The sequence below is a fragment of the Pleurodeles waltl genome, chromosome 3_1 (assembly GCF_031143425.1).
Source record: "Pleurodeles waltl isolate 20211129_DDA chromosome 3_1, aPleWal1.hap1.20221129, whole genome shotgun sequence".
Taxonomy (NCBI): Eukaryota; Metazoa; Chordata; class Amphibia; order Caudata; family Salamandridae; genus Pleurodeles; species Pleurodeles waltl.
In genome coordinates this window covers 1,350,750,328-1,350,894,506 of record NC_090440.1, presented here as the reverse complement: position 1 = coordinate 1,350,894,506, position 144,179 = coordinate 1,350,750,328, and the positions used below count along the sequence as shown (strand labels likewise).

Below are 144,179 nucleotides of genomic sequence, written 5' to 3'. Positions count from 1 at the left end.
CAGGGCAGAGGAACGGTACAATGAGGCCCATGGGCGATCTAGGAGGATCATAGAAAGGACCTTCGGCCTCCTGAAGGCCAGGTTTAGGTGCCTGCATATGACAGGGGGATCCCTAATGTACTCACCCAAGAAGGTGTGCCAGATCATCGTGGCCTGCTGTATGCTTCACAATCTTGCATTGCGACGCCAGGTGCCTTTTCTGCAGGAGGATGGTCCAGATGGTGGTGTTGTAGCAGCTGTGGAGCCTGTGGAGAGTGAAGAGGAGGAAGACGACAGGGACGACACGGACAACAGGGACACGGTCATACAACAGTATTTTCATTAGCACCCAGGTAAGAATCCCCCACGGCATTTTACATTTACTTCTGGCCTCCTGCATCTCTACTTTCTGTGTTTCCCCCCAGTTCCTTTCAACTGAATTGTGACTTTCCCTTGGCTTTTCAGAGCTGTATGACCCACTGCGTGACTTCTGGTTTGTTCGGCCATGGAGTAAAGCAAATTGACATTGGTATGTTGTCATCACAATGTAACTGTACATTTTTGAACCGTTATGTGCAATACATTTGTTAAGAATACAAGCAGACTCCTGAGTGTTTTAAGTGCAATAAGTGATTTATTTAAAGTGCTACATATAGGTCCATGATAGTAAAACGGTGATGGGTGGGGGTGGAGTGATGTCCATGGCAGAGTCCAGTTCTCGGTCGCACAGGTGCATTGTCCATATGCCTGTGGAAGGATGGAGCAGGGGCAGTTCAAGGTTGGACAGGGTGACGATGTGGGACAGTGGAATGACATCCGGGGGGATCTTAGGCTGGCGGGGGTCTTGGCATCCTACTCTGTCTTCCTTTGTGATCTCAGGCTCCTCTTGCGGGGTGGTTGATCTTCAGCAGGAGGTGGGGTTCTGGTGGCCCATCGTTGTGTGGGGGCCTCCTGTCCACTAGCGCCGGCGGAGGTGGTAGGCTGTTCCTGGTCCGGGCTGGTGACAGGGGCCCTTTGGGGTGCCACATGGTCCCGCAATGTGGTGACTATTAGGTTCAGGGCCTGGACGATGTTCCTGAGCTCCTCTCTGTACCCCATGTACCGTTCCTCCTGCTGTGCCTGGATCTCCTGGAACCTGGCCATTACCGTCGCCATCGTCTCCTGGGAGCGGTGGTATGCTCCCATGATGGTGGTGAGGGCCTCTTGGAGAGTCGGTTCCCTGGGCCTGTCCTCCCCCCCCTGTCGCACTGCAGCCCTCCCAGTTGCCCTGTTTCCCCGGGCCTCTGTCCCCTGGACGGTGTGCCCACTACCACTGCCCCCAGGTCCCTGTTGTTGTTGGGGTGTTGGGTCAGCCTGGGTGCCCTGTAGTGGCGGACACACCGCTGATTGACCTGTCCTGGAGACAGAGGCATGGGCCCGCTGGGTGGGAGCGGTGCTGATATTCCCAGAGGGGGTTAGGTCTGCTGTGGCCTGTGTCTGTGTGTGGGGAACCGACTGTCCAGAGGTCCCCGATGGTCTGGGCTGGTTATCAGGTTCCAGGTCGACAGAGCTGCTGTCCTCACTGCGGCCTGTTCTGGGGGTGGGATGGACATATCTGGACCCTCCTGGCCGGTGTGTTGGCGTTCGGGCCCTGCAGGGGTGAAAGAGTATGGTTATTGCTTCTGTGTGTTCCATGGTGTGCGATTTGTGGGTGCCCTTGTCCCCCAGTGCTGGCATTCCCTTGTGGCAGGAGTTGTGAGGGTGGTTTGTGGGGGGGATGGGTATGTGCAGTGGTCATGCATAGGTGATGGGTGTCCATGGTTTGTGTTGGCATTCAGGGTTTGGTTTTGGGTTGGGTGGGTTGTGCTGGTGAGACATTGGCAGGGAGGGTGTGTGCTGGGGGGTTGGGGGTGAGGGTGGGGGTGTGGGTTGGCATGCTGGTGGTTGGGGGGGGGAGTAGTTGAGACTAGACTTACCAGAGTCCATTCCTCCGCCTACTCCAGCGAGGCCCGCAGGATGTTAAGGACCTCTTGCTCCCATGCTGTGAATTCGGGAGGGGTGGGTGGTGGTCCGCCGCCAGTCCTCTGCACAGCGATGTGTGTCTGGAGACCATCGACCGTACCTTCCCCCGTAGGTCGTTCCAGCGCTTTCTGATGTCTTCCCGGTTTCTGGGATGCTGTCCCACAGCGTTGACCCTGTCGACAATCCTCTGCCATAGCTCCGCCTTCCTGGCTATTGTGGTGTGTTGCACCTGTGTGCCGAAGAGCTGGGGCTCTACCCTTATGATTTCCTCCACCATGACCCGGAGTTCTTGGTCCGAAAACCTGGGATGTCTTTGGGGTGCCATGGGGTGGTGTGGATGAGGTGTGGTGTGGTGTTTGCGGTGATGTGAGTGGTGGTGTGTGGTGATGTGTGCGTAGATGTGGTGTGGTTGATGATGTTGGGTTCCTGTGTGTGTTGGGGTTTTCAATTGCTGTGCTCGCTCGCTCTCTCTCTCTCGCCTTCTCTCCGATTTCCAACTAGTGGGGGTTTGTGGGTGATGTGGGTGTGTGTTTTATAGTTGCTTGGATGTGTGGGGGTGGTGTTTTTTATGTGTATCAGGTGTGTGTATTTCAAATTGTCCAATGTGGCTGGGTTTTGGAGCTGGGTGTGTATTTTGAGCGCGGCGGTGTGTACCGCCAATGGAATACCGCGGTTGAATGACCGCCGCGTGGATTGGTGGGTCGTAATGGCATGGGCGTGTTTGTGTTGGTGTGGCGATGGAGGTTTGGTCATCTCCAGTTTATCGCTGCCCGCTGATGAGGCAGCCTTCCGTGGATGTCGGGTTTTTGGCGGCTTGGCAGTTGTTGGTCAGAATGACCATGGCGGGTTACCGCGGCGGTAGAATGGCGGTCTTCTGACCGGCGGTAAGAGCCTTTTACCGCTGAGGTCAGAATGACCCCATATGTTTCTAGCAATGTAACAAATCGTGTGGAATGTGTGAGAGATGTACTTTCCCAGGACGCAAACAAAGACGACGCTGACAGGAGATGAAGATGCAACAAAATTGTTACCTGATGAGCAGGATGATGAGGACATCGTAAAGTGGACCAATCAACTTTGTGTGAAGAGCCGTATTAGAATTAATAGATTTGGTATAGAAATATTATTGGGTGGAGTAGAAATGTACGATTAACTGACCAATAGGGAATAAGGGGATATTTTAGGTGACTTTGGTATAAAAACGCGACAGAGGGGAAAGATTTCAAATTTGAGAAATCGAGACTAAAGGGAGAGACCTTACTCAGATTTTGAGATCTAGAGTGTCTTGGGGGAAGGAGAGACTTTAAAGGAGAAATTTGAGATTCTGTCATTTGGCTCATACGCTCTGACTGAGAGCCTGATGCTTTGCTGATCGATTGATGACCTGGGGATGAAGACTGATTCTGTTTGCTGACCCACACCGTGGACAGGTAGATATGACAACGTGACTGTTATACATTTTTATGCCTTTGCTTTCTAGGTACCAACTGCGCTGTTTTGATAGACCCATAGATAGATGTTTTTCTCTAAATCGGCGTTCTAAATTGTTTTGCATGGAGCCCAACATGCTGATGCTAATCTGACATTAGTTGAGGGCACTCAAACTTAACTGACGAATACAGGGACTAATTATTGACGAGTTATCCTGCTGAATTCTTCATATATCTTTATTGCAGCTGATTCTGCTATTGATCTGCACCATAACCTTAGAATGCGTCGTGATTCAAGCTTTGATTAGATTGCGTTTCTTCCACCGCTTTGGACAATCAGTATTGTTCTTATATGTGTTTCATTTGATTTTGAGATTAATCTACACAACTTTAGTATTGTTAATATATGAGAAATAAAAAGTACTAAACTTTTACTAAAGGTGTGGTTATTCATGGCTGAAAGGTCATGGTGTGTGATATTTACTGACTCCATTGATTGTTGATTTATTGATTACTAATGATTGTTGATTATTGTGAATTGATTATCTGTTCATCTACTGGAACGAGTCAAAAGGTTCATCGACCTATTCGCATCTCCTTATAAGTTTACTTATTAAGACCTGACGCGCTAACACAGGTTAATGCTAACCTGACACCGAATGTGGTGCAAAGTAGTTCTAATGTGCAGACTACTCCTGTAGCGCAGATGGAACCGCCACAGATACAGAGACTTTATCCTGATGTGCCTATTTTAGAGACAACTTCGAATTTAGTGGTGCCCACAGAGCAGGTGGTTCAGAGGCCAATGTTGGTCCAGACTGAGCCGACTCCGATTTTGTTGCCTCAAGTGCAGCCGCAGGTATTGCCAACAGCAGTGGTCAGACAATACTTCTAATGACACACAGGTAAAACAGTGTAACTTCACATTTCATTGTGATTATTTTGAATTTCTGTGGCACTGGCATGCTGTCCCACTTCTATGCCCTCATACTTTGGCAATTCATTTTACAGATGTTGGTGCCTCACAATAGCTCCTGGTGTGATCACTGCAGCCAGCTACAGGTCATTAACATATGCTCATTTACTGTACAGTTGAATTGCAATGTTTGAACCTGGTTAAACGAATACATACTTAAAAGATTTGACATACTCCAAACCTCTATTTTTTTCCAAGTGTGTTTATTGAAGTGCTAACATATTGAGGGGTAAGTGCAATGGGATAGGGTGATGATGGAGGAAGATCCAGGGTATTGTTCCAGTCTGTAGCAGAGGTGCATTGTCCAAGGGGACATAGGAAGGGGAGCAATGGCAGTTCAAGGTGGACAGTGTGGCAGAGTGGGACACAAGGGTGAGTCTCATTTCCTGGCGGGGGTCTTGGCAATAGTCTCTGGCTTCTGTTTGGATCGCAGGGAACGTTTGTGGGGTGGTTCACCTTCTGCAGGGGGAGGGGTGCTAGTGGACTGTTTGTCCTGTGGCGGAGCCTCCTATCCACATGCGGCAGTGGAGTTGGAAGGGAGTTCAGATGTCCAGTTAGTGGCAGGGGCCTGCTGTTGTGAGACTGCCTCCCTCATGATATTGACCATGTCTGCCAGCATCCTGGGAATGTTGATAGGCTCCCAGGATCGCTGCAAGTGCCTCCTGGAGAGTCGATTCCCTGGGCCTGTCCTCCCCCTGGTGCCCAGCACTCCTCTCAGTTCCCGGTTGGCCTCTGCCTCTGTCCCCTGAACCGTGTGCCCACTGCCACTGACCCCAGGTCCCTGATTGTCTTGAGTATGAGGTGTGCCCTGGGGACACTGCTGATTGACGTGTCCTGGGGACAGAGGTGTGGGTACGCTGGGTGGGTGCTGTGGTGGTGTTTCCAGATGAGGGAGGCTCTGTGGTGGTGTGTGACTGGGCCTGGAAAACCGACTGTCCAGAGGTCCCTTATGGGCCAGGTTGGTCATCCAGATCCAGGAGACAAGAGTTGCTGTCATCACTGTGGGCCTCTTCAGTTGGGGGACTGGATTAGGCTGGCACCTCCTCTCTGGTGACATTGACTGGGGTACCTGTGGCGATGTAAATGATGTGCTATTGTTTCTGACATATTGTGCATCGGTGGGTTGCCCTCTTTGGTTGTATTTGCCCTGGCAGCTTTCATTTGTGTAAGCTGGTATGTGGTAGGTTAGCTGATTCTCTCTAGAGTACATGCTTTAGTGATAGGTGATCATGCAGGGCTGTGAGTGGTGTCCATGCATTGGTATGGCATGCAGGGCTTGGCATTGGAATCAGTGAGATGTGATGGTGGGGTGTGTGGGAGGCGGTGGAGTGATGGGAGTGTGGGTGAGGGTGGGGGGATATGATGGCATGCAGGTAGGGGGGTGATAGTAGTAAAGAGTTGACTTACCAGTGTCCAGTCCTCCTCCTACTCCAGCCAGGCCCTCAAGATGCATGATTTCCAAGACTTGCTCCTTCCAGGCTGTTAGTTGTGGGGGAGGAGGTGGGGGTCCACCGCCAGTCCTCTGTACAGCGAGTTGGTGTCTAGCTGCAATGTAACGTACCTTCCCTTGTAGGTCGTTCCACCTCTTCCTGATGTTATCCCTAGTTCTGGGTTGCTGTCTCACGGTGTTGACCCTGTCCACGATTCTCCGCCATAGCTCCATCTTCCTAGCTATCGATATCTGCTGCACCTGTGCTCCAAATAGCTGAGGCTCTACCCTAATGATTTCCTCCACCATGACCCTTAGCTCCTCCCCTGTGAATTGGGGGTGTCTTTGTGGTGCCCTGGGTGTTGTATGAGGTGTGTAGGTAAGAGTGTGTTGGGTATTGTGTTGGGGTGTGTCATGTGGGGTATGTGAGTGGTGTATTGGTGTGAATAGTGTGTGGCTCTGGTTGTGTCTGTGGTCTTGCTGTCTCTCTGGTGGCAATTGTTTGTAATGGTAAAGGGTTGTGGGTAATGTGCGTGTGTGTTTTATAGTGGTGTGGGTGTGTGGTTGTGGTGTGTGTATGGGTGTCAGGTGTGTGTTGTTCGAATTGTCCAATGTGGTGTTGTTTTGTTTGTGTGTGTGTATTTTGAGCGCGGCGGTATTACCGCCAATGGTTTATCACCATTGAATGTCCGCCGTGGTGATTCGTGGGTCATAATGTGGTGGGCGTTGTTCTGTTGGCGTAACGGTGTAGGTTTGGATACCGACAGTTTATCACTGACCTTTGGTGTGGCGGAATTGTGGAATTGTGTATGTGGCTGAATAGTGACGGATTGGTGTGCGAGTGTCATAATATGGTGGACAGATATCCTCCGCGGCAGCGGAATGTTGGCGTCAGTCAGCGTGGCTTAAGTGGGATTTACCGCCAATGTTATAATGAGGGCCTCTGTCTTTTACAAATGATTATCCGAAATTGAGAGAGAAGCCAGTAGAGTGGTATCAGCAGACAGACAGGTTCATCAAACTTGCGAAGTGTTTGTGGGAAGGTTTGAACACATTACTGGAGATAGTAGTTCCAGCTGACTTATGGGTCAAGTGTCAGAGGACTGTAGATTGGCCAACAAGTGAACTGAAGAGAGATAAGAATACAAGTGACCCGTCTCCTGAGGTGATGAAGTATTACTATAAGGTGATTGAATTCCTGAAAATGAGAATTTCGCCGCAAAATATTGATTGGCAGAGGATTGACAGGACAGTGCAGGAAGCAAAGGAGTCGATACATGCGTACTATGAGAGATTGTTGAAGGTGTTCAAGGAGTATAGTGGAAGAGAAGCAATTTAGCCGAAAGATATGCTGCATTTTGTGTTCAGATTTGTGGAAGGACTGAGACGTGAAATAGGTCAGATGATTAAGAGTCATTTGATTTGCTGGCAAGCAAAGCAGATTAATGAGGAGTTGCAATATGCGAAATACTGTAGTGATGAGAGTGAGTTGAAACAGAAGAAGTTGAAAGAGAAGGCAATGGTGATGCAGATTAAAACCGCTCAAACAGGAGTGCAGGAAAGTTTTGTGTAGCAGATCCCGCAGCACTAGGAAAATGTCATTTTCCAGCCCCAGATGAGAGGTAGAGGTCATGGAGATAATATGAATCGTTGTCTGGATTTGAGTACTGTAGTGGTTCAGAATGATGTGCAGGGGATGAAGAAGCTATAGCAGTGTCACATTTGAGGAGCCGTGGAACATTGGAAGAGGGAGTGTCCGATGATGGTGCAGGAAGGTGTTGTTCAGCAAGGTAATGACACCAATCCATTTCAAAATTTGAGAGGACCGAGACTAAGGGGTCCCAATGCAAATTTTCTGAATAATGTGAATCAAAGGCAGAATTTTCAGCCTGTGCAACAGGTGCAAATGCCCCATGCACAAGTGTCACAATTGCAGCCGATGCAGCATCAGGTTCCCATGGTTCCTAGACAGCAAATGCAGATACCTCACACCCCGATGGAGCAGCAACCGGTCACAGGTCAGAGACAAGAAAGAAGTAGTAACACAGTACGCCAATTCCAGTTACACAGTGAGAATGAAATAAATGGTGAATGGACGAGCGACAGTTCAGATGAGGAACCATGTGTGCTTCCGACTTTTTTAGAAGTAGGACAGAGAGGACCCTATGTGAGGTGAAAGGTTATGGGTCACAGAGTTTCATTTTTGGTGGATACAGGAGCTACGCGCTCTACAGTGAGAAGCACAGAAGTTCCGAACTTACCCCTTTCAGATAGAACAGTTCAGGTTGTAGGGGTCGCAAACCAATATCTGACAAATCCAATCACAGATCCAGTGCAAGTTGAGATTGGCAATTTTCAGGGACTGCATAAATTTGTAGACTGTAATTCGAGTCTGGTATCCCTACTGGGAAGGGACTTGTTGTATGAGACAAAGGCCCTCATTCTGACCTTGGCGTGCGGCGGAGGCCGCCCGCCAAAGTCCCGCCGTCAGGTTACCGTTCCGCGGTCGAAAGACCGCGGCGGTAATTCTGACTTTCCCGCTGGGCTGGCGGGCGGTCGCCCTCAGACCGCCAGCCAGCCCAGCGGGAAAGAGGCTTCCACGAGGAAGCCGGCTCGGAATCGAGCCGGCGGAGTGGAAGCTGTGCGACGGGTGCAGTTGCACCCGTCGCGTATTTCACTGTCTGCGCAGCAGACAGTGAAATACATGTAGGGGCCCTCTTACGGGGGCCCCTGCAATGCCCATGCCAGTGGCATGGGCACTGCAGGGGCCCCCAGGGGCCCCGCGACCCCCCCCTACCGCCATCCGGATCTCGGCGGTCCGACCGCCGGGATCTGGATGGCGGTAGGGGGGGTCGGAATCCCCGCGGCGGTGCAGCAAGCTGCGCCGCCGCGGAGGATTCAATGGGGCCGCGGTACACTGGCGGGACCCCGCCAGTGGTGCCGGTCCGACCGCGGCTTTACCGCCGCGGTCGGAATCCCCATTGGAGCACCGCCGGCCTGTCGCGGTGCTCCCGCGGTCCTCCGCCCTGGCGGTCAAAGACCGCCAGGGTCAGAATGACCACCAAAGTGTTTGATTACTTGCTCAAATCATGGAGTTGAGATTCAGACAAATAGCGTTGATGAGGAAGACCAAGCCCCAGAAACTGAGGCCAATATTTATACTTTTTTTGTGCCACATTTGTGTTGTTTTTTGATGCAAAAGCGGCACAAACTTACAATATATAATTGTTTTGAAAGTTTGCGCCGCGTTTGCGTAAAAAAATTACGCAAATGCGGTGCTAAAAAAGTATAATTATGGGCCTGAGTGTGAAACCACAAACGAGGAATACCCCTTGATTGAGTTTTTCCCGATGTTCGCAGTGAAGGAGCTCCATTCTGATTTGCAGGGAACAGTACAAGAGAACGTGTGGGATTTGACATGAAAAGAAGTAGTTCTGATTAAAGGAGTGGAGCCAGTCAAGGTTACATTAAAACCGAATGCAGTGCTTCCTCAACTTCCACAATACAACATGACACAAGGGCCCATATTTATACTTTTTTAGCGCCGCATTTGCGCCGTTTTTTTAAGCAAAATCGGCGCAAACTTCCAAAATACAATTGCATTTTGAAAGTTTGAGCCGATTTTGCGTCAAAAAACGACGCAAATGCAGCGCTAAGAAAGTATAAATATGGGCCAAGATGTCTTGATGAAAGTGGTGCAGATAATTGCAGACTTTGTGAAGAAGGGAGTTCTGAAAGAAGTGTTGAGCAGTCCATGTAATTCACTAATAATGGGTTTGAAGAAGCCATGTGGGAAGGTTTGGATTGTGCAGGATTGGAGAAAAATAAATGAAATTGTGGTCAAGTCTTCTCCCGTAGTGCCCAATCCAGCTGTGATAATGTTCCAAATTCCATGTGATGCAGAGTGGTTTACAGTTATTGATTTGTCACAATTCTTCTTTTCTGTGCTCCACTTTTGTTTCAAATTCCTGGATCGAGTTTTTTGCTGGTGTAGATTACCTCAAGGGTACACAGAGTCACCTTCCTTGTTTAACCAGATCTTGAAAAAGAATTTGGAATCATTAGAATTGCCATTCCAATCCACTTTGGTGCAGTACATTGATGACTTATTGATTGCGTCCAAGACAAGGAATGAGTGTAAGTATGACTTGATTGCCCTGTTGAACCATTTGGGAAAGTATGGTTATAAAGTGTCACCACTGAAATTGCAGTACTGCCAGAAGGTAGTGAAGTATTTGGGTCACCAGATTGAGAAAGAGTCGAGGAAAATATCCAGAGAGAGGATTACAATGATACTACAGATAAGTCCCTCGACTGCACAAAGAGATGTCAGGATGTTCCTAGGAATGGTGGGTTATTGTCGTCAATGGACTCTGAACTTTTCAGAAAATTCAAGACCATTGCAGAAGCTGACCCGTGAGGAGGTCACAGATCCCATAGTACTAGATCAGGATGAGATGAGAGCGTTCACTGAGTTGAGAGAGAGTTTGTGCAGAGCTCCAGCATTGGGTATGCCTGATTACACAAAGCCTTTCACATTGTCTTGTCATGAGCGAGATGCATGTTCATTGTCTGTCTTGACTCAGGTCCATGGAGGTGCTCATCGCCCAATAACATATTTTTCAGCTACTTTGGACCCAGTTGCAGCAGCCTTACCAGGTTGTTTGCATGCAGTGGCCGCAGTTGGTCAGAGTGTTTCACAGTGTGAAGGTGTGGTGATGGGATATCCCCTGACTGTAATGGTCCCTCACTCGATTGAGATTTTGCTGACAAGGACGAAAACCCAATACTTGACTGGTGCTAGGTTGACTAGACATGAGACAAGTATTTTGGGAGCACTAAACATGACACTGAAAATATGTACAGTGCTGAACCCGGCAACTTTACTTCCAAGTGAAAATACTGAAATTGAGAAGCAGGAAGATGTTGAACATGATTGTCTTGAAGTAACTGACTTGTGTACAAAAACAAAACCTGACATTAGAGATACCTGACTGGAAGAAAATGACCAAATTATCTTTGTTGATGGTTCATGTTTCAGAGACATTACAGGGACACTGAGAGCAGGATATGCCATGTGCACGATTACAGGTACCTTAGAAGCTTCCTGGCTTTGAGGAGTGTATTTTGCCCAGGTAGCAGAATTGGTCGCTCTTACTGGAGCGTGTCATGTTTCTGCTCAATTGAGAGTTACTATCTATACAGATAGCCAATATGGATTCGGAATAGCTCATGATTTTGGTCAATTGTGGTGACAGAGAGGTTTCCTGACCTCTTCTGGTTCACCAGTGAGAAATGGTGAGAGAATAAAAGAGCTGCTATATGCAATTCAATTGCCTGAAAAGATTGCCGTAGTGAAATGTAGTGCACATCTAAAGTCGCAGGACTATGTGCCACTGGGGAATGGATATGCGGATCAAGTCGCAAGGTTTTGCGCATTGAACTGTATATCGGTCAAGGACAAGTGGGAACTGTTATCTGAGGAAGACACAACATGTACGAGTTATGCCTTGAGAGTAACTGACACTTTGGAAGAATTAAAATCTTTGCAGAGTAATGTTGATAAAGAGGAGAAACGTTCATGGAGGAAAATTAAATGTGTTCAAAGACAAGATGAATTGTGGGTTTCTGAGGAGGGTCAATTGGTTTTACCACATTGCCTGTTGTCCCAAAAGGCAAGGTACTATCATGGTCAGGCACATATTGGGAGGGATGAGATGGTTCGTCTGTTCAAAATTGATTGGTTCAACCCCAAATTTAGACAAGTTGCTGAAGCAGTTTGCCATTGTTGTGTCATTTGTCAGCAGTTAAATGCAGGGAAAGGGACAGGGGTTAACTTGAGCCACATTGGAAGAGCAGGAGGTCCATTCAGCAGAATGCAGATGGATTTTATTGAGATGCCTGTGTGTGGAGGTTTGAGATATGTGCTGGTGATTGTTTGTATCTTTAGCCACTGGATTGAAGCGTACTCTACACGAAGAAATGATAGCCTCACAGTGGTACAGCATTGACCAATGAGCAGAAGTTGCATTGTAGTTACCCCTCTGAAGCATCAGGACTAGTGGAGCAGATGAATGGTACCTTGAAGTCAAGAATTGCCAAAATGTGTGCAGCTATGAATTTGAAATGGCCCGATGCTTTGCCTTTGGTGTTGATGTCAATGAGAAATACACCTGACAGGAAGGCAGGATTGTCGCCCCACGAGATCCTCATGGGTAGAGCAATGAGATTGCCAACAGTACCAGCAAATGCATTTGTCAATATTACAGATGATGTGGTGTTGGATTACTGCAAGGGTCTGGCTAATGTAGTCCGCTCTTTTTCTCAGCAGGTGGAGGCCACCACACTGCCACCGATCCATGACCCAGGGCACAACCTGAGAGCTGGAGATTGGGTTGTCGTCCGAAAGCATGTGAGAAAGACGTGTTTGGAGCCTCGTTGGAAGGGACCGTATCAAGTGGTCCTGACAACTACGACAGCTGTGAAGTGTGCTGGGATTCCGAACTGGATTCACGCAAGTGACATGAAGAAAGTGGCCTGTCCACTGGATCATGAAGAAGCATTGTTGAGAGTACCAACAACTGTGAGACAAATCTCACAGCCGGAAGGAGAACAAAGATGAACTGACACCGGAACTGATCTCGTTGAGGACAGTTCAGTTACTCCTGTGAGAGACGAGGGTGGAGACCACCAGGAGAGTATCAGAGAACCTATCTCAATTGAAGCAACAGGAGAACCTAGTCAAGAGAATGCTCTATCAGAAGCAGACAATTCTGAGAGACAAGCAAAGCAATTGCCAGACCCAGACGGGGAAGGAGTTGAGGTGGATCAAAGTCAAAGTGATCTGAGTCCTCCTGACCTGGTTGCAGGTCTGTCAAGAGAAAACACCACAAAGAAAGAAAAAGGGTCGAGTTTAGTCTTGAAGAGAATACTGACAGAAGGTTCACTGAAAGGAGATAAGTGGCCAAAGTCGCAAGTGAAGAAAAGGAAAGAGGTAGTTGTCAAACCAACTATAGAGGAAGATGAAGGCTACAACGAGAAAAGAAGAATTAAATGAACAAGAGTTGAATGGTGATCGAGAGTTGAAGAGAAAGAGAATAGCAAGTCGAAGATACGCAGGTCCTGAAGGGGCATATGCAACTACAAACAAATGGCAGCAAGAGTTTATGTCTCTTTGTTTTGATAGGGAAATTCCAAGTCAATATTTTGAGGTAACGTGAAGAGAATTGATGAACTGAACTATTGAAACAATCAGAGAGAAATATTTTTGAGACAGAAACTGTTGAAAGTAACCGGAAAAGACATTTGATAACCTGATTTGACTTTTGAAACCTGATTTGACAAAGCTGCTAACTGATTTTGACATGGAAGAATGGTTCCTGAAAGCAAAACTGAAAGAAGAGTTGTCTATTTTTGTTTTTTGCTGCAAGTTTTTCAAAATTCCTTCTGCTTTCTGATTCTTTACAGATCATGGCTGACTTAGATAAGCAGGTTAGAGATGCTAGGAGCTATAAATATATAAGCATTGGGTTGGCAATTATGTGTGGGATATTGTTATAATTGTGGGTTTGTCTGTTCTTGATGCAAAATGAGCCAACTATACTTCTGCTTCTCAAACGACTATTGCATTAACGGCATTAGAGAAGTTTAAGTTACATGAGAAATATTTTCATGATTATACTAAAGTGCAGGGAGAACTTTCTTCTAACGTTTTCTATCGCTTATTGAGTGAGTATGTTGAGACGATGGATGCTAAGAATTGTTTTCTGTGATCGCAGATTCCTTCATCAGTCGAGGAAGGAGTCACATATCATAGCTTGCCGCCAACCTACGGGATAAGTTGTAGTCTGTTACTAACAAGGTTTTATGACCAGGAGTATATTCACTACTTCTACTCGAATCATGATCTCATGTTTTTGCTTGTTCCTATAATTAGATATTTGAGTAAAATAGCTAAGGATAATGACATAGGATTAGTTAGGGGATTCTTTGAACCTACATTAACTTTTGGCACAACCTATGCGCATAAGAATAATCTGATATGCTTGCTTATACCTTTAGAGAAGAGCTTCTTAGATCATACTGACGACAGAAGAAAGGCGCAAAAGAAGAAATTAGAAAAAGGCTTAGAGAAAAGGACTTACAAGAATGATTATGCTTATAGTGTGATTAAAACGCAAGGGAAATTATTTTAGATGCACTACACACAGGGAAGCTTTGTATATATAGGCCTAAATCACGCACTGACACTTTATTTGTGGGTACGAGTGAATGCAGGCATGTGTTTTTTTTCCAGAGTAAATGGACATTTATGTTGAATGAACAGGACCATGTGATTCCAGGGATTTATTATATTTGTGGACCTAGGCCCTCATTAGAAACCTGGCGGTCAGTGATAAAGCGGCAGTAATACTGCCAACAGGCCGGCGGTAATAAATATGAAATTATGACCACGTTGGAAACCGCTCAGACAGACAGCCACTTTAACGCACGGACTGCCAGGGCGAAACCAACAGGCACCACAGTGGTAACCGCCAACAGCCAGGCGGGAGACAATATTCCGCCTACTGTATAATGATAGTCCAATCCGCCACCTTTTCCGGGGTGGTACCAACGACTTAAAAAGCCTGGTGGAAACACTGCACAGAAGGGAAATGACTCACCTTTGGAGACTCAAGGAAGACCTATGCTGCCATGAAGCCCGAGTTGCATGTCTTCCCCATGCTCTTCTACCTTCTGCTCCATTAGGAACACCAACGCTGGCGAAGACGGCCATGGTGAGTACACTCCCCTAGCACACAGGCAAGGGCGGAGGAAAAAGAGAGTGACACACATACGCAACACACAACGCCCCCACCCCCAACGCCACACACACAACCAGATGCAGTAACATAACATTTACACCCCGTACGCCTCAGGAATAATGCAAGGACAACTACTAAAGTGTAAAAAGGCTGTAATAAGATAAATCTAGGTGAAATTTGTGCATTCAAATAAAAAAGTATATACATATTTACAATGCAAGGGACACTGCCCAGTCCTCAATGTCTGCGGGGCACAGGGTCACATCACAAAGTCGAAGGCCCAACCTCACTCCTGCAACAACACAGAGAGAACACTGCAGGGGCATCAGGTCGAAAACAGACAGGCACCTCAGGGGGGTGGGGCATGGGGGGCACCTCAGCCGGAAGATGGAACACCACTGGCCCTGGAGGGGGCAACATGCCCATCACTCTGTCCTGGGGAAGGCCACAGTCTTTCAAGTGGGTGACATGCCCCCTGGTTCTGGAGGGGGCTACATGCCCTGTGCTTGGTCCTGGGGAGTTCAAGGCCACAGTCTCTCAAGTGGGTGACATGCCCACTGGTTCTGGAGGGGGCAACGTGCCCTGTGCCTGGTCCTGGGGAGTGCAAGGCCACAGTCTCTCTAGTGGGTGATTACTTCCACTGGTTCTGGAGGGGGCATTATGCCCAGTGAGCTTCATCCTGGGAAGGATGGGGTGATTGGATGGCTTCTCCACTGGTCCTGGATGGGGCATTGTGCCCAGTGAGCTTCATCCTGTGGAGGATGGGGTGAGTGGATGGCTTCTTCCACTGGTTCTGGAGGGGGCATTGTGCCCAGTGAGCTTCATCCTGTGGAGGATGGGGTGAATGGATGGCCTCTTCCACTGGTTCTGGAGGGGGCATTGTGCCCAGTGAGCTTCATCCTGGGAATGATGGGTTGAGTGGATGGCTTCTCCACTGGTTCTGGAGGGGGCCTTGGGCCCAGTGAGCTTCATCCTGTGGAGGATGGGGTGAGTGGGTGGCTTCTTCCATTGGTTCTAGAGGGGGCATTGTGCCCTGTGATGCAGATCTTGGGGAGTGCAAGGTCACAGTCTCTTACCTGGGTGTCAGACCCACAGGATTTGCAGGGGCCAGGCCACACAACAGCCTATGGACGCAGGACTACACACTGTCCGCCGGCGGTGACGGCTGCTGAGTGGTGGCAGTGGCGGTGCTGGTGTTGGTGCTAGCAGTGGTGGGGGGAGGCTCCAGCCCTTCCCCTGCAGCCTTTGACAGCTGCCCACTGGGGCTGCTGCTGCTGGCGGTGGTGCTGGTGGCAGTGCTGGTGGCGGTTCTGGTGTCGGTGCTAGCAGTGGTGGGGGGAGGCTCCAGCCCTTCCCCTGCGGCCTCGGACAGCTGCCCACTGGGGCTGCTGCTGCTGGCAGTGGTGCTGGTGGCAGTGCTAGCAATGGTGGGGGGAGGCTCCAGCCCAACCCCTGCAGTCTCGGATGGTTGCACCACAATGTTGGTGTTGTGGGCTCTGATTGAGTCCCAGCACCAGGCCTCCTGTCCTTTTTGCCTGCTGGTGCAGGCCCCTTGCCCTTCCTGCTGTCGCGTAGGCTCTCATTATCCTAATGAGACTACTGGATTTTGAGCGGCAAGATCGTTCGCAGTGTGGGGGACTAAGTCTGACCCATGGTGAAGGACCCTTGTCACTCTAAATCCGGGTTTTGCTCCGGCTAACTAGCAGTGCCTCATCTCTCCCAAAGGGCAGAGACAATTGGGCAGCTGAGCGCATGACATCTTAGTACTTCCCAGGGAAGTCGTGGTCACTCAGGTCACAACTGGTTCTCTCATACACAGTACGGTCTCATAAAGAAATGACAAAAGCAGTTTAAGTTTTAAAGATTGGTTTAATAAAATGACTGCATTTTAGATAGCAAAGAGTGAGCTGCAATAACCAGAACTACACAACACAGTAGGATTAAAATAGTAACAATGAGAGTGAAGCACAAGAATAGGGCTATCATAGTGCTACCAGATTATGGGGGTCATTCTGACCTTGGCGGTCTTTTCGCAAGACCGCCGAGTTACCGCCGCGGTGAAGACCGCCGACCGCGGCGGTATGCCGCTGTGCGCATTCTGACCGCTGGGAGCGTTCCGCCGGAAAACCGCCAGCAGCCACACAGGCGGTCGGCGGGAAAGTGGAGACTGGTCAACCTCCACCGCCACGCCAGCAGAACACCGCCCACAGAATTACGACCCACATTTCTGTGTGGCGGTCTTCTGTTGGCGGTCTTCTGTTGGCGGTCACCTCCCCATGGCTCCTGTCACCTCCCGGAGGACCAACGCACAAGGTAAGTTGATCGTCCGTGAGGGGAGGGGGTGGGGGGGTGTTGTGTGATGTGTGCGTTCATGGGGGTGTGCGTGTGAGTGTGTAGAGGGGGTGTGTGAGTGCGTGCATGCGGGCGGGGAGTGCTGCTGTGCCTATGGGCAATGTGTGTAGTTCGGCGGGTGCGCATGTCGGCATGTATGTGTGCGGGTATGTGTCCCCGTTGTGTATGTGTGTGTGTAGGGGGTGTGTATATGTGCATGTTGGGGGTGTGTGCATGTCGGGGGGCGTGTATGTGCATGTCGGGGGGGGGTGGGGAGGGGGTTCGTACCACCTCTGGGGGTGGCAGGGGGGTGGAGGGTGTGGGGGGAGGACTCGGGGGGGCAGTGGGGGGTGGGGGAGACCCCTATCAGTGCCAGGGAAGGAATTCCCTGGCCCCGATAGTGCCTACCGCCATGGTTCGCATGGCGGTTCCCGAACACCAGAAACCGCGGCGGTGAGCAGGGTCATGATACCGTTGGCGGTCTTGGGTCGACCGCCGGACCGGAGTGCGCAGACTCCAGCCCGTCGGTCATGACCGCCGTGGCTGTCGGAGTGGGGAAGTGGCGGTCGGTCGCGGCGGTGACCGCCGCGGTCAGAATGCCATTTTTAATACCGCCGGTCTGTTCGCGGTCCGACCGCCGCCTCTCCGCCGACCGCCAAGGTCAGAATGAGGGCCTATGTTCTTTCTAAGTTATATTCTGAGCACAGCATGTGAAGCTCTAAGCCTGCCTTTCAGGTTCCCCCGTGAGGACATCAACCCTCATACCTGAGCAAAGGCCTGTAATCTGCATCAGCATCTGCAATGGAGCAGTCAGCATCTAGTTGTAGGTTCCTGGCCGGAATCTCCCTCTGACGTGTACTAGGACTAGGAAGTGTTTTATAACTATCACGCAGATGTTCGAAGAAAATGTCCCTACGTAAGGATGTGTATTTTCTACGAATACTGGAGACAAAACTTCTACCACATTTACCGGCAATGTACCAGACTGTAGCCTTGACTGAAGTTCAGGGCGATCAAGAATACATTATTATGAGAACACAGTGCTGAACTAAGCTAAACAGTGTGATAGAAGGAAATTAAAACAAGACCGTAAAACTGGTTATTGTAAAATAACAGTGCGAGGCTGATTAAAATGTATCTAGGGCAAAGTGCACAGCGGCCTAGTATGTTAAACTAAGTGCATGAAGCTATATTAAAAATGGCTACACTACACTGCCAGCAGCTGGGGATGGCTCTTTGCTCCTTTTGGAAGCAGCCGGGGATTGCTCCTTGCCCTTCCTTTTACCAGCCCTTCTTTGCAGCAGCCGGGGGTGCCTCCCTGCCCTTCCTTGCAGCAGCTGGGGGTGCCTCCTTGCCCTTACTTACAGGCGCCCTATCAGTGTGGCTGCCTGGTGCCTAGGATCCTCTCCCACCTGGTGTAGCTGTGGACACTACTGTACCCCTGTGCTGGGTGGCTGAGGTGGTTGGCTGGGTTCTGACCACCCTGGCCTGACGTGAGGGATGGGGGGCGGGCTAGGGAAGAGGTCAAAGGTGGAGAGGAAAAGCTTCTTAGGGACATTGGGGTGGGAAGAGGGAGATGGTTTGGGATTGGAGGTAGAGGGCATGGTTGTAGGAGGTGTCTGTCTGCTGTGTTTGGGTGCAGGTGCATGGGCTGGATGCTGTTGTGAAGTAGATGGCTGTTGGGTGTCTGAGTGCTTGCATTTATGTGCGTTGGGGGGGGGGGGCACAGACACAGTGGAAGATGACACAGGGGACATGTGCATGGAAGTGGGGGTGGTGACTGCCAGTGAGGGGCGTGTGCTGATAGGTGTGCTGGTGATGGATGAGGATGTAGTGAATGCAGGTGTGAGTGTAGACGCAACTAGTAGGGAGGAGGTGGACGAGGAGGAGGGGGCCACAGTGGAGGCCGTGGATGTTGGTATGTCTGCATCTGTATGGTGTTTTTGTGAGTGCCTGTGGGATGTAATGTGGTGCTTGTGTTTGCCATGTCCACTCTTGTGTGTTGTCCTGGGTGCCTAATTGTCTGCCTGTGTGCTTGGGATACCTTGGGGTTGAGGGGAATGGGATTGGGTAGAGGAAGTTGGAGGGGGGAGGTTAGAAACAGGGACAATGTCTGCCATCAGAGAGGAGGCCAGAGCTTGGATTGATCTCTGTTGGGCCGCCATGGCAGTGTGAATGCCCTCCAGGAATGGATGTGTCTACTGCATTTGGTCTGCCAACCCCAGGATGGCATTCACAATGGTTGACTGCCCAACAGAGATGGATCGCAGGAGGTCAATAGCCTCCTCACTCAGGGCAGCAGGGTTCACTGGGGCAGGGCCTGAGGTGCCTGGGGCGAATGAGATGCCCACCCTCCTGGGTGAGCGGGCACGCAAAACATGCTGAGGGGCTGCTAGGAGGGCGGTGCTGGTACGGGGGTGGCGGCTGTACCTGTAGCTGAGGTGGGCACAGAGGTGTCCGCCACGACCAGGGAGCTTCCATCGGAGGAGGAATCCGTGTCAAAACTGTCCCCTCCTGTCTTCGCCGTGGTGCTTCCCTCGCCCTTCGTCCCACTGGTGACCTCACCGTCAATGGATTGGGCCTCCTGGGCCCTGTGGGATGCAGCTCCCTCTGTCGCCGGTGCCTCAGCTCCTCCGCCAGATGATGCTAATGCACATAAGGACAGGGTGACAAGACAAAAAAGGGGGGGAAGAGACAAAGGATACACTTGGTCAATGGCGGCAACAACACCACCGTTGGCATACACCACACACACACACACACACACACACAGGGAACAGCCCTACACACTAGGCAATGTACTACCAGTCACAATTCTAGTCACCAGCCCATGGATTGGGACACCTAATGCCAATAGCAGCATACCTGAGACCCCTGCCCAGTAGTGGATGCCTGCTAGCTTGGTTGGAGGTATTTTACATCAGAACCCTGCCCAACAAGGGACCTACTCTGCAATGTCAGGCCTGATTTACGGGCACCCAGAGGCCCACATCCCCCACCCGGATACCACCCCACCAGGCGCAAGTTCTATATTGGGGCACTGTACTCAATCCCTTGTTGCTGCTGTGATGTTGCTGCTGTGATGCCCCCAAGCTCCCATCCAGCTCCGGATAGGCCACCACCAGTATGCAGGCCATCAGGGGGGTCAGGATTAGACAGGCACCCTTTCCTCGTTGGGAGGCCATCTCCAGCTGGGCCTCCACCGTCTTCTGTGCCCAGCGTCTCAGGTCCTTACACCGTTTGCGACTTTTTCTGCTGGCTGCTGATCTGCAGGGAAACGGACACAGGGAAAGGTATTAGTCCGACTGTCCTGCCTGTTACACTCTTGGCCCACCATGCCCCTTCCCATCCCCATTAGCACAGACATGGCCCACCATACATGCAGCACGCTGCCCAGGGCCCATCCACCAACCCCACCCCCCACATGAGGCCTTCATGCACATCACTCCATGCATTCATGGACCCAAGGGTAGGTCGCTTCCCCTGCCGCTGCAGCTCCTCCAGGTTCCTGAGTTCCTGAGACCCACCTCACAGTAAGTACCCCCCCTCCCAGCCCCTCGCTCTGCCCCGCGCTACTCACCCTCTCTCCTGCTCCTGCTTCTTTTCTTCCTCTCTGTTCTTCTGTTCTTCCTCCTCGCTCCTCGTCTGTAATCTTCTTCTGTACTCTTCTTTCCCCCGTCTTCACTCTTCTTCTCTTCTTCCTCATCTTCTTCTGTGGTCTTCTGCCCTCTGTTCTTCGTTTTTCTGTATCTTCTTCTGTGTTCTTCTGTGTTCTTCTGTGTTCTTCTATGTTCTTCTGTGTTCTTCCGGTCTTCCTTTCTTCTCTCCTTCCGCTCTTCTGATCTTCCTTTCTTCTCTCCTTCCGGTCTTCTGTTCTTCTTGTCTTCTGTTCTTCTTGTCTTCGGCTCTTCTGCCTCCTCCGTCCTCTTCTCCCCGCGCCTGCCCTCCTGCTCCTGCCTCATCCCCCTCCCCCACTCGCATCCCCCTCTCTATCTCTCCTATCTAACCCGTTCACTATCTACCTCCCTCACTCCTCCTATCTACCTATCTCTCTATCTCTCTATCCCACTATCTAACTCCCTCACTCTCCACCTCCTCCTATCTTCCTATCTCTCTATCTATTTCCCTATCTATCGATTTCCCTATCTATTTTCTCTATCTATTTCTCTATCTCTCCCCCCCTCCCTCACCCCCTCTATTACCTATCTTCCTATCCTCTCATTCTACCTCTCACCCTCACCCACCTCTACAACCCCCCCTCCCCTATCTTCTCAACCCTACTCCTATCTTTCTCCCTTATCTCCTAAACCTCCTAACACTCACCCCCCTCCACCCTTAAACCCCCCTCCCCTAGCTCTTCTCACTCTACCTGTCCCCCCCTCCCTCGCGCTTTCCCGCCGCGACCTCCTGCACGCCCCCGCCCCCCAGCTCCCATTCGCCCCCACCTGACCCCTCCCCCCCCCTCCTACCTCATATGGCGGCCGCTGCGCGACAGTGGTAGCGACCCTTGACCCAAGGGTAGGTCGCTCCCCCTGCCGCTGCAGCTCCTCCAGGTTCCTGAGTTCCTGAGACCCACCTCACAGTAAGTACCCCCCCCTCCCAGCCCCTCGCTCTGCCCCGCGCTACTCACCCTCTCTCCTGCTCCTGCTTCTTTTCTTCTTCTCTGTTCTTCTGTTCTTCCTCCTCGCTCCTCGTCTGTAATCTTCTTCTGTACTCTTCTTTCCCCCGTCTTCACTCTTCTTCTCTTCTTCCTCATCTTCTTCTGTGGTCTTCTGCCCTCTGTTCTTCATTTTTCTGTATCTTCTTCTGTGTTCTTCTGTGTTCTTCTGTGTTCTTCTATGTTCTTCTGTGTTCTTCTGGTCTTCCTTTCTTCTCTCCTTCCGGTCTTCTGATCTTCCTTTCTTCTCTCCTTCCGGTCTTCTGTTCTTCTGTTCTTCTTGTCTTCTGTTCTTCTTGTCTTCTGTTCTTCTTGTCTTCGTCTCTTCTGCCTCCTCCGTCCTCTTCTCCCCGCGCCTGCCCTCCTGCTCCTGCCTCATCCCCCTCCCCCACTCGCATCCCCCTCTCTATCTCTCCTATCTAACCCGTTCACTATCTACCTCCCTCACTCCTCCTATCTACCTATCTCTCTATCTCTCTATCCCACTATCTAACTCCCTCACTCTCCACCTCCTCCTATCTTCCTATCTCTCTATCTATTTCCCTATCTATCGATTTCCCTATCTATTTTCTCTATCTATTTCTCTATCTCTCCCCCCCTCCCTCACCCCCTCTATTACCTATCTTCCTATCCTCTCACTCTACCTCTCACCCTCACCCACCTCTACAACCCCCCCTCCCCTATCTTCTCAACCCTACTCCTATCTTTCTCCCTTATCTCCTAAACCTCCTAACACTCACCCCCCTCCACCCTTAAACCCCCCTCCCCCAGCTCTTCTCACTCTACCTGTCCCCCCCTCCCTCGCGCTTTCCCGCCGTGACCTCCTACACGCCCCCGCCCCCCAGCTCCCATTCGCCCCCACCTGACCCCTCCCCCCCTCCTACCTCATATGGCGGCCGCTGCGCGACAGTGGTAGCGAACCTTGACCCAAGGGTAGGTCGCTCCCCCTGCCGCTGCAGCTCCTCCAGGTTCCTGAGTTCCTGAGTTTCTGAGACCCACCTCACAGTAAGTACCCCCCCCTCCCAGCCCCTCGCTCTGCCCCGCGCTACTCACCCTCTCTCCTGCTCCTGCTTCTTTTCTTCTTTTCTTCTTCTCTGTTCTTCTGTTCTTCCTCCTCGCTCCTCGTCTGTAATCTTCTTCTGTACTCTTCTTTCCCCCGTCTTCACTCTTCTTCTCTTCTTCCTCATCTTCTTCTGTGGTCTTCTGCCCTCTGTTCTTCGTTTTTCTGTATCTTCTTCTGTGTTCTTCTGTGTTCTTCTGTGTTCTTCTGTGTTCTTCTATGTTCTTCTGTGTTCTTCCGGTCTTCCTTTCTTCTCTCCTTCCGCTCTTCTGATCTTCCTTTCTTCTCTCCTTCCGGTCTTCTGTTCTTCTGTTCTTCTTGTCTTCTGTTCTTCTTGTCTTCGGCTCTTCTGCCTCCTCCGTCCTCTTCTCCCCGCGCCTGCCCTCCTGCTCCTGCCTCATCCCCCTCCCCCACTCGCATCCCCCTCTCTATCTCTCCTATCTAACCCGTTCACTATCTACCTCCCTCACTCCTCCTATCTACCTATCTCTCTATCTCTCTATCCCACTATCTAACTCCCTCACTCTCCACCTCCTCCTATCTTCCTATCTCTCTATCTATTTCCCTATCTATCGATTTCCCTATCTATTTTCTCTATCTATTTCTCTATCTCTCCCCCCCTCCCTCACCCCCTCTAATACCTATCTTCCTATCCTCTCACTCTACCTCTCACCCACCTCTACAACCCCCCCTCCCCTATCTTCTCAACCCTACTCCTATCTTTCTCCCTTATCTCCTAAACCTCCTAACACTCACCCCCCTCCACCTTTAAACCCCCCTCCCCCAGCTCTTCTCACTCTACCTGTCCCCCCCTCCCTCGCGCTTTCCCGCCGCGACCTCCTGCACGCCCCCGCCCCCCAGCTCCCATTCGCCCCCACCTGACCCCTCCCCCCCCCCTCCTACCTCATATGGCGGCCGCTGCGCGACAGTGGTAGCGACCCTTGACCCAAGGGTAGGTCGCTCCCCCTGCCGCTGCAGCTCCTCCAGGTTCCTGAGTTCCTGAGACCCACCTCACAGTAAGTACCCCCCCCCTCCCAGCCCCTCGCTCTGCCCCGCGCTACTCACCCTCTCTCCTGCTCCTGCTTCTTTTCTTCTTTTCTTCTTCTCTGTTCTTCTGTTCTTCCTCCTCGCTCCTCGTCTGTAATCTTCTTCTGTACTCTTCTTTCCCCCGTCTTCACTCTTCTTCTCTTCTTCCTCATCTTCTTCTGTGGTCTTCTGCCCTCTGTTCTTCGTTTTTCTGTATCTTCTTCTGTGTTCTTCTGTGTTCTTCTGTGTTCTTCTATGTTCTTCTGTGTTCTTCCGGTCTTCCTTTCTTCTCTCCTTCCGGTCTTCTGATCTTCCTTTCTTCTCTCCTTCCGGTCTTCTGTTCTTCTGTTCTTCTTGTCTTCTGTTCTTCTTGTCTTCGGCTCTTCTGCCTCCTCCGTCCTCTTCTCCCCGCACCTGCCCTCCTGCCTCATCACCCTCCCCCACTCGCATCCCCCTCTCTATCTCTCCTATCTAACCCGTTCACTATCTACCTCCCTCACTCCTCCTATCTACCTATCTCTCTATCCCACTATCTAACTCCCTCACTCTCCACCTCCTCCTATCTTCCTATCTCTCTATCTATTTCCCTATCTATCGATTTCCCTATCTATTTTCTCTATCTATTTCTCTATCTCTTCCCCCCTCCCTCACCCCCTCTAATACCTATCTTCCTATCCTCTCACTCTACCTCTCACCCCCACCCACCTCTACAACCCCCCCTCCCCTATCTTCTCAACCCTACTCCTATCTTTCTCCCTTATCTCCTAAACCTCCTAACACTCACCCCCCTCCACCCTTAAACCCACCTCCCCCAGCTCTTCTCACTCTACCTGTCCCCCCCCTCCCTCGCACTTTCCCGCCGCGACCTCCTGCACGCCCCCGCCCCCCAGCTCCCATTCGCCCCCACCTGACCCCTCCCCCCCTCCTACCTCATATGGCGGCCGCTGCGCGACAGTGGTAGCGACCCTTGACCCAAGGGTAGGTCGCTCCCCCTGCCGCTGCAGCTCCTCCAGGTTCCTGAGTTCCTGAGACCCACCTCACAATAAGTACCCCCCCCAGCCCCTCGCTCTGCCCCACGCTACTCACCCTCTCTCCTGCTCCTGCTTCTTTTCTTCTTTTCTTCTTTTCTTCTTCTCTGTTCTTCTGTTCTTCCTCCTCGCTCCTCGTCTGTAATCTTCTTCTGTACTCTTCTTTCCCCCGTCTTCACTCTTCTTCTCTTCTTCCTCATCTTCTTCTGTGGTCTTCTGCCCTCTGTTCTTCGTTTTTCTGTATCTTCTTCTGTGTTCTTCTGTGTTCTTCTGTGTTCTTCTATGTTCTTCTGTGTTCTTCCGGTCTTCCTTTCTTCTCTCCTTCCGGTCTTCTGATCTTCCTTTCTTCTCTCCTTCCGGTCTTCTGTTCTTCTGTTCTTCTTGTCTTCGGCTCTTCTGCCTCCTCCGTCCTCTTCTCCCCGCGCCTGCCCTCCTGCTACTGCCTCATCCCCCTCCCCCACTCGCATCCCCCTCTCTATCTCTCCTATCTAACCTGTTCACTATCTACCTCCCTCACTCCTCCTATCTACCTATCTCTCTATCTCTCTATCCCACTATCTAACTCCCTCACTCTCCACCTCCTCCTATCTTCCTATCTCTCTATCTATTTCCCTATCTATCGATTTCCCTATCTATTTTCTCTATCTATTTCTCTATCTCTCCCCCCTCCCTCACCCCCTCTATTACCTATCTTCCTATCCTCTCACTCTACCTCTCACCCTCACCCACCTCTACAACCCCCCTCCCCTATCTTCTCAACCCTACTCCTATCTTTCTCCCTTATCTCCTAAACCTCCTAACACTCACCCCCCTCCACCCTTAAACCCCCTCCCCCAGCTCTTCTCACTCTACCTGTCCCCCCCTCCCTCGCGATTTCCCGCCGCGACCTCCTGCACGCCCCCGCCCCCAGCTCCCATTCGCCCCCACCTGACCCCTCCCCCCCCCTCCTACCTCATATGGTGGCCGCTGCGCGACTGTGCAGCGGGCGCGCGCAGCGGGCGCGCCAGAGGCAAGCCCGTCTGCGCCCGTCCGCGCCTGGCTCGCGCCCAGCGCCACGACCCCTGGTCCCCAGTTCTCCCAAGCCCCGCTGACCCGCTACGACCCCACCACCCTCCACGCCCTCAACCCAGGACGCTCCAACACCTGCTTCCAAGCTCACCCCAAACGTACCCATGGACCCTTCGCCTGCAACTCCTGCAAACGCACCTTCCACCACGCAACAACCACGACCACAAGCCCACGCGCCATCAACCACCTCAAGTGCATCCTAGTCAACGCTCGCTCCGTCCACAAACACGCCATTGAACTCTGGGACCTCCTGGACTCCATAGCACCGGACGTCGCCTTCATCACGGAGACCTGGATGAACGCCTCCTCGGCCCCTGACATCGCCACTGCCATCCCCGAAGGCTACAAGATCTCCAGAAAAGACCGCACCAACCAGGTAGGAGGAGGTATCGCCATCGTCTTCAAAGACTCCATCAGCGTCACCACCTCCACCGAAGACACCCCTCTCGCCGCTGAACACCTGCATTTTCAGATTCGCACCGATCCGAGGACCACCCTCAGAGGATCCCTCGTCTACCGTCCTCCCGGCCCACGCGCCCCTTTCAGCGACGCCATCGCCGACTTCATCTCCCCGCATGCCCTCGCCTCGCCGGACTACATCCTCCTAGGTGACCTCAACTTCCATCTGGAACAAAACAACGACCCCAACACCACCACCCTGCTCGACAACCTCGACAACCTCGGCCTCAAACAACTGGTGAACACCGCCACCCACATCGCCGGACACACGCTTGACCCCATCTTCTCCGCCAGCAAACACGTCTTCTTCAGCCACGCCTCCGCCCTACACTGGACCGACCACAGCTGAGTCCACTTCACATTCCGACGCGAGACCCGCCACCTCCGCACCCAACCCATCCCTCGTCGACAGTGGAACAAGATCCCCGAAGAGCAACTCTTCTCCGCACTCGCCGCCAACCAACCCACCCTCACCACCGACCCCAACGACGCAGCCCTCAACCTCACAAACTGGATCTCCAACTGCGCAGACATCCTTGCTCCCCTCAAACACACGCATCGACAGACCAACACCAAAAAACCTCTCTGGTTCTCTGACACCCTCAAAGAATCAAAGAAAACTTGTCGCGCACTTGAGAAAGCCTGGCGCAAGGACCGCACCGCTGACAACATGACCGCCCTCAAGAACGCTACCCGCGAACACCACCACCTGATCCGCGCTGCCAAAAGGAACTTTTTCACCGACAGACTGGACAAAAACAGACACAACAGCAGAGAACTCTTCAGCATCGTCAAGGAGTTCTCCAACCCCAGCGCCAACGCCGTCACGCCCTCACAGGATCTGTGCGAATCCCTCGCCACTTTCTTCCATCGCAAGATTAGCGATCTCCACGACAGCTTCGGACACCAGACCCAACCATACACCACCGAACCGGCATCCACGGCCATCACCCTCAACAACTGGTCCCACATCAACACGGAAGAAACCAAATCCATCATGAACTCTATCCACTCCGGCGCCCCTTCGGACCCCTGCCCGCACTTCATCTTTAACAAAGCCGACGACATCATCGCCCCGCACCTCCAGACCATCATCAACTCTTCTTTTTCTTCTGCTACCTTCCCCGAATGCTGGAAACACGCCGAAGTCAACGCCCTACTAAAGAAACCTACGGCTGACCCGAGCGACCTAAAAAACTTCCGCCCCATCTCTCTTCTGCCTTTCCCAGCCAAAGGAATAGAGAAGACCGTCAACAAACAGCTGACCACCTTCCTGGAAGACAACTACCTGCTCGACCCCTCACAAACCGGATTCCGAACCAACCACAGCACTGAAACCGCCCTCATCTCAGTCACTGACGACATCAGAACCCTGATGGACAACGGTGAAACAGTCGCCCTCATTCTGCTCGACCTCTCGGCTGCCTTTGACACCGTCTGTCACCGCACCCTAATCACCCGCCTCCGCTCCACCGGGATCCAAGGCCAGGCCCTGGACTGGATCGCCTCCTTCCTCTCAAACCGTTCCCAAAGAGTTTACCTCCCTCCGTTTCGCTCAGAACCCACCGAGATCATCTGCGGCGTACCCCAAGGCTCATCACTCAGCCCGACACTCTTCAATGTCTACATGAGCCCCCTCGCCAACATCGTACGCAAGCACGACATCATCATCACCTCCTACGCCGACGACACCCAACTTATACTCTGCCTCACCAAGGACCCCGCCAGCGCCAAGACCAACCTACAAGAGGGTATGAAGGACGTCGCAGATTGGATGAGGCTCAGCCGCCTAAAGCTGAACTCTGAAAAAACGGAAGTCCTCATCCTCGGCAACACCCCGTCCGCCTGGGACGACTCCTGGTGGCCCACGGCCCTCGGCACCGCACCGACCCCCACAGACCACGCCCGCAACCTCGGCTTCATCTTGGACCCTCTTCTCACCATGACCAAGCAAGTCAACGCCGTGTCCTCCGCCTGCTTCCTCACCCTCCGCATGCTCCGCAAGATCTTCCGCTGGATCCCCGCCGACACCAGAAAAACCGTGACCCACGCCCTCGTCACGAGCCGCCTGGACTACGGCAACACCCTCTACGCCGGGACCACAGCCAAACTCCAAAATCGCCTGCAACGCATTCAAAACGCCTCGGCCCGCCTCATCCTCGACATACCCTGCAGCAGCCACATCTCCGCACACCTGAGACACCTGCATTGGCTCCCTGTCAGCAAAAGGATCACCTTCTGACTTCTCACCCACGCACACAAAGCCCTCTACGACAAGGGACCGGAATACCTCAACAGACGCCTCAGCTTCTACGTCCCCACCCGCCTCCTCCGCTCCTCTGGCCTCGCACTCGCTGCTGTCCCTCGCATCGGCCGCTCCACGGCGGGTGGGAGATCTTTCTCCTTCCTGGCGGCCAAGACCTGGAACTCCCTCCCCACCAGCCTCAGGACCACCCAGGACCACTCCGCTTTCCGGAGACTCCTAAAGACCTGGCTGTTCGAACAGCGATAACCCCCCCATTTTTCCCCTAGCGCCTTGAGACCCGCACGGGTGAGTAGCGCGCTTTATAAATGTTAATGATTTGATTCACGCCCCACGCATCGTACTCACGGTGTACCCACCTGTTGGTCTGGAGGCCCATACAGCATTTCGTACTATGGTAGGACCCCATCCACCAGTCGTTCCAACTCCGCCAAGGTGAAGGCGGGTGCCCTTTCCCCAGTGACACGAGCCATGGTCAGTTCCAGACACAGGTCACGGCAGCACTTGCAGTGTAGGTCTTCTTCTGTTGAAGGTCAGGTAGCAAGTGAGTGAACAGATAGAAAATGGCAGTGACGTCCATGGCGGTGCATACCGTCACCGCCGGCGTACATCACCATTGGCCACTGTACCCCATTTGGCCCAATATTAACCAATGAGGAGTTGCACGGTGGTTTTTGTACGCCTCTTGCAACCGCGCACAACATCAGGGGAATTACCTCATTTCCACCTATCCCTCGACACAGGACAGGCGGACGCCATTTTAGGGGGGGATGCAGGCCATGGCTCCTAACTGCGTCACAGTACACATATGCACCATTTGGACTTCTCCAACAAAATATTGTTACAATCATGACATGCATTGAATGTAGTGGTTGGAAATAAGGGATACTGACCCGCTGATCATCATTTTGCCCCATAGATTGCAACCACTGCGGATGAATAGGAGATGGAGACATCCACCCGTGTACAGACCCCTGGTGGACTTGGCAACAATGGAGGACAGGCACATTATCCTCACCTATAGACTGGACAGGGCCACAATCACAGAGTTGTGTGCCCAATTGGAGCTTGACCTAATCTTTGCTATCCGTCACCCCACCGGGATCCCCCCTCTTGTGCAAGTGCTATCAGTGCTCCATTTCCTGGCAATTGACTCCTTCCAAGTGAAAGTGGGCTTGGCAGCAGGAATGTCTCAGCCAATGTTCTCAATAGTGCTGACCAGAGTGTTGTATGCCCTGATTAAACACATGCGCAGCTACATCGTTTTTCCCCAGGTGGAGGATTTGGCCACAGTGAAAGATGGTTTATATGCAATGGGACATATCCCTAACAATATTGGGGCAATTGATGGTACACATATAGCATTTGTCCCCGCCGGCGAAATGAACAGGTGTTCAGAAATCAAAAGAGCTTTCACTCTATGAATGTGCAGATGGTGCCTGGCGGAGCAGTACATCTCCCACGTCAGCGCTAAATATCCTGGGTTTGTGCATGAAGCCTTTATCCTGAGGAATAACAGCATCCCATATGTGATGGCTCAACTCCAGAGGCAAAGGGTGTGGCAAATAGGTGAGCCCTGGTTCCCACCCAGGGGATGTTGGTGTATGGGTATGGTGTGGGCCCTAAGGGTTGGTGTGTGGCTAAGAGTTGTCCCGCAATATTTGCAGGTGACTCTGGTTACCCCAACCTCTCATGGCTACTGACTCCTGTGAGGATTCCCAGGACAAGGGCAGAGGACGTTACAATGAGGCACATGGGTGAACAAGAAGAATTATAGAGAGGACCTCTGGCCTCCTGAAGGCCAGGTTTCGTTGCCTCCAACTAACAGGTGGATCCCTGTATGACTCACCCAGGTCTGCCAGATCTGCCAGCTCATCGTGGCATGCTGTATGTTGCACAAACTTGCCTTGAGTCGCCAGGTGCCTATTCTGCAGGAGGATGGGTCCGGAGATGGCAGTGTGGCAGCAGTGGACCCTGTGGACAGTGAAGATGAGGAGGCAGAGGATGAGGATGAGGACAACAGAGGTGCAATAATTCGTCAATACTTCCAATGACACATAGGTAAGACAGTGTAACTTCACATTTAATTGACAGTTTTGTGTTTGACATTGTCACTGGCAGACTGAATTTCCCACTTCTATGGCCACTCACTGTAGCCTTTGGCATCTCTATTTGCAGATATCTGTGCTCCAATATCGCTCCTGGTGTGTTGACTGCAGCCAACTATTAATAGGTCATTCCTATGTATACATTTCTGTACAGTTGATTTTCAATGTTTAAACCTTGTTAAACAAATACATACTTAAATCATTGGACATACTCCATACTTGTATTTTTTCAAAGGGTGTTTATTTCAGTGCTAAGAAATAGAGGAGGATGTGCAATGGGCTGGGGGATGATGAAGAAAAGTCCAGGTTGGAGTCCAGTCTATTAGTATCACAGGTACAGTGTGCAAGGGGGCATAGGAAGGTGAGCAGTGGCAGTACAAGGTGGACAGGGTGACAGAGTAGGACACAAGGATAGTCTTATTTCCTGGTGGGGGTCTTGGCAATAGTCTCTGGCTTCTGCCTGGATCACAGGGAATGTTTGCGGGGTGGTTCACCTTCTTCAGGGGGAAGGGTGCTGGTGGCCTGTTTGTCCTGTGGCGGGCCTCCTGTCCACTAGTGGCAGCGGAGGTGGAGGGCTGTTCATCGGTTTGGCTAGTGGCAGAGGCCCGGTGGGGTGCCACTGCCTCCCTCATAGTGTTGACCATGTCTGCCAGCAACCCTGCAATGGAGACCAGGGTGGTGTTGATGTCCTCCAAGTCCTCCCTGATCCCCAGATACTGTCCCCGAATGTTCTCCTGCAACTTGTCCAGTATCTGGCCCGTCATATCCTGGGAATGGTGGTATGCTCCCAGGATCGCTGTGAGTCCCTGGGCCTGTCCTCCGCCTGTCGCACAGCAGTCCTCCCAGCTTCCCTGTTGTCCTGTGCCTCTGTCCCCTGAACCGTGTGCCCATTGCCACTGACCCCAGGTCCCTGATCGTCCTGTGTTTGTGGGGTGGCCTGGGGTCCCTGTAGTGGTGGACACACTGCTGATTGACGTATCCTGAGGACAGAGGTATGTGCCTGCTGGGTGGGTGCTGTGGTGGTATTTCTTGAGGGGGGAGGCTCTGTGGTGGTGTGAGAGTGTGCCTGGGTAACTGACTGTCTGGAGATCCCTGATAAGCCAGGTTGGTCATCAAGATCCAGGCGAGCAGAGTTGTTGTCATCACATGTGGGCCTCTTCTGGTGGGGGGGGGACTGGATGTTGCTGGCACCTCTTCTCCGGTGACATTGGCTGGGGGACCTGTGGGGATGTAAATGCAGTGTTATTGTTTCTGCCTTTGACTGAGTAGCTATTTGTTGGGCTAGGTGATTCTCTCCAGTGTGCATGCAGTGGTGATAGGTGTCCAGGCAGGTTTGTGAGGGGTGTCCATGCATTGGTGTTACATGCAGGGATTGGTATTGGGATGAGTGGGTTGTGATGGTGGGGTATGTGGGAGGTGGTGAAGTGATGGGAGTGGAGGAACGGGTGGGTGTTTGTGCTGGCATGAAGGTGGGGGGGTGATAGTAATAGAGATTTGACTTACCAGAGTCCAGTCCTCCTCCTGCTCCTGCCAGGCCCTTGGGATGCATGATTGCCAACACTTGCTCCTCCCATGTTGTTAGTTGTGGGGGAGGAGGTGGGGGTCCACCGCCAGTCCTCTGTACAGCTAGTTGGTGTCTTGCTGCTGTGGAATGTACCTTCCCCCGTAGGTAGTTCCACCTCTTCCTGATGTCGTCCCTTGTTCTGTGGTGCTGTCCCACGGCATTGACCCTGTCCAAGATTCTCTACCATAGCTCCATCTTCCTAGCAATGGATGTCTGCTGCACCTGTGATCCAAATAGCTGTGGCTCTACCCGGATGATTTCCTCCACCATGACTCTCAGCTCCTCCTCAGAGAATCTGGGGTGGCGCTGTGGTGCCATGAGTGAAGTGTGAGTGATGTGGGTGAGGGTGTGTGGGATGATGTGTTGGGGTGTGTGATGTAAGGTGTGTGGATGGTGTATAGGTGATGATGTTATGTGGCTCTGGTTGTGTGTGTGCTCTTGTTGTCTCTCTCCGGTGGCAATACTTTCTAGTCGTAAAGGGTTGTGGGTAGTGTGGCTGTGTGGGTGTGGTGTGTTTATGTGTGTCAGGTGTGTGTAGTTTGAATTGACCAATGTAGTGTTGTATTGTTAGTGTGTGTGTATTTTTCCTAATGCTGTAGGCGTAGTTCCGTTGGCATAACTGTGTGGGTTTTGCTACCGCCAGTTTATCGCTGACCTTTGGTGTGCCAGACTTGTGTGTGTGGCTGTATAGTGACGGATTGATTTCTGTGTGTCATAACATGCTAGGTGGTTATCTGCTGTGGCGGGGTTATGTTGGCGGCAGTCGGCATGTTGGTAAGCGTGATTTACCTCCAATGTCATAATGAGGGCCTTAATGCTTATTACTGTCTCCGAAGAGGATGGTATGGGACATGTTATTTGGGGGTAGTTTTCCCAAAGATTTACCACATGGAGGATTTGAAAAAGTTTCCAAAATTGACTGAATTACATCATAAGAGACAGAAGAGGGAGTCCTCTTCTGCAATAGTGGGAGATATATTTGGTGCAGTGATTCCTTCAGCGGGAGTCATCCTGAATTCGATCAAGATTCAAAAGTTGTCTACTATTGTAGATAACATGCTGACAAATTTTTCAGGGGCTATACTCCTGATACTGAATTAGCTGCGGATAGAGCTATGAGTCTTCAAAATCGTCTTGCTTTAGACATTCTTTTAGCGAAGGACGGCGGAGTCTTTAGAGTGATTAACTCTAGGCATTGTTGCTCGTATATTCCTGACAATAGTAAAGAAATAAGAGACTTACTTACTAATCTGACTAATGCAAGTGCTGATTTGAAAGAATTGAAAGAACCAGGTGTTTGGGAAAAAGTTGGCAAGGGTTTGCTTCAGTGGGAAATTGTGGGAAGTGGGAAAGTGGTCGAAACCGCCAGGAACAGGATGGCGGTGAGGGGGTCGGAATCCCCCATGGCGGCGCAGCAAGCTGCGCCGCCATGGGGGATTCCTCTGGGCAGCGGAAAACCGGCGGGACACCGCCGGTTTTCCGGTTCTGACCGCGGCCATACCGCCGCGGTCAGAATGCCCTCAGGAGCACTGCCAGCCTGTTGGCGGTGCTCCCGCCGGCCCCGGCGGTCAAGGACCGCCGGGGTCGGAATGACCCCCAAAATTTTGAAGAAATCGAATTATAAAAGTTCTGGGTAGAAATTACTGTGATGACACATTTAGGCCCTCATTATAACCCTGGCGGTCGGTGTTAAATCGGTGGTAATACCGCCAACAGGCCGGCGGTAAGAAAAATTGAATCACGACCACGCCGGAAACCGCCAGCACAGACAACCACTTTAACACTCTGACCACCACAGCGGTAGCAACAAACACCGTGGCAGTAACCGCCAACAGACAGGCGGAAGACAATGTACCGCCACCTCATTACAACCCGCCCATCCGCCAGCTTTTCCGGGGCAGTACCAACGCCATCAAAAGCACAGCAGAAACAGTACACAGAAGGGAAACCACTCACCTCTCGACACTCAACGAAGAACCAGGACGCCATGGAGCCCGAACTACAGGGGTTACTAATGTTGGCGTATCTTCTCATCTACCAGGAGTACGAACGGCGGCGGTGACGACCATGATGAGTACTGCACCAAGCACACAGTGTAGGGGGGAGGAAAAAGAGAGTGACACACTCACACAACACTCAACACCCCCACCCCCACCCTCACCCCCAACACCATACACACAAACACATGCATCAACATTACATCTACACCCCGTAACCCTCTGGAATAACGCAAGGACAAAAGGAATGGAGTCAAATGAATGTCATATTAGAAATAGTCATATATATGTTACAAATTCAAAAACAGTATTTACAATATATACAATATATAGCGCCTTGAGACCCGCACGGGTGAGTAGCGCGCTTTATAAATGCTAATGATTTGATTTGATACATAAGGCAGTACATTGTCCACTCAAAATGTCCGTGGGCCACTGGGCCAAAACTCACAGCCCAGGCCCACATTTGACTCCTGCCTCAATACGGAGAGAACACTGCAGGGGCATCAGGTCGAAAACACACAGGCACCTCAGGGGGACGGGGAAGGGGGGGCACCTCAGTCGGAAGATGGGACAACGCCACTGCTCCTGGAAGGGGCTCCATGCCCACAGCGATGTCCTGGGGAGTGCAAAGCCACAGTCTCTCAAGTGGGTGGTTTTCCCACTGCTTGGTCCTGGGGAGTGCAAAGCCACAGTCTCTCAAGTGGGTGGTTTACCCACTGCTTGGTCCTGGGGAGTGAAAGGCCACAGTGTCTCAAGTGGGTGGTTTGCCCACTGCTTGGTCCTGGGGAGTGCAAAGCCGCAGTCTCTCAAGTGGGTGACATCTTCCACTGGTTATGGAGGAGGCTTAGTGCCCAGTGTGCTTCATCCTGCCAAGGATAAGGTGAGTGGATGCCTTTCTCCACTGGTTCTGGAGGAGTTTAGTGCCCAGTCTGCTTCATCCTGCCAAGGATAGGGTGAGTGGATGCCTTTCTCCACTGGTTCTGGACGGGGCTTAGTGCCCAGTCTGCTTCATCCTGCCAAGGATAGGGTGAGTGGATGCCTTTCTCCACTGGTTCTGGAGGGGCTTTGTGCCCAGTCTGCTTCATCCTGCCAAGGATAGGGTGAGTGGATACAGTCTGCTTCATCCTACCAAGGATAGGGTGAGTGGATGCCTTTCTCCACTGGTTCGTGAGTGGGCTTTGTGCCCAGTGATACAACACTTGGGGGGTGGCAGTTCACAGTCCCTCACCTGGGTGCCTGAGCCACAAGATTTGCAGTGACCAGGATGCATGATAGTCCATGGAGGCAGGGCTAGAGTCCATCCGGCAGCGATTGCAGTTGCACAGTGGTGGTAGTGCCGGTGTTGGTGGGGCTGCTGCCAGTGGTGGGGGAAGGCTCCAGCCCTTCTCCTGCAGCCTCGGACGGCTGCCACTGGGGCTGCTGCTGCTGTCAGTGGTGCTACTTTCAGTGTTGCAGGTGGCGGTACTTGCAGCGGGGCTTGCGGAGGTGCTTGTGGCGGTGCAGGTGGCGGTGCTGGCGGTTGTGCTGGTAGCCACCAGCCCTTCTCCTGCAGCCTCGGACGGCTGAAGTGCCTTGCCTGTTGTTCTGTGCCCCTTCCTGACCGTGGCAGATGGTGGTGTCACCTTGGATCTGGCAGCTGGAGTCTTTGAGGTGGGCTTGCTGGGTGGTTGTGGCTCCTTCCCCTTGCTGGATGCTGTCCCCTTCTTCATCTTGACAGGTAGTGGAATGGTTTTTGCTTTGGCAGGGGTCGGTGTCACACTGGCTGGACTGACGGGTGCCCCCTTTGAGCCTCTGACAACTGCAGGAACCACAGCGGACGTGGACTTGGTGGCTGAGGTGCTGGGCAGGATTTTGCCCACCCTGGCCCGAGGGGTAGGATGGGGAGGAGGGGTAGGGAGCAGGTCAATGTTTGTCAGGAATAGCTTCTCAGGGCCACTGGAGCGGGAAGAGGAAGGTTTGGGAGTGGAGGAAGAGGGAGTGGTTGTAGGAGGTGTCTGTCTGCTGAGTTTGGGTGCAGGTGCATGGGCTGGATGCTGTTGTGAGGTGGATGGCTGTTCGGTGGGTGGATGCTTACGTTTGTGTACTTTGAGAGGAGGGGTCACAGACACAGTGGGAGAGGACACAAGGGACGTATGCATGGATGTGAGGGTGGTAACTGCCAGTGAGGGGTGTGTAGTGATGGGCGTGCTGGTGATGGAGGTACTTGCTGAGGATGTACTGCACGCAGGTGTGAGTGGAAGGGAGGTGGACGACGAAGAGGAGGGGGACACAGTGGAGGCAGTGGATGTTGGTGTGTCTGCATGGGGATGGTGCTTGTGTCAGTGCCTGAGCCACTTCTGTGTGTTGATTTGGGTGAATTCTGGTCTGAAGGTGTGCTTGGGATAGGCTGGGGTTGAGGAGATTGGGACTGGGTAGAAGAAGTTGGAGGGGGGAGGCTAGAGACAGGGACAATGGCTGCCATCAGTGCGGAGGCCAGAGCCTGAAATGTTCTCTGTTGGGCCGCCACGCCAGAGTGAATGCCCTCCAGGTATGCATTTGTTTGTTGCAAATGCCTCTCGACACCCTGGATGGCATTCAGAATGGTTGACTGCCAAACAGTGAAGGGATCTCAGGAGGTCAATAGCCTCCTCACTGAGGGCAGCAGGGCTGACTGGGCAGGGCCTGAGGTGCCTGGGGTGAAGGAGATGCCCCCCTCTTGGATGAGCGGGCATGGAAAACACACTGAGGGGCTGCTGGGAGGGCGGTGCTGTTAGGGGGTGGCGGCTGTACCTGTTGTTAGGGTGGGCACAGAGGTGTCCGCCACAGCCAGGGCGATTCCATCGGAGGAGGAGTCGCTGTTTGTGGTGTCCCCTCCTGTCCCTGTTGTGGTGCTCCCCTCATCCTCCGTCCCACTGGTGCCCTCACCATCGGTGGATTCGGCCTCCAGGCCCATGTGGGATGCAGCTCCCTCCATCGCTGGTGCCTCTGCCTCTCCGCCAGATTATGCTAATGCACACAAGGACAGGGTGACAAACCAAAAAGGGTGGGAGAGACAGAGGATACACTTGGTCAATGCCAGCAACAACACTACCGTTGGCGTACACAACTCACGGGGAACAGCCCTATGCACTATTCCACGCACTACCAGTTACAATGCAAGTCACCAGCCCATGAGGTACAATGCCGAAAGCCATCAGCTGCACACCTGAAACCAACAGGTCCCTGCCCAGTAGTAGATGCCCACTAACACCATTGGGGTCGGAGTGCTTCAGAGCCTGCCCAACAAGGGACCTACCCTGCCATGTTTGCCCTGGCCTAGGGGCACCCACAGTTCACATCCCCACCGAGGTAAAACCTTAACGCGTGCAAAGTAATGAATCTGAATTTGTACTCAAACCCTTGTGGCTGCTGTGATGCCCTCAAGTGCCCATCCAACTCCGGATAGGCCACCGCCAGGATGCGGAACATCAGGGGGGCCAGGGTACGATAGGTACCCCTTCCTCATTGGAAGGCCAGCCCCAGTAGGGCCTCCGCTGTCTTCCTTGCCAACGGCACAGGTCCTCTCACCGTTTGCGGCAATGGGTGCTCCTCCTGTCAAAGATCCCTATGGTCTGCACCTCCTTGGCGATGGCACGCCAAATACCCTTTTTCTGGTGAGCGCTGACCTGCAGGAAAAAGACAGCAGAAGAGGGAATTAGCTAACCGTCCGGACCGTCACACTCATGGCCCACCATATCCCTCCCATCCCCTGACGCACATACATTGACCACTATACATGCAGCACTCTGGCCTGGACGCCTCAGCACCCCCCTACATGTGGCTTACACACACAGCACTCCATACATTCATGGCCCACGCAGCATGCTTACAGTGTACTCACCTGTTTGTCTAGAGGACCGTAGAGTAAAGTGTACTGGGGTAGGACCCCATCCAGAGTCTGTCCAACTCCTCCGCAGTGAAGGCAGAGGCCCTTTCCCAAGACACATGAGCCATTGTCGCTTCCAGACACAGGTCACAGTAGCACTTTCAGTGTAGGTCCTCTCCTGTTGAAGGTCAGGTAGCAAGTGAGTGAATAGATAGAAAATGACAGTCACGTCCGCGGCAGTGGGTACCGTCACCGCCGGTGTACATCACCATTGGAACCCATAGGGTCCAATGATAACCAATGCAAAGTTACGCGGCAGTCATCGAGGCCTACCGCAACAGCGCACAACGCCAGTGGATTTACCTCATTTCCACTTGTCCCTCCGCCCACAGGTCAGGCAGCCGCCATTTCAGGCGGGCACAGGCCATGGCACCTAACTGTGTCACAGCAGACATTGGCACAGAAACTGACTCTCTGATTCACATACTGGTTCTGTAAGTGTAGAAATGCATCATTATTGCAATAGATGTGATTATGACCCTCTGCTCACCGTTTTCCTCCATAGGCTTCGACCGCTGAGGATGAATATGAGATGGAGACATCCTCCAGTGTACAGAGCCCTGGTGGACCTTGCAACAATGGAGGACAGACACATTATCCTAACCTACAGACTTGATCGGGCAACTATCCAAAAACTGTGTGCCCAATTGAAGCCAGACCTGATTTCAGCTATCTGCCAGCCCACAGGTATCCCCCCTCTAGTGCAGGTCCTGTCAGTGCTCCATTTGCTGGCAAATGGTTCCTTCCAAACAACAGTGGCCACGGTATCAGGGATATCTCAGCCAATGTCCTCCAACGTGTTGACCAGAGTGTTGTCTGCCCTGCTGAAACACAGGCGCAGCTACATTGTATTCCCACAGGTGGAGGATTTGACCACAGTGAAAGCTAACTTCTATGCCCTGGGACATATCCCCAACATCATTGGTGCCACTGATGGTACACATGTAGCATTTGTCCCCCCCCCCCGGAGAAATGAACAAGTGTTCAGGAATAGAAAAAGCTATCACTCTATGAATCTGCAGATGGTGTGTTTGGCGGACCAGTACATCTCCCATGTGAATGCCAAGTATCCTCGCTCTGTGCTTGACGCTTTTATCTTGAGAAATAGCAGCATCCCATATGTGATGCCTCAACTCCAGAAGCACTGGGAGTGGCTAATAGGTGAGCCCAAGGTCCCCACCCAGTATATGTTGGTGCCTGGGTATGGGTTTTCCCTAAGGGTAAGTGTGTGTGTAACAGTTGTCCCTCAATGTTTTTGGGTGACTCTGGTTACCCCATCCTCTCATGGCTACTGACCCCAGTGAGGAATGCCAGGACAAGGGCAGAGGTACGTTACAATGAGGCACATGGGCGAACAAGGAGGATAATTGAGCGGGCCTTCGGCCTCCTGAAGGCCAGGTTCCGGTGCCTCCATCTGACAGGTGGATCCCTGTACTACTCACCCAAGAAGGTGTGCCAGATCATCGTTGCATGTTGCACAACCTGGCCTTGAGACGCCAGGTGCCTTTTCTGCAGGAGGATGAGCCTGGAAATGGTCTTGTGGCAGCGGTGGAGCCTGTGGACAGTGAGGAAGAGGAGGAAGAGGAAGAAGATGTGGACAACAGAAGTAATATCATACAGCAGTGCTTCCAGTGACACACAGGTAAGACACTGTAACTTCCCCTGACTTTTCAGTTTTCTGTTGGACATTGCACATGGCAGCCTGATTTCCCTATGTCTATGGCCACTTACTGTACCCTTTGGCATCTCTATTTTCAGATCTCTGTGGCCCACTCTGGCTCCTGGTATGTTTGCTGCTCCCACTAAAGGTCATACCAATGTATATATAACTGTACATATGACTTGCAATGTTTTCAGAATGTTGTACTAATACATATTTAAATCAGACTCCAGATTTGTATTTGTGCTGAGGGTGTTTATTTAAGTGCTAATAAGTAGAGGGGGTGTGCAATGGGCTGGGGTGATGGTGGAGGAATGTCCAGTTAGAGTCCAGTCTCTTGGTATCACAGGTGCATTGTCCAATGGGGCATAGGAAGGGGAGCAATGGCAGTTCAAGGTGGACAGGTGGACAGGGTGACAGAGTGGGACAGAAGGGTGACAATCAGGAGAGTCTTATTTCCTGGTGGGGGTCTCTGCAATGTTCTTTGGCTTCTGCCTGGATCGCAGGGACCGTTCGTGGGGTGGTTTCCTTCTGCAGGGGGTGGGGTGCTGGTGGCCTGTTGGTCCTGTGACGGGGCCTCCTGTCCACTAGCGCCGGCGGAGGTAGAGGGCTGTTCTTCGGTGTGGCTAGTGTCAGGAGCCCATTGGTGTGCCACTGCCTCCCTCATGGTGTTGGCCATGTCACCCAGCACCCCTGCAATGGTGACCAGGTTGGTGTAGATGTGTTTGAGGTCCTCCCTGATCTCCAAGTACTGTCCCTCCTGCAGCCGCTGGGTCTCCTGCAACTTGGCCAGTATCTGGCCCATGGTCTCCTGGGAATGGTGGTATGCTCCCAGGATGTTGGTGAATGCCTCCTGTAGAGTGGGTTCCCTGGGCCTGTCCTCCCCCTGTCGCACAGCAGTCCTCCCAGCTTTGTCCTGTGCCTCTGTCCCCTGAACTGTGTGCCCACTGCCATTGACCCCAGGTCGCTGATCGTCCTGTGTTTGTGGGTTTGCCTGGGGTCCCTGTAGTGGTGGACACACTGCTGATTGACTTGTCCTGGGGACAGTGGCATGGGCCCGCTGGGTGGATGCTGTGGTGGTGTTTCCTGAGGGGGAAGGCTCTGTGGTGATATGGGACTGTGGCAGGGTAACCGACTGTCCAGAGGTCCCTGATGGGCCAGGTTGGTCATCGTGATCCAGGCATGCAGAGCTGCTGTCATCACTGTGGGCCTCCTCTTGGGGGGGACTGGATGTTGGTGGCAACTCCTCTCCAGTGACGTTGAGTAGGGGTCCAGTGGGGATGCAAATGCAGTGTTATTGTATCTGCGTGTGCCATCTTGTGCATGGGTGTGATTGCCCTGTCAGCTTTGCCTTGTGTGCGTGTTGATTTTGTGGGCTGGGTGATATTCTCTAATGGGCATGCTGTGGTGATGGGTGTCCATGCAGGTCTGCGATGGGGGTCCATGGATTGGTGTGGCATGCAGGGCTTGGTATTGGGATGGGTGGGTTGTGATAGTGGGGTATATGTGAGGTAGTGGAGTGATGGGGTGAGAGTAGGGGTAGGAGTTTGTGATGGAATGCAGGTAGGGTGGGGGATATAGTAGTAAAGATTTGACATACCAGTGTCCAGTCCTCCTGCTACTCCTGCGAGGCCCTCAGGATGCATGATCGCCAAGACTTGCTCCTCCCATGTTGTTAGTTTTGGGGGAGGAGGTGGGGGTCCACCGCCAGTCCTCTGTACTGCTACCTGGTGTCTTCCAACCACGGAATGCACCTTCCCCCGTAGGTCGTTCCATCTCTTCCTAATGTCATCCCTTGTTCTGGGGTGCTGTCCCACGGCCTTGACCCTGTCCACGATTCTCCGCCATAGCTCCATCTTCCTAGCAATGGATGTCTGCTGCACCTGTGGTCCGAATAGTTGTGGCTCTACCCGGATGATTTCCTCCACCATGACCCTTAGCTCCTCCTCTGAAAACCTGGGGTGTCTTTGGAGTGCCTTGGATGTGGTGGGAGTGATATGTGTGAGGATGTGTGGGGTGATGTGTTGGGTTCTATGTTGGTGTGTGTGCTGTGAAGTGCATGGATGGTATATGGGTGATGGTGTTCTGTGGCTCAGATTGAGTGGGTGCTCCTGGCTTGTATCCTTCTCTGTTGGCAATCTTTTTTTTCTCGTAAAGGGTTGTGGGTAATGGGGGTGTGTGTTTTATAGTGGTCTGAGTGTGTGGGTGTGGTGTGTGTATGTGTGTCAGGTGTGTGTGGTTTGAATTGTGCAATGTGGTGGTGTTTTGTAAGTGTATGTGTATTTTGAGCACGCAGTGTGTACCGCCAATGGTTTACCGCGGTTGAAAGACCGCTGTGGTGATTCGTGGGTCCTGATACTGTGGGCGAATTCCTGTTGGCGTAATGGAGTGGGTTTTGCTATCGCCAGTTTATCACTGACCATTGGTGTGGCGGACTAGTGACTTGTGAGGGTGTCAGTATAGTGGCGGATTTCTCTGTGTGGGTCATAATACCGCTACCGCTATGGTCACGATATGTTGCCAGCCATCAACACGGCGGTATGCGGCATTTACCGCCAGGGTTGTAATGAGGGCCTTAGTCATCAGAGGAGGGAATGCTGAAGCAGGTGTTTTAATTAGAAATTAATAATGAGTGTTTATGTAATTTGAATAATGAATTTATGTAGAAACTGAATAACTTAGAAGAATAATGCACACATTTGAAAATGTGACCTTGGAGAATGGCCACCAGTGTTCAAGAAATGTACTAATTGATGATTAGTACTTTTAAAATATTGAAAATGTAGTAGACTAATGTAGTAATATGTCATATTAAGGGTTACAAAGTATGCTTTAGCTTATTAATTGTAGACCTTAACTTAGCGAGTGTCTTGGCCTAGTCTTCCAAGGCCTCATGCAGAAGCTGTATTTCCTAGAGTTTAATAAAAAAGCTGACAGAATGAACTAAACTGTGAAATGTCCATTGTCTTGTTACAAGTGCTCAGTAAAAGCTTTTCGTGAGAACAAACTAACAGGAGATGATGTTCCAGCTTGAGTAATAAATTATGTGTAATGTGTGTGAAAAGTACTTTCCCAGGACGCAAACAACGAAGACACTGACTGGAGCTGAAGATTCAACAATATTGTTACCTGATGAGCAGTACGATGAGGTCATCGTAAAGTGGACCAATCAACTTCATCAGAAGAGCGAAATATTAGAATTCTCAGATTTGGTACTATTGGGTAGAGTATAAACGCACAATTAACTGACAAATAGGGAATTAGAGGATAGTTTAGGTGACTTTGATATAACAACGCAACAAAGGAGAATTAGGCAGATCTAGAGTGACTTTGGGAGAAGAAGAGACTTAGAGGAGAGATTTGAGATTCTGTCATTGGGCTCATACTCTCTGACTGAGAGTCTGATGCTTTGCTGATCGATTGATGACCTGAGGACGAAGTCTGGTTCTGATTGCTGACCCATACCGTGGATAGGTAGATATGACAATGTGACTGCTATGCATTTTATGCCTTTTCTTTCTAGGTGCCAACTGCGCTGTTTTGATAGATCCATAGCTAGATTTGTTTTCTAAATTTGTGTTTCTAAATTGTTTTGCATGAAGCCCAACATGCTGATGCTAATCTGAGGTTAGATGAGGGCACTCACGTAATGACTGACGAATTACAGGGACTAATGTTTGATGAATTATCTTGCTGAATTGTATGTACGTTATTACTTCATTGCAGCTGACTCTGCTATTGATATGCACTGTAACCTTAGAATGTGTTGTAATTCAAGCTTTGATTAGATTGCGTTTCTTCCGTCGCTTTGGACACCCAGTTATGTTCTTATATGTGTTTCATTTGATTTTTAGATTAATCTACATGACTTTGGCATTGTTATCATAAGGGAAATAAACTTACTAAACTTTACAAAAAGGTGTGGTTATTCATGACTAAATGAATGAATTGTTGGGATTCAAGCTGCTGGATGATTTGATTCAATAAATCACGTTGATTGGACTACACGTTACAGAACTGCTTCGAACTTTGATTGAAAAGTTTTCTATAATATATTTCACCATAACGGCGTAGACATATACTTTGACTGTATAATTGTTGGAGTGCCTCACATTGTTTTTCTACAATTTGTGGTTTTCTTTGTGAAAACTTTTAAGGGATGGGTGTTTTTCCCTTGTGAGGGCACCTCATTGTTTAATTTTGGCTGGTTCTTGCCCTGAGTGCCTTTTTCTTCCCTTATCAATACACCCCATTAGTGATGAGAGGCAAAGAAGTCAATGAAAGGGACAGACACATTCAGATGGGGCTTCATTGAAAAAAAAACTGGTGTGTCAGAATCGATGTGCCAGTTTTCTTACGCCAGCCCTGGACCCCCTAATGATGCCATGGTAGCACTGTATTTATGATACAGCACTCCATGGTGCACGTTTCCACAGATGCGTCAGAAATTCTGATGCATCTGTGGTGCTAAACTGAAGAATTGCTGGACTAGTGTAAAAAATAAATATGTTACTCCAGCAGTGCAAGGGGGTTCCAATGTCAAAAACCCAACCTCACTTTAACACCTGCTCTGAGCAGGCTTTAAAACATTTATGTTGTGAAGGCGCAGAATGGCGCAGTGAATTCACTGCTCAAGTTTTGCGTGGCTTTTTTGGGGGGAACACCTTTCTTGCATACATTATACCAAGCACAGGTATAATGTGGCGCAAGACTTTACGAACGAGCGCACTAGTCCCATTGGGCCAGTTTGTAAATGTGGCGCACTGTGGGGGACTGCTTAGCATCACAACAGTATCTTCTCTACCTGTCCCTTGTTCCGTGCAAGAGAGCACCCTTGTCCCTCTTTTTCATCTCTGCAGTCCTCCCTGAGTGCTTTACGGTGGTTTTAATTTATGGGGACATAAAGCAGTACACGAAACGTGTTCAGTACACGAAACCTGTTAGTGAAAAACGGGTAGTTTCATTTCAGGACTCCTGTAGCTACTGGGAGCAAAGTATAGACAGATGAAGGGTCTGTGAAACAGTAACTCATACAGTGAGGGTTTGATTCCTGCTTTATCCTCCTCTCCTATTTGCTCTCACATTCGCTTATCCCCACTGTCTTACACTGTTCTGGCTCTTTCTTCTTTATTCAGTGCCCCTCTTCCTTACCTTCTCTCCTCTCTCTACTTTTTCCCAAAACCTGATTTTTAGATGGAAGCCTACCACACAGCACAGTGGTCTGGTTTGCTGAAGAAATTTGTGGCACATTAGGAAAGCTTCCCTGGAAATGCATCCCTCCCATTGCTTATCATTGGATTTGTGGTTTGTAACTCACATTGGCTCGCTTTCTATTTGCTGGCTTTATTTGTCTTAGGTTGTCTGTCATGTCATTGTTCATCCTATGGTGCATCATCTGTTCACCATTGCTCTTTATATTCTTCCACAAGTGCTCCTTTCTGTAACAGGTATTTAAATCTTGTTTTTATCTTGTCATATTTGTTGTTCATTCAAAGACAGAGGTCAAAAGTCAAGCTCTGCATTCAGAGGTTGCTTGGTGTTTATGTTATTTCTCTGATTTCAAAGTGACAGGATGTATATGACAATCTTGCTGCAAAAGCATATGTGACAAACTTGCTGTGAAAGGAAAAGCTTTTTTCTAGCACACAACAGAATTTAAATTCCTGTAAATAAACTGTGCATATATTTCAGAATATATCAGAATTAGGAAAACAAAAATTAAGCAATTTTTGTGTAATTCTAAAGTGTGTTTTTTTTTTTTAATATAAGCAAAATAAATTGTTACAATAGGTAATGACATTACCACACATTATCATTTGTGTGGTGTGTACTTTTAACATTATAACGTGTATGTCTGTGCAAATGTAATGGTCATTTCAATTAAGCATGTGTTCTCTGTAATGGCAGCGTGCTACCACACCATGAATTTAAATTTTTGCCCCTCTACTCTACTCTGCACCACTCCACGCCACTGCCCTGTACTCTGCATCACGCCACTCTATGCCACTCCATTCTGTGTCAGTGCTCACTACTCTGCTCTGCACCACTCCACTCTATGTTACTGCACTCTAAGCCACGCCACTCAACGCATCTCTAATCTAATTTGCACAAGTCTACATTATGCAATGTACTCTAGGCCACTCTACTCTTCGCCACTGCACTCTACACCCCTCCAGTCTAGGTCACCCCAATCTACTCTGCACTACTCTATTCTACGCCACTCTACTCTCAACACTGCACCCTATGCCATTGCACTCTATGGCAATGAACTCTACTTTGTACCATTTCACTCTACACCACTCTAATCTACTCTGAACTACAGCACTATATGCCTCTGCACTCTGCTCTGCACCCCATGCTGCGCCACTCCATTCTACGCCACTCTGCATCACTGCATGTAACTCTCCATTCTATAATACTGCACTCAATGCCACTTCACTCTATGTCTCTCTACTCTACTTTGCACCACTCTAATTTAAGCCAAAGCACTCTACGATCTTCAACACACCACTCCATTCTAGGCCACTCCACTCTACGCCACTGCACTCTACGCCACTCTACGGTGCAACGCTGCACTCTATGTCATTGTATTGTATGGCAATGCACCCTACGCCAATGCACTCTACTATGTGCCACTTCGCTTTATACCACTTTAATCTACTCTGCATCACTGCACTCTATGCCAGTCTGCTCTATGCCACTACAATCTATGTCACTCTACTGTGGCACTACCCTCTGCGCCACTCCATTCTACCCTGCACCTCTCCACTTTATGCCAGTTCCCTCGTCTCTGAAAACAATCTACTCTTCGACACAGAACTCTACACCACTCTACTCCACTATGGCCACTTCATTCAGCAACACTCCACTCTGTGCCACTCCACTCTGCGCCACTCCACTCTATGCTGCAAGACTCCACTCTACTCCACTGCACTCCATGTCATTCTAATCTACTCTGCACCACTGCACTCTACGCCACTCTACTCTAAGCCACTTCACTCCACACCACTCTGCTGTATGACACTGCACTCTGTTCTCAGTGCTTAATTTGTCCTTGTTGTTTCCGGTGCTGAGCACCGGCACCTAGTTTTGAGGGCGGGCTCTTACTCTTCTGCCTCAAGCATTTGGTGCGAGCAAAAGACACATATGGGAAAGACGGAGAAGGGGAAAAATGAAAAAGCGTCACAAAGGGAGAAAGTAGAGAACTGCAAGAGTGAGCTGAACGGGTAGGGAATGGCTTTAAATGGATTGAAAAGGCCCAAGGTAGCTTCAGGATTACGCTGCCTCAGTATTCCGTGTTCCTACATTTAATTGCAGCATCCCTGTGTTTAAGAGGAGGGCTTTGGGCCCCAGCATGTTTTTATTTACAAATTAAGCACTGTCTGCTCTGAAGCACTATACTCTACCCCACTGCACTCTATGCCACTCTAATCCAGTCTGTGCTACTCCACTCTAGGCCACTGCACTCTATGTCACTCTACTCTGAAGCACTCTGGTCTATGCCACTGCACTCTACTCTACTCTATGCCATTACACACTGCACCACTCTGCACTACTCTACCCGACACCACTGCACTCATGCCACTGCACTCTACTCCATGCTGCTGTACACCACTCTACACCAATGCACATAATGCCACTCCATGCCACTCTACTCTGCACCACTGCACTCTGCACCAGTGCACTACACACCACTGCACTACACACCACTGCACTGTATGCCAGTGTACCATACACTAATGCACTCTGTGCCATTCTATGCTACTCTGCACCACTCTAATCTATGACACAGCATTCTACAATGCAGCACTGTATGCAGCTGCATAGGACACGGCTGGATTTGACGCTGATGCATTGGACACTGTTGCACGCTATGTCACTCCACTTCAGTGTAAACCACTCTACATGACTCAACTCTACGCCACTGGACAACACTCTACGCCACTTTACTCTTCCACTCTGCAACACTCCATTTTACTCCATTCTACACCACTCCACTTTTTGAACACTACACCACTCTACTCCACTACTCCTCTCTACACCACTCCATTGTATTCCATCTATGCCACTCCCCAACACTCTATGCCACTCCAGTCTTTGACACTTTATACCACTCCAGTCTACGACACGCCATTCTAGTACATGACACTCCTATCATGAAACTACACAACACTATACTCCACTCTTCGCCATTCCACTCCAAGCCACTCTCCTCTACGCCACTTTTAGTCATGCTGAACAGCACCCACGCTGGCTAAAACACATTGGCAAAGCCAAAAGCTCTTGCATAGGCGACGCCTATTGACTTTGCCAGTGCTTACTCTCTCATGCTCTCTGTTTCTTACAATATTTCTCTCATTCTCTTCTCTCCTATCTACCTCTGTTCGGAAGAATCTCCCTCTCATTCGCTATCACTTTCTCTCTCAGTCTCTGGCTCGCTCCCTCCGTCTCTCTCTGACTTTTTGAGCACCCCCCTTTATTTCCTTCTCTCCCTCTCAGAGTCTCTCTTTCACTCTCTTTTTCTTTGCGCCACCCCTTGCCCCCCTCTTTCTCTCTTTTGTCTCTTCCTCCGCATCTCTCTCTCCTCCTGCAACTTTTGCCCGAGACTGCCTTTCTCTTTCATCTTCTCGCTTGACTACGTCTCTCTTCCACTCTCGCTCTCTCTCTTTCTCTATCCTCAATGTCTGCCTCTTTCTATTTTTTTCTCTAAATCGCTCTCTCAGTCTCATTCGTTCTTTCTCCATTTCTCTCGGCCTTTTTCAACCTGTCTCGCCCCTTTCTATCTCTCTTTCTTCGACCTTCCTCTTATTCTCTCTCTCTTCCCATGGGTGAGTCTGTTTTTCTCTGGCTGTTTTCCATGCTTGTGGCTAGAATATTCCTGACACCATCAGATTTTTTCCTACTTCGTAGTGTTTTTTTGGCACATTTGCTTTGCATTCGTCAGAGCGCCGCTGTTGTCGAGCAGACATTCCCATCAGGTCAGAGGAAACATACGGTCAGAAGGAGATGAGGGGCAAGCAGGAACCCTCCAGATCGCAGTGAGTGGCCGAGTTGGGGATGAGAGGTTTGGGTCCCACGCAGGTTGGAGGGGAAACTGGGAGGGTCGCTCACCTGATTGAAGTCCAGATTCAAAATCCAAGACATTGCCCTCTTCTGTCTGCAGAAAGGAGAGGTATTTTGACTCCGTCTCACTACTGTAAGCCCCGCCTCATTTCCCCTCCCCACCCAGAAATAACATAAAATAAACTCAAGGAAGTGCGCGAGTCAGTGCGGCAGAGACGGAATGGAGAGTCATGGGGGGAGAGAGGAAGAGAGAGGGGGCAGAATCAGAGCGAGAGAGGGTGAGAAAAACACAGAACGAGCTGAGTGAGAGGGCCAGAGACAAAAAGACAGACTGGCCGAGAGAAAGAGATTGAAGCAGACTATCCATACATACATGCCAGTATTTCAGAACGGGAAAGTGGGAGATTTTGAAAAACAACATCGGGGAAATGTATTTTCTCCATTGACTTCTACTGAAGGGTAGGCAATTTCAAGCAAGAGACTGCTAAAATAAAACCACTTTAACTTAAAAAATGCGGGAGTTTCTCGCTTTAATCGGGTTTGTTGGCATGTATCCGGGAGAGGTAAATCGAGAGGATGAGTGGTTGAAAGAGGAAGACAGTGAAGAGCGCAACAGCTTAAGAAAGGCTGATGGAAGGGGTGGGGTGGCGGGCGAGGGGTTAAACACGAGGGAATACAAGCATTAGCAAATCCAGTAGGCCTCGCCAATGAAAGAGCTACTGGCGTTGCCAATGTGCTTTAGCCATGTTGTACACCAGCGTGGCTGCTGTTCAGCATGGCTACAAGTTAGTGGCGTAGAGGAGAGTGGCATGAATTTTTGTAGAGTGGGATAACAAGAGATTGTAGCAAAGTGTCGTAGAGTGGCGTGGCACAGAGTGTTGTGGATTGGAGTGGCATAGAGTGGAGGCACTTAGAGTGGCGTACAGTCGAGTGTCGTAGAGTAGAGTGAACTGGTGTAGAGTGCATTGGCGTAGGGTGTTGCAGAGCATAGTGAAGCAGACTAGAGTGGTTCAGGGTAGAGCAGAGAGGCTCAGAGTGAAGTGGGACAGAGTGCAGTGATCTGAAGTGGTGTAAACTAAAGTGGTACAGAGTACAGTAGAGTGCAATAGTGCAGAGGAGTGGTGCAGAGTAGAATGGAGTGGCGTAGAGTGGACATGCATGATGGTGTAGAATGAAGTGGCATAGAGTGCAGTGGCACAGAGCAGATTTGAGTGACAGAGTAAAGTGACATAGGGCCAGATGTATCAAGCAATTTTGCATTCGCAAATGGTGCAAATCGCAAAATTCAGCCATTTGCGAATGCAAAAATGCCTTTCAAGATGTATGAAAGGCATTTGCTGTGCAATTTTAAGGAATCGCTAAAATAGCGATTCTTTAAAATTGCGACCCCATTTAGAGAATGGCAAATTGCGATTCTCTAAATAGGAAGTCGCAAATAGGGAATTCCTATTTGCAATTTCCAAAGCACATGTTTCAAGCATTTGCGAATTCGGCATCTATGAAATGCAATTACCTCCAAATCCTGTTTGGTGTTAAGCATGTGCAATTTTTAAAAATGCAAAAATGCATTATAAATGCATTTTTAAAAATGATATGTAGCGCACACATGCCCCTAGGGCATTTGTGTGCTTCACATGTCCTCAAATATTTTTTGGGGGTGTATCAGAGGGTGCCTTAGGCCCCCAGCACCCTGGGGTTTTCATTACCTAATGTGCAAATTCCTAACTGGAATTCCCAAATTGGGAAATGTAAAACCATTCGCACTTATGGGCCTACAGGCCCATAGGGATGAATGGAGTCGCATTCTCTAATTGTGATTTGGTAATAGCAATTGCGAATTTAAAGAAATCGCTATTACAGAAGCACAAATTCCATACTTCCTATTTATCATTTCTTAAATAGCAATTTCTTAAAATTAGCTATTTAAGAAATGCGAAAAGGTTCTTTGATACGTCTGGCCCATAGAGTGCAGTGGCATAGAGTGGAGTGCTACAGAGTGGAGTAAAGTGCAGTGGGGTGGGGTGGTGCCGATTAGAGCAGGGTGGTGTAGAGTGGAGTGTGCATGGTGGTGTAGAGTGCAGTGGCATAGAGTGCAGTGGTGCAGAGTAGATTAGAGTGGCATACAATGGATTAGCGTAGAGTGTAGGGGCATACAGTGGAGTGGTACCGAGCATAGTGCATTGGCGTCGAGTGCATTAGCATAGAGGGCAGTGTTGCAGAGTGGTGTAGAGTGAAGTGGGATAGACTGGAGTTGTGCAGAGTACAGTGGAATGGCCTAGACAGGAGTGATGTAGAGTGCAGTAGTGACTAGTGTAGTGGTGTAGAATAGAGTGCATTGGCATAGAGTAGAGTGGTGCAGAATAGAGAGGCATAGAGTGAAGTGGCATAGAGTACTGTGGTGTAGAGTGGAGTGGTGCGGAGTGGAGTAGAGTAAAGTGACGCATAGTGGAGTGGTGTAAAGTGGAGTGGTGACTAGAGTGCAGTGGGAAGTGTGGTACAGAGTGGAGTAGAGTGCAGTTGCACGGAGTGCAGTAGAGTGCTGTAGAGTAGGGCAGAGTAGAGTGCAGTGGCATGGAAAGGTGTTGAGTAGAATGGAGTGGCGTAGAGTAGACTATGCACGGTGTGGTAGCACACTGCCATTAAAGACAACACATTTTTAAGTAAAATAACCTTTTGATTATATTGAAATATTTGTTTCCAACTGACTTCAGAAATAACAAAATATGTTCTTGCATTGTACTTTCACAATTCTGATATATTCTGAAATACTTGTGCAGTTCATTTAAATGTTGTTGTGTGCTAGAAATAAAATAATTTCCTACCCCCAGTATCCTGCAAGATTGTGATATGAATCCACTCACTTTGTAGTTGGGGAAAGAAAAGTAAATACCAAGGTCCCTTAGAAGACAGACAAAACTGAAACACAATCCTCCTTCAGAAATGGGTTCCTAACATACGGAATCCAAATAGCTAACAAGCTTAGAAGACAGAGCCTGACATTTGACCTTTGTCTTTGAATACAAACACAAAAACATTTGTACAGTGCACGGCTGCCCCCCTAAAAGTGTCCCATCGATGAATGCATAGCAAATGTGACAAGATAAGAACACGATTTACAGGCTTCTTTACAGAAAGGAGCACTCGTAGAATGCAAGGAAAGGAAGAATGAAAAGGCTTTGCTCCTTGGGAGGGACCAACTGAGGCTGCACAGCTCAAAACAAAGGCAGCAAATCGAAAACCAAAAAAGTAAGTTACAAATCACAAAGCCAATGGTAAGCAACAGGTGGAATGCATTCCCAGGAAAGCTTTCCAAAAGTCCCCAAGATATCTTTAGCTAACCAGACATCTGTGCTGTCTGATAGGCTTCGACCTAAATACCAATATAGAGGCAGAGAGAGTAAAAGTGAGAGAATGAGAGAGGCTACAGGGAGGAGACAGAGTCTGACACCACTAAAGAGTGTAGAAGGATACAGGTGCCCAGGGGCAGCCAGAGAAGCAGAGAGAAGGTACCCTGGGAGATAACTAAGACAGACTAAGGGCCTAATTTCGGGTTTGGCGGATGGAAAAGCCCGTCCGCCAAACTCCCGTCAGGGTGGCCGCCGCCTTCGTGGTGACCACTCTGACAGATCTATTAGGAGTTTCCCGCTAGGCCGGCAGGCAAAAACTGAGGTTTCCGCCAGCCGGCCTAGCATGAAACAGGCTACAGCTTCGTCTCTGGCTCGTAATCGTGCCGGCGGTAATGCTGTAGCACGCAGGATGCACCAGCACCCTTGTTATGTTCACTGCCTGCACCTGTTCTCTGCCAGCCTTTTAATGGCTGTGTTACCGCCATGAAAATGCTGGCATAGAACAAAGTCGTAATATGCAGGGCAGCGCTGCCCTGGCAGATTGCAAACTCTGCTGCTGCCAGGCCGTCGGGATCATGGATCCTGGAGGTGCAGGCGGAATCCTGGCAGTCTGAACACCAGGGTCTTTATGTGGCAGTTGGATCCCCACAACAGCAGTGGCCTTGACCACCTCTGCGGGGCTGGCATTTTGAAGACTGCCAGACTTGTAATCAGGCCCTAAGTGTCCTGCTTTTTTAACTGTCTACCTGAAGTTTATCTCAACTGTGGTACTTCCTAAAAAGGATATAAATACCCCCGTCCTGTATGATAAATAAGAAGGCCAACATTTCCTCATCCTTACCTCCCATCTCCGCACAAAACTAATAATTTACTAATAATTTTGTAAAAGCCCTGCAACTATCTACTGACAGTGAGAGAGGCTATCTAGGCAAATCAGCTAAGACTATATACCAACCCCTGTGTGGCCCTCCCAGCATGGACAACATACGCTGCCACCCACACTGCCACCTGCTGTCTTGTCAGTAGGTGAACTCTTTGGGGACTGAAAGGAAATAGGTAGTGCAAAAATTGGCCCCTGCCTAGAGCTCCAGATAGTTTGAAATGGCCCTTGAGAGGGCCTACTCTCCCCTGCACACTGTCTGTAAGTTTCTGTCACGGGCTACTCGTCGTTTATGTCTCTGGTCAACTGGAACTGCAGAGTGGTCTTGATCCTTGTAGGTTCTGCCTTGACCAAGGTAAGGGCGGCCCTTTCTGGTAGCCATGGTGCTGCTGATGAAGGAACGTCAAAAGGCAGTCTGTGCCCTCCAGAAGGAGTCCCAGAGAAAAAAAAACCAAAGGGAAAAACCTCTATAGCAGGAACTCCCTGGAGCAAAAAAGAAGCAGAAAGTTAAGTCTTCCAACAAGAAAACAATACTGGAAGAAACTGGAACACGCGAGGGAAAAAACTGGAGAAAAAATACCAGGAGCGAAGATCACCACCAAATGAAGTGTTGCAGCACAAGGAGAACAAGAATCACACTCCTTGTATACCCTAAAACAGAAAATGACCAACAGGACGAAGAAAGACACCATATTGGATTGGGAAAGAATCATAGGAGAATATAGAGAAAAGGTGCCATTTTGGAAGAGGGTCTTAAGGCATGCAGGGAAAAAGAAAGGCATTCTGGGAGAAAAAAGAACATGGCTGTGCTAAGTGTACAAAGAAGGAAAAGAGGAAAAGGAGAAAGAAGAGAAAAAAAGAAGAAAGGAACAGGCTGCATCAGGTAAGTGAGGGGCTGGGGTGAAGGTGCTCATGTCTAATATCGAGGGCACGCTGCACCTAAAATTCGCTGAGGCCCCAAGCCCACTTTGGGGCCTCGAGTGAGGAAATAGAGAACAGAAGGGGCGCAGCACGCCCGGCCGCCAGCAACCGTGGCCGTGTCACGAGCCGAACGCTCACCTCGCCCCGTGGTCCACCGCAACCGTTTCAGTCTCTTGTCCTTTTAAGGATATTTCCCCAGCCTGGATTCCCTAAGGTAAGTCTTCTAAACTTGGCCCCATAGCAGCTGAATACTGGAGTATGAGGAAAAATAAAAGGACACAGGTGAGCCAAAGACATATTTTCACATTCCCACCCCCGCAAGATAAAGAAAATGCTACATGGAAAGCTTCCTTCCAGCAAAGGGGATTTCTTCATGATAAAATAGTCATGCAAGTTTTATCAGTGTGATGCACCATTTGCCGCTGACTGATTTCAATTTGACTGACATTCGGGGCATCACTCTTCCCCACCAAGTTCCGGTCAAGAAGGAAAAGGTACCACTGGAAAGGGGACAATGGGCTACTTTTGGGGGAGGAAGGGAGAGGCTCCCCAGGGCAAACACAAGTGTTTCCTCTCCCAAAAAATGAACAGTCTTTCTGCACCCCAGGAGATATGTGGAACATTTTGTGGATCCCCACAGATTGCAGACCTTTCCCTCACAGAAATGTTAGTAAACTGTGTGATTTTAGTCAAAGTTTGAGATTGATAGGCCAGGATTCTGGATACGAACACCTACTGCGATTAACATGAGTCACACTACTTGGGACTTCCCTGGTAGTCTAGTTTTCAGAAATGTCTGTGTGAGGAAAGTGATGTATTATATTGTGTGGTTGTGTGACCTCACCCTGTATTACACTCAATACTGTCTTGTGTCCCTTCAGCTTGTTTGTTCAATCTTACCTTAATGCTAGTTAGGTTTGGCTTCGAGCAATCAGGCTTAAACAAAGAAATACGTGTAAAGCATTAGGACAAAACAACAAAATAAGGAAGTCATTTTTATTAGGTTTTGTAGATCATAACAAAAGGGGCGTGTGTAGATGCCCATTACAATCAAAAATACCAAATCGAAAGGATAGTAGTACATCAAAGGTTTCCACAGTAGTGAACAAGGACAGTGCATGAAAAAACATCTGCTTTTCAACAAATTGGCGGGCATAGCAAAGCAAAGTATCCACATCAGTGATTTGGAGATAAAGGAGTAGCATCAGCATCCTCTTGGAGTCCCAGTCCATAGTGATCAATACCACAACCCCATATTTTGAGAAACGTGCACGGGCACCCTCTGCTCTTATATGTTACTCTTTCTGCTGCCATATAGTGGTCCATTCCCCTTTTCCATTCTGCCTTTGTAGGTGTATGAGGGGCTCCCCAGTGTGTAGCCAGATCTCTCTGTGCTACCACTAGGCCAAAGTTACATAACATTAGTTACCTCCGTGGGAGGGATAGCTCTGCCTAAATTCACGTACTAAAGGACATATTTATGAAAGTGGCACTGTACCTAGTGCAGCACCACTTTTCTTGCGCCCCCTAACACCACCATGTGTGCACCATATTTCATTTATGGCGCACCATGGCGGTAGTTAGGGAACTAGCTTCAGAAGTTTTGACGCTAGTTCGGCGCTTTGCAGGATTAGCATGAAGAATGTTGACGCTAATCCTGCAATGCACCCAGCGGCCCATTGTAACCAATGGGAGCCTCCTTTTAAAGCCTGCTTACAGCAGGCGTTAAAAGTTACAAAAAAAATGATGCAAAGATATCTGGCACAGGCATAATGTAGCTCAAAGGGTTACAAAGTGGTGCAATGCATGCATTGCGCCACTTTGTAAATATGGTGCAGTGTTTGTAGCCATTTAACGCCACATAAGTGTAAAAAAAATAACGCTAATGTGTCATTAGAATGGCGCTAGGCCTTAGAGTCCTCAGCAGGGCTCGAAAACTCTACTCACCACTCAGTATGGTGAGTTTTATTTTTAGAAGTCGAGATATTTTTAGATTCCACTGGATCCTTCTGGGAGTGGACAAAGAATGGGCGTTCTGTTCAGTAAGAAACTGAATTAGTAATTAAGATGCCTTTAAATCTTACTCTTGTCACATTAGCTGTCTGTTCAGAGACGGAGGTCAAAAGTCAGCTTGTATTCTTGCAGTGCAAATACTTTTCCTTGAGACTGCAGAGTTCCAGGATTTTGTATGGTGAACTGTCTGACCTATATGAAATGAAAGGCTTTTTATATCAGTATTTCCTAACACACAACATGTATATAACTAAGTCAACTTTACAAACATTTCAAAATATATTTCAGTAGCTGTGAAAGACCATTATTTTCTACTTCTGTGTGATGAAAAATATATTTTAACAGAATGAAAAAAAGTCAGAACACTTTACTTGGTGGTGTGCAAATAAATGTGTTCTGAAACCCAGTTTTCACAGATTATTGTTAATACACTATATAGTTTTATCAGCAAAGCTGCAAGTTAGTGGGAAGGTTTTTGGATATTTCTTGGACGTAACAGTGTGCTACCTCATCATGATTTAGTAATATATTTATAAAAAGTGAGTCTTTAAACATAAATTGAGAAACACTCCTGCCCTGAAGGCAAAGCTATTAGTAAATCAAAAGGCAAGTCATGCATGGATCATGTGTACCCTATATGGGGGCTAGAATTATTAAACATTGGGCAAACGTTTAGTGTATTTAATCAAACAAAAGAGGATTTTTTTACAGCAGAAATGCTGAACTCACATATTTGAAGGTACACTCATATGTGAGAATGAAGAAAAAGGTGACTGTAAAATACAATATTTGCCTAGGATCACACAATTTGAAAACTGTTTCCAGATCAAGTACATTACAGTTAGGTCGTGTAGATTATTCATGGTAGTCGACCTGCAGGTCTATTAACACTTTTATCATTTTTTGAGGACTGCTCAGGTATTGATGGCCCTAGTATTGTGCTCAGTGCCAGGTGTACATTTTGACAGAACAATTGAATGGCTGGACATGTCCATAATATGTGAATGAGATCCCCTCGGTGCCCCTGCATTTCAGACAGTCTGGAAAAGCTGCCTTACCAATTTCATAATAGGTTCTATGCAGGGTTTTGAGCCGAATAATTCTGAGTCTAGATTTGATCGCTAGGTCCTGTGCGAACATTAATGCTGCTTCCCAATCTAAATCTTCTAATTCACCAACATCTATTTCCCATTTGTTCCTTAGTTTCAATAGGGCATCAGGCGTATATTTGTTAATAGTTTTATATATGTAAGAGACTGCTTTCTCTTGTATCTCTCCCATCAAAAGCCTAACCTCTAACCGTGCATACTACGGGAGATATGCAGGGATATTTTCTGCTTTCAGTGAATGGGTGAGTTGTAAATATTTATATTGTTGCCTATTGTGGTTTTGAAACTCCCTCTGGAGAGACGAGAAGGGCTTCAGGGCACCCTCTTCAATTATGTCACCCACGTTAAACATACCAATATGGTCCCAGGCTGTAAATCTCTTCTATTTCCTAATTTCTTTAAAATATCGTCCCACCCATAGTGGAGTTTCCTGAGTAACCTTTGACACCTATCCCAGGCATTTACTAGCCTTGCACCACGCTTCAAGAGTCACCTAAGTGTCTGGTAGGAGGCTTCTCGTTCCTTTCCCCCGTAGAGATAGTGGTGATAGTGGTGTGCTTGGAATTGCATCCTTTCTAGTGCATAGGTAGAGTGTTCATCATCTACATGGCACCAGTCATTGATTACTATCAAATGAGATGCCCAGTAAGAAGCCCGGATGTCCGGAAGGGCTATCCCCCAATTGTACGGGTTGCGTGGAGTGCTATTCTAGGGTGTCGATTGTTCGGTAATAAGTTCCTAGGTTCACCATCGATTTTGTCAAAAATATCATCAGGGATTTTGTAGCATGTATTTTGTAGAGTGTACAGAAATTTAGGGAGAGTAATCATTGTAAACATTGCTGCCCTGCCAAGTATCATTAGGGGGAGTTTCTTCCAACGGTCAGCATCTGCATGAAAGTCAGCCAGCACCATCCTTAAGTTGTGTTCTATGCACCTCTTTAGCACAGTTGTGGCATAGATCCCTAAATATCGCAGTCCCTCCCGATTCACTCTGAGTCTCCCAGGAACATTTGTCATATCTAGATTTCCTCCAGCTGGGTAAATAATGGATTACCTCAATTCATTATGCACCCAGAATGGGCCCCATGGTGCTCAAAAGTCTGAAGGACTGCAGGTTTTCATTCTGCTGGTTGGGACAGATATAGCATGATATCATCTGCGTGTAATGAAACCTTTTCTTCTGGAATAGGGGAACCATTTTGAAACCCCTGATGGTTAGATGTGCGCAATCCATACATGCCAGCAGTTCCATAGTCAGTGCAAAGAGTACGGGGTATAGGGGACATCCCTGACGAGTCCCTCTCTTGATAGGAAATTCTGCCGACATGATGGCTGCTGTGGGCTCCCTATATAATAGGCCAACCCAGTCGACAAATTGCCATCCAAACACCATTCTTCTCAGAGTTTGTGTCATAAAAGGCCAGTGTATGACATCAAAGGCCTTTTCAGCATCCAGAGAGACAAACATGTGAGGGTCCCACCTAGACAAGACTTCCATCCTGTAGTTGTGGAGCCTTCAGATATTTCTTCTAGTCGAGCACTTGGGCATAAAGCTGGACTGATCATTGTGAATTAGAGGGGAAATAACCCTTATAAGTCTAGTGGCCAGGATAGTAGCTAGAATCTTGGGCCCTGATTTATACTTTTTTTGCGCTGCATTAGTGTCATTTTTTTACGCAAAAGCAGTGCAAACTTACAAGATACAATTGTATTTTGTAAGTTTGCTCCGTTTTTGCGTCAAAAAATGACGCAAATGTGGCGCTAGATAAGTATAAATATGGGCCTTGGTTTCTATGTTAATCAGTGAGATCGACCAGCAGGAGTTGCGGGCGGTAGGTGGTGTCCAGGTCTTATGTATAACCACAATCGTGGCCTTACGCATATCAGATGGGAAGATGCCATCCTTTCTTGTGAGGTATAGTTGGAGCAATGGGAAGCCAAGATGTCTACTTGCTTCTGTAAGAATTCAGTCGGAAGACCATTGGGTCCCAGGGTTTTGCCTGAGTTTGTGTGAGCTATAGCAGCCTGGACTTCAGCAAGGGTAATATCTTCTTCCAAGGCCACCAGAGAGGGTGGGTACATGTATATCGCTTAGGTAGCTTTCTATCTGGGCAGAATCTGCTAGGTGACTGTCTTTATAAAGGGTCTCGTAAAATGTTGCAAATTCCTCAGCTATTTCCTTATTATACTTAGCACCTTCTACACCCTGTAGCTGATAGGCCCAACAAGTCTCCATTTCCTGGTGGCTGAGCCAGGCCAGCAATTTCCCAGCTTTGTCACCGACATCTTAAAGGAAATGTTGCTCAGCTAGCATTTGATTGCGTGCTTCATCAGTGGTTAGTGCTATATATTCAGCAGGGCTTCAACCCGTCTCACTGGTATGGGGGTTGGCGAGTGTAGGCTTATCGCCTCTGCCTTTAGGAGTCATGTCTCAAGCTCCTTTATATCTCTAAGAACCACCTTTTTCTTGAAGCAGTAAATAATATTCTGTACCCTATCTCACTTTACTGCCTTAAATGCCTTCCGAGTATGGTGGCCGATTCAACAGTCTTTTTTCTCTAGGAAGTAGAGTTCAGACTCTGTACGGATTTCTCGTGAAGTAGCTCCATCCCTCAGTGCCCAAGCTTTTAGTCTACACTCCCTATTGGTCTCCTATTGGTTTCTGCTGCCCTTTTGTGATCCATAGCGGAGAATGGTCAGATAAGTCTCTAGCTAGATATTCATCTCAGTGGATCGTGTCCACCTCACCTGGTGGTGTGAAGACATAGTACAGCCTGGAGAATACTTTGTGTGTCTCTGAGTAGTATGAGTAGTCTCTTTAATGTGGGTGATGCCGCCACCATAGGTCTGTGAGCCCCTGTTCATCCACAAAATGTGCCAGGAATGTGGTTCTTCCCAAGACCAACGTTATCCCTCATCTATCTAGTTCAGGATTGACCACATCCTTAAAATGTCTCCCGACGATGTGTAGAGAAGATTCAGTTTCTAAGAGCATTTCAGAGGGTTTGTATAGAGTATATTGTTGAAGGCAAGGGGGTGGCATAGACACTAACAATGGTGACATTCAATCTTCCCCAAATGCCCAGGACTGTGGCGTATTTCCAATAAGAATGTAACCATGATTTTTGTAGTTGAAAAGGGGGGTCATTTTCTGGTGAGGATTGCCACTCCCCTGGATACTGACATATATCCTGCATGTGGCAACATAGTATATGACCCCCAGGCCAGGAAGTGACATTGGGTTCCCCTAAGATGTGTCTATTGTAGTAGGACAACATCTGGTTTCAGACACTTAGGCCCATATTTATAATTTTTTAGCGCCGCATTTGCGTCATTTTGTGACGCAAAATCGGCGCAAACTTACAAAATACAGTTGTATTTTGTAAGTTTGCACTGATTTTGCGTAAAAAAACTACGCAAATGCTAAAAAAGTATAAATATGGGCCTTAATATAGCAGTTTCTAGGCCTCTCTTAATGTTTTCCAGCCCATTTACATTCCATATTTGAATCGACCGGTGTGTGTAAGCTAAATCATGGACATGCATTACGCCTGATAGATTGTAGTTTGAATCTCCTGATAACAGTGGTAAATGCATTCTGTGTGTCAGGCATGTCCTCCCGTCGATGCAAACATAACAAACCAACTTCGATCACCATTCCTCCTCCACACCCCCGTACATTTTCACCCCCTCTAAAACACAAGGGAACCAGGTTGCAGGTCCGGCTTGAGGAATCTGTAGCCCTCCCTATCACAAACTACTTATATGTAGTCAAAAGTGCAAGTAAAATTTTAAGGAGCAAACAAAAATCACTCTTGCAGTCTCATTTAGCTCGTCTTCAGGACACAGAGGTAATCACCCATCCGGTGTTGGACAACCACTTCACCAGTAAATCCCATTCACTCCCAAAGGTGAGCACTAACAGGCCTTCCGCAATCGTCACCCCGTCACTCTCATTTGGGGCTGTATCCAGTGTTAAATAGTAAAAAGACAATGGTCACAGACTTATTCAACCATACATACAGATGGCAAATCATAGTAGAAAAAGACATTGGTGAACCCACCATGGATCCAAGGATCAATCCTCACATATAGTTAACTAAGTCAATGCGCGGAATCATATCAGTAAGTCCAATCATCTTTTTATTTCAAAATCTTCTGAGACAACAGCCTTGTAAGACCAGCGGTCTTTTATTACAAAAGTTTTCAAAGGAAACAGCCGACACATGTTTCACCCCTTAAGCGGTTTGTGTACCTGGGGCTTTCTCAATGCTATTGATAAGTTTGAGAATATGTAGTTTGTTTCTGAATAGGTAAAAAATGTAGATATCTGATCAAGAGCATATTTGTGTAGACAGACTTTCTGTAATTCTTTCAGTCCCCGGTTGAATCCTGAGCTTCAAATACCTGGTGCGTGTATCTCGGCATATTAGTCCTACTCTGTATTGGAGTAGGACAAATCATACATACATCTATCTCACTCCAGACACTGCACTGCTAGTACTGTCCAAGTTACAGGGCAAAGTGTAAACCCACCTCCATTGGTGGCCGGCAGCTTTAGGAGGGAGGGGGGTGGGCGAGAAGCACACTGACACATACACACACACACTCATTCTTTCACACACAGACACGCACGCACATCCATTAACAACACTTATACCATTCAAACATTCACGCACGCACCAAACATTCATTTCAAAACATCACACACACTCATTCTTTCACACACGCACTCATGCACATCCATTAACACTTATAACATTCAAACATGCATGCATGCACCAAACATTCATTTTAAAAGATCACACACACTCATTCTTTCACACACAGACACGCACCACGAACAACCATTAACAACACTCATAACACTCAAACATGCACGCGCGCACCAAACATTCAATTTAAAACATCACACACACACACACTTACCTTCAGCCTCCAGGTCCCAGGAGGGTTGGGACTGCTGCCTTCCCTCATTGGCTGGCCTTAGGTCAGCCAATGATGGAAGGCCGCAGTCCCAGCCTTGTCACAGAGTGGGATGGGGTCAGTGAGACTGCTGACCACACCCCACTCTGTGACAAAGTGTCAATGATTGACACTCACCCTGGGCGCTTCAGGGCTTAAACCTGAAGCACCCAGGTCGAAGTCAATGGGTAACGCTTGCCTCGTCACCCAGGGGAGGGCCTCGAGGCACCTTTGCTGAGCAGAGGAGGTCACTCCCATAAAAGCTGTGACCTCCTCAGCCCAGCAAAGTTCAGCTCAGGCAGCCAGGAGTCTGCACAAATCACGCATGTCTAATTCCTGGCTGTCTGAGCTGAAAATGAAGAGTGTCTGTCAGGCTGTCCTTTGTTCAGCCTGACAGACACTCTTCATGAGGGGGAAAAGGATGGGGGGGTGGCCCTCTGCCCTAAAGGATGGGCCGCCACTGCCCACCTCTCTAGAGACACTCTTGCATTGCAATAGCAATTCGCCCGGGGTATTGGCCCGTATCATCCTGTGACTATACAAATCAGCGTCTCTTTCATAAGAGTCCACCAGTATATCATTGTCTTCCTGCAGCATTACTGGATTCTGAGTTCGCTCGATCTCATCACTTTAAGTAGTTCGGTGGACAGTCTCCTCTTCTACCCCAAGCAAGGAGAGCTGGCTTCCCCTCTACACCCTGTTGCATTCTGAGTCTGACAGTGATTGCTTCTGGGTTGTGTCCTCTCCCTGTTCTGCATTCAACCTGTTTGCGGGCCTGCCTGTTTGTTCTCTACATTTCCACGTGGTGGACCATTGTTCTGGCTGAGCCCAGGGAGCATTCTTTTTAGCCATATTTTCTGTGACTGACGGTCTGCTTCGGAGGAAGCTAGGGCCCCTCCTCCAGCCAGGTCCAGGCCTCCTCCGTTGTAGTAAAGAAGTAGGATTTTCCCTTATAAAGCAACTTTAGCTTGGCGGGGAGGAGTAACATATACTGCATTTGTAGGGTGTGGAGCTTCATCTTTACTGTGTCAAAAGATCTGCGCTGTTTCTGAACTGTGCAGGAATAGTCAGGGAATATTCAGATTGGGGAAGATTCAAACGTAATGTTGCCCAACGTCATGCTTTCCAGAGTACTGATTCCCAGTATTGGAAATTCAGGATTCAAGCTATTATTGCATGAAGTGAAGTGCCTGGCAGTAGCCTGGATGCCAGCACTCTATGGGCCCCTTCTATGACAAAGCAGGCAGAGAAGGTGGCTGCATGGAAGGTGGTCGAAAACCAGTTGCTCAAAATGTCGGACATGTTCGGTCCCTCACTCCCTTCTGGAAACCCCACCAGTCTTAGGTTGTTATGCGTTGCCCGATTTTCAGCGTAATCGACTCTCCATAGCAGGTCTTTGGTGACAGCCTTAATGTCCATCAGGTCTACGGTCATAGCTTGGGTAGCGTCCTCCACTTCAGTTATTTTTTCTTCCGCCAATGTGACGTGTTCTGCCACAGTGTGAAGATCTTGTCTTAGGTGCGAGACTTCCAAGTGGACCTTCCTAATTCTTGATTCCAGTGCAGTCCTTGAGTGGTTGATGGCATGTAGCAGTGCCGTATTGTCTGGCGCCGGGGAAGCCGCACCATTATTCATGGTGGGATCAGCCACATTGGCATATTAATCAATCTTACCCTGGTGGGATGATTTTGCTTCCTTGACTTTAGCCATAATGCTGGGGTACTAAGGGATATATTTATACTCTGTTTGCACTGAATTTGCGTAATTTGTTTTACGCAAATTCAGCGCAAACTTAACTCCATATTTATATTTTGACACTAGACCCGTCTAGCGCCAAAATATAGGAGTTAACTTCATTTGTGGGTGCTTGAAATCTCCTTGCTTCAATGAGATGCAAGGTAGGCGTTTCCATCCAAAAAATTACTCTAAGCCCCTGGCGCCTTATTTATCCTCCCATGCAAAATTGGTGCACGGGGGAGGCAGTCCTAAATAATGGCGCTAAGCTTGCTTAGCGCCATTATTTAATGCCTGGGTCAGGGCAGGCGTTAGGGGACCTTTGGACTCATTTCCCTGGTCAAATACCTTGGAAAGAGCACACAGGTGCCCACCCAAGCCCCAGGAACACACCCACACACACCAGAGGATGGGGGGGACCTCATCCCAGGTAAGTAGGGTAAGTAGAGGTAAGTACTTTTTTAAGTGCCATTGGGGGCCCTGAAATTCCCCCCTACATGGCACTGGGTGTAGTGGCCATGCCCAGGGAACCCTTGTCCCCTGTGCTGGCCCTTGGGGTGGTGGGCAGGACTCCTGTCTTTTATACCTCAGGAGTCATGTGGTATGGATGGTTTTGCGTCAGGAAATTATGCTAGGCTGGTTAGAGGCATTTTTTGCCTCTAACCAGCCTAGCATAATTTTTTGGAGTAAAACCCCTTTCCCACAAACCGCCACCCCCACCCTTCTAACATCATTTTCCCAGACGTTAGCCCACCTTTGCACCAGCTTGCGGGGTTCCATAAATTTGGCACCCGACTGGTGCTTTGGAATGACACAAGCTGGCACAATACGTTTTGACGCAAAACTGCATTTCTGGAACCAACAACATCAGAAGCCATGTGGAAACACTGCACAGAAGGGAAACGACTCACCTGTGGAGACTCAGGAAACAACCATGCCACATGGAGCCGAAGTTGCATGTCTTCCCAATGCTCTTCTACGTGCTGCTCTACCACAACCACCAACAACGGCAAATACGACCACGGTGAGTACAGCCACCTAGCACACAGGGGAGGGAGGAAAAAGAGAGTGACACACACACACACGCAACACCCCACTGCCAACACCATACACACAAGCAGATGCAGCAACATAACATATTTACCCCGTACCTCTCAGGAATAATGCAAGGACAACTACAATAGACTAAAAAGAGTGTAATAAGATAAAATAGTAGAAATACGTGCCCAGTCCTCAGTGTTCGTGGGCCACAGTGCCACATTACAAAGTCCAAGACCCCACTTTACTCCTGCAACAACACGGAGAGAATACTGCAGGGGGATCAGGTCGAAAATAGGCAGGCACCTCAGGGGGATGGGGAACGTGGGGCACCTTAGCTGGCAGATGGTACAATGCCACTGTCCTGGAGGGGGCAACATGCCCATTACTCTGTCCTGGGGAGTGCAAGGCCACAGTCTCTTGAGTGGGTGACTTGCCCACATGCTCTGGAGGGAGCAACATGCCCTGTGCTTGGTCCTGGGGAGTGCAAGGCCACAGTCTCTCGAGTGGGTGACTTGCCCACATGCTCTGGATGGGGCAACATGCCCTGTGCTTGGTCCTGGAGAGTGCAAGGCCACAGTCTCTTGGGTGGGTGACTTGCCCACATGCTCTGGAGGGGGCAACATGCCCTGTGCTTGTTCCTGGGGAGTGCAAGGCCACAGTCTCTCAGGTGAGTGACACACCCACGTGCTCTGGAGGGGGCAGCATGCCCTGTGCATGATGCTGGGGAGGATGGGGTGAGTGGATGGCATCTCCACTGGTTCTGGAGGGGGCATTGTGCCCTGTGATCTTCATCCTGGGGAGGATGTGGTGAGTGGAAGGCAACTCCACTGGTTCTGGAGGGGGCAGTGTGCCCTGTGATGCAGATCTTGGGGAGTGCAAAGTCACAGTCTCTCAGGTGGGTGTCATACCCACTGGATTTGCAGGGGGCAGGCCGCACAACAGCCCATGGACGCAGTTCTACAGAATGTGCTCCGGCGGTGACAGCGTTCAGTGGTGGCAGTGGGGCTGCTGCTGCTGGTAGTGGTGGGGGGAAGCTCCAGCCCATCCCCTGCAGCCTCGGACTGCTGGCCACTGGTGCTGGTGGTGGTGCTGCTGCTGGTAGTGGTCAGGGGAGGCTCCAGCCCATCCCCTGCAGCCTCGGACAGAAGCCCAATGGTGCTGGTGGTGGTACTGGTGGCAGTGCTGCTGGCGGAGCTGGTGGCGGAGTCTCCGACTGAGTCCCAGCACCAGGCCCCTTGACCTTACTGTCTGCTGGTGCTGGCCCCTTGCCCTTCCTTCCTGCAGCACTTGGGGCTGGCTCCTTGCCCTTCCTTCCTGCAGCACTTGGGGCTTGCTCCTTGCCCTTCCTTCCTGCAGCACTTGGGGCTTGCTCCTTGCCCTTCTTTCCTGCAGCACTTGGGGCTGGCTCCTTGCCCTTCCTTCCTGCAGCACTTGAGGCTGGCGCCTTGCCCTTCCTTCCTGCATTACTTGGGGCAGGCTCCTTGCCCTTCCTTTCTGCAGCACTTGGGCCAGGCTCCTTGCCCTTCCTTCCTGCAGCACTTGGGGCAGGCTCCTTGCACTTCCTTCTTGCAGCACTTGGGGCACGCACCCTTTCTGTATGGCTGGCTTGTGGCTGGGATCCTTTCTCACCTGGAGGATACTACTGTGCCCATGGACTGGGTGGCTGAGGTGCTTGCCTGAGCTTTGACCACCCTTGCCTGACGTGAAGGGGTGGGTAGGGAAGAGGTCAATGTTGGAGAGGAAAAGCTTCTTAGGGACATTGGGGTGGGAAGAGGGAGAAGGTTTGGGAGTGGAGGAAGAGGGAGTGGTTGTAGGAGGTATCAGTCTGCTGTGTTTGTGTGCAGGTGCATGGGCTGGATGCTGTTGTGAGGTGGATGGCTGTTGGGTGTCTGAGTGCTTGCATTTGTGTACTTTGGGAGAAGGGGCACAGACACAGTGGGAGAGGACACAGGGGACGTGTGCATGGATGTGGGGGTGGTGACTGCCAGTGAGGTGTGTGATCTGATAGGTGTGCTGGTGATCGGGGTAGTAGATGATGATGTAGTGCATGCAGGTGTGAGTGTCGACGCAACTGGGAAGGAGGTGGAGGAGGAGGAGGGGGCCACAGTGGAGGCAGTGGATGTTGGTATGTCTGCATCTGGATGGTGTTTGTGTGAGTGCCTGTGGGGTGAAGTGTGGTGCTTGTGTTTGCCATGTCCACTCTTGGGTGTTGTCCTGTGTGCATGCTCGTCTGCCTGTGTGCTTGGGATAGGTTGGGGTTGAGGGGAATGGGATTGGGTAGAGGAAGTTGGAGGGTGGAAACAGGGACAATGGCTGCCATCAGAGAGGAGGCCAGAGCGTGGATTGATCTTTGTTGGGCCGCCAAGCAAGTGTGAATGCCCTCCAGAAATGCATTGGGCTGTTGAATTTGGGCTGCCAGCCCCTGGATGGTGTTCACAATGGTTGCCTGCCCAACAGAGATGGATCGCAGGAGGTCAATAGCCTCCTCACTCAGGGCAGCAGGGCTAACTGGGGCAGGGCCTGAGGTGCCTGGGGCGAAGGAGATGCCCACCCTCATTAGGAGACCATCCCCAGCTGGGCCTCCGCCGTCTTCCGTGCCCAGTGTCTCAGGTCATCCCACCATTTCTGACAGTGGGTGCTCCACCTGCCGTAGACCTCCAGGGTCCCCACGTCCTTGGCGATGGCACGCCATATACCCTTCTTTTGATGCGCGCTGACCTGCAGAGAAATACACACAGGGAAAGGTATTAGTCAAACTGTACTGCCTGTTACACTCATGGCCCACCATGGCCCTTCCCATCCCCATTAGCACAGACATGGCCCTGCATACATGCTGCACGCTGCCCAGGGGACATCCACCCCCACCCACACGAGCCCTGCACACACAGCACTTTACAAATTCATTCCCCATGCATCGTGCTCACAGTGTACTCACCTGTTGGTCTGGAGGCCCATACAGCAGTCGGTACTGGGGTAGAACCCCATCCACCAATCGCTCCAACTCTTCTGAGGTGAAGGCTAGGGCCCTTTCCCCAGTCACACTAGCCCTGGTAGGTTCCAGACACAGGTCACAGCAGCACATGCAATGTGAACAGATAGAAAATGGTGGTCACGTCCGTGGCGGTGCGTACTGTCACCACCGGCGTACATCACCATTGGCCACTGTAACCCATAGGGCCCAATGATAACCAATGAGGAGTTGCACAGCGGTTCTCGACCACCTCCCGCAACGGCGCACAACGTCAGCAGAATTACCTCACTTCCACCTGTCCCTCCACACTGGACAGGCAGACGCCATTTCACTGGGGGGGCAGGCCATGGATCCTAACTGCGTCACAGTTCACATTTTCACATTCTGGACATATGCCACCATAACATTGTACAAATCACAATATGCATTGAACTGTAGTGGTTACAATGTACAGATAATGACCAGCTGCTCACTTTTTTCCCCATAGAATGCAACCGCAGAGGCTGAATAGGAGATGGGGACATCCCCCGTGGACAGACCCCCGGTGGACTTTGCAACAATGGAGTACAGGCACATTATCCTCACCTATAGACTTGACAGGGCCACAATCACAGAGCTGTGTGCCCAATTGGAGCCTGACCTGATATCTGCTATCCGTCACCCCAGTGGGATCCCCCCTCTTGTGCAAGTTCTATCTGTGCTCCATTTCTTGGCAACTGGTTCTTTCCAAGTGACAGTGGGCTTGGCAGCAGCAATGTCACAGCCAATGTTCTCAATAGTGCTGACCAGAGTGTTGTCTGCCCTCATCAAACACACGTGCAGCTACATCGTTTTCCCCCAGGTGGAGGATTTGGCCACAGTGAAGGCTGACCTCTATGCAATGGGACATATCCCCAACATCATTGGTGCGGTTGATGATTGATGGGACACATATTGCATTTGTCCCCCCCCCGCCGGCGAAATGCACAGGTTTTCAGAAATCAAAAAAGTTATCACTCTATGAATGTGCAGATGGTGTGTTTGGCGGACCAGTACATCTCCCATGTCAATGCTAAGTATCCAGGATCAGTGCATGATGCTTTTATCCTGCTGAATAGCAGCATCCCAAATGTGATGGGCCAACTCCAGAGGACAGAGTGTGACTAATAGGTGAGCCCGAGTTCCCACTCAGTGCATGTTGGTGTATGTGTGGGCCATATAGGATAGTGTAAGGCTTACAGTTGTCCCTCGATATTTGCAGGTGACTCTGGTTACCCCAACCTCTCATGGCTACTGACCCCTGTGAAGAATCCCAGGACAAGGGCAGAAGAACGTTACAATGAGGCTGATGGGCGAACAAGAAAGATAATAGAAAGGACCTTTGGCCTCTTGAAGGCCAGGTTTCGTTGCCTCCATCTAACAGGTGGATCCCTCTGCTGCTCACCCAAGAAGGTCTGCCAGATCATCGTGGCATGCTGTATGTTGCACAACCTTGCCTTGCGATGCCATGTGCATTTTCTGCAAGAGGAGGAGGCTAGAGATGGCCGTGTGGCAGCAGTGGACCCTGTGGACAGTGAAGATGAGGAGGCAGAGGATGAGGATAAGGACAACAGAAGTGCAGTCATTCGTCAATACTTCCAATGAACCACAGGTAAGACAGTGTTATTTCACTTTTCATTGACAGTTTGGTGTGTGACATTGTCACAGCCAGGCTGTAAATTCCTACTTCTATGCCCACTCACTGTACCCATTGGCATCTCTTTTTGCAGATGTTGATTCCCCACTATTGCTCCTGGTGTGTTCAGTGCAGCCAACTACAGGTATTTCCTATGTAAACATTACTGTACAGTTGAATTGCAATGTTTGAACCTTGTTAGCCATACATTTTTAAATCATTTGACATACTCCATACTTGTATTTTTTCAAAGTGGGTTTATTGCAGTGCTCTGACGAAAAGGGGGAAGTGCAATGGGATGGGGGTCGATGGAGGAAATTCCAAGTTAGAGTCCAGTCTATTGGTAGCACAGGTGCACTGTCCAAGGGGGCATAGGAAGGGGAGCAATTGCAGTTCATGGTGGACATGGTGACAGAGAGGGACATAAGAGTGACAATCAGGAGAGTCTTATTTTCTGGCGGGGGTCTTAGCAATAGTCTCTGGCTTCTGCCTGGATTACAGGGAACGTTTGCGGGGTGGTTCTCCTTCTGCAGGGGGAGGGGTGTTGGTGGCCTGTTGGTCCTTTGTCAGGCCCTCCTGTCCGCTAGCGGCAGCGGAGGTGGAAGGCTGTTCAGTAGTCTGAGTCCGCTGTTGTGCCACTGCCTCCCTCTTACTGTTGGCCATGTCTGCCAGCACCCCTGCAATGGCGACCAGGGTGGTGTTAATGGCCTTCAAGTCATCCATGATCCCCAGGTACTGTCCCTCCTGCAGCCGCATGTTCTCCTGCATCTTGTCTAGGACCTGGCCAGCGTATCCCAAGGAATGTTGGTATGCTCCCAGGATCACAGTGAGTGCCTCCTAGAGAGTCAGTTCCCTGGGCCTGTCCTCCCCCTGGCACACAGCAGTCCTCCCAGCTTCCCTGTTGTCCTGTGCCTCTGACCCCTGATCCGTGTGCCCACTGCCACTGACCCTAGGTCCCTGATTGTCCTGTGTTTGTGGTGTGCCCTGGGGTCCCTGTAGTGGTGGACACACTGCTGATTGACGTGTCCTGGGGACAGAGGTATGGGCCTGCTGGGTGGGTGCTGTGGTGGTGTTTCCTGAGGGGGAGGCTCTGTGGTGGTGTGTGACTGTGCCTGGGTAATTGACTGTCCAGTGGTCCCTGATGGGCCAGGTTGGTCATCCAGATCCAGGCAACCAGAGCTGCTGTCATCACTGTGGGCCTCTTCTGGGGGGGGGGGACTGGATGTTGCTTGCACCTCTTCTCCGGTGACATTGGCTGGGGTACCTATGGGGATGAAATGCAGTGTTATTGTTTCTGTGTGTGACATATTGTGCATGGATGGGTCGCCCTCTATTGTTGTTATTGCCCAGGCAGCTTTGCCTTGTGTGAGTTGTTATTTGGTGGGCTAGGTGATTGTCTCTGGTGTGCATGCTGTAGTGATAGGTGCACATGCAGGTCTGTGAATGGTGTCCATGCATTGGTAAGGCTTTGCATTGGGATGAGTGGGTTGTGATGGTGGGGTGTGTGTGAGGTGGTGTGGAGATGGGAGTGAGGGTGGGGGTATGTGATGGCATGCAGGTAGGGGGGTGATAGTAATAGAGAGTTGACTTACCAGAGTCCAGTCCTCCTACTACTCCTGCCAGGCCCTCAGGATGCATGATTGCCAAGACTTGCTCCTCCCATGTTATTAGTTGTGGGGGAGGAGGTGGTGGTCCACAGCCAGTCCTCTGTACAGCGAGTTGGTGTCTTGCTGTAATGGAATGTACCTTTCCCCCGTAGGCCGTTCCACCTCTTCCTGATGTCATCCCTTGTTCTTGGGTGCTGTCCTACGGCGTTGACCCTCTCCACGATTCTCCGCCATAGCTCCATCTTCCTAGCAATGAATATCTGCTGCACCTGTGATGCAAATAGCTGTGGCTCTACCTGAATGATTTCCTCCACCTTGACCCTTAGGTCCTCCTCAGACAATCTGGGGTGTCGTTGTGGTACCATGGGTGTAGTGTGAGTGGTGTGGGTGAGGATGTGTAGGGTGATGTGTTTGGGTGTGTGATGTAAGGTGCGTTGGTGATGTATAGGTGATGGTGGTATGTGGCTCTGGTTGTGTGGGTGCTCTCACTGTCTCTCTCTGCTGGCAATTATTTGTTGTCGTACAGGATTGTGGGTAATGTGGGTGGGTGTTTTATAGTGGTGTGGGTGTGTGGGTGTGGTGTGTGTATGAGTGTCAGGTGTGTGTTATTTAAATTGTCCAGTGCGGTGCTGTTTTAGTTTTTGTGTGTGTATTTTGAGCACAGCGGTATGTACTGCCAATGGTTTACAGCCATTGAATGTCCGCTGTGGTAATTTGTGGGTCATAATGTTGTGGGTGTTGTTCTGTTGGCGTAACAGTGTGGGTTTTGCTACTGCCAGTTTAACACTGACCTTTGGGCTGGCGCATTTGTGTGTGTTTCTGAATAGTGACGGATTGGTGTGTGTGTGTCATAATATGGTTAGCAGACATCCACTGCCGCCGCGGTATGTTGGCGGCAGTCAGCATGGAGGTAAGTGGGATTTACCACCAATGTCATAATGAGGGCCATAGTCTTCAATGTAGTGGTCCTTGTGCAAAGAATACTGGATGCTAAGGATGACAAGTGCCTTTCTGGGGCTACTCCTTGGTCCACTTTGTTGGAGGGGCAACTTTGGCCACAGGGATCAATGTCCCTTAAAGTCCTGGTGAGTTCAGTGAAAGTCCAGTTGCCACTGAACTACTGTCTCCCGTCACAATAAAACCAGTGTTTCAGTTTGGTGGGGTCTAGTGTCCTCCTTGAGTGACCAAACTGCACCCCGATAATTCTCCTGTGTCCAACAGACTCTGATGCTAATTTTGGGCATCAGGACTCGGTCTCTCAGGCTGCACATAAGCAGTCACTGGAAATCAAGCAATGTGGCTACATACTTTCTAGGGTGGTCTTCTTTAGCTTTTGTGGCCTGGTGCTGTAACTGGAAGAAGTTAAATGACTCTTGGAGCTCACTTTTTCTGTCTGGGGCTCAGGAGTGACTTTTCCTTGAGCCAGCTCCATAGGCACAGTCTTCCTTTTGTTAGCCCAAAGATCAGCAGGTGCAGTCCAGCCTTTGGTGCAGCCTCTCTTGTAAAGTCCAGGAAACAGCATGATTGTCTTTCTGTGGTTCTCTTTCCAGTACAGCCATGATCTGAGGTCTGGTTATCAGGGGTGCCATATTTGGGCACAGAAAGTGCCCTCGGGTGATTTGGTGGTTACTAGTCAATGGACTACCAGGTCCTCTTCCGCTGGATGATGTCCTCCTGCAATGTGTGGCATCTAGCTATCCCAGAATTCAACAGATTGCCCACTCCCAAGATGGCAGGACCACTCTCTCGGTATGTGAAACTTGGTAGCCCAACTCTAGAGGTGTTGCTACCTGAAGGCCACACAACCATGCAAAAACTGTTTGGCAACAGTTTTCCCCTCTCTTCCCCCGATGCCAATCTGTCTATGAGGACAAAAGAGTAGCCCTCCTGGTGTGTGTCACCATTTGCCCTTCAAAGGTGGCTTCCCTTTTGAAGTTTGCTTTCAGGGTTCACACTGTGTGGCTTTCTGCCATGGACAGGGAGAGGTAACACATCCTTCAATAGCAGGCCTGTATGGGTCCATTTCCTGGGACTCATTCCCACTGTAAGGCTGTCTTGTGGCTAACATCTGCGAATGGCCTCTGGAAAATGTGGGCAACTTTTCTAAAGTTGCCTTTTACTTAAAAGTTACATTAAACTCAGCTTGGTTATCAAGTAGTGTTTAATGTAATGATTATTGTGATACCTTGAAGTACCAACTTTAGTGTCTCATTCAGAAGTTAGCACAGCTGAGTTGTCAGTGTGTAACCCTGTACTTATCAATGGGACTAGGAGCCTTTCCACAACAAAAACGACAATTGGGGTTTTGGATGCTGGGACATATAAAAATACATGTCCTGCTTTTTAATGCACAGCATCTTGCCTTAGAACTCAATAGGTCTGCTGTAGGGGTGACATATATATTGAAGAGGGAGGTCTGTACTTTATCTTTAATTCAAATGCCAAAGTAAAGTTAGTTGTTTAGAACTGCCCTACCTGTCTGTATTAGCAATAAGTGCTGCAGCCCCTGGGGACACTTTAACTTACAGGGTCCTATAAGCAAGTTATCCTATGCCAATTGGCTAAAAGCCAACCCAACATTAGAACACCAGGGTTAGAACACTGTGTCTGGTTAGCAGGCCTCAGTGCATTCTCAGAGTAAAAAAAACAGAGGCACCATTCCAAAACTTCGGGATCATCATGCAAAAAGAGGCATTTCCTTACACTTTGGTTTTAGTAGGGTTCCTGGGTGAGAGATGAGCTCAGGCTCGAATAACACTCCTTCTCTCAACGTCGAAATAGGTACTTTTTCATGCAAAACTTCCACTGGCCGATCCACAAAAGAGGGGTACCACTTTTTTAAAGGGAGAAATGTGGGCACAAAGAATATTATAACATTTGTTATTATTATTGATTGAATTTCTGTCTATTATTGGCTTCTAAATGCAAGCCAGTGTGCAAGAAGGAATCCATTTGCAAAAAGATATCTGAATCACATGAAAGCATGGGTACCACCAAATTCGGAGTTGCACAGCTATCTGTTAAGCCTAATAGCAGTCTCTTGAGCACTTTTAAAATCAGATAGGTTTCTTTAATGCAACGTTTGATTCATTAGATTTTATCATATGAATTGAATCACAGTCGGAACACAATGTCGCTCATTTATTAGATCTAGATATCGCATGTTTTTGGACAACTAACAAACACTTGCACCCACAATATTCTGAGAGACATAATGGTGTGTTTTACTTTTCTAAATCAGTCACTAAGGGAAAAATTACAAATAAAAATGTGTAACCTATTTCAATTTTTCTGACTTATTTTCATGATTTTCTATTTCAATTATCAGTTTTTGTGGAAAAACCATGAGCTATCTACACAAGTTACCAATTCTAAATTCAGAATTTTGCCTAATTTTCAGAAATATATAGCTTTTTGTGTTGATCCATAGGATTTATACCCATTTCCAACACAAACGTCCAGTAGGTAGAAACCACAAAATTAGGAAAAATAGCCACCCACTGATAAAAAATGCAAACACTGTGATAAATATGGTTTTCTACAACTCTGCTGGTTTCCGAAAGCTGAGATGGTGATGTTAGCATAGCAAACCTTTTTTTTGATGCAATGAAAATACACTTTCTTGCAGTGCACTTTTTCCAGTTTTTTTCCAGAAAGCAAAATTGCTATATTTCAGTTCTTTTCTCATTTCTCTCCTGGAAACTCCTCTAAGTTTGGGTTCTGTTACAATCCTCAATATGCGGTGGGAAGAGGATGCAAATTTAGCATGGAAACATTTTGTGAAAAAATAAGTTATGAAGACTTAAGTGTGAAGTACCTCAAATAATAAGAAAATAGGCTCAGAACTCAGCAATTAGAGGATCATAGCCAGGACCAATGGTTTAAAGTAGAAGGGGAGGGCCAAATTATGTGGCAGGGGTGACCTAATTAGGTGGCAAGAAGAGACAAATGATGTGGCACAATGCGGCACATTTTGTGATAGCATTAATTCATTATTTTGACATTTTCCAGTTGTTACCACTGTCTTGGCATAGGTTGCACCTCATTGGTACCGGTATAATATACATAAATATTGCAATAAGAACCAAAAAGGTGACCAGTCAACCTTTGTAAAGGACTTATCACTGCACAGCAACACACGTTGCTGCATTTTGATTAATGTTTGAACCGCTCTAGCTCGAAAAAAATTTTTTGTTAAAATTAAAAAATCATTCAGCAGATGGTGGATTATGTGACAAATGTAGCAAATCCATAATTACATGAAAGACAAAGCAGCTGTGCTATCTTATTATTGTGGTGGCCCTGGTCTAGCATATTGGTACACCCAAAGTTCACTCCATGTGCATCAGCAATGTACCCCATCTGCACCCCATATTCACAACTCTTGCACAGTACTTCTACCTTACCTGTGCAACACATTCATTCTACCTTCACCAGACATTCATGCAACCTGTACATTATATTTACTACACGGTAACACTCTATTCATTCCATTTGCACACTACATTTACTCTACATCCACCCCCTATTCACTCTGCTTGTTTGTAACTTAAATTCTACTTGTACGCCATGGAAGCAGAGGCCCCTCACTACATAACAACTCCAGGTATGTAGAATCCCTTCTGAACCTCATGCTGACCTCTGACCTTTCTTCTCCGCAGACCAGCTGGGATAAGAATGAATCTGCTCACCATCCTCCTCTTGGTAGTGTTGACCCCATGCAGCCTTCCGGTAGAAGACAATAAGATCTCGGTTCCCTGCTCTGGGCAGCCAGGTTTTCCCGGAATCCCAGGTTCTCATGGCAGTCCAGGGCTCCCAGGAAGAGATGGACGAGATGGACGTGATGCTGCACCTGGGCTCCAAGGGGCTAAGGGCGATGTCGGGGAGCCAGGTAAGCACAGGTCTCCACTTTTTTCAGTGTCAGGAAATGTTCAGCATGAGGTTGAAGAAGGTATATTATATATCTAGAGTGGCAGATCATGCCTAGCGTGGAGACCTCTCTGTACTCCTTGTGCAAGAGTGAACCATGGTTGTTATGGTACTTTCCCATGAACAAACTGTCAACCCAGATTTAGCATATGAACATGGCATGTAACCACCAGCATGTCCTCAACTTGGAGGCATCGCGTGCTCTCTGTCCTGAACTTAGCTCTGCATGGAGCTGGAGGTGTCTGAAGGTGTAGGATAGGGGTGTCAAACAACAGGTCCAGGGGAGCTGGATTGAATCCATATTTTCAGGATATTGACAGAAATTGCATTTGTATATAAAGCATATGAATGGTATTCATGTATATAGTAAGAGGAAAACCTTCAAAATATAGCATTTTTCACCCTTGTCGGACCTACCCTGATCTAGACGTACTTTTCCCTGCTCAGATCTAAGCCTCCAAAAGATGTGTCCTGCTGGAGAGTGTACAACATGAGACCACTCTAAAAGGAAAGTTGAACCTTTTAGAGACATGATCCTTGAAATACTATTTCACCTCGTGGGTAAATGCACAGTCTGCGGCCTTTAAGCTTTTATTGCCCTTACTTAATGCCCACTTGCACTTACTGAGTTATAAATGACCTAATAATGTAAGAGCCTCTCTGTGAAAAGCTTACATTTTCTTACTTAGGAGACAAAGAAAGCAACTACCAATGAAAAAACCTAACTGATAGACACCAGACAAGCCAATTGAGTAATGGAACCCAAAGATATGCATTTCTGAGCATTCAAAAGTTTACACTAAAGACAGATAGGATGGAAATCAAATTGATTTATAAAGGAAGAACTTTCCATGGTTTAAAAGGTGTTTGAAGTTGCTGCAAAGCATCCTGGTTAAAACAGTGAATGTTTGAATTGTTAACATGACCACACTTGGCTGCTTTGGTACTTGAGTTCAGGCCACTTCTGATTTGATGAGTGTTTAGCAAAGCTAGCAAGAACAGCATACTGCTTCTTTCTACTTGTAAATCCAATTACCGTGTTGCTGCTTTTTGAAACTTTTTGTTGTAAACTAAGCGCCATTGGTCTAGACTTTTGTTTTCATGTAATAGAAGTGGGTTTAACAGAGAGCAGAGGAGGTTGTTGGGTACCAGGAGGCCACATCTCTTGATGGAACAATGCCTACTGGTTAATTCAACCCTTTTTCATAGCTGGGAAGTTTGGAGTCTGCCATAACATTGACAACATTCCACAGCTGCATTTGTCGCCTCAGTCTAGATAAGATGTCTTCTCCAGCACTCCCCAGTGCACTTCTCAACAGTCACTGTAATTTAGTTGATGGCTTATCAGAGGAGTGTGTCAACCTGATCAAGAGGCGAGCCCAGTGTGAAGGTAATCAGGTCAGAGGGAGAAAGGTCTAATGGCACTTGTTGTCCTGCTGACGAAGGCATTTACACTCAGAAGAAGGGCAAACAAATTTCTAGAATTTTAACAACTGTAGTCAAGAGTCAATAACAGATCTCAACACGTTCATCCTGTCTACTATGGGCAGGACCGTTCAACAGAGTGTCTGCATGCCCAGCACAGAGGTGATTTTTCAAATGGCAAGAGTAATAGCGCAAGCCTAATGCATTCAATGCTCTATGGATGATTAAATGCCCTTTGTCACAGAGACATGATCTTAGCACATCAACAAGGAGTTAGTTCCTATTATATGGTCCCAATTAACATGGCCCCAATAAAAATGAAAATTCAGGACAATTTCAAAACAACCCTACCATACGGATGCCCACATAACCAATAATTATGGAGCTAAGGTTCCATGATATTTATCTTAATGTAAGAATCTGCACCATTCAAATTACTGTTTTTAAGATAACCAGAGACTATGAACATTTTTCCCACTTATATGAATTTACACCAGGTGGGTTTCCTGAAAATATACTGTGGATCCGATCCTTGTGGATCAATGACAGATACCAGAAACCCTTTTGGTGTACAGGTATTGATGTGTATGCTTACCTAAGTCTTTGGGAGAGGCTCCATGGATGGAGAAAAACAACCTCACCTGAGCCTATTAGAGCCTCTATACATGATCTTGATTTGAAAGTGTGAGTCAATGTTTGTGTCAAAGGCTGTAGGTAATATCACTCTCCATTTTGTGCTCAAGGAGACCTCTTGTTTTGCGCATCAACACCCACTCATGCTGAGAAATCTTTTTTTAGGTCTAGCCCTTTGGTTGCAAAAGATCTATTGTGTGGCTTACCAAGCATTTACAGCGGGCTTAGAGCCTGTAATTTGCTTACAATTGATTGGCATTATTGTCACTCTCATTTGCTTGGTTCTTACTCAATTGCTTTCTTGTCCGAGCTTGTCCATCTTGTTTTTGCCACCCCTAGAAGCAAAGCAACATTTCCCATCTCCTAACTGGTTGTCTACTGTTCCTCCACAGCTAACTTTTATGGGATTACCTTTATCTTTTTTTTACATGATCTTGATTTACATGATGCATATGTTTCCCAGAACTCTCCCTTGAGTACTGTTCCCCTGCCAAATATGCACTGCCAGTGGTCTGTATTGTTATCTCCCTCATGATTACAAGCTCATTCTCGTTTGCTTGTTCCCCTACTAAACTCCTACCCTTACTGAGGTGATCTACCCCCCCAACCCTCTGTTGCTGTCCAATGTATAGTGTACAAAGTAATTTTTTTATTTTTTTATTTTTTCTTAGGTGGACGATGCAGCAACTTGCAGCTCGCCCCTCTGACTTAAAAAATGCTTTCACACTAATTTGTTTTCCTATTTTCTTATTTACTGATTCGAAATGGCACCTGCACCATGTTATAGACGCACATGTATAATGATGCAAACAAGCGCATACAAATTGATATAGACGCATTATCATTCTTTTTTTTCTGTTTTTTTCATTTTTGGCCATGTTGAACAGCATCGCCGAAAAGGCATTGACAAAGCCAAAAAGTCACAAAGGCAAGATGTGTTGCCTTTACCATCCCTTGTTTAAATTGTATCCTTCACAATCTCGATTAAGCATCCCTTCTTGCCCTATTTGTTCTTCCTTCCTACCTCTGTCCCCTCCTTCCTTCTCTTCCTTTCTCCTTCCTTCCTTTACTTAAGCATTCCTTCCTTTCTCCCCCTTCCATCCACTCACTCTTGTTTCCCAGCTCTTGTTGCATTTTAACACTGCCAAGGTGCTCCGGTGGAAGTTCCTATTTCATTGTTAAGAGATCAAGAGATGTCTTTCTATTAGGTTGTCAGCCGATGTTTTCGTATGAGACCCGCACAGATGCCTCGTGGTGTAACTCTACATGCCATGCTCATGTTCAAGACTCTAAAAGTCCTGTCTTGATGGATTCAGCAAGCCCTTACTCATGTCTTACAGTCTAGGGGATGTCTCTTTGTGTAAATGTGCCTGCCCCTCAGCAGTTGAAAGGCTTGTAAAGAATGTCAGCCTCTAAGACTCAGTATCAATCTTTGCTCAGTTCTCAGGCAATAGGTGGTGTTAGAATACCTGTCACATGTGCTCAGACTAGCGACTGTGGAAGATATCACTTAGCAGTGAAGTGCCTTTGTGTGTCTTTGTGACAGAGACAATATGTGATTTACACAGTCAATTCAGAATCTTCAATTCTGTATTGTCTTATTGTTAGAACCACATGCTTCACATACATTTTAGCTGCTTTCCTTGTCCTGGCATATCTGAACTACTTCAGCATTCAATCATCCCCACAGTGTAGTGACCCATTCATGTGACTCACACTATACTCAATCTAACTTATTTCCAGTGCCTTACAACCACAGTCTTGGATATTTCTATGTAAGTATAATTTCAAAAGTGGGAGAAGTCCTTCGTAAATTGTGCAGGGTCAACTTCAATGAATATAAACACTCCTTGATCACACTGCCTGCTGCCCTCTACATTGTGAAGCCTTTATACTTTAATGACCAGATGTACATACATTGGATTTGCAAAAAGTTGTTGCAAGTTACGAACCGACTTTTAGCGAATCGAACAGTACTTTACTAACCAACCTATGTACTAATAGGTCAGTTCACAAAATACCGAATCACAGTGGGTCACTCATTAAAGAGGTTGGTTGCAAATTGCACCCCACTACGATGTGCTGTCACCACAGGCATGGTTGCCAGCTCAGGGCCGCAGACCACCATGTCTGTGTATAACTCATTTTTTTAATATGTAGCCCGTTTTTCTTAAAGGAAAATGGAATGTATTTACAAAAAAAGAGAAAAGTATGTAGAACTATTTCTTAAGTGTGGGCAGTGGGCAGGAACACTGCCTACTATCAAAACATGCTTCTTGGACCATTCCTGGGAGCAGGGTCCCCTGCAACCCATTTCTGTTCGCAAATGGGTTACCACTTACTAGAAAGTGTATGTAAAATATTAATGTTTTGCTACTGCATTTCGGTTGCAAAACATGAATACATACCATAAGGAATTACTGTTTGGAAGGGAAGCTGTAAACACACCCCTTCCAAATAGTGATGCCTTATGATTTCCTAAACCCATTTAGCAATTCGATGAAATGTTATTGAATCACTAAATGGATACAGCCATTGTAAAACCACACTTAGTTGTTGTAAAACCTGCATCTTTATACCCGCTTATAAACAAGGCATCCATAGATGCAGATAGCTTAAACTCAATAGTAACTGCCCCATTAACCCTATATTCACATCACCATACCCCAACTCCATTTACTACACTGTCACGAGTTGTCACATTGGAGCATTTGGCCCACCCTCCACACCATAAGATCCTTGCAGTCCACAGATAATCAAACTTTGTGCCATCAAATCCAGCATTCTTCTCTATCAAATTCCTCTTTTTTACTACTCTTTATCATCTGACACATACCCAACTTCCTTCAAATCTACAGTAGTTCCCTTGTTCCCCAACATTATTGAGGTCACACCCAATACATTTATTCAAAACTGCAACACTTTTGAAGAAAAGGAAAAGTTGTGGGTTTCTCTCATGCCTTTTGCAGAGTTATGCTCTTATGGGGAGGAGTTTTAGAAGTCACAGAGACTTTTCAGATATTTCTCGTCTGCTGGTGATTTTGCCTAGCCCACCCCAAATCCTGAAATAAGTGAACAGATGCAAAAGTATTGATATTTTATATATATATATATATATATATATATATATATATATATATATATAACATTTGTTATGTGCTATATTCTCCTACAATAAATGTGTGTAAGAATTATTGTCATACTTATTAACAACTCACAGAATAAACTAAATAAAAGTATGAACCCTAAATACACTCCAATTGTATTTCTCTGCACATCCCTAACCAATTAGTCCAGTCCCTTGTCAACTGATTTACAGTGTAGTTTATTTTATAATATTTATATTGAGACATGTTTACGCCAAACTTAACTTCTCTGCATTGCAATGTCCAAATTATCTGTATCTTTTATTACTTTTTCACACGTGGTGGCTTATGGAAGGAGCAGGGGTTTGCTCATGCTTGGCTTCAGTTTGTGTTACCCAGGATTGTAAATAATGCTTTTGTTCAGATTTCAAGAAGTAAGCAGAAGGTGCTGCTAATGTACCTCTTCAGCTACTCTGATACCATCTGTAGGCGAGCACGGCTGTTTGACTATCCCCTGACAAACTAGAGGGCATGAAATTGAAGGCAATACTTTTCTTCATTGAGATTACTATATCATTCTTATTTGCCTGGCCCCTCTCACTACTTGCCATGCAGATGCTAATGTAGCCTTATGGAAATGACAATTGCCACGTCAGTGTATACTGTGCTATATTGAAATGTTTGCACTAATAAAAGAGGTGCATCTCAGGCTTCTATGCTTAAGTGTCCTGATGATGATCCTTATATTTAGAATGGATTGAAACATCATCGACTTTGCACGCAGACCCTTTTCTGTGTGTTTAATTTGCTAAGGCTGTCCTGTGGTTATTTGAATTGTGACTTAAACAGATTTCTATTTTGGTCACGTTTTTGCCTGAGCACATCAGTATTTCTGTTCTTTTGGCATTACCTACTACTAAGATTGTTAATAAACATTGTGTTTTTAATTTTAGATATTAACGCATCGTGGCACAACAAAATTCATGGCTGTTATTCAAGACTATTCGTTTTCCTGTAAGGACCTTGGTTCCTTTAAAAAAAATACATCTGCTTTTAGGCACCAAGGGCCACATGTACGAAATACAGGTTTTGTGACTCGCAAACCCTTATGTACAACAGTGTCAATGACACTGTTTGCGATTCGCAAGGGGGTCGCAAATGACCTACCTCATGAATATTCATGAGGTAGGTTGCAATTTGCGACCCCATTGGGAATGGCCGCCCTCACAGGGATGGTGGCCTGCTGGAGTCAGCAGGCCACCATGTCTCTGACTGCTTTTAAATAAAGCAGTTTTGTATTTTTTAAATGCAGCCCGTTTTCCTTAAAGGAAAACGAGATGTATTTAAAAAAAAAAAAATGAAAATGTTTTTGCTGCCATTTGCGAATGGGTTTGCACCAGTTTGAAACTGATGTTAACTGCGATTGTTTGACACCGCATTCGCAGTCACAAAACAATCATACATGTGACTGCGACTCACAATTAGGAAGGGAACACCCCTTTCTAATTGCGACTCGCAAACTCTTTTTGCAATTCGGTAAATAGAATACCGAATCGCAAAAATGAGTCTGTACATCCCAAATTGCATTTTGCATGTCGCAAATGACTCGATTCGCCATTTATGATATGCAAAATGCTTCGTACATGTGACCCCAAATGAGTAATACACTCCAGTGCATTCTATGCACAAACATTGGCCTTGTTAACAAGCAGCAAGCCCTGTGTTGTATGTAACATCAAATAAACATGTAATAATAGCCATGAAACACACACATTAACCTACTGCTGACCCATTGTCTCCCTCCAACTATTGTGAAGGATCTGAACTTCTACGCCTCGCCAAGGCTCTGGAATGCTCGGTCTTTAATCACCTTGCACTTTATTTTGCTTCCACGAATCTGCTTGCTTAACTCTCCCCAACACATTTTTCGTACCCCTCTCTCCATGGATTAGCACGGTCTTATGGATCCTACCCTATCCCAAATACCTATCACAAACAACTTTCGCCCACCCTCATAATTTTCGATCTATATTCTGTTTTTAACTGTGTCGATTGCCTACCTCTGCTCTCTTTTCTACAGTTACTTGATTCTACTTTTCTACCATAACAAAGGCTGAACACACTCAACCTGCAAAACCATTCATTCTCAGTCACTTGGGACTCGACAACATCTAGCTCTCTCAGTGGCCGCTGAATTCGTTTTCCACTTTAGGCCCTCTCCATTTTATGCTTTTTACCATGTACACCTCTTCCATTAGTGGCCCTATCTTCTCATTTGAGTTATCTTGTAATCTTTACACATGGCACACATCTTTTTCTCTAGCATCCTTGTACAGAATTATGTATCACACACTTTCTCACAGTTATCAGACGTTGGATGGGTCACTAATTATGGACTTCTCCAAATATGATGTCACATACTTCTACTCATCTCTAGCATAAATATCTCTTAGCAATATTCTCTACTTTCCTGTGATTCTCTGAAACTCAACTCCTCAGCCACAAACATTTATGTTCTCTCCACTCCATCATGAAATGGATGTCATCATTATCAACATAGCTATAGCAATATGATTTCAGTTATTTAACATAAATACAATTCATTCACATGTACTTGTCAACACTGCCAAAACACTTTCACTCATTAGTATTCAGATTCCTGGACTACTTTAATAGTGTTTTACTCTCCGCTCCTCCAAACTACAGGCAGGGTCATAACTGTACCTCTTTATGATTTACTCAAGCAAATGCTGCGGGCAATAAGGGGCGGCCCCTACGGGCTCCCCAGCTAGCATCCATCCTAAGAACGGCTGGAGCTGGCTCCATTGTTTTGCTCCTTCCTGGCGGTGGCGGCTCCTCCTCCAGCAGCAGCAGCTGCAAATTGAAAAATAAAAAGGATTATAATCAGTGTTTATTATAGTTTTTATTTTCCAGGTGGTGGGGCCACAGGCGATGACTGAGATAGAGGGGGAGTGCATAGCACAGCACTCCCCTCAGTGCCCATGTGTGTTTGACTGGCTGTCTTGGGCCGTCCAAACACACATGCACACTGGGCTCTACCCAACCCGGCACTGTGTTGCCAAGTTTGAGAGAACAGGCAGAGGCTCCCAGTCTGAATGCTGCTTTCATGCTGCCAGTAGTATGAGAGCCGCGTTCGGATTGGCTGCAGGGTAGGCTGGGAGCCTGCGCCTGCAGTGGAGGCAGAAGAGTCGAGTGGTGGTGAGGAATCGGGCAATTGTTTTATTTTCTTTTTTTTTATGTTTCTGTTTGACGTCATCCCCCGATCCTTCCCCGGCACGCGCCGTCTTGCCCCTTTTCTGCGCAGCAAGCCACTCCTGCTGCCTGGGCTAGAGCAGCTTACTCTTCTGCTCCAGCCAGGAGGTTGCAAAGTTGTGGTCCGTGCTTGAGAGAATGCGGGCAGGGAATCAAATTATTATTCCCTACCCACACTCTCCTGAGCAGTGAACAGCATTTTCCCATGTGATGGGATCCTGGGACAGTATTTGGACAAAATATTGGATTTTAAATATCAAGCTACAGAAATATGGAGTTTTTAATATTGTTGCACATAAATATCGTGATGCAAAAATATTGTTGACAAAAATGTTGATTTTTTTAGGTAAGTAATATCGTTTTCAAGAATATCTGTGTTAATATTGCTTTCAGTAAATATTGTTTTTAATTATATTTCTGTGTTTTAGTACAAATTTTAATCATATGTTATATATTGTTTGTAGAATTGTTGATAATTATTTTAAATATAGTTTATAATTTTAAATTATTTATAATTCTTAATTTAATTGTTAATAGTACTTTATAGTGTTGCAGTGGGTTGGGAGGTTTGTATCGGTACAGAGCGGGAAGTTAATTAAGTATAATTAATTAATCATTAACTTTAATGTATTATTAATTATTTCATTGATAATTATGTAAATTGTGTAATTATTATTATATTTTAAGTCATACTTTAGGTGCGGGTTGTTAGGACTGTAGGGATGTAGGGAAGTTAATTAAGGAGTAATTGATTAATAATTAATTATTAATGTACTGGTAATTATTTAATTGAAAAGTGTATAATATATGTTATTATATGTTTTAAGTTATATTTTAGGTGCGGGTTGTTGGGTTTTTATGGGTATAGGGTGGGAAGTTAACTAAGTAATACTTAATTACCAATCAATTATTAATTTTATTAAATTATTTTGTTGAGTTATAATTATGTAAATTGTTTAATAATTATATGTTTATGTTATATATTAGGTAAGGGTTGTTGTGTTAGAGGAATAAGGTGGGACGTTATTTAAGTAATTAATTAGCAGTGAATTATTCATTTATTAATAATTATTTTATTGATTACTTAATATGTTGAATGTGTTCTACTTTTTTATTTTAATTATATAAAATAAATTATGGGTTGCAAGGTTCATGGGAATATAGAGTGAGAAGTTAATTAAATAATCAATTTATGACGTGTTGTATTTAATATAAATTATTAAAATAATTAATTATATATAATTCTTATATTAAGGGTTTTATATTTTTCGGCAATGAATAGAGTTACTAAGGTATGTTATGTGTTTGAAGAGAAATGCTTTCTCTACTGCTGCACAGAGTGGAGCGGTAATAGTAAATATTATCCCTCTGGAGTCCAACACTTTTCCTACTGATGCACAGACTGGAGTGGGAATATTTAATTGAACCCGGAGAATAGTACCCCCTGCAAACGCCAACCCTTTCCCTACTGTTGCAGAGTCTGAAATTGGAATAATAACTGTTACCCCTCCAAAGTCCAATACTTCCCCTACTGTTGCACACACTGGAGTTGGAATAGTAAATGTTACCTCTCCAAAGTCCAGCGCTTTCCATACTGTAGTGCAGAACGAGTGGAAATAGTAAATGTTTCCACTCCGTAGTCCAATACTTTCCCTACTGTTGTGGGGACTGGCATGGGAATAGTAAATTTAACACCTCCGAAGTCCAAAGGTTTATCTACTGTTGAGCAGACTGATGTGGGAATAGTAAATGTAACCCCTCCTAAATCCAATACTTTCCCTACTGTTCCAATCACTGGGGTGGTAATAGTGTATTTTTTATGTTTTTGTTTAAATATTGATTTTTAATATCTGGGGATAGAGTGTCCCTTCCTCTAATAAACAAAACATCCTCTGCAGATCTGCAGTACAAAAGTTGTTTTGACCCCAGGTGGCCTAGGAGGGCAGGGTATCCCTAAATGTGTTTTTTAACTTCTTACAGGGCAGAGGACTGCCAGCCAGTTTATATCTTGGCAGTTAGGATATTCTGTTGCAATAAAGTATCCTTACCACCAAGCTAATGGTCCACCCACCTGATCTATATACGTGCTGACCAATGGTGTAACCATGGCAGAAGCTACTCCATCTTCTCCATGATTAGACCACTTCCAAAGGAGTACGGTCTGTCGCAGAATTGGCTGTGTGCCCAACCGCCCAATTAGAATGAGTGAACGAGTGAACATATAGCCATTTTTTACTGTCCGTCAGTGCCAGGCAACCCCTGGAAGTGAGGGACAGTAAAAAAGAAATAATGGCACCCTAGCAATGAGAGATGACTCCTGTGGCAAGGGGGGCTTTATCTTTTTTATTTTCAAAAAGAAGATCCCTTTTCAGGGCACCCACATATCTAAAATACACTGTGGCTGGGGGGAAGCACTGGAACCCTCCCGGCCCCTGCTGGCTCCCCAACCAGCACCCACTGTGAGTGCCGGCAAAAGGCCTGACACTTTTTATTGTTGTGGAGTGCCACCAGGGATACCCACATCTTTATGTAATGTTGGTGGCTAGGAGAAGGGGAACCCCACGCCACCCTCTCCAAAATAAAAAGTTATTGGTCCCATGGGGCTTCAAAATGGCTCTGGTAGGTGGGCAATGCCCCCGCCACGTTAACAAGCAATTGACCTCGGGAAATAGGGTCCCTGGTCCCTACCACCATCTTAGGGTGGGTGTCCACATGCCCCTTTTCATTTACAAATCAGCCCCGAGGATGGGGTGCTTAAGGCCCAAAAATGACTTGGGACTGGGGTCTGCGCACCTCACTAATGAATTTGTCCCTGGGGATGGCAACCTTGGGCCCTAAACCTGACTTGGGAAGCCAGGGCCATTCACCGGTCAAATTAATTAGGCTCTGAGGCATGGAATCTAGGGGCCTGAAAATGGCTCAGGGAGAGGTTTCTGCCCCTGCCCTCTATTCTCATGAACGTGTCCCTGCCCCCTCTCGCTAGCCCTCCATGATTCACTGAACTGCCCCTGCTGGCCTGCACTCCATGGTCAGCTTGCTGCACCTGCTCCTGTCCCCTTCCCTCTGCCCTTCATTCGGCAGGTGCATGCTCCGCCTCTCCCTCCTCCCCTGCCTGGTCCATGAGGCTGATCCTGTCCATGCCATCCTGCTCATCATTTTAAAACTGCTGCCCCTACCCTCCTCCTGCTAGCCCTCTGTTCACCATCTGTGTGCCCATATCCCATCCTGCAAGTCTACTGTGGTCAGGTTACAGCCCCTGCCCATGCGTCAACTTAATGTCCCTGCTCCTGCCACCCTGCGCTTCATTCTCTGTGTGCGTGCTCCTCCCACCCTCCTGCCCTCCATGTTCTCTTGTGCTGCCCCTGCAGGCTTTTAATCTGTGGTCAGCTTGTTTCCCCTGCCACATTCCGCCCAGACCTTCATTGTCTGAGTCTGTGCGGTGCCCCCACCCTCTTTTCCTGTGCGGTCTTCAATGCTGCCACTGACCTTCAGCTTTCCATCTATGGTTAGCTTGCTGCCCCTACCCAGTGCCTCCCTGCCTGTTTTTGTCAGAGTCCAATCCGCTGTCCCATTCTTCCTGCCTTGCATGGTCCAATACGCTGGCACAGCACCCTGCTGACCCTTGGTCCTTAGCTTGTTGTCCCAGTCCATGCCCCTGCCTTCACTCTCCAGCCCATCGTGGTCCATTGTGTTGCCACTGCTCCTACCACCTGCCCTGCATGAATAGCTTGCTGCCCTTGCCCTGCTCCCTCGTGTTTTTTACTGTTTGCATGTTTGCCACTCCTCCCCTTACTCCTGCCCTCCATGGTTAATTGAGTTGCCACTGCCTGTTCTTAGAGGTCTGTTGTGCTGCATTTGTCCCTCCCACCTGCCCAGCATGGTCAACTTGCTGCACTTGTTTCTGTCCCCACCTTCCATAGTACTAATCGGTGCCTCTGCCCAACCCCTCCTGTCCTCAATGGTCCGTTGTGCTGCCTTTGCCTCTTCTGTCTGTTCTACATGGACTGTTTTGCTGCCACTGTCCGTCCTGCCCATCTTGCTTGGTGAGCTTGTTGCCCCTGCCCCTCTTCCCTGTAATTCATTGTCCCTGTCAGTGCCCCTACTCCCTCACTCCTGCCTTCCATGATTCGCTGTGCTGTCACTCACACTCCTGCTTGCCCTGCATGGTCCATTTTGCTTTCCCTTTTCCTCCACCTTCTCTGCCTGTCACCTCAAATCCACTGTACCCACGACCCTTCCTCTACCCTCCGTTGCCTGAGCCTGTGCCCTTATTCCCTCCTTCAAGCCCTGCATGGTCCACTGACATGCCCCTGCGGCCTCTCTCGTACACTCCATTGTCTGCTGTGCTGCCACTGCTCCCCCGCCTTCCCAGTGTGGCCTATTGTGCTACCTCTACCTCTACCTCTGCCACCTGTCCTATGTGGTCAGTTTTCTGCCCCTGCCACCTTCCTCTTGCCCTCCATAGTCTGTGTCCATGCTCTACCCTATTCCTCGTGCCGTACACGGTCTATTGTGCTGTCACTCCCCCTCACTCCTGCCCTCCATGGATCTTTGTGCGGCCACAACTTCTCTTGGTTGTCCTGCGTGGTTGGCTTGCTAACACTGGCCTCCTGTTCCCTGCTCCCCATGATCCTTTGTTTTGCTGTTGCGCTCACGCCTGCCTTGTTTGGTCCATGGTACTGCCCATGCCCTCATGCCCTGTGTGGACAGTTTTTGCCTTTGACCGTACTCCTTCCCCTTCCTCTCCCTTTGTTTGTGTCAATGCCCCTGTCCACTCCCTCCCTACTGTATTCTAAAGACCAGTGAGAGCACTTACATTCTGTATTTATGACAAAATTGTGGCAAAACCATAAAACCCAAAGCATTTTTTTGACAAATGAACACAGAAATGATAGTGCTCTAGAAAGTTAAAAGGAGGACACAATTTCTGAGTTCTTAAATAGCTACAAAGGGCTTTTAAAATGGTTTCTATTTTTATGGGTTTTTTACAATCCAATTGATCACTTGGTTAAATCTTGCACAAGTTACTTAAACCTTTTGCAGGCTTTTATCGTTGTGCCACATTGGACTGCATTTGTTTGATATTTGGCCTATATTTGAACTCTTTTTTCACAAACAGCCACCTTGGGAGATTTTTTTATTATCAGGGTCCCTGATTTCTTCATTTACTGGACTATCCTCTGTAGGAAATACTTTCGGTTTTACAGCTTTGGTTCCTCCAAGATGGTGTTCAGGTGTGCCACAATTTTGTCATAAACACAGAGGGGCATATTTACAAGAAAGTGGTGCATCAGTCCCAATGCGCAACTTTTCTTGTGTCGCCACTACCACACCTAACGAATCCATGGTTGCAGCGTATTTACAATACTGTGCACCATGGCTGTCATTAGGACAATAGCATCAACATTTTTGACACTATTGTGGTGCTTTGCTACACTAGGGTCAAACATTTTGACACTAGTCCAGCAAAGCACATGGATGACCTTTGAACAAAATAGGTGTGTCACTTTAACGCCTGAAATGGTGCAGTGAAATGTTGTAAATTTCACTGCGCCATTTTTTTGGGCCTCCCTGAGTCGGAACGCCCCCTTGCATAAATTATGCCTGGTGCAGGCATAATGTAGAGCAAGGTTTTACAAAGTGGCACAATGCAAGCATTGCACCATTTTGTGAATACTGCACAGGAGAAAGGCCTTGTTAACACCGCTTTAGCGTAAAAAAAGAAGAAGCTAGGGCAGCGCAACGTGGTGCTAGCGTTTTGTAAATATGCCCAAGAATGTTGACACTCTAGGTCTTCACTGGAACACTGAGGTAAAACTGCAGATAATCACTAGGGAGTTACGTGGCATGCTGCTGCTGGTGTTGAAAGTATGTGTGCCAGTCTGCATGTCAGAATGTTTTACTGAAATGGATGAGGAAAATGTGTCCTAATTTTGCTTTCTACAACACTAACCATAATTTCCATCACAAAATGAACCCTCTAATTTTGTTAATTTTTAAAGGAATTGTTTTAGGTGTTTACAGCTTTGATTCAATCAAAATGGCTTAAGGTGCCAGACGTTCGTCATAAATAAGAATATTAGTGCTTTAGTTGTTCCTTAGAACACTGTGGGAGGCTGCAGTAAAACACTAGGGAACAAACTGACAGGCTGGGCCGTCTCTTGAAGGTACATGTTTTACTCAGTATGTCAGACTTTATTCTCACATGTCTGAGGAAGATAGTGTGACTTTGAAAAAAATATGCAGTCATTTTAGCTTCTGCATCACTTTCCATAACCTCTATGAGAAGCAATAGTTTTATCTCAGACATGATTCAACAAATCAGGCACGTGATAAGCATTTTACACAGGGTAATATCACCCTAGAATACCCCTTGATTCCTATAGTGAATATATTACCACCAACCATTGATTTATATTCTGATTTAAATCTGTTATCACTATTTATATGTGTTCCTTTTTGTGACCTTCGAAATCAGGCCTTTTCTACAATGCATTTCAACTGGGACTATGCCCAGAGTCCTGTAATGGCTGCCACAACATGTTTCCATGTTTCTTTGGGACCTCCTCTACCCCCACATGTCCTTAGGGGTCTGGGTTGTTCATTCTGAAATATTTGGTTGAAAGTTTATGGTTCTGAACAGGCATAGGTTGGAGAGAGAAAAGGAGGAGAGATCTGCTAGGACATACTTTTTGGTATCATCCCATATCTGATTGCCATTGTGAGATGTTAAAAAAACAGTTGTAGCTTATAGGTCATTAAGAAAGGCAGTGATGAACTAAATTAAAATTTTCCATTGGCCAACGATATGTGGTAGGTTCTTCAGGTATTCCGTGCATGTTCACTTAGTGATGGGTGGTTAATTTAATTGCTGTGGACTGATACAGTACTAGGTGATGGGCATGACCCAAAACACTTTTATCTTATGTGAATGTAAGTGTGTCAAGCAATGTATAGGAACAGCAATTCTCCAATTAACATAAAAAGAAAATCTTGATTTAATTGAAGACAACAGAGGCTAACATTGTGCAGTAACCTTTGCGGCCCCAACATGCAGCCCTTTAAAGAACAACAAATACATCATAAAGCATTAGAATATCCAGACAAGATATATATATATATATATATATATATATATATATATATATATATATATATATATATATATATATATATATATATATTTTCAAGGCACGCAGTCATCATCCTCTTTTAGCTGCGATGAAACAGGATAAATTCTTCATTTTCTGCTAAACTTTAATATAACTTGTCTGCAAATAAAAACAAAAATGAATCCACAAGAACTTGATGATATACCTTTACCCATTGTAATGATACTAATAAACTTATATTTATTATTTATTTATTTATTATTCTTTATTTTATTTTTTCTCCTCATAGGTTGAGGAGGGTGGGGTAATGTTAGCCTCCGTTGTCTTTAATGAAATCAAGATTCTCTTTCCATGTTAATTGAAGAATCACCATTTCTTTACAAGTCTGGAGGATACCATTATGCCTGTTTAAAGTCACCCAGCAATACACAACACACAAGCTCCACAAGTCTTAATTAAAGTTTGCAAAAGTATTCAAGTTAGACCAATCTGCTGCTTTTAAAATGTCTGTTAGCGAACCACCTGCCCAGAAAAACTTGCTAGCCATTGCACCAAATCTAGAAAGATCTACTCTTGCTTCATTCATTACAACTCTCACCCATCTAGCTAAAGTAGCTGTTGAGACTGCTTTGTAAGGTTTGACATAAGACAGTAATACCTGTTCCTCTCCATCTGCCGTAAACTCCAGCTACTGTCTCTCATATGATTTCATACATTTTTCCAAGCATAACTTCTCACACTCATGAAAAAGAGGGATAAACAATAGTCTCCGTTATGGTTATAATCCTTTTCTGAATGTTAAAATGTACCCCTTCAGGAGAATAAACCTATCCAAAATTCCCAACACCTTAACATCAGAAACCCTTCTAAAAGAAACAAAGTAAAGGCACTAACTTCAAAGAGATCTGTCTAAGCAAAAGGTAGTTATTACTTGGCTATAAAGTAAAAACTTGAAAATTAGACTAATGTCCCATAATGATTTGTAATGAGCCCTAATGGGCCTCCTTAATCTTACTCCCTTTATAATGCTCCTGATCCAAGGGTCACTCACTACTGCAACATTATTAACTAAAGCACATCCGGCAGAGATAGCTGAACTGTAACAGTTAATAGTCCTACGTAAGAGACCAAACCTGTGACGTCCAAAGGGGTATCACTAGAATGATTCTGCATCCTTCTGAACTGACCTTCGTCAGCACTTTCTGGATCATCGAGAAGGTGGGAGAGGCATAGCCTCCCTCTCTTTCCCAATCCTGGAGAAAGGCATCCACCGGCATTGCCCCAGGGTCTGTTTGTCAACCGAAGGTCCTGGGAATCATATGTCAACCATCTTTGAAATAAGTCCACCTAAACTGGACCCCATAATCTATGAATCAGACCGAATACCTGTGGATTCAACTTCCAGTCTCTGAAGTTCCTGAGGTACCAGGAGTTCCAATCTGCCCTTACATTTTACTGATCCAGAATGTATTCTGCTCTTAAAAGTATCTTGTGATTCCAACAGACATACCATATTTGCTTCGCTAGGTCTGCCAAAACTTTGGATCTCGACCTACCAAAACAGTTTATATAAGAAACAGCTGTAAAGTTGTTTAAACAAATCAGTCATACTGTTCACTGATCTCTTTGAATGTACTCCCCAGTGCAAATTGCTGGCATACAATTCTAAAATCAATTCGGGAACATTCCCAAAGATAGTTTTGCCATTCTAAGACTCTATATTTTTCAAACACCATTCCAGATCCTCTTGAGCATCCACTGACAAGGAAATTGGTTCTCCATACCATAAACCTTTCCTCAGAACCACAGCCTTCAGCCTCTGAAGGGCTCTGTAATGTAAGGGTCCTGGGGAAATGGCCTGAATTGAAGATGACAGTAGTCCCAAGACTCTTCGTCCCTTAAGGTGATTGCATTCCCTGGTACGACCGTCCTTATCTCCTTCCTTATATTTATTACCTTCTCCTGCAGAAGAGTCAGTTGGGATAAGAAATTATCCACCAGACCCCAGGAAATCTATGTTCTGTGTTGGGACCATAACAGACTTTTCTACATTTATTATGAATCCCAAACTCTGTAGGCGATCGTTTGTCCAAGCCGGATGTTTCAATTATTCTAACCTGTCCTGGGACATTAGCAAAATGTTGTCCAAATAAATTATTAGTCAGACGTCTCTCTCTCGGGAAGGCTAATACTGGGGACATTGCCTTTGTGAAACATCATGGAGCTGAAGACAGCCTGAAGAGTAGGCAAAGTAACTGATATAGGACACCTCTCCACATAAATCATAGATACTTCTGACCGTTCTTTGCCATAGGTATCGTGAAATCTGCATCCTTTAAATCTAATTTCATTAACCAATCTTTTTCCTGCAAAATGTCCCACAGCAGATGGATTTCTTCCATATTAAAATGTCTGTAAACCAGGAACTTATTTAACTCCCAGGAAGCTAACCTTTGCCCTTCTTTACGAGAAAAACCATACTCACAAAACCTTCCACCTTCTCTGACTCTACTACTTGAAGAAAAGCCCCTTTCTCTAACATCTGGGCACCTCTGCGTCTATCAGTTCCATCTTTTCTGCATCCAAGGCCAACTCTATTGGCTGTTTGTGTTGTACAGGTGTCCCACCCAGAACTCTATCCTGAAACTAGCTACGGTCTCTAACACCCAACCGTTTCCTGTTATTTTCTCTCAATTGCAGTGGAGAAATATAGGCCCTCATTACAACATTGGCGGTAAAAGCCGATTACCGCCATGCAGAAGACCGCCAACACACCGCCGCAGCCGCTTAATTCCGCCACAGCTCTTATAACCCACATCTCGGAACCCGTCTAAATTCAGACACCCACACAAGTCACCCACACCAAAGGTCAGTGATAAACTATCAAAAACAAAACCTCCACCGTCACGCCAACAGAAATACGCCCACACTATCACGACACATGAATCCAAGCGGCGGTCTTTCAACCGCGGTATTCCATTGGCGGTACATACCGCTGCGCTCAAAATACACACACATCTACAAAACATCCCCACATTGGCCGATTCAAAATACACACACCTGAGACACATACACACACCACTCCCACACACCCATTACAATATAAAACACACTCCCACATCACCCACAACCCCCCACAACAAAAAATCCAGAAAAAAGGCTAGAGAGAGACACCACCAGCAAGTACAACAGCATCCACAGGCACATAAAACCATCACCCACACAACTTCCACGCACCTCACACAACACACCACTACATATCACCACACTTATCACCACACACTCCACCCCACACATCACCTACAACACCCCATGGCACGTCAAAGACACCCCAGGTTCTCTGAGGAGGAGCTCAGGGCCATGGTGGAGGAAATCATCCTGGTAGAGCCACAGCTATTTGGATCACAGGGGCAGCACACCTCAATTGCAAGGAAGATGGAGCTATGGCGCAGAATAGTGGACAGGGTCAACGCAGTGGGACAACACCCAAGAAATCGGCAGGACATCAGGAAAAGGTGGAACGACCTACGGGGGAAGGTGCGTTCCGTGGTCTCAAGACACCACCTGGCGGTTCAGCAGACTGGCGGCGGACCCCACCTCCTCCCCCACAACTTACAACATGGGAGGAGCAGGTCTTGGCGATTCTGCATCCTGAGGGCCTCGCAGGAGTAAATGGAGGAATGGACTCTGGTAAGACAAATCTTAATTATTACACCCCCCACCCTACCTGCATGCCATCACATACCCCCACCCTCACCCCGGCACCCCAACTCCTCACATATGTCCCAACATCACAAACCACCCATCCCAACACCAAGCCCTGCATGCAACAACAAAGCATGGACACCCAGCACCAAAGAATTCCCACTGCACATACCCATACACCCCCCTAAACCATCATCACACAAGGTCCCAAACCGGAATGCAAGCACTGGGGTACACGGTCACCCTCCCATTGCACACCATGCCACACACAGATGCAATAATCATGCCTTTCCACCCCTGCAGGACCCCTACCCAACGTCACCAGACAGGAGGGTCCAGACATGTCCACTCCACCCACAGAAGAGGCCCACAGTGATGACTGCAGCTCTGTCCAACTGGATCCAGATTACCAGCCCGGACCATCGGGGACCTCTGGACAATCGGTTCCCCTCACACAGGCCACCACAGACCTTACCCTCTCTGGATACACCAGCACAGCACCCACCCAGCGGGCCTATACCTCCGTGCCCAGGACACATCAATCAGCTGTGTGTCCACCACTACAGGGAACCCAGGATAACCCACCACCCCAACAACAACAGGGACCTGGGGGCAGTGGCAGTGGGCACACGGTCCAGGGGATGGAGGCCCAGGAGCACAGGGGAACTGGGAGGGCTGCCGTGCAACAGGGGGCGGACAGGCCAAGGGAACCCACTCTCCACGAGGCCCTCTCCTACATCATGGGAGCATACCACCACTCCCAGGAGACGATGGCAACGGTACTGGCCAAGTTTCAGGAGACCCAGTGCATGCAGGAGGAACAGTATTTGGGCTCCAGGGAGGAACTCAGAACCATCAGCTCCACCCTGGGCACCATCGTAGGGGTGCTGAAGGAAGTACTCAACACCAGGAGGGACACTGTGGCACTACAAGGGGCCCCTGACACTAGCATGGACGATGAACTGCCTACCACCTCTGCCGGGGCTTGTGGACAGGACGCCCCGCCACAGGTCTGTGATTTCGAAATAGTATATTTGCAATTACAGTGACAAAATGTTTTTGAAATAGTAATGTCAACATACCTATGTCACACAGCTCTAGTCTGTGAGGAATTTAAGCAGATGTCACACAGTGGGACCCACATCTGTGAAACCGGAAGGGAAAGTGACAACTCAGTGACCATAGACTGGGTGGAAACGACAGACAGGATAGAGGTAGTAGTGTAAAAGTAGATGTAGTAGGCAGGATTGTATTCTTACCTGTGTTTCACTGGAAATATTGCTGGATCACTGAGTCCCTGTTCTGCATGTCTTCTTCCTCTGCTTCATCCTCATCACTGTCCACAGGCTCCACAGCTGCCACAACACCGCCATCTGGACCATCCTCCTGCAGAAAAGGCACCTGTCGTCGCAAAGCCAAGTTGTGAAGCATACAGCAGGCCACGATGATCTGGCACACCTTCTTTGGTGAGTAGAATAGGGATTCACCTGTCATGTGGAGGCACCTGAACCTGGCCTTCAGGAGGCCGAAGGTCCGCTCGATCACCCTCCTAGTTCTCCCATGGGCCTCATTGTAGCGTTCCTCTGCCCTGGTCCTGGGATTCCTCACTGGGGTCAGTAGCCATGACAGGTTGGGGTAACCAGAGTCACCTGCAAATGGCGATGGACGACTGTTAGACACACACTGGCCTGTAGGGAGATACCCAGACAACCATTCCCACTGTCTTGCTTCCAGGTGCTCACCTAATAGCCACACACAGTGCCTCTGGAGTTGGCCCATCATATAAGGGATGCTGCTATTCTGCAGGATGTAGGCGTCATGCACGGAGCCAGGGAACATGGCATTCACATGGGAGATGTACTGGTCTGCCACACATACCATCTGTACATTCACAGAATTATAACTCTTCCGGTTTCTGTACACCTGTTCACTCCTGTGGGGGGGAAACCAAACCCACATGGGTCCCATCAGTGGCACCTATGATGTTGGGGATATGTCCCAGGGCATAGAAATCACCTTTCACTGTAGGCAAATCCTCCACCTGAGGGAAAACGATGTAGCTCCGCACGTGTTTCAGCAGGGCAGACAACACTCTGGACAATACGTTGGAAAACATAGGCTGGGACATCCCTGATGCCATGGCCACAGTTGTTTGAAAAGACCCACTTGCAAGGAAATGGAGCACTGACAGCACCTGCACTTGAGGGAGGATTCCTGTGGGATGGCGGATTGCTGACATCAGGTCTGGCTCCAACTGGGTACACAGTTCCTGGATTGTGGCACTGTCAAACCTGTAGGTGATTATCAAATGTCGCTCCTCCATATTCGACAGGTCCACCAATGGTCGGTACGCCGGAGGATGCCGCCATCTCCTCACATGTCCCAGCGGACGGTGCCTATGAAGGACAACAGCGAGCACAGAGTCAAACAACTCAGAGGAACGTACCCACAGTTTACACAGAACAGCAATCATACACAAAAGGTGGCCTGTATGTGTGTTGAGACTAGGCCTTGGTATGTGTGACGCAGTTGAAAATGAGGCCATGTGGGCCCCTGAAATGGCGGCAGCCTGACCTCTAAAGTGGGACAATGGGATGTGAGGTAACTGCGCTGGCGTTGTACACCGTCGCGGTAGGCGGTCAGAGACCGCAGCGCAATGCTGCATTGGTTAACATTGGACCCTATGGGTCCCAGGAGCCAATGACGATGTACGCCGGCGGTGATGATACGAACCGCCGCGGACGTGACCGCCGCGGACGTGACCGTCATTTTCTATCACTTCAATCACTCGATACCTGATTTTCGACAGGAGAGGACCTACACTGCAAGTGCTGCTGTGACCTCAGTCTGGAAGAGACAATGGCTCGTGCGTCTGGGGAAATGGCCCCTGTCTTCACATCGGAGTAGTTGGAGAAGCTCATTGATGGGGTCCTCCCCCAGTACACTTACTCTACGGTCCTCCAGACTAACAGGTAAGTACACCGGGAGCATGTTGTATGGGCTATGCTTGTGTGGAGAGGGCTGGATGTAAGAAGGAAGGGGGCAGAGTGCTGGTGCATGAAAGACGGTGAGTGCATGTGCCACATGGCAAGGGTAGGGATGGGGGCCACTCACTTTGACGGTGCAGTTGGTAATGACTTCTCTTTTTCCCCTGTACATTTCATGTAGGTCAGCGCCCACCAGAAGAAAGATATTTGGCGTGCCATCGCCAAGGACGTCCGGACCCTGGGGTCTACCACAGACGGAGCACCCACTGCCGGAAAAGATGAGAGGACATTCGCCGCTTGAGCAAGAAGACTGCGGAGGCTCAGCTGGGGATGGCCTCCCAACGTGGGAGGGGTGCCCGTCGAACCATGACCCCCCTGATGTTCAGGATCCTGGCGGTGGCCTACCCGGAGTTGGATGGGCGCTTGAGGGCATCACAGCAGATACAAGGGGGTGAGTACACTCTCATTCTGCTGACTTTGCGCACAGTGGAGGTGTCTGGGTGGGGAGGAGGGCTGTGGGTTTCCCTAGGCCAGGGCGAGTTCCGAAGGCTAGGCCCCTCCGTAAGGCATGGCCCTGTGGCCTCCCACCCTACCTCTGTAGAGTGCCAAGTACAGCTAGTCATGCCCCTGTGTCATCTATGTGTTCAGATGTCGGTCATTGCCTTGTAGGCCATTTCCCAGGAATTGCACTGTGGAGCCCAAGAGCGCGGCATAGTGCAGGGGGCCTCTGTGTCTGTCTTGTCCACCAACGGTAGCGGTAATGCATGCACTCAACATGTCTTTCTTCTGTCTCCCCCCCCCCTTTTTGTGGTCTTCCTGTTCTTGTGTGTATTAGCATCATCAGGTGGAGGAGCAATGGCACCGGAGCACGAGGGAGCTGCATCCCATATGGCCCTGGAGAGCGAGACTACGGACTCGGAATTCACCAGTGGGACGGAGGGCAAGGGGAGCTCCACGGCGGGGACAGGGGCTGAGACCAGCGACACAGACTCGTCCTCTGATGGGAGCTCCCTTGTGGTGGCGGCAACATCTGTGCCCCCTGCATCTACAGGTACAGCCGCCACCCCCCCTACCAGCACTGCCCTCCCAGCAGCCCCACAGCCTTCGCCCGTGCCTGCTCACCCAGGAGGGTGGGCATCACCTTCACCCCAGGCACCTCAGGCCCTGCCCCAGTCACCACTGCTGCCCTCAGTGAGTAGTCCATTGACCTCCTCAGGTCCCTCACTGTTGGGCAGTCTACAATTTTGAAAGCCATCCAGGGTGTAGAAAGGCAGTTGCAACAAACAAATTAATTCATAGAGGGCATTCATTCTGGTCAGACGGCCCTTCACCGATCTTTTCAAACTCTGGCCTCAGCACTGATGGCAGCCATTGTCCCCGTCTCTAGCCTCCCCCCTCCAACTTCCTCCACCCAGACCCAATCTCCTGTACCTCTGCCTATCCCAAGCACACCATCAGACCAGCCTGCACACAGCTCACCACACAAGGGGAGCTCAGGCAAACATAAGCACCACACATCCCACAGGCACTCACGCAAGCAACACACACATGCAGACACAGCAACATCCACTGCCTCCACTGTGTCCCCCTCCTCTACACTCACACCTGCATGCACTACCTCTACAGCCACTACGTCCCTCACCAGCACACCCACCAGCACACCCGCTCATGTGCAGTCACCACCCCCACTACCATTCACACGTCCCCTGTGTCCTCTCCCAGTGTGTCTGTGACACCCCCTCCCAAGATACACAAACGCAGGCACACACCCACCCAACAGCCATCCACCTCACGACAGCCTCCAGCGCATGCACCTGCACCCAAAGTCACCAAACATACACCTCCTACTACCACCACCTCTTCCTCCACTCCCAAACCCCCTCCAGCTACCTGTCCCAGTGTGTCCAAAATAATTTTCCTGTCCAGCCTTGACCTTTTTCCCCCACCTCCCCCACCCCGTCCATCTCATAGGTCCCGAAGTAGCACCTCAGCCACAACATCTCCGGGACCAGTGGTGCCTGTAGTCAGAGGTATGTGGAGTGCACCGGCCACCAGGAGAGCCAGTGTGGCACGGAGCCACAGCACAGCCAGTCCCCCCCTGTGAAGCATCAGAAGTTGGCCAGTGCCCGGCGGGAGAGGGGGAAGACTCCAGCCACCAAAGCCGCTCCCAGGGGTCCCAGTGGGAGTGGGGAGTCAGCTGTGACACCTCCCAAGGTGGGGAAGGGCCACAAGAAACCCGGCAAGTCAGGGAAGAGCTGCACAGCGGAGAAGACCGCCATCATCCCCGCTGACCAGGAGTGCCCAGCCCAGCTGCCCAGGAGTGCCCCGCCAGCCCCAGCCCAGCTGCCCAGGAGGACCCCGCCAGGCCCAGCCCAGCTGCCCAGGAGGGCCCCGCCAGCCTCAACCCAGCTGCCCAGGAGGGCCCCACCAGCACCAGCCCAGCTGCCCAGGAGGGCCCTGCCAGCACAAGCCCCGCTGGGCCATGAAGGACCGCCAGCACAAGCCCCGCTGGGCCATGAAGGACGGCCAGCACAAGCCCCGCTGGGCCATGAAGGACCGTCAGCACAAGCCCCGCTGGGCCATGAAGGACCGCCAGCACAAGCCCCGCTGGGCCATGAGGACCACCAACTCAAGCACCGCTGAACAGGGCACCGCCAACTCAAGCACCGCTGAACAGGGCACCGCCAACTCAAACACCGCTGAACAGGGCATTGCCAACTCAAGCACCGCTGAACAGGGCACCGCCAACTCAAGCACCGCTGAACAGGGCACCGCCAACTCAAGCACCACTAGCCCATGAGCGGCAGGGGCACTGACGCAACTGGGTCCGTCACGGGGTGAGTGATGCACTCTGGGCACCAGCCCCTCTCCAGAACCAATGGAGAGATCCATCCACGACCTCTGTCCTTTACAGGATGATGCACTCTGGGCACAATGCCCCCTCCAGAACCAGTGGAGACTGTTATCCACTTGAGAGACTGTGGTTTTGCACTCCTCAGGATGTTACAGAGGGCAACCCACCCGCTGTAGAGACTTGAGAGACTGTGGCTTTGCACTCCCCAGGATGCAGCAGTGGGCAACCCACCCACAGTAGAGACTTGAAAGACTGTGGCTTTGCACTCCCCAGGATGCAGGCAGTGGGCAAACCACCCACTGGAGAGACTTGAGAGACTGTGGCTTTGCACTCCCCAAGATGCAGCAGTGGGCAAACCACCCACTGGAGAGACTTGAGAGACTGTGGCTTTGCACTCCCCAGGATTGAACAGTGGGCATTGAGCCCCCTCGTGGATCTGGCTATGGGCACTCATCCGGCTGAGGTGCCCCCCTTCCCTTCCCCCTGAGGCGCCTGTTGTATTTCTAACTGATGCCCCTGAGGTGTTCTCTCTGTTTTGATCGGGTATCGAGTGTGGGCCTCGCCCATGCATTTTGGGCCCAGTGGTCCACGGACTATAAATGGTACAGTAGCTGGACTTGTATTATTGGTGTATATATTTGTTTATAGTGTGTATATATATTTTTTAGTACTGGATTTTAATAGATTACAATTGTTACAATCATTTCCTTTTGTCTTTGCATTCTTCCGGGGGCTTAGGGGGTGTAAATGTAATGTATCAGCATGTATTAGTGTGTGTGTTGTAGTGGGTGAGGGTGGGGGTGGGGGTGTTGCATGTGTGTGTCCCTGTTTTTTGCCTCCCCCCTCCCCTGTGTCGTAGGTGCAGTATTCACCGTGGTCTTCGCCGGCAGCGGTCATGCTCCTAGTAGAGGAGCAGGAAGACTATTGCAGGTAGAATTTGGAGTTCCAGTTCCATGGTGTCCTCGTTCCTCGTGGGGTGTGTAGAGGTGAGCGTTTTCCCTTCGAAATGCCTGTTTCCGCCGTGTTTTTATCCGCGGTGAATCCACCCCGGAAAAGGTGCCGGATTGGCCTATCATAATAGAGTGGGCGGTACATTGTCTCCCGCCTGCCTGTTGGCGGTGACCGCCGCGTTGTTTGTTTGTACCGCTGTGGCGGTCTGAGTGTTAAAGTGGTTGTCTTTGTTGGCGGTTTCCGCCACGGTCGTAATTGCAATTTTTTTACCGCCGGCCTGTTGGCGGTCTTACCGCCACTTTAACACCGTCCGCCAGGGTTGTAATGACCACCATAACCTTCCCCTAAATTTCACATGGGAAGAATCAACCGTGGAGTTTAATCTCACCCTGAGATCATGTACCTTGAGGTCTTGATCTTCCTTTACGGGATCTTGAAATTCTTTCTCTCTCTCTGAGAGTAGAAATTTTAGTTTGGGCGGTAGCCCCTACCATAATTCCCATAATTTTGTGGCTCTTGGGAGTAGTGTTGGGACCTTGGGGATCTGCGGCTGACAGTCAGAACCCTCCGGTAAGCCCTTCCAAAACAGCCCTTGAGCCAAACACAAGTCTCATATTGGTCTGAGCCTTAATAAAGGCTGTAATGGTCGCAACATACTTCCCCAGAAATTTAACAAAGCTCTCCCCACAGAGAATTCACTTTGGGTCCCCCATGTCCTTTCTGTTGGACAAATCAGCTAATTTGGGGTACATTCTCATTAGGACTGCTTTTCTTCTCTCTATAACCCCGATCCACATTTCCGTTCCCCAGCATGCAAATGGCATGCTGGGCCAGCCTCTCAAAAGTTGCACTTTGACCTAGGTATTCTTGCTTTTGGCCTCCCTAGCAATATCAAGAATGGAAGTCAAAGAATCCAGCATATCAAGGACCTTGTCCTGACATTGCTTCAGAAACTTTTCAGTCCCCTTCCTGGGGTCCTTTCCAAATTTGAATAAGGTTATGAGTTCAAGGTCTAACTTGGGTGTAGTACAGGTCTTATTTCCATTGGATGGCCTGGGGCACTCAACCCTTAACAAACTGTGGGTATCTTTATCCAAACATTTCCTGGCCTATAGTTTAAAAAATGTTGTCATGTGGTCCATTGGCCACCACTTCACACTCTGCATGTGTTTTACCATATTAGGGTTAAAAATACCACCCCCCCAACAAAGGGGTTCTTCACACCCAGAGAGGTTGATGCCTGGTCCAAGTCATCATCTAAGCTCTTGAAGAGGTCTGAGCTCTCTTGAGGGTCAAAGATGTATTCGTCCCACTCTAAATTGCCCTACTCAATAGCTTCCTCCTCTACTGAGGAACTCCCCCATCCGCAACTCTTTTGTGCCATCAAGGTCCCTCTTTCTCAGCATGTCGCTATGAACAACCTATCCCAATGCCCTGGCAAGAATGGCCTTTTCTTCTTGAGCTGCTACTGAAAGCACTTTTATCTATTGTAGTGCTCATGCTACCACAATCATAGGCATTGGTTTCCACCTTCACAAGATACTTCATCTACCCCTTTTACAGGTATTAGAGGTAGAAGGGGAGCCCCCCTCAGACAAGGAAAAATAGTTTTCAACCGAAGGGGTGTCACTCTTCCTCTTTGCAAGTATGGCGTCCACCACCTCTCTAACCGAATATCTTAACTCCTCAAAAAAATTCTTGATAGAGTCCCCAACCAGAACTTGGGGATTGGTCACCCCCATTATGACCACTAAAAAGTGATATAAAAAAATGAAAGATAGAGGTAGAGAGGTATTGTTATATTTATTTATATATATAATACAAAATAAGTTTTAAGATTTAAAAAGGGTCAGACTAGGGTTAAGTGAAAACCTCTATAAAGCAAGCTGTAAGTAGGGTTAGAAACCTCAATTCATTCAGCCTCAGCTGTAAAATATACTTTAACAATGGCATCAGGGAGAAGTCAGGCTCTGCTGTAAGCTCCAGAAATGCGAGCTTTCTTAAATGCTCTGCTCTGACTCAGTCTAAAAAAGGCTGCACAGGGAAGGCCAAACGCTGCCAAAGGATTGTTGTTAGCTAGAAAGATTGTTTCAGTGATACTAATCAAAATGCCTGCTGTGTTGCCTGGTGACACGCTCTTATTCATGCTGGCTTCCAAGCAACTTTAATTAAAAAAAACATTGGGGAGAGTTGTTTTCAAAGATTCTTTCCTGGCAATTAGGGGTCATGTGGCTAGTTCACGTAGCATAGAGTTTGTATATTTATTTCAAAGGTTACATAATGTTACACAATAAGTTAGAAGTTACTTAATAAGGAAACCCCACCAGGAGGAGCATCCTCTCTGCTCAGCCCACTCTCTCTGTCACACTCCTCCAGTCACTCACCAACATTCCATGACATCATCCCCTGGCTGAGCAGAGCAGAGGAAAATGGAGGTTTGCACCGAATGCACTACAAGCATAGAAGATTATAACACATCTCCCTCCTTTAGAAAATAAAAAAAAGGCATACAGGAAAGGTAAGATAGAAAATATTAATACACAAACAGAAAACATAAGAGACTGTAGCTTCAACAGGTCCTTGAAATTATTCAGACCCTATAAATTATTCACATAGTGGTCACATTCGACCCCATCCATACAAAACCAAAGGCACACCCATACACAGGTCCCACTGAACCCATAACACACCACCTATTCTTCGACCAGGCAGAAACAATCAAATAAAACATGAAACTGCAAAAATTGTTATCTTTAAACCCTCATTTAACCGAGAACAGGGCAAATTGTGCATAACACAATGTGTGTCTTTCAAACCTCAAAATAGCAGTAGGCAAAGATGTCTTTCAACCCTCATTCTAGAAATTCACAATGGGTATCTTTCAACCCTCATCTAATCTGTGGCAACAGAGAACCTAATGAATTTACCAATGGGTCTCTTTCAACTCACACTCATCCCAAAGCAACAGGGCATCTTGTGAATTTAGTAACCGGTCTCTTTCACCCACACTCATCCCAAAACAACAGGACATCTGGTGACTTTAGCAGGTGGTCTCTTTCAACTCACAGTCATCCCAAAACAACAGGGCAGCTCGTGAATTTAGCAACAGGACTAGCACTACATGTTCACCCTATACTGCCTACTCTTGTAGGCTTAGGAACATTCACCCTCTACTGCAAACTCCCACAGGGCCAAGGACTTGAATGACACAATACATCTATCATGAGCATGCAAAATATGGACACACTCTACTGCACACTCTTGCAGGACCGGGGACTCAAATGACACAATACATTACATACAACAAATATAAACCCACTTTGCTGACTACTCCTCCCAGAATTGGAACAGAATGAGCAAAAATGTACAATACAATTTGAAGTCCTCCTCTCTGGTGAGCAACATCTCACCTGAACATCTGTGTAGAACAATGCTTGTAGATCCAAAACCACACAGTGCAGCACATCCTATTGAAACAGTTCATTATTCCCAAATACCATGTAAGGATCAACTGTTGCCCACTTCTAGAAATATAGGCCCTCATTACAACCCTGGCGGACGGCGCTAAAATGGAGAAAAGTATTGCCAACAGGCTGGCGGTACGTTTCCCCATATTATGACATAGGCGGTTTGGCTGAAGCCAAACTGCCAATGTACCACACCGTCCGCCACGGTGGTAATGACCGCCGGGCTGGAGACTGCAGTCTCCAGCTAGGCGGCCGTCTCTAGCGGATTATGACCCCGCCTACCGCCATGGCTTTCATGGCTTCCTTGCCGCCACGAAAACCATGGCAGTAGGCACTATCAGTGACAGGGGTCTTCCCCGCCCCCTCCACCTGCCCCGGTGTCCTCTCCACAACCTCTCCCACGCACCTTCACACACCATCTAACACGCAAATACACACTCATACCCACATTCATCCACGTATACATTCATTCACACACACATCCGCACACACAGATATACATACATGCACACATGTGTGCACACAACACAACATACATGCACTCACACATCCATACACGCACACACGGACAACATGCATCTCACACCCGCATACACGCATGCACAGACACACGCCCCCCACACACACGCACACAACATCCCCCACCCCCTCCCCTGTCGGAGCACCCCACTTACCTGATTGCAGGGGGTCCTCTGGCAGGCAACAGGATGTGGCGCTGATGCCAGCAGCAGCCTCCGCCAGCAGAACACCGCCAGGCCGTATCATGTGTCATGATACTTTCTGCGGCGGTCTACTGGCATGGCGCTGCTGCTGGCAGCAGCGGCTCCTTACTGCCATCCGCCACCATGGCCACAGTCGGAATTCCGCCATCCTTCTGGCGGAATCTGGCTACGGTCATAATTTGGTGGATGACTGGTAGCCGCGGCGAAGGTCTTTTGGTGCCGTCGCCACGGCGGTAGGCGGTATATACTGCCAGTGTTGTAATGAGGGCCATCATTTTCCACAACATAGATAGTGCCCAAAAACACTGGATGCACATCCTAAATGCAGTTTGCTTTGTTGAGGAATGGCACGTTACTCTACTGCTGTTTTTTGTCTCCAAACGCAGCTCAAATGTCCTAGAGAGCACCACTCAAGTGTATATAGCTGCTCCATATACTTTTCCTCACATAAAACAGCACCAGTCTACACATCAGCTTTGTATAATTCTCCTCACATAAATAGCTTCAGTTTACTTTTCATCACATAAAAAAATGGAATGCTCCGTCCGTGGCACTGTCAAGCACTTCCTGGTTAAAAATGCTTTTAAGCACTTCCTGGTTTTTTCGCCAGCCACTGCATCAACAAAGCAGTTCATGTACCAGACTCCCAGTTGTAACATCACCATGTCAGTTGCACACATGTACCTCACATGTGCTTGATAATACGTTCTGCACTTATCCCCACAGAATGTTCTGGAGCAGCACATGGCAGCCTCGTGGTTACTTTCAAATGACTCATTTGATCATCATACTCGGAATTCCTGGTAGCAGCAGCTCCTAACAACATGCACAATGGGGTAGGAGCTTCTCTTTGTAAGGCATTGATGGTCCTGGCAATGCATGGGACGGGCCCCATGTGCTCTCTTGAGGCTCAAAAATACCTCAGAAAACAGAGCTGTGAATAGACATGTGGGAGCACGCGTTCCGTTCAAACCATAATAGTGGGGCTCACCTGTCTCACACTGCACAACGCCTGCACTCTAGTACCACTGCAAAATTTGACTCACCCTTTATCCCCAGATATACTTCTCCACCACACTTCTCCGCAGGCAGGGGTTAATTTAAGGTAAAATTGCTGACAATGCCCTCATTTAATGCAGTGCTTGTTCACTCACCACCGGTATGTTTTCATTCAGTGCTGGTTCACTCAGGACTGGTATGTCTTGCAAAAGTGATGAAATGCTGTATCAAAGTCAACTCGACACAATGTTGGCACTGGTTACACAACCATCTTTGTACATCTGCGTGCTTTTAAAGTTCAGTCAGTCCAACGCCCTTACGTTTCCGATGTCCGCAGGCTCTCTGATAGAAAAGACACTGGTGGGGTTTCCAGGCATCTTTTTTTCCTTCTTAAGTCTTCAATCTTCAATTGATCTTCACTTATTTGTTTTCATTGGTTTTCCTCATGCATGTTTGTTTTCCAGTCATCGCCAGTGTTTTAATCAAAAACTCCTTCTTGGCAAATAGCAGTCAGGTAGCCGGTTCACATAGCCTAGAGGTTGTAGACTTATTTAAAAGGTTACAGTATACATTATAAGTTACTTAATAAGGAAACCCCACCAGGAGCAGCATCCTCTCTGCTCAGCTCACTCTGTCTAACTGTCACTTTCCTCCAGTCACTCACCAACATTCCATGACATCACACCCTGGCTGATCAAGGCAGAGAACAATGGAGGTGTGCACAGAAAGCATCACAGGCATAGCAGATTATAATAGGGACGCTTAGGCCCTCATTACAACAAGTTGTATCTGCTCCCGCAGCGGCCATTTCAACATCCCCACTGGGCTGGTGGGCAGAAAGCAAGTTTCAGCCCGCTGGCCCAGCGGGGATGTGTGCCGCAACACGGGAGCCGGCTTCAAATGGAGCCGACGGTGTTGCGGCGGTGTGACGGGTTGCACCTGTCGCGCTTTTCACTGTCTGCTATGCCAAAGGCATGGGCAGTGCAGGAGCCCCCAGGGGCCCTGCGACTCCCCTTTCCGCCAGCCTTTTTCCAGTTTATATAACCTGTTGGGAGTGCGCTTTAGCATGAGGACAACTTCGTTTTTGATATATATATATATATATATATATATAAACACTTCATGTCAGCGTACCGGTCCTGCTTCTGACCGTCAGCGGTGCTCGTCAAATGGCACGCTACCTCGCCTAATTCTCCACACTTTTTTCCTGTTTGAAGGAAAGACGGCACTCCATGGGCATCTTGATTTAACAGGATTTATTTGCACAAGAAATCGTTTCGGCGTTACCGCCTTCGTCAACTTTTCTAAGATACAAGCCAGTCCCTTGGCTCGGCACTCCTTGTAAATTTGTTGGCTCACCCACCTCTAACAGATACAGCATCTAAGCATCGATTTCCTTTCTCATGGTGACATTAGATAGCACCATGTGATAGGCACATACAGGGCCAGTTCTAGGGCGGTGCGACCGGTGACACAGCACCAGGTGCTGAGTTATAGTGGAGGTGCTGCGTTTGCAGGTATATTATGGTTTTAAAAGCACCTGCTCCGGCGTTCCTTGCCTCCAGCATTTTTCAGGCAACAATAAATATGTCAAGATAACTCTGGTGATCATTGTTCTGCCAGGACAGAGTTCGGAGTTTTCTTTAATGGACGTTTTAAGGTAACACAGAGGGTTAATATACCTGCTGCATGGAACGTGTACTAAGCGGATCACAAACTGCAAATAATACAACTGGGTCAGTGGGTTACTACTTTTGTCAGAGAGGTCCTTTTATAAGTTAAAATCCTAATAAGGAACAGTAAGCTACTATCATCAAGGAACTGCATGCATACAGAAAGGTATAGATTGAAGCATTATGATGTTTCCCCTGTCTTTCATCATTCTAATTTTGAAAGAAGGGTTCTTTTGGGTAGAAATCAATTATTGTTATTAAAGAGAACCCCCAACCAGGGTGTTACACTTTAAATTCTGAGTTTTTGCTTCTCCATACCAAGCGCGTTTTAAACTATCCAGCCTACCAGTATGGGTGATATGTGACGCTTACTCATTGTACTCCTCTGTCTTATGTACCATTTTTTATACGTGTGTGGAATGTAAAGTGCTCTGACACTTTACACTGGTTTGAGTGGCGCTAAAAACTAATTAAATGCTTCTGAGAGAGAGTGGTTATGGAGAATGGAGCGGCACTGTGAAACGGTGGTAGTGAGGGGATCCAGCGCTGAGGTGGTCACTGGGGGAACGCAACAAACATTGTCGCACAGGGTGCCGCCACCTCTAAGACCGGCCCCGCGCACATATATACAGAAAAAAGGGGAATACCACTATATGATTCGGGTAGCATTTAAAAAATGTGCCCCAGAATATGAACCCAAAGCTACTCGTTACATAATGTTTGAAAATACTTCACGTTCAATCGTGCTGTTCATTATTGTTGTGCGTGCGCCACCATGTGCTTCATCTGTAGAATGCACTTCTTGGTTCAATGAAGAATAAGGCTGTGTGGAAATTGTCCTGCTCGTTTCTGAGCTATTTGTTTTTTCCCGCCCTCTCACGTACCTTGGGTAACTACAATAATAGCAGTGATGCATTACAGGCTTATGGCTCCAGTGGATCAATGCTGTGATTGTAAGAAGTCTGTAGGCGAAACGGCCGGGTCACTGATTTGAATTCTGGACGGTGCACTGTGGAATAGAGATATATTTATTTTCAGTGCTAAGAGTTCCTAGGTTGTGACAGAAAGGATTGGATCATGTAAGCATTTAGTTTAAACATGTATTACACACAGTATAAGCAGGGTCACTGGAATTATGCGGCAGGGAAGGGCCAAATTATGTGGCAGGGTTTAGTAAATTAATGCACAATAAAAGGCAAATTATGCAGCATAATGCAGCACATTTAGTGATGGTATTCATTATTCTGTCACATTTTTGTACTTCTAACACTGTTATAGCATTGGCTGCACCTCATTAGTACCAGTTTAAAATCAAAATATATAAATAAGCAACAGAAAGGTGACCATTCAGACTTTGCAAAGGGCCATCTAATGAGCAGCACCACACATCACTGCATTCTTAGTAACTTTTGAACCAGATGATGAATTATGTGCAAATGCGCAAATCTACTATTATGCAAAAAAAAAGTGGCTGCAAAATCTCATAATTCCAGTGGCCATGAGTATAAGACAAGCTGTAGACTGTATAAATACACTTCCTCAAAATGCACAAAAAGCTTAAGTGTCTATGTACTTGCATTTCTTTCAAAAGTTATGTCTTTAGTAAATCGCAGATGGTACCTAGGGCCAGATTTATGGAAAAGCGGTGTTAAAATTGGCAGCGCCACGCAGCATCACTTTAGAAATGCAGGGATGCGCCATATTTAAGTTAATACGGCGCATCCCTGTGTTGTCCCCTGCGCTGGCGCTAAATTCAGCTGCCAGCGCCAACGCAAGCAGGATGTCTGCATTGAGGGATGTGATTGTTTATGTGTGGGAAGGTGTCCCGTCCTGCACATAAGGAATCACTAATGGCGCTTTGACACTTTTGTGTGTGCTGCATGGTGCAGCACACACAGAAGTGCCAAAAGGTAATTTTCAAATGATGGTTTATGTGCAGGAAGGGACACCTTCCTGCACATAAATAATCATTTGTGGCATTTTGCTCTTTCTATGTGTGCTGCTGAATGCAGCACACATACAAAAAGCAAAAAACGAGGAGGAATAAAAGTATTCCTCCTCATTGCGCCCTGCTAATGCCACCCCTAGTGGTGGCGTTAGATTTTGGCACTGCCTCAGGGTTACAAAATTTCATAAATCTGAGGCAGCATCAAAATGCAATGGGTGTTACTGTGGCACGCCCACAGCAACATCCTTTGCACGCCCCTTCCACGCACAGTGCTGCGTGGGAAGGGACCGTATTTACAAGGTGACGTTAAGCCACAAAAAACCACCTTGTAAATACGGTGCAGTGCTTAGCGCCAAAGGAGCTTCACAAAAAGTGAAGCTCTTGTGGGGCTCCGGGCCTTTAAATACGCCCCTAGTGCACACATTTTCTATTGGTTTCCATTAAGAGGACACACTGCAAATTTTTATTTGCTGATTAAACAACCACACACACATTTAGATTTTCTTTTTCTTTCAGGCAGCAAGGATGGAGAGAAGGCAGGTTACTTCTTTAGCTGTCTGCACCTTCTGTTACTTCACAGTAAAAAAGACCCGCCCCCTGCCATCCTCCCTTTCCCTTTCAGTCAGCCCAGGGCAGCTCAACCACTCAGGAATGTTATTATTTTATAATAGACAGTAGGAAAACTGTTTTGTTAAAAGACCCAGGAATATTATTCCCCTGCCCACTTCGACATTTAACATTATATCACTGATTTGCTTTCTTTTTAAAATGATAGTTTTTAAATATTTTTTTTGTTTCCCCACAACCCTGACAACACTGTCATAAATTAGCCAAGTCATGTACATTGTATATATGGCCTATATTGTTGTATGTCGATCAACAGTATTGTCTAGTTATTCATAGATACGTGAGTTTTTTTGTATAAAGTACATCATGAACTCAGCGCTGAGCCCAGGGCCTGTAAATCAAATGCTACTGGTGGGGCTGCAGTACTAAATGTGGTACCCACATGAGTAGCCCTGTAAACATGTCTCATACCTGCCATTGCAGTGTCTGTGTGTGCCACTTTAAACTGCCATTTTGACCTGGCAAGTGCACCCACTTGCCAGGCACAAACGTTCCTATTTACTACATGTATGTCACCCCTAAGGTAGGCCCAAGGCAGTCCGATGGGCAGGGTGCAGTATATTTAAAAGGTAGGACATGTACTGATGTGTTTTACATGTCCTGATAGTGAAATACTGCTAAATTCGTTTTTCACTATTACAAGGACTATCTCTTTCAAAAGTTAACATATTGACTGCCTTGAAATATCTTTTACGTATAATTTCCTGTTGGGAGCCGATAGAGATTTGGAGTTTGGGGTCTCAGAACTCACAATTTTAAAATACATCTTTTCGTGAAGTTGGTTTTTAAATTTTAAGTTTGGAAAATGCCACTTTTAGAAAGTGGGCATTTTCTTGCTTAACCATTCTGTGCATCTGCATGTCTGTGGAATGCAGGTCTGGGTCACGGTGACAGTTGAGCTGTTTGTGAATTCACTCTAGACAATCACACAAAGGAAGCTGAGGTGTGCCCTGTATATCCTGATGGGTCTTCCTGAGCTAAAGTGGTGGGAGGAGCTGACACTTGCACCTGAATACGGCTGTGCCTGTCCTTACACAAAGCAGTCTTCAAACCACTGGAGTGTGTCTGGGGACAGGGCAGGAAAGGCAGGGTTTTGTGCACTACAAAGACTTTTCTTTGAAGTTTGCCTACTTCAACTGCAGAAATGGGTATTAGTACTGGACCTTGGACCACACAAAGTTAAACTCCTTCTGGACTTAGGGCATTCTGCCAGGAAGAACAACTGGGTGCTGTAGAAGGGACTGCCACTCTGCCTTTTGCTTTGCTGTGCTGGCCTGCTGCTTGCTGCTCCTGTCCTGGAAGTGAAAGGTATGGACTTTGCTTTCAACATCGTGCTTCTAAAGGATCCCAAAAGGGCTTGGACTGCACTTGCCTTCTGTTAAGAAGTCTCAGGGACATCATAGACTTCATCTGCAGGCAACTGGGTTCTCCTGCCGAGAGCCTTGCTGCTAAATCCTGTTCCTGGGCCTTTGGGAGTGAGTTCTGGTTTAACCAAGAAGAAACAAGCAGATCGACTCCAGAGCAACTTCGTAGTGGCGCCGCTATCCGACTTTGCACTGCTGCCTGCACCGGAGCCACGGTCCCCGCTGAGTGCAGCGACCACAACCGATGCCGCAGGCCCGACACCACCACAGTGCCTCCGAAGTCTCGCCACAGCTTGAGTCCTGAGTGCTCTGTCACTGACGTTTGTGACACCTGATTCTGCCGCAGCACATGTGGCCCCATAGTGTGATCGCAACATCGCAAAGTCAATGCCTCACAACTTGACCTGCTGGTTTCATCAACCTGTGTCATAAGGAATCAACGCCTCACCACCGACGCCACATCACTTCTCCTGCAACTGTAAGTAATTGATGCCTCACCTCCCCTGCCTAGCAGTAAGGAGCCAACACCTCACCTCCCAGGTAGCAGTACGGAACCGATGCCGCGCTGGCTCCAGCGACACCTCACCTCCCCACCTCCATGCAGCATCTTTGTTTAATCGTTTTCCAAGGTACTGTAACTGGGGTCCATTATATCCTATGGAACTTGTAATATGGCAGATGGGATAGCCGTCACATCTGTGAAGAAGTAATTCCCTCTGCCAAGGTCGTAATCAGGCCCTTAATCTTTGAAAATGTGTAACTTTACTTGTGTATGTTGGATTTTTGTTGTTTTAGTCTTGTTTCACTCAGATAAATATTGGCTATTTTACTAAACTGGTGTGGAGTACTTTTGTGATGTTTTCACCGTATTAGTGTATGTGTGTGTGTGTGTGTGTGTGCATGTGTGCAAATACTTCACACATTGCCTCTGAGATAAGCCTGACCTCTCATGCCCAGCTACCATGTGGGTGAGCAGGGTTATCTTAGCTGTGTGACTCCCTTACCCTGACTAGAGTGAGGGTCCCCACTTGGACAGGGTGCAAAGCACTGCCAACTAGAGACCTCATTTCTCACACTCTTCCTAATGTATCAAACAGTAAACAGGGAGAGGTGCGTGGACCCGAATAACAAATATCATAGTATCTCAATATTGTGGACAAAATATTGAGGACCAAAACATGAAAAGGTAAATACTGACTCTACATATATGTACCTTGATTATATATATCTTAAATGAATGTATATGTGAAGTTAAGAATAGGCTGGTACGTCAGTTTGGTTAGTAATCCTACACTTCAAAAAGGCACTCTTTAATAATAATGTATATGATGTTTATGCAAAACCTTATCACGGGCTTCCAACTCAAACCCAAGTTCCTCCGTGTATAACAAACCTTCATTATTTCCTTTAAGCTATTGGCTGTTCCGTCTATTTGATGTAGAATTCTTCACTTCGAAAAAGCACTATCAAATAATAATCATTATTTTCACCCATTCCAGATGCCCAAGCACAAAAAGTGCACACTGAGTGCCCTGGGTGGGGCCAGAGCACCCAGCAACAAGTGGCCGGGCCCCAAGGGGTGAGGTCCCCGGGGGCAAAATCAGCCCAGGGCGGAGGGGGGCACGTGGCCCTCTCTCCTTTAATTAATTGTTCAGGCCCCGGGTATAGGGTCCCCTGGGGCCAAAATAGGCACAAGGAGGGGTGCTACATGGCCCTCTCCTCTTCAACTAATTCACCGGGCCTTTGGGATGGGGTCCAGGGCCAAAATAGACCCAGGGAGGGGGCCACACAGCCTCCCTCCCCTTCAACTGAATGCCCGGGCCATGGGGGATGGGGTCCTCGGGCCGAAAGCGGCACGGGAGGGGGCCACTTGGCCCCCTCCATTTTTAGTAATGGGGCGGGCCCTGTGGCCAACTCTCGCTGAGTGGCACAGGTTGGGTGTCTACAGGGGGGTTGGTCATAGGACCTGGCCGCAGGCTGTGCACGGCAGGGGTTGAATTAATGTAAGGTAAATAAATATTAAATATAAAAAATAGACATTTATTGAAAAAAACAAAGGCTACAGGGATGTTATAGTTAGGAAATAAAATTTAAAAAAGCCTTGAAATTCACTGAAAAAAACAAAGGTTACAGGGACGTTCTAGTTAGGTTCAGACTTTCAGACTTTACACAAACAAAACCATAGAAATTCAACAGTTATAGTTATACTCATCTGAAGAAACTATAATGTGTGCCCTAAGGTAACTATAACTGGCACTTTCACCATGCACTGCTAATTACTCCACATATTATTTCAGTCATGACATCTTCTATGACATCACTGATAATATCACCACAAAATTTGCAATAAAATTATTGATGAGAAAAATGTGCGGGGCATGAGTTATGTTTGTGCATGTAAAATCTGAACCTAACAATATCGTCCCTGTAACTTTAGTTTTTTCAGTAAATATATATATATTCATAAATAGTTATGTTGATACATTTGCGTAAACAAAAATCAATAACCTACTTACCACATACTCACCAGTACAAACATATGTGTTGTAAAGGCTTGTGTGGTAAAGACTTGTGTGGTAAAGGCTTGTGTGGTAAATACTTGCGTGGTGAAAGTAATTGCGATGTAAAAAATGTTTTGTAATTGCAGTGCTGATAATATTTTTTATTCAGTAGTCTTGCCAGATATGTGTCAATGCTCTTGTTAGATGGAGATTTAAGAAAGTACTTGTCAGATAAACCATTTATTAACCATATTAGAAGACCCTCACCTTGAAAACTAGTCTGGGACCTACTGATACCATTAGGTTTAATAATGTGAAAAACAAGATAGTGTGTGGCTTCCAAGTACTCGAAAAGGTTACTATTAATGTGGGCAATGTAACTGTTGTCAATATGTCTTGAATGGATTTTGCGGATGGACATAACGGCAGGAAATATAGATCAGCTCATTTATTAACTGCAATTCTAAAATATGTATCTATTTTATTATTTGCACTTGTAGGTTACAATATGTTGGGCTCACACTCAGGAAATTGAAGGGGAGAGATGAAGGGTGCAACCTTCAAGAGTGGAGATAAGTAAGGTCCTCTAGTTGTACACTCACAGGAAAAACATGGTTATGTGATGCAGGTACCACCTGTTAACTTATTAGGCATTGAACACATTCAAATAAATAGATTTGGTGGAAATGTGGATTTTTTCTTACGATCTAGAGAAACGTTCTATATAGAGAGGCTACAAATTGTGACTACGGGTCTTAATAAAGATTTTGAACTGTATACTGTCCTATAGGTGCTAAATACCTGTCCTAGCTTGAAGGTAACAATGAGGTAACGATGGGGATATGATCATAGATGAAAGTACATACATTTTAAGGAAGATAGTTGCTGCATATTGATGGTGTGCGCACTAGAATCTTTGTGGTTCTCGTGGATTCTGAACAGAAAGTATGTAATTTTTGAGGAGGTATTAAAGTGTGTTTAACAGAAAGTATGATGTAATGAACAGTGCACGAGTGCATGCTGGGGAATAAAGTAATATTTAACCGCAGCTTCTGTGTGGCATAACTCATTAATATGGTTCCATGCTCCGTAGACACTACATCTGGCAACGAGTAGGGGACACATGCCCGAAAAAGAGAAGACTGCTCTCCCTGCGAGTTTGCAACAATATGGCAAACTACTCAGGCATGCTGCCTTTGCCCAGAATTGACACAGAGTGGTTTACAACTGGCACTTGTAGTGTCAAAACCCTGTTCTAGCCCGTACACAGTTGAATAAGAGATTAAAAGCACTACAGAGGAGCAGATATAAAATCCCCACCGAAACCTTAAACCAGGTGGTCGACAAAGAAGCTGCGATTAGAAACAAAAATCCCCAGGCAACTGTATATCTTGTAGCATTTCCCCAGTGGATTTTGCTATTCAAACCTTTTGTGTGGGTCTCTTTCCTCCGCAGTGAGACACCACATATGTTTCATTCAAATGTATTTGTTGCCCAGTGTTTGGATTTTTTTTGTACAAATGGCCTCTAGTCCAACTTGCTGAGAGTAAGTATCTGCATATACAGAAGGAGAGTAACTGGTTTGTACTGGATGGCACCCAGATTAAAGAATTGAGTTGAGTAGAAGATTAGAACTTGAGATATAAATAAAGAAATTTAAAAAAGAACGGCGTGGCCTATAATTGAGGAATGTGTGGTCTCTAGGACATATAAGGATGGTTATCAAGTGGATATGTTTTTAATCAAAAATTGTAATAATGAGAAATGACTTGGAAATTTTGGTTGTTGTTTGTTCAATCAAATTTTGTATTTTGTGAAGTATATCAGGAAACTTTATAACAAATTGAGAATGAAGTGATGTAGCAATATTCTGTGGGCTGTATATGTACGTATGGAAGAACCGACTTCAGAACTAAGGGATGTTAAAATAGGTTGCTGGGGATTTAAGTTTCTAATAATAGTGTTGGCGCTGCCCCAGGAACAGTAAAGTGAAGCATGGAGTCCTAGTTGAATGATTTATTGACAAAGAAACTGCACCATACCCCAAATACAGAACGATCATTTATATGAAGCAAGAAATAACAATCACGTCAGCAAGGTATGAAAAAAATAAAGAACGTACTCACCAGCAAGGGTGATTAAAGTATACAGCAGTGCAGGCTACAGCAGCAAGCTATGCTTGCAGAATTTGTTAGGGCCACCCTGCGCAGCAAAAGCTGTCTGAACTGCACGTACTGTCAGTGGTGGCAGAAGGGAGTGCAAAATACAATGTAGCCATGTTCCTAAAGCCACCACCACCTTTTGACACTTCTAAGAACCAAAACATTGGTGCCAGGTGAGCTGCATGGATCGAAACATTCAATGAATTCGTAGAGACACTAGTGGAAGAAGATGGCAAGAAGATCATCAAATATTTAAAAAAGCTTGCAGGTGATGGAGTAAAAGAAGTGCTAAAGAAAATATCACAGACTGATGCAAAATCATACCAAAAGGTAAAAGAAGCATTAGAGGCCAAGTTCAATCCAATGCCTAATGTTGACTAGGAATGGTACAGCATCAACCAAGAGCTATAACAGGTTCGTGAAACTCTGGATGAGTTTGTTGAAAGACTTGATGAACTCATTAAACATTGCAAGTTCTGCAACTTTACTGGCAAAAATGCCATGTGCCTCAGAATCATTGTGGCTGCCTTTCAGACTTGTTTAGAAGGCGCATGCTATGAGAACCACAGTCTTGAAAAGATTTTAATGGCTGTGAGAGCAAAAGTACAAGCAGATCGACTGGCTGCTGACATGGAAGCAGAACAGCACACCATAAATCAGCATTGACCATAAAGAGCAAGCATAAACAAGATACATGGAGATCGACGTCTTCAAAGAAATAAAAGCTGTGCTTCGGAAATGGATTTTCATTTGCCCATGTAGGTAAATATCCAGCTAGCGGACAAGCTTGCAAATGTTGTAGGAAAGAGAACTATTCAAAACTGTGTGCCGAACCAAAGAGAATTTAAATGTGTCACGATGGCAAGAGAAAATGGCAGTGAGAAAGTTTCAGAAACATTCACGTCACACCCCTAGAGCCAAAAAGCAACATTGGCTACAACAAACAGAAAGCAGGCAGGATCAATCATCGTCAAGCTCATTGTACAAAGGTTCTTCAACATCATTATTGAGTACCAGAGAAGAAAATGGATGTGCACTGATGATGTCCATAAAAAAATGGCGTACACATGTGGGGTTGGCTACCTGAAAAGGTGATCACAGTTCAAAGAAAGCTCACCAGAAGAGGCGACAAATACGATTTGGACACTGTCCAAAAATCAAGTTGAATGTGAACGATCAACTGATAACTTTCATTATTGACAGTGGTCGTGAATTAGCATCATGCCCATAGAAAAGTATAACAACCTGTCCCCTGCACCTCGCCTCACTCCACCAGGCATGAAGGTGTATACCTGAGCTGAGCCATTGCGAAGTCAAGGGTCGTTCATAGGTACAATATAACACAAAAAGACATTGGTGCAAGTCACTACTCATGTTCTTCAAGGGACCTCGTTGAGAGCCTGATTACTCAGTTTTGCCACTGTTGCTGATAAGGGAATGATATCTCTTAACTGCAAACTCTGTGCTCAGTCCGAAATCATGAGCCAATTCCCGTCATTATTCCATGGCCTGGGAAAGCTCAAGAAAATGAAAGTACTGCTTCATATCAATTAGGACATTCGCCCTGTTGCTCAGTGACACCTCAGAGTTGTTTTTCATCTATAAGCAGTTGTAGAAAAAGAGTTGGAAGCCCTTTTAAAACATGACATCATTGAACGCTCCAGAGGCTCCACATCATGGGTTTCACGCATTCTAGTAGTTCCAAAAAAGGACAGTAGTGGGTGGTGCAAATTTGTGTTGATGCGCACCAAGTGAACAAAGCTATTGAAAGGGAGAGACACCCTGGTCTTCACATAGTGGACATGATCATGCAATTGAACGGAGCCGAAGTGTTTTCTCATACTGACCTGAACAAAGGATACCATCAGCTCGAATAAGAGGAGAATTGCAAGTACATTACTACTTTTTCAACACATGCTTTCAGTTACAGTGATGAAATATTGTTTTTAGGGGGACGCGAAAGGAAACGACAAAGCCCTTACACAAGTGTCCCAGCTACTCGCTGATGCAGGTCTCACTATGAATGCTGACAAATGTGAGTTTCATAAGTCCAAACTCAAGTTTTTTGAGCACATGTTCTCTGATGGGGGAATGACTTCAGACCCATGCAAGGTGCAAGTACTGTCATCCCCCTGCTGCCACCCCTGCCCTCCCACCCCCTGCCCCCCAAGATGTCACCATGCTGCCATCCTTTCTAGGCCCGGTCAGTTACTACCCAAGATACAATCACGATTATGCTACAGTGAGTGCCCAGTTGAGAGACGTGACAAAGCAAAATGTACCATTCCAGTGGTCTCAAGAATGCTACCAGAAATTGAAAGACATTAAACATGCGATTGAGAAGGCAAAGGATATGGCCTACTTTGGCCCCAAGTTACTTACTGAAATAACAATTGATGCAAGCCCAGTGGGGCTAAGGGCAATCCTTGCCCAACACACTAGCCAGCCGAAAGCTCAGAGACATATTGTGGATTATACCAGTCGAAGTCTGTCTGATAAAGAACGTGCTTACTCTCAGCCGCAAAAAGAAAGTCTGGCTGTGGTCGAGCCCGTGAACACTTCCATGTATTCCTCTACTGAAAGAGATTCAGCGTTGTCATGGATCACAAGATGCTGCTTACAATTTTTGGAAACCCAAAGTCTAAGATGCCCCGTCGCATCAAGAGGTAGGTGTTAAGACTACAAGAATGACTATGAAATTGTGCAAAAACCAGGGGAGGGTCAAAACGCAGCAGATTCCTTTTCATGAATGCTGCTGCATCATCATGGTTCAACATCCAAGACAGCTGAAGGATATCTCAACTTTATTGTGAAATCCGCACTCCAGCGGCTCTGTCTGTGGAACAAATCATTTCTGCCACCAATGTGGATAAAGATATGAGAATATTCAAAGAACTGATTACCACGCAATCATGAAGAAGAAGTACCTGGCGCTTTGCTGATGATCTTGAATTTCTTCAAGTTCAAAAATGTACAGGATAAGCTAGCAGTCATCCAAAAAGGCATAATACTACGAGGCTCAACAATCCTCATACCAAGTCATCGATCTGGCCCATGAAGGACACTACGGTGTTGTAGCCACCAAAAGAGCATTAAGTGGTTGAGTGTGGTTCTCTCAGCTAGATGAGCGAGTCGAGAGGCAGCGGAAGGCATGCCACTTCTGCAGTTGTTTGTCCCCCACAGTGATGCAGCACCCAGTGACAATGTCTGATCTTCCTACCCATGCCTGAGAGAGTTGGACTTGACATTTTTGGGGCACTAGGGAATGTACACCATCTCATTTTAGTCATAGACAAATACTCACACTTCCCTTTGGCGGAAGACCTATCTTTGACAACCAATGACAAAGTCATAGAATGGCTTGATGACATCTTTGCAATATGGGGCTTGCCCAAAGTTCTCAAATCTAACTATGGCCTGCCCTTTAACAGCAAAGAGTTGAAAGAATTTCTTGTCCAACTCAACATCAAACATCAAAAGAGTACACACCTCTGACCACAAGTCAATGATGTAGTGAAAAGATTTATGGGTGCCCTCTAGAGGGTCAATCAACGAGCAACCATAGATGGAATTGATCTAACAAAGTCATGTGTCAGGCCCTCCAAGCCCATTGATCAACTCCTCACTCCACAGCTGGTGACAGTCCAACCACCTTGCTATTTGGGAGAGCCATCAAAACCAAACTACCTCATTGGACTGTGGAACGATCAGTGAATACTGACAAGATTTGAGACACTGCTCAGAACAGGAAAAGGAAAATACATGCAGATCAGAGTCCCCAAGCCCAGGAGACAGTTTTTAGCAAGGAAGACTAGGTATTGGTTATACAGAAACACAGACGGACAATGGACATTCCTTTTGCCGCTGATCCGTTACAGGTTGTGGGGTGCAAAGAGCCCCTCACCGACTTATTGAGGAAATGTGATTTGGTAGTGTCTGCCACCTTTGTATTTAACAGAGGGGGAGATGTAGCATATTGATGGTATGCGTGCTAGATTACTTGTTCTAAGCGGACTTCGAACAGGAAGTACGTTATGTGCAGGGAGGTGTTAAGGTGTGGTTAACAGAAAGTATGATTTAATGAACAGTGCATGAGTGTGTGCTCTGGAATAAAGTAACATTTGGCCACAGTTGCTGTGTGGTGTAATTCATTTATGTACTCCTGGGCTGGGAAGATGCTACAGTAGTCAAATGGCTAAGGGTCATGGTTGTCACTTGGGAATTAGAAATGAGTAAAGCTAATGACTATTGTTACCCAATAATGCAATTTTGAAGTAAAAAATGATTTAGCAAGCAAATGGCTAGAGGCAGTGGTGAGGGTATGTTCATATAAAGAGGAAGGAGAGTTCGAACCTGCAGCCTGCCATTGCATTTTAATAACATTTGTATCTGGTGTAATAATAGACTGTAGGTGCCTGTGGGCTAATTGGAACTGAAGGTCTTGAAGAAGATAGCCAAATGTCTAAAAGTTAGGGTTGTTGCTTGGGAAGCCGGAATGGGTGAAATCAATGATAACTGTTATTTGATAATGCCTTTTTGAAGTGAAGACTTATCCACCAAATAGATGGAGCATCCAATAGGTTAGAAGCCATGATGAAGGTTTATGGGAGAACGTTCGTGCGACGCCGGAGCCATTTTGGGTAAACATCACATGCATTATTATTAGAAGTACTTTAGAAGTTCGTGGGTAAAATAAATGGATGGTTTACTGGAAATGTTTTAAGGGCCTTGATTTTGCAGCTTCCTTAAAGTAATTTAATTTAATGCATTGCTACGATTAGTACTTACTTTAGGAAAGATTTATGGTGAGGGACTAGATGATTATGGAAAGGGCATTTTTAAAAATTTTGACTTTCTCTTCTGGGGTGTAATGTTTTAAGAATGAATGACGGGTTTGTTTGGAAGCTGTATTTAAAGGGTCGACAATTCAGCAGTTGTTTTCAAGCTTCCCACTGTGAGAGCCCATCGGGCTGAAGAATGCATGTAGAATGCTCTTGGTGAGAAGAAATGATGTTGGACTTTGTACGAGTGATTATGAAGGATATTTAAATCGAATGAATCTTCAAATGCCCTATTTTGATTTCAGATGCTATATGAATTTGTTTTCCGGATTTTAACATTGATAATGGAATTGGTTTTGGGTGAGTGATTGCACACTAAGGAATGGAGTAACTGAAAGGGAAATGTCTAATTGACGCCAACGATTTTTGAAACAGAATGACTTAATTCAAGTAATTTGATATTTGCAGGAATTCCAAATGTGACACAAGTTACCAGTGCGAATATTACAATGCGTAGTCTGCGCGCACAGTGAATTTCACATACTAAAGCACAGATGTATATGCAAACATTGCACAACTGCTAAAAATATTAAATAATTTTCAAGTAGAGTCCTCGGTTGTGCAAGGAATTAGTGGAGGTGCAGAAATGCAGAGATTAATTCAATGAATATAGAAATGTCTCAAACGAGTGAATGTATTGGGGCTTTCATGTAAACTATTAGTGTATGTTTATGTGGACAGGTAATGAGAATATGTTTTTTTGGGACCACCATTGTTATTGTTCGTTTGATCCTTATTTCTTAGTTCTGTTGTTAAAACATCGAATCATTTATGAAGAATCCACGTGTGAACATCGACATTGTCTAATTCTGTTAAAATTGTGTCATAATACAACCATGCATATATGTTATTAAATATTTAATTCATTCCTGTACTTCTGTGTTTATAACAGCCTCGAAAAAGAGGTGGTGTCTCAAAACACGTGTTGGCTGTGTGGCAGTATTGTGATTCAAGATTGATTTTAAACTGAAAAAGAAATAAATAAAACCGAAATACGAGGACAATCATGCACATCGTGATTGAGAACTGTTTTTGGTCATAATTGATGAGTATCCTCCTAGTAGAATAAAATTAACTTAAACAATAGCTCTTCCGTCAAAATACGAATCTGTGCAACCTGGTAGATAGGGTTGCAGTCTGGGTCGTGATCGATGTAGCTGACAGATAACTCGTCTGTCTCAGTCCTGGTCTACTTAGCACCGACAGTACTGATCTGCATAATTCCAGAGCTGTTAAGTCGTATCATTATAACCTTAGAGAGAACTGTTGCCTGAGTCATGATCTGTTTAACAAGAGAGACAGCTCGGCCGTCTTAGTCCTTATTCTGGCAAGCAGCTGAGAGATAGCTCTGCTGTCTGAGCCCTGACGGCTTTTCCGAGTGAAACCATGACTTCTAATGTGCTTCTGTGACTTGCAGTGGAGCAAAGCTTCAATTGTGGCAAATCTGCTTCCCGATTACCCCAAAATCAAAGCCTAACATATTCTTCTTCTTTCCCTCAGGGATGACAGGCCCCCGGGGGGACACCGGAAGTTCTGGAGGTGCGGGCCAGAAAGGGGACAGAGGAATCCCGGGATCATGCCCTGTGAATCCCCGCTCAGCCTTTAGCGCTAAACGAACAGACACACGCAGCCCTCCGCCAGCGGACCAAGCCATCATCTTTGACCAGGTTCTCATCAACGAACAGGGCCACTACGACCCCAAAACTGGCAAGTTCATGTGCAAGGTCCCCGGCGTCTACTACTTCGCCGTCCACGCCACCGTCTACCGGAGCAGCCTCCAGTTTGACCTCCTGAAAAATGGCAACGCACAAGCCTCCTTCTTTCAGTTCTACGGCAATTGGCCCAAACCATCTGCCCTGTCCGGGGGGGTGCTGCTGCGGCTAGAGCCTGAGGATGAAGTGTGGGTGCAGGTGGGTGTGGGGGAATACAGCGGGCTTTACGCCAGTGTCAAGACAGACAGCACCTTCAGCGGGTTCCTTGTCTATTCTGATTGGCCCAGCTCCTCTGTGTTCTCCAGAATGGAGGGGGACCTTCGTTGACGAACCGCTGTTCTCAGGCGCGTAGATGGGTTCAGGTCGCGGGTTCATCATGACCTGTGAGTTTGGCCTTGGTTCACTCTCCAAAGAATTAGGGGAATGCAAAGCCCCAGAGTTTCATATATATCATATCTTTAATATTCCTGACCGGGAATTTACTAAAGACGTTTGCCACGTCACAGGTGTTTGTGACAGACGACCCACAGAGCTAGCCCTTGCAAAGTAACGACCTTAGGATGTTCACTGTTTCCATCTAGAGGTTTGCAAGGGAAAAAGGTCTGTGTTTTGCAATAATTCTAAGCAGTCATGCTTGTCTTTCTACTTTTACAAAGAATGAAAAAAACTTAAAGCTGAATGTTACTCAGCAATAACAGCATACCTCCACCCCTAGCTTACTAATGATGAATTATTAAATAAGGCTACATATTACATTATATAAAAGAGGAGCGCTGCCGGTACAATATAATTCTCCCCAAATACAAACACACTGGAATACTTCATAGACTCAGTTACAGAACTCGCTGAAAGGGAGAGGGGGGGAACTGTACTTTGAGGCCACTCACTCACTAACACACTTTCTGAAAGTGCCAGCACAGCTCTTCAATTTTGGATTTGCTTATTAGAGCTCTATTATGAAAGTCCTGTCCTGCCTCCAAGTTGAAAGCGTGTAAATAGATACTCTGAGGCTATCTGGTGAATTGGAAGACAGTCTGACATCTCGCATCCTGTGGCTCCAATTGACTAAGGCCTCTCTTCTGATTAGTCCCCAGTGTCAATCACGTAGGTATATATTTAGCAGTGAGCATTAGTTTTTCATTTAGACATTTGGAATGAGACAATGATACTTGAAGGTCATTAGCCTTGAGCTTTACTGCAGAGAGGAAACAGGCAATGGAAAAGACTGGGTCAAGACAGCAAATAAGCATAACACATTAGGAGAATGCAAGGGGGAATGGCAGGGTTTATGGGCCTACACATGCCCACAGGTATAGACACATTACTGGGTAAGTGGTGTTTTTCCAGGATCTTTACACAATAGCATCCCGTACAAACATTGTTTTTGATGTTGAAATATAGTAGTTGGAAGGAATTAATGATGAGATACAGAGAAAGAAGTAAAGGAGGTTCAAATGTTATTTAGTACACTCTCCAAAACAAAAATCACAGAATGAAATGCCTTAAAGTATTTGAATGTATTAGTGCTTTTCTGAATGCATTGTGTTTCATAGTTGTGTGTTGCATCTTTGCATGTGTATATGCCCACCGCCGTGTTCATAATGAGGACCTTAAACTTGATACCCACCCGACTCAAAATCGGACTGGTGGGCCATGAGTTCAGCAGATAATTACTCTGTCTCCGTTTCAATGGAGTACCTGTTGACTGAACTCTGAATCAGCCCCTGAGATCCACCTAATGCAAATCAGACCTCATGGGAACAGCCCATCCCTAAATTTGGCCATCTCACCCATTCATCCCAGAGCCCGCTGCTTTCTTAGTTTGGAAGTCCGAAGGCCAAACCCTCCGAATCTCACTGACTAAGTCTGCCCCTGGGTCTCCTGGACCTTCACTGCTCTGGCATGCACGTTTTCCCAGACTTTAACAAAGTTTTCATAACAAGGCATACAAAGGGACTAGGAGTTACAGCTTTTTTTTAATCATTTTTAAAAAACAAATATGACTAATCCTTGAAACAAATCCATTTCAGAAGCTACTTTCAATAATTACAGTGTGGTGACTTTACAAAGCAAACATAAAGTGCAAATTATTCAATTGTTGGCTCGGTTAGCAGCTGAAATGCTCACTGTCCAATCAAGTACTTTGCTCGCCATCCAGAGCCTTCAAGAAGCTCAATGACTGTTAGCCCCTCTGCAGCACAAGTCCCTCGGCTGGAAATGATATGGAATCGTCTGTCCCAGCACCATTAGTCAAATCCCATTTAACTTTAAACCAGCAGTAGGATCTGGGTATTGACAACTTGCTTTACATTGTATTTCTTTAATGTTCCCGTTTCAAAAAGCTTAGAGATTTATTTTCATTTTAAAAGCTTTTGAATTGTGTATCGAAATAAAAAGATTATTCCTTTTATGAAAATATCGTCTTGATATCCTCTTTTCCAGAATGTTAAACTAAAGCTTTCTCTTTCAGTTGGCACTTTTGCTATGCCTTGCTTTGAAACAAGCACATCTCCTTGTCATAAGAAACCCAGGGCCTGATTTATGAAAGTTAGCGCCACCTTTGTGTAATTTTTTGATGCAAAAGCATCGCAAACTTACAAAATATAGCAGCATTTTTTACGCAAAAGTGGTGCAAACTTACAAAATATAATTATATTTTGTAAGTTTGAGCCGCTTTTGCATCAAAAACTGACGCAAAGGCTGCACTAACTTTTCATAAATCAGGCCCCAGTGGTTAAAATTATAATATTTAGGGCCATATGTACAAATTGTAGGCTTTGCGATTCCCTAATTGTGATGGTTTGTGATTTTCTAATTGCGATTCTTTACCAGTCACAATTATAAATCGAAATTCCTAATGCATGAAACCCATCGAGTTTCATTTAGTGATTCCTAATGAGGTCACAATTGATGTACCACATGATTAATAATGAGGTAGGTTGCAATTTGCGACCCATTAGGAATTGCGTCCATCACAGGGATGGTGGCCTACAGGAGTCAGCACACCACCATGTCTGTGATTGCTTTTAAATAAAGCAATTTTTAAAAATGCAGCCTGCCTTCCTTAAAGGAAAACGGGGTGAATTTAAAAATCAAAAAATAAACTTTGAAGTTTAGGCCCATATTTATACTTTTTTAGCGCCACATTTGCGCCGTTTTCTGACGCAAAATCGGTGCAAACTTACAAAATATTGTACTTTGTAAGTTTGCGCCGATTTTGCATCAGAAAACGACGGAAATGCGTCGCTAAAAAAGTATAAATATGGGCCTTAATCTTTTAAGAGCAGGCAGTGGTCCAAAGGACTTAAAAAATATTTGATTCAACATTCTGAAAGGGTAAGGGGTCCAATGGGGACGTCTTCCCATTTGCGAATGTTTACCACCACCCATGAGGTGTCGGGAAAAATTAATGTTTTGCGACAGTTGTTTGGTTGCAAAACATTCATGCATCCCATTGCGATTCGGTATTAGGAAGGGACGTCCCAAACACACCCCTTCCAAAACCTGAATCGCTAAACACAAATTGCAATTTGGTAACATGTTACTGAATCACAATTTCTCTCTGTATATATGAAAAAGCATACTTACAGTCAATAACGGCTCAGTTGTGTGAATCAAGACATTTCCAACCGAAAAAATGCTTTTGTACATAGGACTAGAGATTAATAACAACAAGAAAATATGTTTAACTTTATTGAGGTTCTCACTCGTCTGTTTTCTCATTGTTGTTGATATGCTTGAATATCTACATGTTTTGTTTCGCATTATTAACTTCTAGTCCATTGGTATCTTGCCCATTGTAAAACAAAATACAATATTGTGTTGTTATCTTCACTGTTCTAAAACAAACTGCTATATTATGTATACCAGTTATACTTGCTAATGTTGTCTGTTGGGTACATACACAACAGAGGCCTCAAGTTTTGTAGGTTCACATGCTACGTTCTTCCAGGCCAGTTCTTTTCTTTGGATTATTTGCCGTAGTATTCATTTTTATCTATACACAGGACTACAAATGCCTAACTATAGACTAGCTGATCTGTTCACATGTGGACATAGGAAACTTCAGAGCTTGCTCTGTTCTTTGCGGTGGGTAAATGGGAGTGAGATGAATATCATATCCTCATTTAGTAGAGGAGTGATGGAACAATTCCTTGCATCAGGAACCTATTTAGAAACACAGCTGGACCCTACAGCCTAACATAATGGGTGAATGGCAGCCTGTCTAACCCATTCAAGGTCTTGCAACCAGATAGCACAAGCTACCTGGCTGTGAAAAAAACCTTTTGAGGGCTTACCAAAAACTTACAGTGAGTTTACATCCTGTCCATTACTCACCAGTGTTTGACTTTATTGTCACCTTCATTTGCTTGCCTCATACTCAATGCCTTCCTCTTCTTGACTTTATTTCTCCTCTGGAGCGTTGCTGCTTTACCATCCTTCTGTTTGGCTGACTTGTATCCTTCCGCTGTTAACTTTTTAGGGAACTACTTCTCTCTTTATTTACACACTCATGAAACTGTATGTGTTTTCCTGCTTTGTCCCTGATATGCTTCTCCCTCCCTCCCAAATACCCCGCCCACACTTGTAGGAGGCTGGACTGGCTTGTAGTGAGTACCAAGGGGTACTTGCACCTTGCACCAGGCCCAGTTATCCCTTATTAGTGTATAGGGTGTCTAGCAGCATAGGCTGATAGATAATGGTAGCTTAGCAGAGCAGCTTAGGCTGAACTAGGATACGAGTGAAGGTCCTACAGTACCACTTAGTGTCATATGCACAATATCATAAGAAAACACAATACACAGTTATACTAAAAATAAAGGTACTTTATTTTTATGACAATATGCCAAAGTATCTCAGAGTGTACCCTCAGTGAGAGGATAGGAAATATACACAAGATATATATACACAATACCAAAAATATGCAGTATAGTCTTAGAAAACAGTGCAAACAATGTATAGTTACAATAGGATGCAATGGGGACACATAGGGATAGGGGCAACACAAACCATATACTCCAAAAGTGGAATGAGAACCACGAATGGACCCCAAACCTATGTGACCTTGTAGAGGGTCGCTGGGACTATTAGAAAATAGTAAGGGTTAGAAAAATAGCCCACCCCAAGACCCTGAAAAGTGACTGCAAAGTGCACTAAAGTTCCTCAAAGGACATAGAAGTCGTGATAGGGGAATTCTGCAGGAAAGACACAAACCAGCAATGCAACAATGATGGATTTCCAGTCGAGGGTACCTGTGGAATAAGGGGACCAAGTCCAAAAGTCACAAGCAAGTCGGAGATGGGCAGATGCCCAGGAAATGCCAGCTGTGGGTGCAAAGAAGCTGCTACTGGACTCTAGAAGCTTAGGTTTCTGCAGGAACGACAAGGGCTAGAGACTTCCCCTTTGGAGGACGGATCCCTCACGCCGTGGAGAGTCGTGCAGAAGTGTTTTCCCGCCGAAAGACTGCCAACAAGCCTTGCTAGCTGCAAATCGTGCGGTTAGTGTTTTTGGACGCTGCTGTGGCCCAGGAGGGACCAGGATGTCGCAAATTGCGCCAGGAGACAGAGGGGACGTCAAGCAAGACAAGGAGCCCTCTCAGCAGCAGGTAGCACCCGGAGAAGTGCCAGAAACAGGCACTACAAGGATGCGTGAAACGGTGCTCACCCGAAGTTGCACAAAGGAGTCCCACGTCGCCGGAGACCAACTTACAAAGTCGTGCAATGCAGGTTAGAGTGCCGTGGACCCAGGCTTGGCTGTGCACAAAGGATTTCCGCCGGAAGTGCACAGGGGCCGGAGTAGCTGCAAAAGTCGCGGTTCCCAGCAATGCAGTCTGGCGTAGGGAGGCAAGGACTTACCTCCACCAAACTTGGACTGAAGAGTCACTGGACTGTGGGGGTCACTTGGACACAGTTGCTGGATTCGAGGGACCTCGCTCGTCGTGCTGAGAGGAGACCCAAGGGACCGGTGATGCAGTTCTTTGGTGCCTGCGGTTGCAGGGGGACGATTCCGTCGACCCACGGGAGATTTCTTCGGAGCTTCTAGTGTAGAGAGGAGGCAGACTACCCCCACAGCATGCACCACCAGGAAAACAGTCGAGAAGGCGGCAGGATCAGCGTTACAGAGTTGCAGTAGTCGTCTTTGCTACTTTGTTGCAGTTTTGCAGGCTTCCAGCGCGGTCAGCAGTCGATTCCTTGGCAGAAGGTGAAGAGAGAGATGCAGAGGAACTCGGATGAGCTCTTGCATTCGTTATCTAAAGTTTCCCCAGAGACAGAGACCCTAAATAGCCAGAAAAGAGGGTTTGGCTACCTAGGAGAGAGGATAGGCTAGCAACACCTGAAGGAGCCTATCAGAAGGAGTCTCTGACGTCACCTGGTGGCACTGGCCACTCAGAGCAGTCCAGTGTGCCAGCAGCACCTCTGGTTCCAAGATGGCAGAGGTCTGGAGCACACTGGAGGAGCTCTGGACACCTCCCAGGGGAGGTGCAGGTCAGGGGAGTGGTCACTCCCCTTTCCCTTGTCCAGTTTTGCGCCAGAGCAGGGCTAAGGGGTCCCTGAACCGGTGTAGACTGGCTTATGCAGAAATGGGCACCAAATGTGCCCATGAAAGCATTTCCAGAGGCTGGGGGAGGCTACTCCTCCCCTGCCTTCACACCATTTTCCAAAGGGAGAGGGTGTAACACCCTCTCTCAGAGGAAGTCCTTTGTTCTGCCATCCTGGGACAAGCCTGGCTTGACCCCAGGAGGGCAGAAACCTGTCTGAGGGGTTGGCAGCAGCAGCTGCAGTGAAACCCCAGGAAAGGCAGTTTGGCAGTACCAGGGTCTGTGCTACAGACCAGTGGGATCATGGGATTGTGCCAACTATGCCAGGATGGCATAGACGGGGCAATTCCATGATCATAGACATGTTACATGGCCATATTCGGAGTTACCATTGTGAAGCTACATATAGGTAGTGACCTATATGTAGTGCACGCGTGTAATGGTGTCCCCGCACTCACAAAGTCCGGGGAATTGGCCCTGAACAATGTGGGGGCACCTTGGCTAGTGCCAGGGTGCCCTCACACTAAGTAACTTTGCACCTAACCTTTACCAGGTAAAGGTTAGACATATAGGTGACTTATAAGTTACTTAAGTGCAGTGTAAAATGGCTGTGAAATAACGTGGACGTTATTTCACTCAGGCTGCAGTGGCAGGCCTGTGTAAGAATTGTCAGAGCTCCCTATGGGTGGCAAAAGAAATGCTGCAGCCCATAGGGATCTCCTGGAACCCCAATACCCTGGGTACCTTAGTACCATATACTAGGGAATTATAAGGGTGTTCCAGTAAGCCAATGTAAATTGGTAGAATTGGTCACTAGCCTGTAAGTGACAATTTGAAAGAAATGAGAGAGCATAACCACTGAGGTTCTGGATAGCAGAGCCTCAGTGAGACAGTTAGTCACTACACAGGTAACACATTCAGGCACACTTATGAGCACTGGGGCCCTGGATGACAGGGTCCCAGTCCAGTGACACATACAACTAAAACAACATATATACAGTGAAAAAATGGGGGTAACATGCCAGGCAAGATGGTACTTTCCTACAACACTCCTTATTGCTTTCTCCATCACCTCATGTGCTGCTCACTCTCTCTTGGATGTGCTTCTTGCCCTGACCACTGCCCCGCCACACGGTGTTCCATGTTGCTTTCTCCCTCATATGCTTTCTCCCACCTTGTTGCCTTTCCCTTATGTGCTGTGTGATCTCTTGTGTGCTTCTCCCTGCTGCCAAACTTCCCTGACCCATTGCTCCTGCTAGTGCGCCTGGTCCTTAGTAAGTAAACTTACAAGGGGACGCGTAAAGGTCGATGAACCTTTTGAATCGCATGGAGTGTCCTAGTTATGCAGTGATTACTGAACCAATAATCAACAACAATAAATCAATATCAAACACTTAAGAAACCACGAAGGAAATCCATACTAATCCAAAAATATCCAACACTCATGGAAAGGTCAACAATTTTTATTCCCTATTGATTACAATTCTAATCAAAAGTTAATTTTGCTTTTATTAGTCCATTTGTATTAATCATCAAGGTAATCAGTATTCTCCAAAGGAAATCATAAGCAACGATGAAGTTCATAAGTCAATAATTATCGACGTTAATGGAGTAATTCAGCAATGCAATTCATCAGTCATTGTCACTGTTAACGTCTCCCCTAACAGCCTACTTAACCAAGATTAGCATTAGCATGTCGGTGTTCATGCCAAAACAATTTAGAGAAAAACATTAATTTGGAAAAATCTATCTAAGAGAGGATTTCTACAGTTGGTACCTAGAAGAAAAGGCACAAAATTAGTCAGTCACATTTTCATAGCTACCTATCCAGGATGGATCAGCAACGAGTTAGTCTTCGTCCCCAGGTCATCAGTGGTCAGCTAAGTATCAGGCTCTCAAAGTATAAGCCCAATTATCAGCACTTCGGACAGCGTCTCCTGACGTCATCAGCTTTCTCCTCGTAGTTCTGATTTCACTCCCCTTGTCATGACTATTTATTAGGGTCTCCCAGTCCGTCCCACTAATTGCTAATTGGTGAGTCATGTTGGAAGTTATGACTCTGACCTATAGTTTTTATTTACCAAATCTGTATTTCTGCATGGGCTTCAAACTCCCTAAATTTGGTTGGTCCCTCTTGTGATGAGAAAATCTTCTGGCTCTTTAGGTAACTAAATTGTTGCATACATAGTCTTCAGTCAGTGCCTCTATTGTTCAAGACCTGGGAAAGTGCATTTAGCCTGCACTGCACATAATTGTAGCAAATTGTCTTCATCATCTCCTGTCCACTGGTACATTGCAGAATGTTCTAGCAGAGCCGTCTGAACTCTGCACAGTTCAAGGTGCATTACTCCGGTTACCAGTCCTTGCAAGCTTTGTCGAGTCTTCAAGTTGTAAGCAGGCAAGGCCCAGTGAAACCAGGCCTTTAGTCCAGCTAAGTTCAGGATGCGAATTAACACAAAACATAGGTTATACATCCAGTTATGATATATTAATACATTTTTACATACATTTTCTCATTATTTAGCATCTGTTAATACACACGATGACCACTCCCCGTGGGCACATTTTCGATTATACACGTTATTGTTCTAATGTTAATTTCTCTACGCATTTATCTCATTAATAAACACATATTAATCATTAGAGTTTCTTAAATTAGCATTTCTGCTACATCAGTCCCTCCTCTGATGACTAAATATGTCATCACACCCTACTTGTCAACACTTTACAAATTTGTTTCAGATGTATTTTGCCTTCATCTGGAATTTTCCCTGTAAATTTGTCTCCTAGGTAGTTCTTCCCTCCTCTGATAATTTTTACCCTCTGCCATAATTTTCAGGTACCCCATAATCCTAATGTAGAAACAATCACAATTAATATTCCCTGGACAATTTTCCACTATACCCCATTCCAAATTTGACTAAACCAATTCCCCACAGAAACAAATCCATTTCCAACCTTCTCCCAAACCCCTGGTTCCTTCAACTCTTTCAAATCCTTGCTTGAATTAGTTAAATTAGTAAGTAAGTCTCTTATCTCCTTATCGTTCTCAGGAATAAATGAGCAGCAATGCCTTTCATTAATCATTCTACAGACTCCGCCGTCTTTCGCTAAAATGATGTCTAAAGCAAGCCTATTTTGAAGCGTCATAGCTCTATCCGCAGCCAATTCAGTATTTAACAGGAGTATTGCCCCTGTAAAGTTTGTCAGCATTTTATTCACGATAGTAGACAATTTTCGTATCTTGTTTGCATTCAAAATAACTTCTACAGAAGTCATTATTGCCCCAAAAATATCTCCTGCAATTGCAGAAGCGGTTTCTCTCTTTTGTCGCACTTGATGTAATTCGTCACTTTCGGTATTTTGTCTAAATCATCTATCTGATAAATCTTAGGGAAAATTATCCCTAAATAGCATGTCCCATGCCATCCTCTAGGAAGACGGTAATAAACATTAAGTCCACAAATATAATAAATCCCAGGAATCATAGGGTCCGCACCACTCAACATAAAAGTCAATTTACTCTGAAACAAAAACACATGCCTACACTCACTCGTTCCCACAAATAAAGTGTCAGCGTGTGATTTTGACATGTATGTACAGAGCTTCCCTACATGTAATGCATCTAAAGCTAATCTCCCTTGCGTTTTGATAGCAGTGTAAGCATAGTCATTTTTATATGTTCTTGTCTCTAGCCCTTTTTCTAATTTCTCCTTTAATGCCTTTCTTCTATCATCAGTATGTCCCATAAAGCTCTTTTCCAACGGAGTTAATAAGCAAGTCAAATTTTTACGGTGAGCATAAGCGGTTCCAAAAGTTAGTGTTGGCTCAAAGAATCCTCTAACTAACACTATATCATGTTCTTTAGCTATTTTGCTCAAATATCTAATAATAGGAACAAAGGAAAACACAACATCATAGTTTGAGTAGAAACATTGAATATACTCTTGGTTATAGAATCTGGTTAGTAGCAGACTACATGTTATGCCATAGGTTGGGCGCAGACTATGGTATGTAACCCCTTCTTCGACAGAGAAAGGAATTTGCGTACACACAAGACAATTCCTTGCATCCATCGTCTCCACACACTCATTCAATAGTCTATAGAAAACATTAGAAGAAAGCTCTCCTCGTGCATTAGTATAGTCATGCAAATATTTTTCACCTAACTTGAACCTCTCGACAGCGGTTAGTGTAGTAGTCTCATGAACAGGAGTAATAGCTGCTTCTTTCATCTCATGAATAGACATTCCCACAATCATTATTATAAACATTATTCCACACATAATTGCCACTCCAACACTCAAATATCTACAATACCTAATATTTCTAACGCTATTATTTAATTCAGCCATGATCTGTAAAGAATCAGAAAGCAGAAATAACTCTTAGATAAGGTGCAACAGGAAAAATCTAAAATCGAAAATTCAAAAATATGCTTCTTCCTCACAGTTTGATTTCATACACAGGAACCCTTTTCTTCCTTTGTCAAATCGGTTAGCAGCTTGTCATATTCAGGTTTCAAATGTCATATCAAGTTACCAATGTTTTTTTCCAGGTTTATTTTAACAGTCTCTATGTATTCTTCTTCAGATTAGCTCAACAACTTAGTCTATTGATTCCCTTCAGGTTGCATCAAAGTACTGATTTGGAACTTCTCTGTCAAAGCAAAAGGACATTAATTTGTTTTGCCATTCACTTGTTGCTGCATATGCCCAATTAGGACCTGCGTATCTTCGACTTGCTTCTCTCTTTCTTTTCAACCTTCGTTCTCCTGCTAACTCTCTTTCACTTAGTTTGTCTTTGCTTGTAGTGTCCACTTCTTCCTCTATTGGTTCATTTATAACCAACTCCTTTTTCTTGCCTATTTGTGACTCAGGCCGATTGTCTCCTTTCCTTGTTCCTTCTGTCAACAATTTCTTTAAGATTGGACTCTTCTCCTTCCCTTTATCTGTGGTATTTCGTCTTGATGGACCTGCAACAGCTTCAGGAGGAGTTGGATCACTTCGGCTTTGATCCATCTCAACTCTTTCACCTTCTAGGACTGGCACTTCGTCTGCTTGTACTTCAGCACCGTCTACTTCTGGGAGAACCCCTCCTATGCTCGATTCTCCAGTTGCCTCCGTTAAGTTAGGCTCTTGCTCCGCTTCTTGTGGTCCTGCACCTTCGTCTCTTACTGGTGTAATTGGCCCAACCTCCACCAACTCTGGGTCAATTTCAGGCTCAGCTTGCTCTGGCTCAGGAAGTGCCACTTGTTTCCCTGCTGTTGGTGCTCTCAACAACACTTCTTCATGAACTTGTGGACTCACCACTTTCTTGGTATGGCTAGCATGTATCCAATTAGGTAGTCCAGGACACTTTACAGCTGTCGTAGTTGTCAACACCACCTGGTATGGACCCTTCCAACGTGGCTCTAGACAAGTCTTTCGAACATGCTTTTTTATGATGACCCAATCTCCAGCTCTCAGATTGTGACCTGGGTCGTGGATGGGTGGCAGGGAAGCAGCCTGCACCTGCTGAGAGAAAGATTGAATCACATGAGCCAGACCTTTGCAATAGTCCAACACCATATCATCTGTAATATTGACAAGAGCATTTGCTGGACTTGCTGTCAATCTCATTGCTCTGCCCATGACAATCTCATGGGGTGACAGTCTTGTCTTTCTGTCAGGTATATTTCGCATTGACAACAACACCAAGGGTAATGCATCTGGCCATTTCAGATTTGTTGCGGCACACATTTTAGCAATTCTTGATTTCAGTGTACCATTCATTTGCTCTAAAAGTCCTGATGCTTCCGGACGGTAGCTGCAATGCAGTTTCGGCTCAATGTTTAATGCTGCACATAAGAGTTTTATCACTTCGTTATTGAAGTGCGTTCCTCTATCTGATTCTAAAGAGATCGGAAATCCGAACCGTGGTATCAATTCTCTAACAACAGCTTTGCAACCATGAAACTATTATTCCTACGTGTGGGGTATGCTTCAATCCAATGACTAAACACACACACAATCACCAACACGTACTTCAGTCCACCGCATGCAGGCATTTCAATGAAATCCAACTGCATCCTGCTAAATGGTCCTCCTGCTCTTCCAATGTGGCTCAAATTCACCACTGTCCCTTTTCCCACATGTAGTTGCTGACATATTACACATCAATGATATACTGCCTCTGCTGCTTGTCAGAATTTCGGATCAAACCAATCAACCTTAAACAATCTAACTATAGCATCTCTTCCAATATGTGCTTGGCCATGGCAGTACCTGGCCATCTGAGTTAATAGACTGTTTGGTGGTTCCATCTGACTCTCCTCAGAAACCCAAATCTCATCTGGCCTTTGGACACACTTAAACTTCAACCACAACCTTTTCTCTTCTTTGTCTGCGTTTTCCTGCAACATTTTCAGTTCCTCTAATGTGTCAATTATTTTCAAGGCAAAATTTGCACAATTTGTTTCTTCTTCAGTTATTAGCTCCCACTTATCTTTAAATGATATACAGTTCAATGCGCAAAACCTTGCGACTTGATCCGCAAATCCATTTCCCAAAGAAATGTAATCCTGTGTCTTTTGGTGTACACTACATTTCACCACAGCAATTTCTTCAGGTACCTGAATTACGTACAACAACTATTTTATCCGGTCGCCATTTCTCACTGGAGTTCTAGTCGAGGTCATAAAACCTCGCTGCGACCACACTTGGCCAAAATCATGAACAATTCCAAATCCATATTGACTATCCGTGTAGATTGTGATTCTTAACCTTGCAGAGACATAGCAAGCCGTAGTAAGATCTAATTCTGCCACTTGTGCAGAATACACACCTGGAAGATATGAGGCTTCTAATGTGCCTGTAATTGTGCACACAGCATATCCTGCTCTCTGTGTGCCAGTTCCATCTCTGAGACAGGAATCATCAACAAAAACAATTTGGTTATTTTCCTCCAAAAGCGTGTCTCTAACGTCAGGCATCGGCTTTGTGCACAGATCAGTTACCTCAAGACAATCATGCTCAATATCTTCCTCTTTTTCAACTTCAACAGTATCACTAGGAAGCAATGTTGCTGGATTCAGCACTGTACATATTTTCAATTTTACATTTGGAGCACCCAATATGATAGTCTCATACCTTGTCAGTCTTGCTCCCATCAAATATTGTGTTTTTTTCCTTGTCAGTAAAATCTCAACAGAATGTGGTACCATTACCGTCAAATGGTATCCCATTACTACCCCCTCACATTGGGAAAGACTTAGACCTACTGCGTGCAGACAACCTGGAAAAGCTGCGGCAACTGGGTCCAAGGTAGCTGAAAAATAAGCTACTGGGTGATAAGCACCTCCATGGACCTGTGTCAAGACAGACAAAGAATAAGCATCATTTTCATGACAAAACAATGTGAAAGGCTTTGTGTAATCAGGCATTCCCAATGCTGGAGCTCTGCACAAACTCTCTCTAAATTCAGTGAATGCTTTCATCTGGTCCTTATCTAGGGTAATAAGGTCAATGACTTCCTTATGGGTCAGCTGTTGTAAAGGTTTGGCTATCTTGGCAACATTTGGAATCCACTGTCTACAGTACCCCACCATTCCCAGAAACATTCTGACATCTCTCAGTGAAGTCGGATGACTCCTCTGTAAAATCATAGTAATCCTTTCTCTGGAAATTCTTCTCAACCCTTTCTCAATCTGCTGTCCCAAATATTTCACTGACTTTTGGCAATACTTCAATTTCACAGGTGAGACTTTATGTCCAAATTCTCCCAAATGGTTCAACAGGGCAATCAAGTCATGTTTACACTCATCCCTTGTTCTGGATGCAATTAGCAAATCATCATTGTACTGTACAAGAGTCGATTGGCATGGCAATTCCAATGACTCCAGATTATTTTTCAGGATCTGATTAAACAATGATGGTGACTCCGTATACCCTTGTGGAAGCCTGCAACAGCTGTAGACTCTGTCTAGGAATTTGAAACTAAAAAGAAACTGACTATCTTCATGAAGGGGCACAGAAAAGTAAGCTTGTGACAGACCTACCACTGTGAGCCACTCTGCATCACAAGGAATCTGAAACAGTATCACTGCTGGATTGGGCACAATTGGACAGCATTTAACCACCATGTTGTTCACTTTTCGCAAGTCCTGTTCAATTCGTACTTTCCCACATGGCTTTTTCAAACCCATTATCGGTTAATTACGTGGGCTGCTCAGTACCTCTTTCAAAACTCCTTGTTTTAAAAAGTCTCCGATTATTTGTGCCACTTTCATCAAAACATCCTGTGTCATGTTATACTGTGGAAGCTGCGGGAATACTACATTCGGCTTCAAAGTGATTTTAATCGGCTCCACTCCCTTAATCAGACTTACTTCCTTTCCTGTCAAATCCCAGACTTCCGCCTTTACAGATCCCTGTAAATCTGCATGCAACTCCTTCACCGTAAACATTGGGAAACATTCAATCAATGGGTGTTCTTCATAGGCATTGTGAACCATCATTGTAGATGCATGTTCTTCTTCATCAACTCTATTTGTCTGAACTTCTATCCTTGTGTCTGAACAGTTGGTGGAACATTTAATCTTACACAATAAGTCTCTACCCAATAAGCATACGGGACTCAAATCACATACCACAAATCTATGCATTCCCAAATAGTTTCCAATTTCAACCTGCACTGGTTCACGTGATTAGATTTGTCAGCTGTCTATTTTCCACTCCCACAACTTGAACTGTCCTGCCTGAAAGAGGTAAATTTGGGACTTCTATGCTTCTTACTCTAGAGCGTGTGACTTCTGTATCTACCAAGAATGAGACCTTGTAACCCATCACTTTTCCCATCACAAAAGGCCCTCTCTGATCTACTTCTAGAGATGCAGAAAGCATACAAGCTCCCTCATTTGAACTGTCACTCATCCATTCTTCGTTTATTTCATCCTCACTGTGAAATGAAAACTTGTGTACTGTGTTTTTACTATTGACTTGTCTTTGACCTGTAACCTGCTGAGTAAGCATCACCTGTTGCTGTTCCATCAGGGCTTGAGGTAGGTACATTTGCAGTCTAGGTATCATAGGGACCTGCTGCTGTACTAGTGGAAATGGAGCAAATTGTGCATGTGGCACCTGCATTTGCTGCACTGGTAGGAAATTCTGTCCTCGATTCTGAGCATTGGGAACGAATCCCTTCATTCTCTGGACTTTCATAGTTTGAAATGTGCTGACATCACCTTGCTGAACCACACCATCCTGCACCATCAACGGACACTTCCGCTTCCAGTGTCCCACGCTTACACACAAATGACACAGTAACATCCTTTTCATACCTTGCGTATCATTCTGGACGACCACAGTTCCTAAGTCCGGACCACGCATCATGACCATTCCACACCCTCTACCCCTCACTTGAGGTTGGTAAATAACAGCTCTCTGTTGCTGCGGTATTGGCGGTACTAAAGCTTCCTGCACTCCTGTTTGAGCCGCCTTGATTTGCATCACCATCGCCTTTTCTTTCAGTTTCTTTTGTTTCAATTCAATCTCATCACTACAGTATTTTGCATATCGCAACACCTCATCAATCGGCTTTGCTTGCCAGCAAATCAAGTGATTCTTAATCATCTGTCCTACCTCTGGTCTCAGACCTTTTGACGAAACCTAAACACAAAATGCAACGTCTTTCGGCTCGATCGCTTCCTTGCCACTGTACTCTTTGAATGCTTTCGACAATCTTTCATAGTAAGTATGTATTGATACTTTAGAGAACATCATCTGGCTCTTCAGGTAACGAAATTGTTGCACACGTAGTCTTTGGTCAGTGCCTCTATTGTTCAAGTCCTGGGAAAGTGCATTTAGCTTACACTACATGTAATTGTATCAAATTGTATTCATCATCTCCTGTCCGCTGGTACATTGCAGAATGTTCTAGCAGAGCCATCTGAACTCTGCACAGTTCAAGGTCCTTTACTCCGGTTACCAGTCCTCACAAGCTTTGTCGAGTCTTCACGTTGTAAGCAGGCAAGGCCCAGTGAAACCAGGCCTTTAGTTCGGCTAAGGTAAGAATGCGAATTAACACAAAACATAGGTTATACATCCAGTTATGATATATTAATACATTTTACATCAATTTTCTCATTATTTAGCATCTGTTAATACACATGGTGACCACTTCCCGGGGGCATATTTTCGATTATACACGTTGTTTTTCTAATGTTTATTTCTCTACGCATTTATCTCATTAATAAACACATATTAATCATTAGAGTTTCTTAAATTAGCATCTCTGCTCCATCACTCCATGTTGTTCTACTGCTAGTGGACTGCTTTTCCCCCACACCAATGTTTTATTAAAGTGCTTTCACACTAGTGCACACCTTTATATAGCACACATCTTGCAGATTGACCAGTCCCTCATAGAGCCCACAAACCATCGTGGACATTTCTTGAACGGTGTGCTAAGTATTTCAAAGCTTTGAAGAAAGAATCCAACTCTGTCTGGTACTATATGACGACAGACTTCCAGATACACCGCTAACACACTGTGCTCAATGTGAAACACACCAGTGTCCCTAAGCGCTCTTACAATTACACCACTCGGACAAAGCACATTACTCAATCACTGTCACATCACACATGATAAATCAAGTCCAAGATTTTGAATATCCTTGAGTGTAACACTTCAACTGCCACTGTCTTAACATAAGGAACTTAGGGCGTGATTTAGAGGTTGGTGAAAAGATTATTCTGTCATAAACATCAGGGAGTACCTGGTCTGCAAAACTCTTGCTCCTCCCTCCTTATTGTAAGTTAGGTAGATCAGTAGCTTTCCGTGGGCATCACCCCATTGACTCCATCGATGACTTACTCCACCAGCCTGTGGGAGTGACTGCCGGAGTAAGAGGTCACACCACCCGCCCTATTTAGGGCTGACCGTCTGATGTCATTTTTTTCTGCCATCACAGCCAGGGAAAAATAAAAAAATACTCACTCCCAAACCCAAAGAAAAACACTCCCAGTGACGAGGTGTCATTAGTTATTTGCTTTTCAAAAATAACCCACTTTTGGAGTTTATTTTTGAAAAACAAAAAGTATAATGCAAGTCAGTCAAAACCAGGAGCAGCCATTCACCAAACCTTTGGTACTGATAGAGCGGTCCGTAGTAAAAATTTACCTGCGTTTGGACGCTCTTAGCCTCTTGGGCAGTTCGATCAATCTTCTGCCAATCCACGTTTTTCGCGGGTACCTTCGTTTTCAAATGCTCAATCACCTTGTAGTACAAGCTCATCACCAAAGGCGATGGTGCACCTGTCTCCCTGTTCCTCTCTGGTTCACTTGTCGGCCAACCTACGGCTCTTTTGCAATCCTCCCACAAATCTGCCGGAACCACAATCTCAAAGAGAGTATTCAGGTCTTCCCAGAGACATTTTGCAAGCTTCACAAACCTATCAGTCTGCTGATACCATTCAATCGGCTTCTCTCTTAGTTTGGGAAAATCGTCCGTAAATGACTGAATGTCGCTCCTGTGCCATGGTACATGTACTAATTTTCCCCCTGCTGTCTCCCTCATTGGTAACATTGTTACTGTATCACTACTCTGCGGTCTTTTCTCATTGTGCTCTGTAGCACTGTCCCTCCTCTTATCCTTCCTCTTTACCCACCTGCTTTCCCACTTGTCTAAGCACCTCCACACTTGTGCACTCTGCAGCAATTCTCTAAGGTGTGCCTTCATGCCTGCTGATCTCATGTGTTCAAAATCTGTGGTCCCAAAATCCAACCTATAGCTCCTGCTCAAATGTTTCGTCTTGCCTATGTCAATCCCGTTTCTGTCCGCTACTTCCTGCAGACTTTTATGTACCTTGTTCACTTCCTTCGTGATCTTTGGACATAGATACCTCAGCTCTTCTTCCGTGTAGGACTCTAATCTATTCACCCCCATATTCCCTTCCACCAATTCTTGTGCTTCCATGTTCAGCCTCATCCTATTCAAGTAATCTTCTCCTTTCCCACTGTCTGAACTTTGTGTGGAATTTAGACTGTTGAACCACTGGGTTAGCTGTTGCGCATTTACTCCCATCAGTGTAGCATTCACATTGACTGCCATCGATGGCTGCGGCAGCTTTTCAGTGCTCGATGTGAGAGGTATTATCAGTGGGGGGCTCGACCTCACTAGTGTTGACTGAGCACATATGGGACTAAACTCCATCAAGGATCCAGACCCATTGGGCTGAGTCGCTATCGGAGTTATCCCCGGAGTGTTTTCTATGCACCTTCTTTCTGTCCCATTCTGCAGCATTGATCCCTGACTGCTCAGACCCGAATTAGGCTGACTATACAAAGGTACCGCTGGACCTACGGTAATGGGCAAGGATATCGCGTCTGGGTTCTGTCCATTCCCCATGTTCTGAGGCATGTTCATTCCCACACCATGGGTCATCATTGTCGGCATGCCCATCTGGCTCCCCGTCATTTGAACATGTGCATTTCCTCCCTGCATCTGCTTTTGAGGCATCAAAAACTGAGTTGATTCAGCTTGTGCCATTGTTGGGCTGTAACCATTCTGTACTCCCCTTACTGTTGGATCTATAATCATTCCTGCACCGTTATCACTGCTGTAGTACCCTGGCATCTGTGACTGATAACTTTCTGCTGGTTTCAACACAGGCACATCTGGATATATTCTCCTAACTTGCGGTATCTGCGGGGTGAACAGCAGACTCGGGTCCTTTGGTCCCGATGATGCTCCTGAACTCTGAGTTTCATTGTTCTGTACCGGTGCCGGAGGGGCAGAACTGGTACTTGGACCTTGTCCATTCTCTGCATAAGGTGGTGGACGGTCGTTCAGCAATTGCATTGTCAACTCCTCATCCTCTAATTCCTCTTCTCTTCTCAACTTTTCCTCGTCCTCTCTATCCTTGGAACACTTTCTGTCCGTCTTACAGGTAGCTTTCTTACCTGGCTCTTCTTCTTCCTTAGTAATTGCTGGGACCAATTTTATCCCCTGCAATACATCTGACCTCCACACCTTCTGTGCATTATCCCACCTAGCATCCGCTAGTGTCTTTTCTACCTTCCTCATTCTGGTCTCGAACTTCTTCTGCTGTTGCTGTCTGGCCATTAGTTCCCAAATTGCTAGAGCCTCAAACTGTGCTGGCCTTGGAGGCACCTTCATGTCGTACATCGTGAATCTCAAATTCTCTAAAATCCTTATATTGAATGTCCCATGTATCGGGAACGCTACGCTCCCATGTTTCTCTGTCAACTTGTGCTATTGCTTTAGCCAAAGACACGGAGCTACCCCCTTCTCTTCCATTACAATGTAAGCTGGTGTACCTTCGGGCGGCGTCTCCTCTCCTACGTTCGCTTTAATGTAAGACTCCCCCTTCATCGCACTCCTGAATGCTTTAAGGAATTTCATTTTCTCGTCTTTTATTTCACAAAGTTTATAATCAATTGGTAACTTTGATTCCACACAATTTGTAATCAATAGGTGACTTTAATTCCCGGAATACTCTTCACCTGCCTCTCCCTTTCCAATCGAGTGCCACGGACTGCGTCCAATCCGTGCGCGACCCTTCTCTTCAACCAACCTATCCCAGCGCGGCTCTTAGTGACGTCACACTCACACAC

The 144,179-nt window shown here is 47.0% G+C and overlaps 1 protein-coding gene across 2 annotated transcripts; it reads left to right on the top strand.

The window, feature by feature from the left end:
* The first annotated feature begins 48,694 nt into the window (after nucleotides 1-48,694).
* C1QTNF5 (C1q and TNF related 5) lies at nucleotides 48,695-126,441 on the top strand. Of its 2 annotated transcripts, none has more exons than XM_069224845.1 (3): nucleotides 48,695-48,785; nucleotides 75,716-75,945; nucleotides 123,814-126,441. In XM_069224845.1, exons 1-3 carry the CDS (start codon nucleotides 48,754-48,756, stop codon nucleotides 124,350-124,352), a joined length of 801 nt encoding a protein of 266 aa, XP_069080946.1. In that variant the 5' UTR covers nucleotides 48,695-48,753; the 3' UTR covers nucleotides 124,353-126,441. The 2 variants fall into 2 exon arrangements, with proteins under 2 accessions (XP_069080946.1, XP_069080947.1); XM_069224846.1 differs by lacking the exon at nucleotides 48,695-48,785 and adding an exon at nucleotides 48,814-48,919.
* Nucleotides 126,442-144,179: the final 17,738 nt, after the last annotated feature.

Bases quoted from the DNA above. Each gene is read 5' to 3' on its own strand.
- C1QTNF5 (XM_069224845.1), top strand. From the start codon at position 48,754: ATGAGGGGCAAGCAGGAACCCTCCAGATCGCA. The intron at 48,786-75,715 runs GTGAGTGGCCGA...TCTTCTCCGCAG, and splicing joins CAGGAACCCTCCAGATCGCA to ACCAGCTGGGATAAGAATGA. The intron at 75,946-123,813 runs GTAAGCACAGGT...TCTTTCCCTCAG, and splicing joins GGGCGATGTCGGGGAGCCAG to GGATGACAGGCCCCCGGGGG.